Below are 136,279 nucleotides of genomic sequence, written 5' to 3' on the forward strand. Positions count from 1 at the left end.
TTATGCCTTGAAAGAGTTCCTGTTTTAGCCTGGATGTGTAACTTTATAACAAGGACTTCCTTGATTTGCATATGGCTATATAATAAAGCAAAGTGGGGCTATGGGGCACTCGAATATTGCCATCAGCATTTGAAGAGTCCTCCCAGTTCCATTTTTTTTTTGATGAATATGTTTCCTTAATTCCGCACCGTTATTAGGAGCTGTGCTAGTGCGTGGCAAGTGGCGCCCGAACAGAAGACTTGAGTATGAGTATGAGGGAACTAAAACTGAAGGAAGGTGACGGAACTCCCCAAAGTGAAGTGCGCACAGTGAGTAAAGAAAGTTTTTTTGGGAAATGTAATCAGGAGTAAAAGATTATGGGACAGATAGGGTAAAAAATAAAGGACCTTTTTGTAGAAATGTTTCCGTATGAGGACAAATTGTCTGAAGAGTATCAGGGTGAGCTGGAAACAGAGGGATGTGAATACGAGGATAACTTGGAGTCTGAGAATGACAGGAGGGATAAAAAATCCGTGGCTATGGCTGCCTTAGCCGCGGGGCCTCCACTGCCCTCAGCTCCTTCCTACATTCAACCCTCTGCTCCTCCACTCCCTTATCAAGCTGATTCCGGAGTCTATAGCTCAAAACTGGGAAATCCCCTCTCCAACAATCTATAGATCAGGCTCGAAATGTAGGGCAAACAATAAATGGATTTACCCATTTTCCTGTTGTAGAAAGACAGGATGACACAGGGAGACTAGTGCGAGAACATGAACCTGTACCTTTTAGAACTCTGAAAGAGCTTAAACTTACTTGTGTTCAGTATGGGCCTACTGCCCCTTTTTCACTTGGTTTATCAGATACTATTAGTGCAAAGGCTCTTCTCCCAAATGACTGGAAGGCGATTGTTTGTGCTTGTCTCTCCGAGGGTGATTATTTGCTGTGGAAGTTGGACTTTCATGAAGGGGCTGTTGAGGTAGGAGAAAAATCTCCTAGTCAACCTGAGCCGCCGGTTACAGCAACTATAGAATTTGAGAATGGATAGGAGACTCAGGTATTAGGAAAGTTACAGCTTTTCCTGTCATGGTCTGATTTTCTTTCAATGTTTCAACTACAATATTCTGAACTATTATTTTGTTTCTTTCTTATTCTTTGCTTGGAAATTGAGGCAGGGGACCTGTGTTGGATCTGACTATAGAAAATATCCCAGCAGCTGCCGAGAGAAAATTTTCTCGGAGAGATTTTGTTTAGTCACATCCTTCAGTTCCTGTACCTGAAAATGCCCTTATTAATATCAGGCAGGCATCTTTCTAATCTGGATGTGCTCTGAAATCCCAGGTTTTGTCTCTGGTTTGTCTGGTTCATCTAATTCTTGTTTCTGTTTAGTCTTTGTTTAATGTTGTCTAAAATGTGTGTTTTTAAGGCCTGAATTAAGTTTTTTTGCATGCAAAAATTGGAAATGCTGGCTCTAATATTTAGAAAAAATAAAATGATTTTAGAACTTGTAAGGAGCACTCATTTAAATTTAAATAGAATAGAATGTAGATCCTTAAGACTTACTAACTTTGTTAGTGCATTGTGAGGTGTGTTCAGAGTTAGGAGCCATATAGCAATTTAAGTATTAGGATTGATCAAAGTTATGTTACACTTGTGTTTTTTGTGCATAAATTGCCTTGTTTATGTGTAAGGTTATTCTCAGGCAAAACAAAGGGATTGAGCAAAATTAAGCAGAGCTCTAATAAGTCATTTCAAGAATTTGTCTGATGGCTAATTCAAGCAGTAGAAAGAATAGTAGAGGATAAAAATCTGGGAAAGATTTTAATAAAACAACTAGCCTATGAAAATGTTAATTCTGCTTGTCAGGCTGCACTTGGGCCTCACCACAAGAAGGGAGATATAGAGGACTATATCAGAATATGCACCAATGTTGGGCCTTCATACATGCAAGGTCTTGCTTTTGCCACAGACGTTAAGGCAAGATTTCCAGGATGATATTTGATAAAGGGAAGAACAAGCGAAAGAAGGAAGGTCAGAGAAGTACTTCTGCCAGTGGATACTGTTTCCATTTCAAAGGTTTGGGGCATTTTGCTAGAAACTGCCCTGCTCCCCCAGATCGGTATCGGCCTCTCCCTCAAGGACAGCCAGCCCTTAAGGCTCTGGACTTCTTCCCACTTTGTAGAAAAGGGAAACATTGGAAGAATAAGTATAGGACTAAAGATACTACCGGAGGGCAGGGAAACAGACAATGGGGCCCTCCCTAGCCCCATCAAACAACAGGGGCGATGTCAGTGTTTCCTCAGCAAATTCTGATTCCAGAAGGCCAAACATTGCCCAGCTATCCCGGGCAACAAAAGGCAGTGCAGGACTGGACCTCAGTCCCACCTCCCAACTCGTATTAACTCCAGAGATGGGACCTCAAGCCATACCCACTGGAATTTTTGGGCCACTTCCCAGTAACACAGTAGGACTCTTGTTAGGGAGAAGTAGTTTAACTATGAGAGAATATTTTGTTCTTCCTGGAATAATAGACTCAGATTATACAGGGGAAGTTAAAGTAATGGCTCACACTCTGAGGAATATAGTCACTATCTCCCCTGACATAAAAATTGCTCAATTAATTCTTTTACCTTTTTTAAGACAAGGCCAAATCCTACAAATGGAACCCTGAGAGAATCAAAGATTTGGCTCCACTGATGATGCCTACTGGATTCAAAAAATAGGTCAGGAACGCCCTGAAATGGAACTAATAATACAAAGGCATAAATTTAAAGGGCTTTTAGATACTAGAGCTGATGTATCTGTTATTGCTAAGCTACATTGGCCTCCTTCCTGGCCCACTTATGCAGCAGCCACAGAATTACAAAGTATAGGGCAGAGTAAATCCCCTCAACAAAATTCTAGTTTTTTACTAGATTCTAGTAGGAAGATAAAGAAGGTCATTCTGGATTTTTTCAGCCTATGATTGCCAGTTAATTTGTGGGGTAGAGATATTTTGAAAAATATGGGAGTGTTGCTTGTCAGTCCTAATAATTTAGTCTATACTCAAATGCTTGATCAGTAATTTTTGCCCACTAAGGGACTAGGGAAATAACAGTGGGGAATTCTCACCCCCATAGAAGTGGCACCCAATACCAGAAGCCGTGGATTAAGATATCAAAATTTAGTATAGGGGCCTTGGTAGCTCCTGCTACCCCAATAATGCATTGTGCAGACCCAATTACTTGGAAATCAGATAATCCTGAATGGGTATACCAATGGCCCCTTTCTCAGGAGAAACTTAGTGCAGCTGCTCAATTGGTACAAGAGCAGTTACAGCTTGGGCATATTGAACCATCTAATAGTCCATAGAATATGCCTGTATTTGTCATTAAAAAGAAATCAGAAAACTGGAGCTATTACAAGATTTGAGAGCAATAAATAAGACTATGGAGATTATGAGTCCTCTCCAGCTGGGACTCCCTTCTCCTACTGCCATTCCATTGGATTTTCACCTTATTATTATAGACTTGAAGGAATGCTTTTTTACTATTCATTTAAGCCCTCATGATTGCAAGCATTTTGCATTCAGTGTTCCTTCACTTAATTTCCAGGCTCCAATGAAGCGATACCAGTGGAGAGTTTTGCCTCAAGGTATGGCTAACAGTCCTACCTTGTGCCAAAAATGTTGCTCAAGCTATCTCTCCAATATGAAGGCAGCACCCTAAGCGTACATAATTCATTATATGGATGATATTCTTATTGCTCATCCAGATAAAGACACCGTGTTGTTCATTTTGCAACAACTAGACTATTCTTTGAAGGAATCAGGACTTTATATAGCTCCTGAAAAGGTACAGCAATCTTTATCTTTTTCTTATTTAGGACAAATTATCGAGGGGCAACAAATTTGTCTACAGAAATTAGAAATACAGATCATTTGCAAACTTTAAATGATTTCCAGAAATTATTAGGAGACATTAATTGGCTTAGACCTTCCTTGAAATTAACTACCGGGGAACTGAAACTTCTTTTTTAAAATTTATTTTTATTTTATTTATTCATTTTAGAGTAGAGAGGGAGTGAGAGAGAGAGAGAGAGAGAGAGAGAGAGAGAAAGGGGGGAGGAGCAGGAAGCATCAACTCCCATATGTGTCTTGACCAGACAAGTGCATGGTTTCAAACCGGCAACCTCAGCATTCCAGGTCGATGCTTCATCCACTATGCCACCACAGGTCAGACCTGAAGCCACTTTTTGATAGTCTTAGAGGATCGGCTAAACTATTGTGGCAAGCTTCAGGTCCTATTGAATAGATTCATTAGGCTGTTACTTCTAAAAAAGTTTTATCTCTGTATTTTGATCTTGTTGTCTCCTTGATTATTAAGGGATATAGGCGACTCTTACAGCTTATAGGTTTTGAGCCTCAAATTATTTGAGCCTCAAATCTTCAGCTACTTACAGCTGTGGGACAACAAGCTTTAACGCTTGTAGAAAAAGCCTTGCAACAAGCACAACTAAAATGCATAAATCCTGAAGAATCAATTGCCTTACTAATTTGTCCCTCCAGTTACACTCCAACGGGACTATTGTGGCAAGCTTCAGGTCCTATTGAATAGATTCATTAGGCTGTTACTTCTAAAAAAGTTTTATCTCTGTATTTTGATCTTGTTACCTCCTTGATTATTAAGGGATGTAGGCGACTCTTACAGCTTATAGGTTTTGAGCCTCAAATTATTATTGTTTCTTTTTTCAAAAGATCAACAATAATAGCTCTGGGAAACTTCCACTAAATGGCAAATTGCTTTTGCAAATTTTACAGGCCAAATTGATTCTCACTACCAAATTGATTCTTACTCATTTTATCTAGCTGATAAAATAGTAACATTTGTATTTCCTAAAACAATTGTTAATAAGCCTATTCCTGAAGCACCTGCAGTCTTTACTAATGGGTCCAGCTCAGGAATAGCAGGCTTAATAATCAATGGACAAGTTTATACTGAAACAGTTACCTTAAAATCAGCTCAAAGAGTAGAACTACATGCCATTATCATGGCTTTTCAGAATTTGCCATATTCCTCCTTTAATCTATATATATAAGCAAATATTTACTTATGGTTGTTTCCACTATAGAGACTACTGTCTTAGGGACAACTGCTGATGAACTATTTCAGCAGTTTCTCCTTCTTCAAAAGATTTGTATGTCAACATAGAGCTCCATGTTTCATAGGACATATTCGAGCTCATTCCATGCTCCCTGGAGCTTTAGCACAAGGGAATGCCCTTGTTGATCAAACTACTCAAAAGAAAATTATTGGAGCAACCATGACAGATCAAACAATCCAGTCTCATACTGTTCATCACCAGAATGCTGCAGCCCTGTGTAAACAGTTTTAACTTTCTTGGGAAGCAGCATGGCAGACTGTTAAATCCTGTCCGAAGTGTCTTATACTACAATCTGTCCCTTCATTTGGAGTTAACCCTCAAGGACTCCTACCAGGACAACTTTGGCAAATGGATGTTTACTCATATACCTTCATTTGGCAAACAGTTCATTGTCCATGTTACAGTGGATACATATTCTGGATTTATTGTAGCCTCTGCTAGAACAGGAGAAGCTGCTAAGCATGTTATAACTTATTGTCTGTATGCATTTTCTATTATTGGACTTCCTGATGTGATTAAAACTGACAATGCTCCTGCATATGTAGCAAAAGCATTTACTGTATTTTGTCAAACCTTTTGAATTATGGGTATTTCTTACAATCTTTAAAGTCAAGGTATTATTAAAGTGTACCCAGCAAATATTTTAAGGTCAATTAAAAAATATATAAAAGGGGGAGTCATATCCTACGGGTCTACATTATCATGCTTTTTGCTTTAAAAAAATTTCTTTTGAATGCTGATGAACAGGAGACGCCAAATCTTTTTCTCCTGCAAAATTCTACCCTCTTTTATTTGATCCAGCTAATAACACTGTTTTTTCTTTTTCAAAATAGCTCCAGATATACAGAAAATGTTTATATATAGGCAATGGGGATCCTCAAACCCCTCAGCGAGATCTTCTGAGCATGGCTTTTAAGGTCTATAATGACCAAGAGGCAGAAAAAGCCCAAAAGAGATCAGGTGAAATACTAGCTCTTGGCATACACTCTCAAAGGCTCCAATGCCCCAATGGGGCCTCATAGGACTCCATCTGGACCCTGCTTCAATAGTGGAAAGGAAGGTCATTGAGCCAAAGCCTGTCAGGCTTACATGCCTTTGCTGTGAGGAAAAAGGGACACTAGAAGGTAGGCTTCCCCCTCACTCCTCTAAGGGAGGGTTCAGTCTCTTCCAGCCCTGCTCTAACCACCTGTGACCTAACCTTGCCCAGAATGCTGGGACTTGCCACTGAAGGCTAAAAGGTGCCCAGGATCATTGGCCCCATCTACGTCACTGTGGACAAGCCTTTGTTATTTCTTCTAAGTAGCAGGTAAACTGATCTCATTTACACAAGGGCCACTTAACTATGTCTTGCCTGAATATTCAGGTTCTTTATTCTTCCCTGGAAGATCTCTGTTGTGGGTGTTGATAGTCCTATTTTCTGATGCTTTGTTTAATATATAGTTTTCCTTTATTCCTCCTGCCTCAATGCCCCATTCATATTTTAGGCTGGGACCTACTTCTAATTTAGAGCTTTCTTTCCCTTTTTGCCAACTTCTATTACAAATTTACCTTTGCCACCCAGCTTAGTGTATCCCAAGGTTCTCTTCACCATGCCATGGTTGCAGAGCTCCAGGGAAAAGCACCCTGGTCTCATCTCTCCAGGCTAAGGAGAACAGAAGCTTCATCTCCACACATGCTGCAGATGGCTTTTCCAGTCTACCTGAATCATTACCAGCTAGAAGCAGCGGTCATTGGGACTTGGATGCGAGCTGCAAAGTATAGAAATATGACAACAATTCCAGTGCCATGCGGACTTTTCCTGGATGTAGATTTTTCCTGGACTCCTGATCCTTGTGACAGCTCTTAATGGACTAAACTGGGATTGGGTTGCATTTGCAGGGATTTGGAATGGTGTTGGTGCCAACTTGGACTTGGTGAACATGTTAAGGACATTACTCTTTTATAGATTCTTGTTATATTGGCTAAGAATTTGCTTAAAGGCTTTAATCGTTGTAATGTATTAGAATGTTTGTTTGGGTATCTGTTTAGGATTGGCTATACTAATTTTGTGTTTGTTCTGTATTTTTTCAGTCTGCCTCCAAATTAGAATCTGGGACACTAGGAAATCAGATGAGTGCAAATCTCAGCACACAAATTAAAAATAAAAAGAAAAGGGGGATATGTTGTGGCAAAAAGCCTTTGTAGATTCAAGGCTTAGCAAAAGGCTGAGTTCTCCCCCCTTCACCTCCATATTGGTTATGAAGCTGAATATTTTCACCCACTTCACTTGGTTGCTTAAGTTGCTGGAAGCAATTTACATGCCCTTCTTCTTACTCTTTGTGCAGATGTTGATTGATTTCACTTATGCATGGTGGGGGGATTCCTGTTTTTGCTTTGGGAGAGTTCCTGCTTTAGCCTCAGATGTGTAACTTTTTAACAAGGACTTTCTTGATTTGCATATGGCTATATAATAAGCAAAGGGGGCTATGGGGCACTCGGATATTGCCATCAGCATTTGAAGAGTTCTCTCATTTTTTCTTGATGAGTATGTTTCCTTAATTCTGCACCGTTATTAGGAGCTGCGCTGGTCTGCGGCAAAGAAGTCCAACATGAAAGAGTGTATACCACTTGACATTCAGGACTCAGCCTAAAGAATCTATGGGTAGAGAAACCAGAAGCCTGGTTCTCTTGTAGAGTGGGGGGCAGTAGGACCGACGGGGAAACTGGCATAGGAGAACTCTCCAAGGGGATGGAGATGTCATATCTTCTTTGAGGTGGAGATCTTACAGGGGTCAAGACGTACTAAACCCATTGAAGTCATGCAGTGTGCCTTTCACAGGGAGGTTTTACCTCAAAATAAGAAGGATTGATTGCCCTCGCCAGCTAGTTTGGTTGGTAAAGCACCATCCCAATATGCCAAGGCTGTGGATTCAATACCTGGTTGGGGCTTTTGGGACTGTATAGGAATCAACCAATGAGTTCATGGATGGGTGGAGAAACGAATCAATGTTTCTCTCTCTCTCTCTCTCTCTCTCTCTTTCATTTTCCCTCCATTCCTCTTTCTCTTTCGCTCTCTCTGTCTCAAATCTATAGAGAATTTAAAAACTGTATTTATACTTATAAAAATAAAAACGATCAAAGGCCTCAATTTGGGGGGGGGGAACCTCTCCTGGTGCATCAAAAACACAAGTTTAAAAGAGAGAGGACCAGGCCCTGGCCGGTTGGCTCAGTAGTAGAGCGTCGGCCTGGCGTGCAGGGGTCCTGGGTTCAATTCCCAGCCAGGGCACACAGGAGAAGCGCCCATCTGCTTCTCCACCTCTCCCCCTCTCTTTCCTCTCTTGTGTCTCTCTTCCCCTCCTGCAGCCAAGGCTCCACTGGAGCAAAGTTGGCCCGGGCGCTGGGAATGGCTCTATGGTCTCTGCCTCAGGCGCTAGAATGGCTCTGGTTGCAACAGTGCGACACCCCAGATGGGCAGAGCATCACCCCCTGGTGGGCATGCCGGGTGGATCACGGTCAGGCGCATGCGGGAGTCTGTCTACTGCCTCCCTGTTTCCAACTTCAGAAAATTACAAAAAAGGAAAAAATAAAAAATAAAAATAAAAGAGGACCAGGGAAAGAATTTGCATCCTGTTTTCTAAAGGCTTGATTAGCTTCACAGGGAAGAGGGCTTTCAAAGCTGAGGGCGAAATTGTGCATTCCAAAAAAATGAGACAGGCAGAGACATGAACAGTAGACACAAAAGGAGAAATGCTCCATAAACATGACAAAGCATGCCACTCCCTAATAACAAGAGGAGCACAATGCTTTATCTATCTGACAAAAGCAAGTGAGAATAAGCACATTACACATGAGCCAGGTGAGTGTCAACTGGTTAGAAACTGTTGGACTCAAGGAGGCACACATAAATCCTGAAAATGTTGCATATTCTTTCATCAGTGATGTCACTTCTTGAACTTTATCCCAGTGAAATAAATATGGACGTGGATAAAGACTTTGCTAAAAGATTTGCAGCAGCCATGACTGGAACATGTGTAAATATAGGTATATGCATCTCCAAGTTCCCAAAAAATAGGGGATTTACTACCATAGGAAGCAACTCCCATTATAGGTGTTAGTGAAAGCTATTAAACATCATTACAACATGGTACAGTTTTCATAAATGGAAACACAGACACAGAAACACATGGGCAGACAGACGTCCATCAGGATGTTGCAGGGATTTCTTCAGAGTCTGTGGGAGATGGCAGATTCTTGTACACTCTGGTTCATTCTGGCCTTCTATATCTAAACCCTCCAGCACTGCTTTTGTATGGATATATATATATTTAAAATTCTTCAGAAGGAGATGAAGTTCACTAAAGACCCCGTAAGAACGAGAGAAGTTGAGATACTGTTGTCACTGGGGGTGGGGTGGGGGGGTGATAGGAAGCCATGCATCTCTAGCCAGGAGGAGGTGCCAACAGTGGTCCCCAGGGCAACGTGGAGGACCAGAGGGAAGCCCCAGACAGCCCTGGACTCAAGGAGGCACACAAATCCTGAAAATGTTGTAGGCACCTCACCTACAAAGGAGGCATTGCCGGTGGAGAGGGTGGGAGGGGCCAGGTAACGGCTGGGGAGTTCCTAGAGCAAACGAAGTCTACAAGTCCCGAGGGTGAAAAGCAAGAGTAATCCCACACCTGGACATTCCTTCCTAGTGGTCTTGTGCAATGCCAATGAAAAAAGACGCTCTCCCGAGGCATTCCTCCCAGAAGAAACGACAGATGATTGCCTCCTAAGGAATGACCACTGGGCTGGCAGGAGTCAAAAGTCACCTTTTACAAAGTGCTAAGAGGAAACACCGGTTAGCTCTGTACTGTGTGCTAGCTAAACCTTCATTCCCTGATGAAGGTAAAGTACGACATTTTCCCAGACCAACACTGAGAGAACTGACCACTCCAAGACCCTCCAAAAGAACCGAGCACGGATATACTGGGGAAGGAAGTACATAACTCTGGGTAGCAGACAACATGGGTGCCTGGCCCAAATCCCAGGTACCCACTGCTCTGGACCGCCAACACTTCGGGCTCCTGCCCCAAGGGCAGCCTGGAGATAACGCGTCTGGAGATAAGGCTGGGAGATGACGCGTCTGAAGCGCCCTGCAAAGGCACCAGGTCCCTCTCCCCACGGAGGGATACTCTAAAGGGTGCCTGAGCATTTTCCAGAGGTCCCATCGGGATAAGCCGTAGTTGCCCTAAGCAATGAGCCGCACGCGGAACAGCCCTGTGTTGGCTGCTTTTCTTCTCTCTCACGTCCTCACTCCGCTAACCTGTGTCCTGGGGTCGCCTCCCGTACAAACATACAAACAACTTGCACATGCACACCTTTGCATTCGCAGTCAGGAGCCCAACGTAAAGACGTCGTAAGCCACAGCACCACCAGAACTGGTCCTAGGAAGCTGGCCTTCTGGATGGGGTCCCGCTGCTGGAGGAACGTGGGGCGGTGGTCCCCCTGGCGTCCCAGTCACAGAGACTCCCATGGGAAGGAAAGGAACGGGCCGGGTGGGGAGGCAGAGGGGGCTCTGAGCCACAGGGCACTCCGCTCCGGCGCCAGCACGTGGCCGGGTCCGAGGAAACGGCAGTCGTGAGGACAGTGCAGTTGATTTCGTGGTCACTGGTGGAAGCAGAAGCCGGGGAAGAAAACAACTGGTGCAGCCGGCGGAGGCCTCCGGGCAGGGCGCTGAGGCAGCGGGGAAAGATGCACTGAGCTTCTGCAGCTGGAGGGCACGTCGTGCAGAGACTCCGCCCCAGCTGAGGGCCAGGGTGCCCCAGGTAACCAGAGGCGGACTTCATACCCCGGCTGAAGTCTAGAGCTGGTGGGGAAAGACTGTGACCCTGAGGGCAGGAAGGGGATGAGAACCGCGAGATCCGCTTTGTCCCGAGACCGCTGGGCCAGCAGAAGTGGCCTCCCCGAAGCCGAGGAGAGCCCGCGAAGCCTCGGCTGAGAGGATGCCTCACAAGGGGACCCGTGCCCAGCTCAGGACCCACTCCACCCTCCCTCCTTGCTTCTATGGCGTGGGCCTGGCGCAGGACGTACTGCTCCTGCTGCAAAGGCCTGCAGGAGTTGACTAACGTGCAGGGAGCCACAGGAAGGAGACCTGGAGCCTGCTTACCAGGGAGAGCAGGACAGAAGCTGGACAGGGGAGAGGGGTCCTCCTCAGTGACTCAGGACTCAGCATCTGGAAGGGACACCAGGAGCCAGAGCGGATGCCAGAAGTGTCCCCTGGAAACCTGCAGACAATGGCCAACAGTGGCACAGGGGCGCAGTTGCCTTGGCTCTGAGAGGCAGGCACGCGGGAAGGGATTTAAGTGGACCTGAATCTTGAGGCCATGTCCTAGTTCTTCCTACTGCAACAGATCTGTCTCACAGCGGGCCTAAGTGGTTTTCAGACCCACCTTTGGGTCATTCCCAGTCCCAAGTCCCCAGTTAATGGCACTGTGGCCCAGTGTGCGGCCATGTTTGTAAATGCTTTATCCGTATATACCTCTGAAAAGAAGGTGTTTGCTGACTTGGGAGCGCTCTGTGAACAGTGGTTTGAGCTCAGGAGGGACGTCCGTAGCAGGCGGCAGAGCCCTGACTTTGATCCCTTCACCTGTGGGGTCACAGTTATGGTGGGAAAGGCCGGGTGGCAGCTCCTCAGCCTGCCCTCTGACCCTTGTCCTCTGGCCTGGCTAAGAGAGTGAAGCATTTCCTGCAAGAAAACTTGAGCCGGGAAATTGTAAAATATGTGAGTAATCCAAGCAGGCATGGGATATAGCAAACAAAGATTTTTTAAAAATAGAGTGATTGGAGACATTGGTGTTTAAGCATTTTAAGATCTTTGTGTGGTCTGGGAAGTTAAGTGTTCCTTCGGGTTTTGTTAAGCAAAGTGCTTGTTACAAATTTGAAAGAAAACACTAAAAAAAACCCACCTTGAAATTGAATGTACAACTTCGAAAATGGGGTTGGGGGGCAAGAAAAGGAGAAAAGAGGGAATGAAACCCAGAGGCTCCGCGGAAGTGGGGGGAGGAGAACACAAGCTGGGAAGGAGCGGTTTCGCAGAAACCCCAGAATAACGCTGGGCACGCCTCCAAACGGATCGGTCATCACAATAAACGTAAACAGACTAGATGTTTCACTTCAAGACAGAGCATCAGAGCGTCAGATGGGTTTAAAAACACACTCCGTCTTCTGGCTGTCTATAAGTAACAGCCCTAAACATGAGAATGTTAAAAAGTTGACCGTCCACAGCACTAAGCAAACGGAGTCCCAGCTACTTTAGTATGGGCAGAAAAATGGCTCCAAAGAAAGAACACGTTCTACATCATAGCAAGAGGGATGATTCACTGGGGTGATCCGTCAGCCTCAACTGTTTAGTCTCTCGTTGTCCAGCCTCAAAATGATACAAAGCAACATTTTTAAAGTTCCCCAGGGCAGCCTGACCAGGCAGTGGTGCAGTGGATAGAGCGTCAGACTGGGACACAGGGGACCCAGGTTCAAAACCCCAAGGTCGCCAGCTTGAGCGCGGGCTCAACTGGTTTGATGCCTTAAGCAAAGGATCACTCACTCTGCTGTAGCCCCCTAGTCAAGGCACATATGAGAAAGCAATCAATAAACAACTAAGGTGCCGCAACGAAGAATTGATGCTTCTCATCTCCCTCCCTTCCCATCTGTCCCTCTCTCTCTGTCTCTGTCACCAAAAAAATAAATAAATAAAGTTCCCCGGGGCAATTTATAAATCTGTAATGGGGAGCATGTGTCTTGCTATAACTGATAGACAGGATTCAAGCAGTAAAATTAACACGTTTATACTTGTGGTTACATGATGAAAAAATTATGCACTTGTAAATTAGAAAACACCTTTTTATGAGGTATATACAGACCAGTGGTCATGGCTACGTTCTAGGCCACCAAGCCAATCTCAACACATTCGAAAAATTCAAGGCCATATAGACCACCCTCTTTAACTGAAAGGTGATTGGGTTAGCAGCTAATTACAAAAAGCTAACTCCAAAAACATCTCCATGGAAACTACTGGAACTAATAGGAGAGTTCAGAATTGTACAGAAGATACCACTTATGATGGAAAAACCACATGATACCTGGAGATAAGTCTAACAAACGTTATATAAGGTATTTATGGAGAAAATTATGAAACTTTATGAGAGATATTTTAAAAAGACCCAAATAATTGGAGACATACATCAAATTTCATCAATTCTGAAACATGTTTTTTTCACATCTCAGAAATCAGCTATGTCTTAAAATTAATGATGCCTTGTCTGGTCGCAACATGGCGATGCCCAGGATGGGCAGAGCATCGCCCCCTGGTGGGCAGAGCGTCGCCCCTGGTGGGCGTGCCGGGTGGATCCCGGTCGGGCGCATGCGGGAGTCTGTCTGACTGTCTCTCCCTGTTTCCAGCTTCAGAAAAATGAAAAAGAAAAAAAAAAAAATTAATGATGCCTTGGGTCAATTGGCAGGACTGGTTTTTTCTTCATAGCACAAAAATAATGGTGTGTCTTTTAACTCAGGGGTATCTCAGACTAAATGAATAATACCACGTCCATGGAAGGAAAGACTCAAAATTGTAAAAAAAACTCCGGCCCATTGTCACCAATGTATTTTTATCATTTCAATGCAATTTTCGGCAAGTTGCTTCTGTACACTGTTGAATGGCTAAAGAGCCCAGAATAAGCAAGGTAGGTAGTTTTTACATAAACACATGACGGGGAAAGTGTATTTACCAGATGTCAAGGTCTCTTCTAGGCTGAAACAACAAAAAAAAGTTTACTATTTAAAAATAAAGTTAATTACATTTAAAATTAAATATTTAAAATTAAAGTTAATTAAATTTAAAATTACTTTTCTTAGCGCTAATTAAATTTAAAATTAACTTTAATTTAAAATTTTAAATATTAAACTTTTTTTTTAGTTTTAATTGTTTTGTTTCCTCTCTTGAAGATGGCAAAGATTGGCAAAGATAGCAAAGACTTTTTTTTTGTTTCAGCCAATCTTTGCCATCTTCAAGAGAGAAATGAAACAAAACAATTAAAACTAAAAGTTTAATATTTAAAATATCCAAAACTAAGTTTAAGAGAGTTTTAAACTTTCAAATGTTTTATAAGTCTGTAGTATTTATACCTTTGCAGAGTGCTCTGGAGGGGCCAAGCACACTATGTTGAAGCTTAAAATTGCACTTGGGGAATACCTATTTCATTACCTGCTTGTTTTCACTGGACCATCATGTTGGTTGAAATTATAAAAACGCTGCCCTGGCCGGTTGGCTCAGCGGTAGAGCGTCGGCCTAGCGTGAGGAGGACCCGGGTTCGATTCCTGGCCAGGGCACACAGGAGAAGCGCCCATTTGCTTCTCCACCCCTCCGCTGCGCTTTCCTCTCTCTCTCTTCCCCTCCCGCAGCCAAGGCTCCATTGGAGCAAAGATGGCCCCGGGCGCTGGGGATGGCTCTGTGGCCTCTGCCTCAGGCGCTAGAGTGGCTCTGGTCGCAACATGGCGATGCCCAGGATGGGCAGAGCATCGCCCCTTGGTGGGCAGAGCGTTGCCCCATGGTGGGCGTGCCGGGTGGATCCCGGTCGGGCGCATGCGGGAGTCTGTCTGACTGTCTCTCCCTGTTTCAGTATTTGGGAAAACTTGTACTGCACCTTCCTTTGTGAGTTTGATGGCTTTTCAATACTTCAAGACTTCAACGGGAATTCATTTAACCAAGTACCTACTTCATATTGTTTCTTCAGAACAAATGATTGAAGACAGTTTAGCTGAAATCTATGTACAGTTATTGATCAGTGTCATCCTGTTAAATTTAATTTTCTAAATAAAATGATTGAAGACAGAGTATATATGAGCTGCATTTTCTTAAGTCAGACATTAAAGAGAATTGCAAAAATATAAACGATACACTTTCCACTCAACTTTTTTGTTGTGAAAAAGAATTATTTTTCATAAAAAAAATGATGTTGATACTATGGTTCTCAATCGGGGTGATTTTTTCTCACAGGGGACATTTGGCCATGGTTGGAGAGACTTTTGTTGTCAGAATGCAGAGTGGGGAGAGGGTGCTATTTGGCATCCAGTGAGCAGAGTAGAGGCCCGTGATGCTACTAAACATCCTATGATGCACAAGATATTCTGCCACAACAAAGAATTATCTAGCTAAAAATTTCTAGAGTGCTATAAAAATCCTGTTTTATTTTTAAATTCTGAATTTTAATTTTTAACACAAATATTCTTTGTGATCCACAATAAATTAAGAGTCCTAAGACAAAAATCAAATGATTCACTTCAATAATGTAATAAGAGCACTCTACAGCTTATGGCAATAATGTCTATAGTTTTTACCTACCACTAAACTTGGTATCTTGTAAACTTATTAGCTAAAATAACAGACAGGTTTTAAAACTCACTTATCCTTAATGAGGTCATATATTGTCTGGCTGACACTATGGAGGAAAAAAATTTATAACAATTGATTTTAATGCCTGAACATATTTTTTAAAAAGGGGTTGGGGTTCGGGGGAAGACCTTCCCAATTACTCAATGGCCATGAAAGCCTCATTCAGAACAGTATCATGTGGACACTTTTTGTCCTTGTTTTAGTTCGTATGCTTTTAGCAAAAATAGGAGAACCAAAATGCTAGGTAATATGCTGTAAGAAAACATGTTTTGACTGATTATTACAATATGTGTTATTACATATTTGCCCTGCCATTTGCCCGTCTTCCCATAGAACCTTTCATCCTGTACAAGATATGTTTACTTGTACACATGCTTAAATTTAAGTCATACAATTTTTCTGCTTTAAAAAAATGTTGTTAGGCCCTGCATTTCAGTTGAATCAGTTCACTATCCACCTACCCACATTTTCCTAAAGGTAAATAAAGTGCTCTATAACAAATATACATATACATTTACATAATTATCAGAAAATTTAATAGCAAATACAAGAACCCACAAAGTCAACAGGTCTAGCTATTCTGAAATGAGCAGTGCTAATGATACAGCATAATACTACAGTGTAATAGTTAATAAGTTATTTCCAAATTAGTTTAAATGAAATATTAATGAGCAGCTGTAAGTCTTCAGATACTGTGTAAGTCACTGTACTCCTAAGTTATTCAAAGATACCGGGTCCTAGGCAACAAAGGAGTTCTCTTGGTGAAGTTATATGCTTCTCTTTGCCTTCAGTGTCTAACATAAAGCTCAAAATAATCGAGGGAAGGCAAATCTGCATTTTATAATCTGGTCTATAGAATATTAGTACTTGTAAAAGGCCTGTACCATTGTTAGCATCAAAGATAGATACTTCTACAGTGCTTCAAACTCATTTTATTTTTTTAAACAAATTATTCTTTTAATACTTTTTATTTATTCATTTTAGAAAGGAGAGAGGAAGAGAGAGAAATGAGGGGAGGAGCAGGAAGCATCAACTCCCATATGTGCCTTGACCAGGCAAACCCAGGGTTTCAAACCGGTGACCTCAGCATTTCCAGGTCGACGCTTTTTCCACTATGCCACCACAGGTCAGGCTCAAACTGATTTTAAAATCACAGAATTCAACGCATAAAATTTTAAAGCTGAAAATAACCTCTGAACCTTAGAAGACATTTAATTCAACAACCCATTTTACAGATAAGGGAACCAAGACTTAAAACTGACTTGCTCAAGGCCCCACCAATAGTGAGAGGCAGTTTTCTTCTGCACTCTAACCAGGCAGTGGATCAGCTGTACACTGGGATCATCTGCGGAACCTCAAAAACTGCCTGGCTTCCACCTCTAGATGTTCTGATCTAAATGGCACTGGAAGACAGGATTGTTTTTAAAAACTCCGTAGACTGCAATGTGCAGCAGAGTTTGGGAACACAGGAATTAGGGTTAGGATCAGAATCACCCTGGATGCTTTTGCCCATCTAATCATGCCTCCTTATTCAGCCTATCAAAAGTCTGGTGAGAGTGAGTGTGCCGGAGGAGAGGGAATGGAATGCATGTATTTAGAGCTACTTTGATAGAAGTTGCATAAGTGAAATTAAGAGGGCTCACCCACACCACTGAAAACAATGCACTACTACCCCATGACAAATATTTTTCAAAATCAGTCCTAAAAGCCAATTAACTCTATTTTCTCCATAAATCTTTAATTTATCAATAGTGAATGTACTGAATGATCATTTTTTGTTTTACTTAGTTTTATTGATATCAGCGAGAAAGGGAGGGGGAGGGGAGAAGAGGTGGGGGAGAGAGAGACAGGGACATCATTGAGCTGTTCCTATGTGTGCCCTGGTCAGACACCCGACCGGCAACATCTGCATTTTGGGACGAGGTTCTAACCGAGCTATCTGTCCAGGGTGAGTGATCATTTTTATTTTTTATTTATTTATTTTTTACAGAGACAGAGAGAGAGTCAGAGAGAGGGATAGATAGGGACAAACAGGAAGGTAGAGAGATGAGAAGCATCAATTATCAGTTTTTCGTTGTGGCACCTTAGTTGTTCATTGATTGCTTTCTCATATGTGCCTTGACCGTGGGGCTACAGCAGACCAAGTAACCCCTTGCTCAAGCCAGTGACCTTGGGTTCAAGCTGGTGAGCTTTTGCTCAAACCAGATGAGCCCGCGCTCAAGCTGGCGACCTCAGGGTCTCGAACCTGGGTCCTCCACATCCCAGTCCGATGCTCTATCCACTGCACTACCACCTGGTCAGGCTCATTTTCAAAATTTAATGGGAGCAAATTCAAACTTACTGTACTTTCAAAAATTAGATTAATTTAGAGAACTATGCATGAAATCTACTTGTCTGAGCAAGGTTAATCTTTACAAATACTTTTGAATTTTATGCTATAACATCAGAATCTTTTGAATTCAAAAGAAATTACAGAATGCAGCCAAAGCTGAGTCAGTTTTTACTCAAGGATTTCGTGTCTTGGCAGAATAAAAATATTCAGTGATTACTCGATCGGTGCCAAAGGTTCAGAACTTTAGAGAAAGACAAGGCTCAGTTTTTGCTGAAACACAATTTGATCTCAACTATTGTTATAAGTGAGAGAAGAAAGTTACATTATTATGATTGTAATTTGGTTTTTAATTAAAGTAAAACTTACCGGTCATTTAATTAGCAAAAAAACGCTGGTACAAATAAGTTTATAAGCTAATTATGTTTTTAAGACTAAAAAAAATTTGGGATGAGAATATTAATATTTTCAGACAGCATTTCTCAAACCGTGTCCTGGAAAAGTAACACTCATATTCCAAGGAGACACTGATAACGTTCCTTGGACAACCTTAAGGGGAGTCAGGAAGCTCTACATCCTGTTTTGGTTTTTCTTTTATATACACTTGAAAGGTTAATATTAAGGTGTTTTAAAAGTACATCTCCAATTGTGTGTTACATGGTGCTCCCAGAAATTAATGAGTAGTTTTCATCACCATGACACACTGTTTATGTCTGCTTAAGTATAAATTTGACTATGTTTCTAAAACTTCACCTTTCTTATTCCTTTTCTGCTGTGATTTTCTTACATATGAATTGATGTAGTATCTTGGAGATAATTTACATATACATATATAAAATTAAATATATATATTTATTACATTTTAATGTCAGTTGAACAAATTATATCCATAAAGAAATTTTGAAATGTTGTTCCTTAAGACTGGGTTTGATGCATTTTCTCCTTCTTTGGGGGATAGAAGGAGAAGTGATTTTTTAAAATACAGAAATAGTGTAGAAAAAAAATGTATGATGGGGGAAATCTGACAAAATCCAATTAGATTTAAGTACACATATATTCTGGTGCCAGTAGGGGACAAGCCGTTCCTTCTGCCAAGAACAGCTTCCAAAGTAGTATGCATTGTTTTAGGCCTATATATTAATAAAGAAATGCTTTTTTCTAGAAACATCCAATAAAAAACACTTCTCCTTTTTATTATGTTCAACAATGTCTTAATAACAGAAATACATCGAATGAAGATAAGTACTTTTTCTGGGATTTCTTGTTTTCTAACTGGCTTTCCCTCTTCCATCCATTTTAAGATTAAAATTGAAATTAAAACCTCATATTTAGGTCCTTGAAATCAATATAAAACTGGCATCTGTTTCTTTACCTAATCACTGAAAAGGACAATCAAGTGACTGAAATTATATATGGTGAGGATGCTTTTAGCATAAGAGGGCCTGTCACTCAGCCCTTGGCGATCTAGTTGTACTCACGCATGTAAGGTTGTCCTAATGTGGGGTTTAGTAGGTGTATTGTCATCTATGAAGATGGTTGAACATGAATTGTACTGTTTACGACAATGCATTGCAGATATCTGAAGGGGAAGGGAAATAGAAGAAAATGTCAAAGTTAGACTCGTAAAAGTGTGGTTTTTCCTTGGCTAAAATGTCAAACAATCGTTAAGATGTTTCTTATATTCCATGAACTACGTGAAAGTACAGCTCTATAGGAAACCCATTAAGTACTCTTAAGTTCCACAGACAAGATTTGAGGAATGGGTTATAAAATGCTGCCCTTGATATAGTACCTATAATCCAACCTGGCAGACCCCTTATAAAGTCCATTTATAGTAATGTAAAAAGTTTAGAATAAGATTTCAGTGTTATTTTCTTAAGCAATGAAAAGCTAAGATTATCTATTTCTCCTATTCATTTTCTACAATAAAACATAATGCCTTATATAATATAGAAACTAGAAGATTTTATTGCAGTAAATGAAAGCCAATAATGAATATTAGTTCAGGAGACATTGTGATAAAACCTATTTGAGTCAAGAGTTATGTCCATGCCTGGGCTGCCCACTTGCTAACAAACTAGGGAGTCAACTCTGGGTCTCAGTTTCCTTATCTGGAGGATGTTGTTCTAAGATTCTCTCACATCTGAAAAAAACAACAACAACCAGGTAAAACAACTTTGAGAATTTAATTCTCATTTCCTGTTTAAAGAGGATTGTTATTACTCAAGTGAAAACCTCAGAGAATACTGACCATTCGTTTCTAAATGTTATGAATTCTACTTTCTAAATTATTGACAACCCGGCCTCACTCACACTGCTGTCTGGCTACAACGTGCAAGCTCACCTTCCTCCCACCCCCCTCTACCTCCAGGACACCTTTGCTGGCTACCTCACTAGGAAACCACCTTTTCTGTATACTCAGGCATCAAGTAACCACTTGTTACACTGTACCAATTGCTTACAGGAAATCCCCCTCATAAAACTTAAGTTGTTCTAGGGAAGGGAGAATTCTTACTCTTCTACCTCCAGCTGCTGAGCACAGAATCTGGAATAAATTAGTTCAACTAGTATCTGAAAAATTATTTAAAATTAATTACAGCTGGAAGGTAAATCTCAGTACAGATACAAATTAGAATTTCTTTGCAGTGGTAATAAATAGGTGACAATGAACTTTTTGAGATCCTCTACTATTTTCAAAACACTTTAGAAGTATCCATTGATTTGTAAAAAGCCCAATAATACAGCAACAACCAAATACTGAAATAGCCTAAACAATGTTAGGACAATTCTCTTCCTTAAAGTAAAGCCAATAACTAATCCCAGTCACTGTAAGTAGTTGAAAATAATAGTAGCACTCTTTACATTACAAAATACCAAAAATTTTAATATGCTTGGTTTTGTTATATTTTTTAAAGCTAATTCAGATAAGCCTTTCTTCCTCATATCAATATAAAATAGTTTTTATCATACTGTCATACTTTCCCATCAGTATCCCCCCAAAAGACACAAAAGATGGGCCAAGGAGAAAATCTAGTTGAAGCCTTTTAAAAGAACATTTAAAAACTGCAGGCCCTGGCCGGTTGGCTCAGTGGTGGAGCATCGGCCTGGCGTGCGGGAGTCCCAGGTTCGATTCCCGGCCAGGGCACACAGGAGAAGCGCCCATCTGCTTCTTCACCCCTCCCCCTCTCCTTCCTCTCTATCTCTCTCTTCCCCTCCCGCAGCCAAGGCTCCATTGGAGCACAGTTGGCCCGGATGCTGGGGATGGCTCTATGGCCTCCTTGGGTGCTAGAATGGCTCTGGATGCAACAGAGCAACACCCCAGATGGGCAGAGCATCGCCCCCTGGTGGGCATGCCAGGTGGATCCCGGTCGGGTGCATGCGGGAGTCTGTCTGACTGCCTCCCCGTTTCCAACTTCAGAAAAATACAAAAAAAACCCCACAAAACTGCAGTAGCCACCCTAGCCGGTTAACTCCGTTAAGAGTGTGGGACGTGCATAAAAGTTACCAGTTTGATTCCCAGTCAGGGCACATACAGGAATAGCTCATTGTTCCTGACTCTGACTCTCTCTCTCTCCCTCTCTCTCTCTCTCTCTCTCTCTCTCTCCTTCCTCTCTTGCTAAAATCAACAAATCTGGTGTAAATGAATCAACAATAAAAAAAACTCCAGTAGCCAATAACTGGATATATCTATATATTATATAAACCACCAATTCACTTGTTTCAGATGTTTTTACTATAAAGCCCCTCATTCCTTATTAACCAAAAATTCCAGACAGTACACTTTTGAAAAAGTACCACTATTTGAAGGAATAAGTTCTCCTTCAAGCTAAAAATGTTTTAACTATAGCTAAAACTCTGGTACATGCCTTAAGCTATGCAGTTAACACACAATTTACTTTTGTGATCTCAAAAAACAAATACAGCATAACAAATAAAAATTCATTCAAAAGCTTTTGTTCTAAATGGAAGGCTATATATATATTTTTTTCTTTATTTATTTTTTTTGTATTTTTCCAAAGTGAGAAGTGGGGGGAGGAAGACAGATGACAGATTCCCGCATGCGCCTGACCGAAATCCACCCGGAATGCCCACCAGGGGGCAATGCTTGGCCCATCTGGGGTGTTGCTCCGGTGCAACTGGAGCCATTTTAGCACCTAAGGCAGTGGCTATGGAGCCATCCTCAGTGCCCGGGCCAACTTTGCTCCCATGGAGCCTTGGCTTTGGGAGGGGAAGAAAGGGAGAGAGAGGAACGAGAGAGGGAAGGGTGGAGAAGCAGATGGGTGCTTTCTCCTGAGTTTCCTGGCTGGAATCAAAACCGGGACTTTCACATGCTGAGCCAATGCTCTACTGCTGAGCCAACTGGCCAGGGCTGGAAGGCTGTATTTTAGTATCACTACTAAAATGTAATATGGCATATAATACACCATAATAAAGTCAATTATGACCAAAAACCTATATACTGTGGGACTATAAAAATCAGGGGAAAATGTACCAAATACAGATTAGTCGGTAAAGCTTTGGCTGATACTTGCTCCCAATTTCCTTTGTTTAAATTTTTTCTATTATAAATGCATACTGGTTTGTTTGTATATATTAGTGTTAAAACATGTACAATTTTTAATTAGACACAGGCTTACACCCCATGGGGCTTCATTTAGTAAATTAGCTACTTACCATCTACTGTCTAGATCCAAAGGAACACTAAACATTTTCCCTTTAGTCCAGCCTACTCCCAACTATTCACTTTTCAGTATCAAGTACGGGATCCACTAGAGGCTGGCAGAGGCTAGCCTCTGAGGAACACCTGGGTATACTGGCTGCCTGCAGGTTACTTGCCTTTCATCTTACTTGACAATTTAAGACAAATGTCCTTTTATGGTAAATTAAAGCCTTACTAATGCTGCCTTACAACCTCAATCAACTACACTGACAAGCATAAAGATACAAAATGCAAATACAAAAATAAATTAAATGGCCAAAATACTACTAATAATTTAATGTTCATAAGTATTATTAAAGTTGGTCACTAGAATAGACAGGACAAAGAATCATACTTTATCTTCATTCATTCAGCACTAATGACAGAATAGATGGACTTTTACAATCTTCACAAGAAAGGGAAGGGGTTACTTAGTACATTTAGGGTTCAATGACTGTCTGATCAGTGGTGGCACAATGGATAGAGCATCGACCTGGGACACTAAGGCCCCAGGTTCGAGACCATGAGGCTGCCAACTTGAGTATGGATTTATCCAGCTTGATCGCAGGCTCACCAGCTTAAGTGTGGGGTCACCAGCCTGAGTGTGGGATCACCGACATGATCTCAGAGTTGCTGGCTTGAGCCCAAACGTTGCTGGCTTGAAGCCCAGGCCGCTGGCTTGAGCAAGGGGTCACTGGCTCGGCTGAATGTCCCCTGCCCCCAATCAAGGCACATATGAGAGGCAATCAATGGACAACTAAAGTGATGCAACTACAAGTTGATGCTTCTTATCTCTCTCCCTTCCCGCCCCATCCTCTGTCACTTATAAAAAAAGCATTCAATGGCAAAGAATAGAAAAATAATCATACCTAGAAGTCTAACAAATCAAAACCCAAACCTTACTATCAAAGGTCAAGTACCTGCTGAAGTGCTGCCCCCACCCATTGTGCCATTGCTCCTTCTGCCTCGTCTTAGCCCATTAAACATAAAGCTGAAGTTTACTGTTTTCTCTCCACTTCTTCACAAGTTTTTTTTTTAATTTTATTTATTAATTTTTAGAGAGGAGAGAGAGAGGGAGAGAGAGAAAGGGGGAGGAGCTGGAAGCATCAACTCCCATATGTGCCTTGACCAGGCAAGCCCAGGGTTTCGAACCGGCCACCTCAGCATTTCCAGGTCGATGCTTTATCCACTGCGCCACCACAGGTCAGGCTCTTCACAAGTTTTGAATGTTAAGGATGACTTTTTTTTTTTAAATTTTTATTTATTTATTTATTTTTTACAGAGACAGAGAGTGAGTCAGAAAGAGGGATAGACAGGGGCAGACAGTCAGGAACGGAGAGAGATGAGAAGCATCAATCATTAGTTTTTTTGGTTTTTTAATTTAATTTTATTATTATTATTTATTTTTTACAGAGACAGAGAGAATCAGAGAGAGGGATAGACAGGGACAAACATACAGGAACAGAGAGAGATGAGAAGCATCAATCATTAGTTTTTCATTGCGCGTTGCAACACCTTAGTTGTTCATTAATTGCTTTCTCATATGTGCCTTGACCGTGGGCTTTCAGCAGACTGAGTAACTCCTTGCTGGAGCCAGTGACTTTGGGTTCAAGCTGGTGGGCTTTTCCTCAAACCAGATGAGCCCGCACTCAAGCTGGCGACCTCGGGGTCTCGAACCCGGGTCCTCTGCATCTCAGTCCGACGCTCTATCCACTGCGCCACCGCCTGGTCAGGCAACGATGACTTTTAATTAGCGTAAAACTTTCTAACACTTTATGCACTAATGAAAACTGCTCATTATGTTGCACATTAATGGAACAACAAGGCAGGGTGTGTGGTTTGGATGGAATAAGTTATCACTAGAAAAGTGTAGTATGCTTATTATAGGTATAGCCAAAAATAGTCTCTAAATTAATATCATTAATTATATTGAATTAAAATTTTAAACTTAAGATACACACTTCAAATATAGGTTCTAAGTGTATGTTAAACATGGTGGACAAATCTATTTCCTCTCCCCGTCCTTTCAGAGGTATCTTATTAGAATTAAAGGCAGGGAAAAAAAGGTTATTCACAGTATAGGACTAACAGCGGTAATTTTCAATGTTTGAAAGCTGAAGACTAGATAAGAGTAAATGTCAAGGCAGAACAAAGGAAGAACAAACTTGGTGGTACAGAGAGTAGCTGGGTCAGGCATAAGAAACCCAATTCATCTGACAGAACCACGGGCAGGTTCAGAATTCAGAGGCTTGACCCCAGAATCCTACACTGAGGCCTGTCAGTTAACAAAAGTCGTGCTCACTCCTACTGCTTCCAATTAGATCTTAAGACACAGCCAGGAGCCACCACACAGCTGAGGAAAGCCAACAGCAAGCGAGATCAAAACAAGAAGGAAAGTAATGGAAGTGACAAAATCCAGGAGCAAATGAAAACTTTAAACAAAAAATAATTCTTGCCTGACCTGAGGTGGTGCAGTGGGTTAAGCATCAACCTGGAATGCTGAGGTCGCCGGTTCGAAACCCCGGGCTTGCCTGGTTAAGGCACATATGGGAGTTGATGCTTCCTGCTCCTCCCCCTTTCTCTCTCTCTCTCTTTCTGTTCCCTCCCTCTAAAAATGAATAAGTAAAATCTAAAATGATAATAATAATAATTCTTAATCTCAGAAAGGCAAAAAATTCCATTGGTGAAAAAACTGAGTGCTATATAAAAAAAAAAAAGAATGACCGAATATAAGAGAACTCTATAAATTAAAAACAAGATAGACAAAACAAAGCACTCAATAGTGATTTCTACAAGTGAAATTAAAGACATGCTGGCAATGTGGGAGAAGTTTTCAAGTTTCATTGAAAAGAAACACCCAGAAAAAGTTTCAACTGGTCCCACTTCAGCACTTTTTAATGACACTTGTTTGTCACATTTCTGTAACATTTTAAAAGGCAGGCAAAAGCAAACCTCTTTGAATAGATTTTTATTCAAAAGTCCTGCAAGTGAAAGTGCTGAAAGTGCAGCCAAAAAGGCAAAAACAGGTGATAATTAAATGAAAAATACGTAATGTTAAACTTAGGTTAAGTTTAAAGTTAAGAAAGTGCATTTTTTTTTTCATTTTTCTGAAGCTGGAAACAGGGAGAGACAGTCAGACAGACTCCTGCATGCACCCGACCGGGATCCACCCGGCACGCCCACCAGGGGCGACGCTCTGCCCACCAGGGGGCGATGCTCTGCCCATCCTGGGCGTCGCCATGTTGCAACCAGAGCCACTCTAGCGCCTGAGGCAGAGGCCACAGAGCCATCCCCAGCGCCCGGGCCATCTCTGCTCCAATGGAGCCTTGGCTGCGGGAGGGGAAGAGAGAGACAGAGAGGAAAGCGCGGCAGAGGGGTGGAGAAGCAAATGGGCGCTTCTCCTGTGGGCCCTGGCCGGGAATCGAACCCCGTCCTCCGCACGCTAGGCCGACGCTCTACCTCTGAGCCAACCGGCCAGGGAAGAAAGTGCATTTTTTTACAATTAAGATTTTGTGGTTTCATTTTAAGTAAAGAAAGTGCAGTTTTAGTTTTGTTTAAAGAAAATGCAGTTTTAGTTTACATTTAGTGTTAAGAAAGTGCAGTTTTAGCTTACGTGTCTACAGTGCCTGCATCCCTTCCTCTCTCCCTCCTCCTCCGCCATTCACCTCCATTAGCCGCACTCGTCTGTCTCCAACGTAAGAATACAGTACTAAATAACCCTTTTTTCTTTTATTTCATATATTTTGTTATGCATTGGTAAAGAATACATGTGTGTTTCTTAATTAAAAACATTTTTTTTCATAATTTAGGATGGTTTGGGGATGTTTCACAGGGCTGGAACGGATTAAACCTATTTCAGTTATTTTAAATAGGAGAAATTTGTTTGATATATGAGTTGACTGACGAGCTCGGTTACAGAATGAATTAAACTCGTATCTCAAGGTACCACTGTACGATTAACAAAGACAGTGGTAAACACAGAATCCAGGTCATAGGGGATCCCAGAAAAGAGTGCAGTTATGTGAGACAGCAGATGAATTCAAAGGGATATGCCAGGCAAATAGGCACAGAGAAGGCCTAGGGAAAACCAGTCTATACTAGAATCAGATGATACAAAGTTGAGGAAGGGTATTTCCAAGGAAAAAATGGAACAGATATACATAGTAGATGGAAAATATTTTTGATAGGCATGTGAAAAATCTTACAACATTTGGGGGGAAAAAAACAGCTGTTAGAAAACAAGCAAGACAATATAGTCTGGAAATTAATTCCACACACACAGAAATGAAGAATTACTAGGTATTAAGTTAACATAGCATAAATGTAGTATTTTTATCTGACAGTCATCTTTGTCAAATTACTCAATTGTTAGGTACAAAATAAAATTTTATTTTTCTGGTTTGAAACCCTGGCTTAAGTGCAGGCTCCTTGGCTTGAGCGGGGACTCACCAGCTTGAAACTTCCAAAATGCCAAACTGGAATTTGACCAATAAGATAAGTTTTCAAAGAAATATAACAACACAAAAAAGAAAAAACACATAGCTCATTCTAGTGTAAAGAAAGGCCTAAGAATGTGAAATTCTGAAAAGGTGTCACTTAGCTAGATTCCTTTCGGTTTAGACCAAGTAAAACTATGAAAAGAAAACCACACTGGATTCCATAAACAATTTTTATTGAGAATACTATCTTATTACAGAAAAGTCGCAGGCCTATCAGGACAGAATTGGGACTGAAATGTGAACAGATAGTCAGCATCTAACAACCTGAAAGCCACTACAGACTCCTCACAAACGTTTCTACAGACCCAGTACACAGGTGACTGGAGAAAGGATACAAGAAAAACAGCTACATTACAAAGCCTTCAACACTAGAAAAAAAGTAAAACACTTCAGTTTCTCTTCTCCCCTTACCCCCTAAAACACCACCATACAGGCTACATCTACCTGTGGCCCCACATCAGCTTTTAGAATAATTGTCGGGAGGGCAAAAATGACACTGGCCAGGACAGTCTTGGGGTAATTAGGAAGGGGAGGGGGGAGTCCTCAGAAGAAACTGATCATGGGCAGGATCTCGGGACTCTGTTCCTCCACACTTCTCCGATGTGCTTGTCCTTGTCTCGCAAGCGCTCCAGTGTGGCAGCCCTTTGTGCCCCTCGGTGCTCCCTGTTGGCTTCCATCTTGTGGGTCAGTTTCTCTTCCGCCATTTTACTGCAGTTGTCCTCTACTGCTTTCTGAAGCACCTTTCTTGTGCTTTCCTTTCTCAGCGAGCTGCTTCAAGACCTCTCAGCTTCATGGGACTTGCATCTTTCTTCTGAAGCTTCTAACTTCTCTGAATGTCCTCCAGGGAAACCTTTTTCTTCTTCGGAGGGCAAAGGGGGAATTCTGGAACAGATTCTTTTGAGCCAGGACTGAAAATCAGCTCAAAAGTCTGGCCTGAGGCACGCTTCTCCAAGTCTGTCACCTGGATATCAGAAGCCAGGCCGAACACCGGACAAGAACCTGGCAGTACATTCTACGCAGTTCACCCGAAGGAAAGCCTTGCTCCGCCCGAGCAGCTGGTCACACTTCACAGGCCTTTCATTGTGTTATACGAGGAAGAAGCAGGGCAGCACACGTGCTTACCAAGCGTCATCTGGTTCTTCATGAGAAAAGCCACTGAAAGTAAATTAAGGAAAGACAAACATTTAAAAATTTTGTTAAATTCTTTTCCAGTTTATTTGGGGACCTTTATAACGTTCTCATTCCTTCCCTGTGGGGTGTCTGCCCTCACTTAACAGTTTTTATCAGTAGCAACACCACAACTTAACAATGCAACAGATCTGTTTTGGAGTCAGTAATTTTGACTAATTCAATAATGTCTTACTCCAACTTCTGAAAGTTTCCCTTGGCCAACAAACCCAGCAATATAATAGTGTGCATAAAAACACAATGTATCGTTTATACCTTTCGTCCTTGTCACTAGATGGCAGTGTGTCCACTTCTGAATCTTCTTTGACAATGTATTGAGCTCTGGTACAGAGGGGAAAGGAATTATTTTCAAATCAGATATGTATTAATTTTATTAAGTACTTTGCTTTCTCTAAGAACCTTTGAAATATACATATCATTTGAGTTCAAGAGAAGAGGTGCTATTTAAACATGAAATTTAGCAAGCCTGTCAACTACCTAGCACGTGTTCTCAATACCCACAGTATTTCAGACTTCTATAATGTATTAGTGTCTTAGCACCAATGCACTCATTGCCACAATTTTCATTATATTTCATTCCTGTTCTGAAAATAATGAGACATCTCAACCTTTATAAACTTCAACAAATAAAAATCTGTTCAATTTTTTACCCAAGAAAATGTGAAAAAAAAATTGTCAAGGGTGTAATGTATTTCAAATTCGAGGCTCCACTTGAAGTCTGGATTTCCTCTGCGTTAACCTTTCTGTCTCCAGTGGAGAAGGCAGACTCGCGTCCCAAGGCGCTGTAACAAACCACAGAAGCCCCCGTGGCCCCAGACCGCCATCTACAGCGTCGGCACCTGATCTGTCTTCTGCTCTCGGCCCTCCTGGATGATTTTCATGTAGTTCTCCAAAGGACTTTCACCACAAACAGATTCGTCTTTTATTTCTTGAACACTCATTTCTAATTTCTTCTCCAGTTTAATCTTCAATGACTCTTCACTCATCTGCTGTGAAATACATGGTCACCAAACAGGAAATAGACAAATACAGTTTAAAAGCACACAGTAATATAACTTTAATCCTTTAAGTGAAATCTGCATGCCAGAAAATTATTTCCTTTTCTTTTTCACTGAAGTCATGCTACCATCAAAGGGGGACATATACGTGTCATCTGAATGTGTAAAGGGATTAATTTGTGTCCTGTGCATTACACCAAATCAACCAGGAGCCGAAGGAACATTCATATGGAAGACTAATTTATGTAAGATTCAGCAGGCATGTGCAGTGGCCAGCATCATCCATTTGTCTGGGACAGAATCAGGACATAGACGGCCAAAGAGAATCAGGCAGGTGGGGGCAAGGAAGCCTGAGGAAGCCACCATGCACTGGCAGTCACCTCCCGGGGTTCCTCTGGTCCCTGCTGGCTGACATGTAAACCCTATTTACTAAGGGGGGCCCTATAGCAAAGCAGAGTCCACCTCCTTAATGGGTGTGTTTTCAGGACCCGGTGAGAATGCGTGCACAGGCTTGCAGAAGCTCCCCTCTGCCGAGTCCTGGGGTGTGTGTGCGCAGCCCCTCGCAGCGTGCTTAAGCAAAGGAGTGGCTCAGGAAGCCTACGGCAGGCATTTAAGTTACCTGCCGCTCGGATACTGGGACACTCAGGGGACTCACCTCCCTGAGAGTAAGGTACTTACTGAGGGTGGACCATGCAGAGCCTAGCACGGGGAATTCAGCTACATCTACAATGATTACCCTCTCTCTCTCTCTCTTTTTTTTTTTTTTTTTGTATTTTTATGAAGCTGGAAACGGGGAGACAGTCAGACAGACTCCCGCCTGCGCCCGACCGGGATCCACCCAGCACGCCCACCATGGGACGACTCTCTGCCCACCAGGGGGCGATGCTCTGCCCCTCCGGGGCGTTGCTCTGTTGCTACCAGAGCCACTCTAGCGCCTGGGGCAGAGGCCAAGGAGCCATCCCCAGCGCCCGGGTCAACTTTGCTCCAATGGAGCCTTCGCTGCGGGAGGGGAAGAGAGAGACAGGGAGGAAGGAGAGGGGGAAGGGTGGCACACATGCTTCTCCTGTGTGCCCTGGCCAGGAATCGAACCCGGGACTTCTGCACACCAGGCCGATGCTCTCACACTGAGCCTACCGGCAAGGGCCCAATTACCCTCTCTTGATCCCGCTTTTCTGGTTCTCTCTGTTCCCTTTTTAGAGGTTCTTGTTCACTCTGCCTTCTCTCTTCTCTCTGTTTTTCTATTTCTGGCAGCCTCCACATTTTTTTTTCTTCACTCTTGTCATCGTCAGTCTCTTCTCCGATTCGCTTATGATCTACACCTGAAGAGGCAGAAAATAAAGAGCAGCTTCCAGCATCAGTTTTTCAAACACAGGCAGTGCTGGTTCCCAGGGGCCCTGAGGGATGCAGAGAGACGCTCGTGCTTAGCCGGCTGTGGCCTGCTGGTCCACGTTCACGGTCCCCCAGCCGCCAGCACCCCTCACAGCACGCAACCCCTTTACTCCACTGAGATGCACACAGGTCACCTCCCCATGGACACCTTCAATGGTCCTCCCCTCCACAGCACACTTTCTCCTCTTCTTCACCGCCTGCTCCCTCCTTCATCCTTCCCAAGCCCTGCATTTCTACCTCTACAGTTGGTTGGTTATAACCCCTCCACGACCTTAGGGTTCTGACCAAACCGTCAGTCCCTATTTACTGCCGCAGCCCTTTTAGAACTCTTCTGGTGACCCCACAAAGGCGCCTGAGCCTCTGCTGCCGAGAATGGTATAAAAGCAGCCCGTACGCCAACGGCCCCCAGCCAGCTCGCCATCATTCCCCACTTCCTCCAGGCTGGTCCCAGCTGGGCTCAGCTACAGCCTCTGTCCTGATGACGCCCACGTCTTTTCCTGTAGTCCTGATCTCTCTCCTAGCCTCACCGCATGTTTCTGATGAGTTTCCTGCCAGCGACACATGGAAGCCCTAGAACACCAGCTTCATACCTGAAGTTATCACTCCTGTGCCTCTACTTGTGCTCTTTCTACACTACGGTCACTAGGCCACCTGGGCGTACAGGTGCTAACGCCGCCCCTGCTGCAATCTGAGTCCGTATCACCGTTTACCTGGACGGCTGAAATAACCTAGTCCATGTTGTCCCTGACAGCACGGTCCCTGCATTCCAGCAACCGAGCCTCACCACAGCGCTCCCCTCCTCCTCTCCGAGACCTGCATCGGGGGCTGCTGCCTCTGCTCTGCAGAGTCCACACCTACGGCACTCTAGAAGCTGACATCTGCCTTCTTCTTTCTGGAGTATCTTACTTACCTGGAGTATCACTTCCTTTTGCATCTGGACTAGCGGCGGACGCCCTGCTGCCTGAGCACAGCTGGACTAGCGGCAGACGCCCTGCTGCCTGAGCACAGCTGGACTAGTGGCTAGCGGCAGGCTACCTGCTCCCTGAACACAGCTGGACCAGCGGCAGACACCCAGCTCCCTGAGCACAGCTGGACTAGCGGCAGACGCCCTGCTCCCTGATCACGGCTAGACTAGCGGCAGACGGCCTGCTCCCTGAACACGGCTGGACTAACGACAGACGACCTGTTCCCTGAGCACGGCTGGACTAGAAGCAGACACCCTGCTCCCTGATCACAGCTGAACTAGCGGCAGGCTACCTGCTCCCTGAGCACAGCTGGACTAGCGGCAGGCTACCTGTTCCCTGAGCACAGCTGGACTAGAGGCAGACACCCTGTTCCCTGAGCTACCCGAGCACACCTGGACTAGCAGCAGACGCCCTGCTCCCTGATCACAGCTGGACTAGAGGCAGACACCCTGCTCCCTGAGCACAGTTGGACTAGCGGCAGGCTCCCTGCTCCCTGATCACAGCTGGACTAGCGGCAGACGCCCTGCTCCCTGATCACAGCTGGACTAGAGGCAGACGCCCTGCTCCCTGAGCACACCTGGACTAGCGGCAGACGCCCTGCTCCCTGAGCACAGCTGGACTAGCGGAAGACGCCCTGCTCAATGATCACAGCTGGACTAGTGGTAGACGCCCTGTTCCCTGAGCACACCTGGACTAGAGGCAGACGCCCTGCTCCCTGAGCACAGCTGGACTAGCGGCAGGCTACCTGCTCCCTGAGCACAGCTGGACTAGCGGCAGACGCCCTGCTCCCTGAGCACAGCTGACTAGAGGCAGACGCCCTGCTCCCTGAGCACAGCTGACTAGAGGCAGACGCCCTGCTCCCTGAGCACAGCTGGACTAGCGGCAGGCTACCTGCTCCCGGAGCACAGCTGGACTAGCGGCAGACGCCCTGCTCCCTGAGCAGAGCTAGACTAGCGGCAGAAGCCCTGCTCCCTGAGCACAGCTGGACTAGCAGCGGGCTACCTGCTCCCTGAGCACAGCTGGACTAGCGGCAGACGCCCTGCTCCCTGAGCACAGCTGGACTAGCGGCGGACACCCTGCTCCCTGAGCACAGCTGGACTAGCGGCAGGCTACCTGCTCCCTGAGCACAGCTGGACTAGCGGCAGACGCCCTGCTCCCTGAGCACAGCTGACTAGAGGCAGACGCCCTGCTCCCTGAGCACAGCTGACTAGAGGCAGACGCCCTGCTCCCTGAGCACAGCTGGACTAGCGGCAGGCTACCTGCTCCCTGAGCACAGCTGGACTAGAGGCAGACGCCCTACTCCCTGAGCAGAGCTGGACTAGCAGTAGACGCCCTGCTCCCTGAGCACAGCTGGACTAGCGGCAGACGCCCTGCTCCCTGAGCACAGCTGGACTAGCGGCGGACGCCCTGCTCCCTGATCACAGCTGGACTAGCGGCGGACGCCCTGCTCCCTGAGCACAGCTGGACTAGCGGCGGACGCCCTGCTCCCTGAGCACAGCTGGACTAGCGGCAGGCTACCTGCTCCCTGAGCACAGCTGGACTAGCGGCAGGCTACCTGCTCCCTGAGCACAGCTGGACTAGCGGCAGATGCCCTGCTCCCTGAGCAGAGCTGGACTAGTGGCAGACACCCTGCTCCCTGAGCACAGCTGGACTAGCGGCAGGCTCCCTGCTCCCTGATCACAGCTGGACTAGTGGCAGACACCCTGCTCCCTGAGCACACCTGGACTAGAGGCAGACGCCCTGTTCCTTGAGCACAGCTGGACTAGCGGCAGGCTACCTGCTCCTTGAGCACAGCTGGACTAGTGGCAGACGCCCTGCTCCCTGAGCACAGCTGACTAGAGGCAGACGCCCTGCTCCCTGAGCACAGCTGACTAGAGGCAGACGCCCTGCTCCCTGAGCACAGCTGGACTAGCGGCAGGCTACCTGCTCCCTGAGCACAGCTGGACTAGCGGCAGACGCCCTGCTCCCTGAGCGAGCAGAGCTGGACTAGTGGCAGAAGCCCTGCTCCCTGAGCACAGCTGGACTAGCAGCGGGCTACCTGCTCCCTGAGCACAGCTGGACTAGCGGCAGACGCCCTGCTCCCTGATCACAGCTGGACTAGAGGCAGACGCCCTGCTCCCTGAGCACAGCTGGACTAGAGGCAGACGCCCTGCTCCCTGAGCACAGCTGGACTAGAGGCAGACGCCCTGCTCCCTGAGCACAGCTGGACTAGCGGCAGGCTACCTGCTCCCTGAGCAGAGCTGAACTAGCGGCAGAAGCCCTGCTCCCTGAGCACAGCTGGACTAGCGGCAGGCTAACTGCTCCCTGAGCACAGCTGGACTAGCGGCAGACGCCCTGTTCCCTGAGCACAGCTGGACTAGCGGCAGGCTCCCTGCTCCCTGAGCACAGCTGTACTAGCGGCAGACGCCCTGTTCCCTGAGCACAGCTGTACTAGCGGCAGGCTACCTGCTCCCTGAGCACAGCTGGACTAGCGGCAGACGCCCTGTTCCCTGAGCACAGCTGGACTAGAGGAAGGCTCCCTGCTCCCTGATCACAGCTGGACTAGAGGCAGGCGCTCTGCTACCCGAGCACACCTGGACTAGTGGCAGATGCCCTGCTCCCTGAGCACAGCTGGACTAACAGCAGGCTACCTACGGCAGACGCCCTGCTCCCTGATCACAGCTGGACTAGCCGCAGACGCCCTGCTCCCTGAGCACAGCTGGACTAGTGACAGAACCCTGCTCCCTGATCACAGCTGGATTAGTGGCAGATGCCCTGCTCCTTGATCACAGCTGGACTAGTGGCAGACGCCCTGTTACCTGAGCACACCTGGACTAGAGGCAGACGCCCTGCTACCTGAGCACAGCTGGACTAGCGGCAGGCTACCTGCTCCCTGAGCACGGCTGGACTAGCGGCAGGCTCCCTGCTCCCTGAGCACAGCTGGACTAGCGGCAGACGCCCTGTTCCCTGAGCACAGCTGGACTAGCGGCAGGCTCCCTGCTCCCTGATCACAGCTGGACTAGCGGCACACGCCCTGCTCACTGAACACGGCAGGACTAGCGGCAGGCTACCTGCTCCATGAGCAAGGCTGGACTAGCAACAGACTCGCTGCTCCCTGATCACGGCTGGACTAGCGGCAGACGGCCTGCTCCCTGATCACGGCTGGACTAACGACAGACGCCCTGTTCCCTGAGCACGGCTAGACTAGAAGCAGACACCCTGCTCCCTGATCACAGCTGAACTAGCGGCAGGCTACCTGCTCCCTGAGCACAGCTGGACTAGCGGCAGGCTACCTTCTCCCTGAGCACAGCTGGACTAGAGGCAGACACCCTGCTCCCTGAGCTACCCGAGCACACCTGGACTAGCAGCAGACGCCTTGCTCCCTGATCACAGCTGGACTAGAGGCAGACACCCTGGTCCCTGAGCACAGTTGGACTAGCGGCAGGCTCCCTGCTCCCTGATCACAGCTGGACTAGCGGCAGACGCCCTGCTCCCTGATCACAGCTGGACTAGAGGTAGACGCCCTGCTCCCTGATCACAGCTGGACTAGCGGCAGACGCCCTGCTCCCTGATCACAGCTGGACTAGCGGCAGACGCCCTGCTCCCTGAGCACAGCTGGACTATCGGAAGACTCCCTGCTCCCTAATTACAGCTGGACTAGCGGCAGACGTCCTGTTCCCTGAGCACACCTGGACTAGAGGCAGACGCCCTGCTCCCTGAGCACAGCTAGACTAGCGGCAGGCTACCTGCTCCCTGAGCACAGCTGGACTAGCGGCAGACGCCCTGCTCCCTGAGCACAGCTGACTAGCGGCAGACGCCCTGCTCCCTGATCACAGCTGGACTAGCGGCAGACGCCCTGCTCCCTGAGCACAGCTGACTAGCGGCAGACGCCCTGCTCCCTGAGCACAGCTGGACTAGCGGCGGACGCCCTGCTCCCTGAGCACAGCTGGACTAGCGGCGGACGCCCTGCTCCCTGAGCACAGCTGGACTAGCGGCGGACGCCCTGCTCCCTGAGCACAGCTGGACTAGCGGCGGATGCCCTGCTCCCTGATCACAGCTGGACTAGAGGAAGACGCCCTGCTCCCTGATCACAGCTGGACTAGAGGAAGACGCCCTGCTCCCTGAGCACAGCTGGACTAGCGGCGGACGCCCTGCTCCCTGAGCACAGCTGGACTAGCGGCGGATGCCCTGCTCCCTGAGCACAGCTGGACTAGCGGCGGATGCCCTGCTCCCTGATCACAGCTGGACTAGCGGCAGGCTACCTGCTCCCTGAGCACAGCTGGACTAGCGGCAGACGCCCTGCTCCCTGAGCAGAGCTGGACTAGCGGCAGACGCCCTGCTCCCTGAGCACAGCTGGACTAGCGGCGGACGCCCTGCTCCCTGAGCACAGCTGGACTAGCGGCAGACGCCCTGCTCCCTGATCACAGCTGGACTAGAGGAAGACGCCCTGCTCCCTGAGCACAGCTGGACTAGCGGCAGGCTACCTGCTCCCTGAGCACAGCTGGACTAGCGGCAGACGCCCTGCTCCCTGAGCAGAGCTGAACTAGCGGCAGAAGCCCTGCTCCCTGAGCACAGCTGGACTAGTGGCAGGCTACCTGCTCCCTGAGCACAGCTGGACTAGCGGCAGACGCCCTGTTCCCTGAGCACAGCTGGACTAGCGGCAGGCTACCTGCTCCCTGAGCACAGCTGGACTAGCGGCAGACGCCCTGTTCCCTGAGCACAGCTGTACTAGCGGCAGGCTACCTGCTCCCTGAGCACAGCTGGACTAGCGGCAGACGCCCTGCTCCCTGAGCAGAGCTGGACTAGCTGCAGACGCCCTGCTCCCTGAGCACAGCTGGACTAGCGGCAGGCTACCTGCTCCCTGAACACAGCTGGACTCGCGGCAGGCTACCTGCTGCCCAAGCACAGCTGAACTAGCGGCAGATGCCTTACTGCCCGAGCACAGCTGGACTAGCGGCAGACACCCTGATCCCTGAGCACAGCTGGACTAGAGGTAGATGCTCTGCTCACTGAGCACAGCTGGACTAGAGGCAGATGCCCTGCTGCTCGAACACAGCTGGACTTCCCCTGCTTGGGCCTCTACTTTCACTCTCTCAGTGGCCGGACACACTCCCTTCTCCCACCTCTCTCACAAAACCCTACCTCACACACCTCATCTTGACCATGCCTTTGATGGCATCCTTTTCTCTTGTTTGATTTAATGCAGCGGTTCTCAACCTGTGGGTCGTGTCCCTGGTGGCGGTCGAATGACCAAAACACAGGGGTCGCCTAAAGCAATGAGAATACATTCCGAATCATAAGTGTAGCAAAATTACAGTTATGAATTAGCCACCAAAATTATGTTTTGGTTTGGGGTCACCGCAACATGAGAAATTGTTTTGCGGGGTCACAGCATTAGAAAGGTTGAGAACCACTGATTCAATATCATGTTTTGTACAGTAACATGCTGTGCAGGCTCGTAGCCAAGGAGCAATGGGCTACCACACGGCCTGGGTGTGCAGCAGCCTGCACCGTAAGTTATGTTATGACGGTCACACTTTGACGAGTCGTCGAAACACACACTTCTCTGAATGCATCCCTGCTGTCAGGCGGCACATGCCTGCACTTTGTAGCTGCACAGCGACATACAGAAGCCTCTTGGATGTAAGAGCAAAGAAAAGCAGTGTTTCTCCTGGGCACCTCAAATTCCAAGTTTCGGCCTCTCCCATCTCCCTTTGTACCCAGACAAGGAGGGGAAATGACGACTATAAGAGAGTATTTCGGAGGATGACGTCAGAGTAATGGCGGGGTAGGAAGCGATACCGATAAATCTCCCCCAAAACTCAACAAGATCTTCAACCAGAAACAGAAAAACCTATACTTGGAGCCTCCAGATGCTTCGCAATACACCCAAAGGTATGGTCGATTGAAAAATTGGCTAAATATATAACCAAACCCCAAAGAAAATAGGGAGTAAGAAATGCTCCGCCTTCCTCACTAACCTAAACAGGGCGGCTTTCTCTGGTAACTGTGAATATAGAAACTGAGGCGGGCAAAGGGGGTGAATAGATCCAGGCTGCGGCACAAACGGCCGAACCAAGCTGTGGCACGGAGATCCAAGCCGAGGAAAAACTGATCCTGTGGCAACCCGGGCAATACAAGCTAACACTCGCGCCAAACCCAAACAAAGAAAGACAAGCGGGGCGGCCATTTTACCCAGTCTCCTGGTCAGCGTGCGCGCAGTTAGTGGGCGAGAGATTTCTTCCTAGGCCCCGAGAGTGGGTGCCCGTGTTTCCCCACGGAGAGGCAGGGTCAGAGGCCTTTCTGTGGGCCGAGGGCAGAGTTTCTGGGCAGCCCCAGCGCCCTGGGAAAGCCATGCACGGGAGGGAGTGAGAACTAATTCCAACGGTGGAGATTTTCCGTGCTGGAGGGGGTTTCACTCAGAGGGAAACGCGGCCGGCCTCATATCCTGGTCTGCGCGTGCAGATAGTGAATGAGAGATTCCTCCGAGTGCCTTGGCAGTGCGCGCCCATGTTATCGCACAGAGGGGCAGAATCAGGAGCCTTTGTGTGGGCCAAAGCGGAATTCGGGCCTCCCCAGCGCCTTGCAAAAGCCGCACACGGGGACGAAGTGAGACTCAATTCCAACGCTGCAACTTTTCCCTGCGGTTGGGGATTTCACTCAGAGCGTGAGACTGCTGGCCAGATATCCTGGTCTGCGCGCGCAGACAGTGAGTGAGAGTTTCCTCCAAGCACCCCGGAAGTGGGCGCCCGCCTGTGTTACCGGACAGAGTGGCAGAGCCAGAGGTCTTTGAGTGGGCGGAAAGCCCGCCTGATTATGCTAGCAGCTCTGACTGACTGAGCCTTACTCAGACCCCTGTGCTGAGTGGAAATAGAGTGGGGAGTTGCCAGCTCTTTGAGCCTCTTACTATCCAGGCAGAGGCAGCAGCAACCCCATAGCTGGATTATCAGGCTACTAATTGAGGAAGGAAAGACTAGGAGAAAGGCTCCAGGAACACGGACTCTCTCACTGTCGGAGCCTATAAATGCTAATGAGCCTCGACTGCCAACGGGACTAAAGCACAATACATGACATTGCCATAGAGACTTATCAACTGCAAACCTCTACCTGAGCGTGCCAAAGGGGCAGAACCTGGGGTACAGAGTCACCGACCAGGAAGAGGGAGAGAAAAGAAAAAGCAAGATTTTTTTTATTTTTTTTAAACTTTTTATTCTTTATTAAATCTCATTAATACTATCAACAAAACCACCCTCAGATGCCATTAAGGAAGAGAAAATCGAATATCATGGATACAAAAGAAAGAGAGGTAACACAGCTAGCACAACAGAGAGAAGAAGAAAGAAACTCAAAAATTAAAAAAAATGAGATAGCCCTACAAGAATTATCTGACTCCATCAAAAAGAATAACATAAGAATAATAGGTATATCAGAGGGAGAAGAGAGAGAAAATGGAATGGAGAACATACTCAAACAAATAATAGATGAGAACTTCCCAAGCCTGTGGAAAGAACTAAAGCCTTAAGTTCAAGAAGCAAACAGAACTCCGAGTTTTCTTAACCCCAACAAACCTACTCCAAGGCATATCATAATGAAATTGACACAAACCAACAGCAAAGAAAAAATTCTCAAGGCAGCCAGGGAAAAGAAGAATACAACATATAAAGGAAGGCCCATTAGATTATCATCAGATTTCTCAGCAGAAACTCTACAAGCTAGAAGAGAGTGGACCCCAATATTTAAAGTCCTGAAAGAGAGGAACTTTCAGCCACGAATACTATACCCATCAAAGCTATCCTTCAAATATGAAGGAGAAATAAAAACATTCACAGATACAGAAAAGATGAGGGAATTTATCATCAGAAAACCCCCACTCCAGGAATTCCTAAAGGGGGTTCTCCAATCAGATACAAAGAACAAAAAAAAACAGAGCCACAAGTAAAAGCTCCAAGAAGAACACAATAAAACCAAATTTAAACTGTGACAACAACAAAAAGAAAGAGGGGGAGAAGATGGAGATTAACAGTAGCAAAGGACGATGGAGTGCAAAAGTACTCACAAAATAGTTCGCTACAATGAACAGGGTAGGGACCCTTTTCATTACTCAAAGGTAACCACCATTGAAAAAACCACCACAGAAGCACATGAGATAAAAAAGATAGCAACAGAGGAAAGATGTATGGAATACAACCAAATAAAAACAAAAGATAGAAAAACGAAAGAGAAGGATCAAACAAGACACAAAACTAACAGAAAGCAAGATATAAAATGGCAATAGGGAACTCACAAGTATCAATAATTACACTAAATGTAAACGGATTAAACTCACCAATAAAAAGGCACAGAGTAGCAGAATGGATTAAAAAAGAAAATCCAACTGTATGCTGCCTACAGGAAACTCATCTAAGTAACAAGGATAAAAACAAATTCAAAGTGAAAGGCTGGAAAACAATACTCCAAGCAAATAACATAAAAAAAAAAAGCAGGTGTAGCAATACTCATATCGGATAATGCTGACTACAAAACAGGAAAAGTACTCAGAGACAAAAATGGCCATTTCATAATGGCTAAGGGGACACTGAATCAAGAAGACATCACAATTCTTAATATATATGCACCAAACCAAGGAGCACCAAAATATATAAGACAGCTACTTATTGATCTTAAAACAAAAACTGACAAAAACACAATCATACTTGGAGACCTATAAGAGAGTATTTCAATGATCAAAGTGTGACCACTTACTTAATAATAAATTTAAAAGCCATTATAATGCCCATTACATCTCAGTGGTAGAAGACCTATCTAAGTCTGTTTCCCTTATCCTGTTACATTATTTTTATTCCCTATTCACCCAGGTCTGTGCCACACAGCTGCCAGCACACCACTTCTGGGTGGCCAGCAGCCCTACTCGGTACCTATCCCATCAGAGGCCCTCGAGGACTGCTGCTGACTCTCGGAATTGCCCACAGAAGCCCCGTGAAGCCAGGACTTGGGCTGGCTCCCTGCTGTTTGCCCGGCTCCCAGCACAGCGCCAGCACAGCAAAGGTTCCTCAGCACGTCTCACGGAACGAGTGCTGTCCAGGAGGATTTACTCTAAATCAGCAACAACAACCCGTTCAAAGTCTCCTGCTTCTTTCAGTAATTCCTCATATTCCTGAGCATGCTGACTTAAACCAAGAAACTACTTACAAGAGGCTTTGCCTACGCGGGATTTGGGGGATGACAGGGCTGCCCAAACACTGGGAAACAACAGCTTGACTTGAGCAATTTCTAGTTCGAGGCTTAAACTCTGTTTCAAGGAGCGAAGGACCTGGTGGGAACGAGGCTCTCGTCTCCCCTACAGCTTTCCTCCCGGCCCAGCCCCGCTGGTGAGGGCAGTGCGTAATATGGAGCAGAGACGAGGAAAGAGGAAGTGGGCCAGACCAGTCTGATGGCCAGTTTCCCTCCAGTCTCACCAGCTTTGCAATAATGGAAATGCAAAGCTGTTTCTGTCCTCATTTCTAAGAAAGACGTAATGAAGCAAAGGGACAGAAACAGATACCGCCCTGCCCAGTGGCTCAGTGGGCGGGAGCATCGTCCAGCACACCAAGGGTGCAAGTTTCATCTTGTGGCAGGGCACATTCAAGAACCAACCAACGAGTGCATAAATATGTGGAATAACAAATCAATGTTTCTCTCTCTCTTCCGCTATAAAAAAAAGCAATAAAAATTTAAAAAAATATATAAACTACAATCACATTGTAGATGTACAGTGTATACGGGTACTTACCATTGTTTGAATTTTACACTATGACTTCCCAAGACAGGTCAGGCTTTGCAGAAGTTCTTAAGCAAAAAAGTAACTGCTCTGTTAGACTGTGGACAAGTAAAGAAAAAAATATTAAAAGCCACTGGCCCAAGGAGACTAAATGAGAAGACTTTCTTCACAGTTTTCTCCTCGGCATTGTCTTTACATATTCAAGTCGGGAGTTACTTCAGAAATGTCATTAGCATTGGCAATACCCCAACCCTGACGCTTGAATCATTTACGCTTACAGAAGGTCCTCCAACATACATGAAATAATGTAATACAGGGCGGAGCCACGATCAGTATGCACTCATGCCACCTGTTAGTTAAGGAAACTTACTTGGGGAGGGAGCAGCAGCACCCAGGCGAGGCGAGTTGCCAGCAGGATGGAGGCCATCCACTGCGAACTGCTTTGGCATGTCCCCTGAATCTACATGAGGTACAGAAAAGGGTCCCATAAGTCCTGAACAACAGCAGCAAGAGAATGCGGTGCAGCGTGGGGGTAACTCATCACAGAGCACAGAAGTGCCAGCCTAAGCAACCAGGCCAGGCCTTGCCTTATGAACTCATTCTAAGGCATTTTCAGCAGAACCAGTTGCCAATGTTCTCACTTCTCAAAGTGTTCGTCAACTTTGAAGAATTAGATTTGTTTCCAAATCAGATTCATGACGCAACAGGAAAGTGACAGAAGAGTTCACCTGGCTTGCTGATAATCACTTGAACTCCATTTAAATAGCAATGAATTAACAAAGTTGTTCAAGTCAGTTGCAAAGAATTTGAAAATTTTACTAAGCCCTGACATTTAACTGTTCCAAATATACTTTGCAACTTGGCAATGAAGCCGAAAGGCAGAACAACACGTTATACACAAGTATAAAGACTTCCCAAGCTGGAAGGAACCTGAGCGGACTGATTTACATCCCATTTCACACTTAAGCAGCCGGCGCCCAGGGAACAGTCTAGGGCAGACCGGTGGCCAGAGCCAGCCACCAGTCTGACAGTGAAGCTAACATATTCACCTCCAAGCTTTCACTGAGAATGGGTTTTCTAAACCCGAGGCTCCCGACAGAATCTGCACAATTTAAAGAAAATAACTTAGCATCTTAGCATCTTCATATTCCATAAAAATAGGGAAAAAAGTTTAAAAATCTTATTTTAAATAAAATACATTTTAAATCTTAGGCCATCCCAAACTTGGTAAATTAAGGGTTCACTTGTGGGTTTAACTCTAACTTAGAAATTATTGGTTATCCTAAAATTTTTTTTAAATGGAACTCAAATGTACCCCTGAAAATCTTTGTGATATAAAAACAAGGCAATATATCTATATTTATGGTTTTATCACAAAATATAAATGTCCTAATTTGTAACTGTTTGATTTTTATAACAATCGATATGTCTCATCAAAGCTAAGTTTTCTACATTTTCAACTTATAAAAACCAGTACAGGTACTTACATTTGAACTTACATCCAAAAGATGATCCAAACTCCTCATTATTCTTAAAAGATAGCTTATCTGGACTTGGAACTTCATTTCTGTCCTGAAGTTCAGTTTCTCTCTGATAAAGACTGGGTGGGAAGAATAAAGTTCATGAGTGTGAAGCTGTAATAACACAAAAACCAAGAGCACGCAACGATGAAAAGCATCTTGTGACTTGAGAAAAACCCTTTAGAAAATGAACTGTGCTCACTGAGAATAAGGGCCACACAGCACTGGGCACTCTCTGTGCACCGGGCAGCATTCTAAGCAATTAAGCCATTAGCTCAGGGCCTCCTCAGAACCACCGTACACTGTGAGGCAGGGTGCTACCACTGTTAACACAGAATAATATTACACTCTCAGTGCTGTTTATTTTACCAAGAACCACAAACATTTTTGAAAAACGCAAATTCTGGACACAGTGAGTACAAGTCAGAAATAATGCATGCAATACTACAAGCCCATGTGGATCAAGGTGCCCTAACTCACCGTGTGCTGTCCCATCTCTCCTCATGGCTTTATCACAAGAGTGAGCGACATAAAAATATACATGGACACTGCATGCACTAGGACCATGGTAGGCACATGTGGCAGCTTCCACTCTGTACAGTAAGACTGAATGCAAACAGAAGTCCAACGTGGAGCCCGGAGCTAAGAATTCATCGTCTCCCACCTTAACGATCAAGCACAGGAAGGAATACCACCTGTGACTTGAATCCCAGCCTGGGTGGACCACCGCCAAGCTTCTGAGTCCATCTACTCCACCCTGCTGCAGCAATCAGACCCTGCAACCAACCCACTACCGCTTCAGAATCTCTTTCAATAGACCAACTCGAGTTTTGTTTGCTGAAATATTTTTATTTTATTTATTTGTTTATTTTTGACAGAGAGAGTCAGAGAGAGAGAGAGGGACAGATAGGGACAGACAGGAAGGGAGAGAGATGAGAAGCATCAATTCTTCGTTGCGGCACCTTATGCACTGATTGCTTTCTTATATGTGCCTTGACCACAGGGCTCCAGCAGAGCGAGTGACCCCTACTCAAGCCAGCGACCTATGGGCTCAAGCCAGCGACCATGGGGTCATGTCTATGACCCTGCACACAAGCTGGTGAGCCTGCGCTCAAGGCGGATGAGCCCATGCTCAAGTCAGCGACCTCGGCATTTTGAAGCTGGTTCCTCTGCATCCTGGTCTGATGCTCTATCCACTGTGCCAATGCCTGGTCAGGCTGCCAAAACATTATTAAAATAACTTTCTAAAGATGTGTGAAACTATTTCAAGTTTAAAAATAAACTCAATTTCCTTTCACAGATTTTGAATACTGCTTTTTTATCTTTATTCATGTCTCTTCATGGCACTATGACGATGCTTACTGATACCATAGTGCGTATTCTATACATCAGGTTTAGTAAACAAGGAAAAATCACTTATGTGCTAAAGGGAATTTTTTCCCCAGGTAATTCTCAAAGATCACACAGCACCTTACAATCTGACTGAAAATTCTATACAGCCTTGTGGTCTTGATTATCACCTTAAAAAACTAAACACGTCAAGGCTAAGACCTTATGCAGTGAACCAGACTTGACTGAGGCCAACCAGAACACAGGACTTACCCAGCCTTCTGCTCCAGAGGGCTGCGGAGCGAAGGGTTGGAAAGGCGGTGTCTAGACACAGCAGGTGAAGGCTGGAGCATCCTCTCAGGGCCAGGACTGGGGGCAGCAACGTGGGATCGGCCCAGACCTAAGGGGAAGAAGAAATCAGGGCAAGAATAGTACACATTACATGGAGAAAAAAAGTAACAAGGTTTCTAAGGAATTCTATTATTAATAGTTTGAAAAGAAATTCTATTATCCTTGCAAACAGCTGAGTAGGATATATAAATGACACACAGCATTAACAATTCAAGCACCTAAATGAAACTGCAGTGATTACAATAAAATGTGTAAAACTAATCCGCAGGAAAGGAAAAGCCACCGACTGCCATCCTCTGAGCACCTCTGCATGTCAAGAAAGTGCTGGAACTTGCCACTCTGTCCCACTGCCTCCCCCCCCAACCCTGGGCCATACGGGAGACAGAGACGCTGCTGTAAGCAGGCCACCACAGGTGCAGGGAGGACACACTGCTCAGGCTAGAGACTCCCCGGGCTGAGCTGAGCACGCGCTCTCCGCCGCTTCCTTCCGTCCAGGGCTCGCTTTCATTCAGCTAAGGGTCCACCGAGACCACCCAAGTCCAGAGCATCCCACAATCCTTTGTGCTGAAGCTTACCTTCCAGATGCATCGCAGCATCAAGGCTCCGTGTAGCTTTCTCAAGGGGCGTGGAGATTAGGCGCCTGCCCGGGCCTCTGTGCAGCTGGCAGGCCGCGCTGCCCGCCCATGTGCTCCTCTCCAGAGGCTGCCAGGGCGCAGCTCTTGCCTCTGCAGATATACATCTTTCCGAGGAGCCTGAAGAGATGCTCTTGCGGGTCCCCTGCCCGTGCGGGGGTGGGGGGCTGCTGGATGGTAGTGGGCTTCTGGCAGAGGGGCACTGACTAACTCTTTGACAGTAGTCCTGAAAAACTTTCTCTAAGGTTTCGGCCTCCTGCTCGAGCACCTTCATTTTCGCCTTGGTGTTGGCTACAAACTCAAGTTCGGAGTCGGGGGAGCTACTATCTGTGCTGGCGTTTGGGTAACTAGTGATCTCTGGTGTAACTGCGTGTGCCATCAGCTGTTCCTGTTCGAGAGGATTTCTCAAGAAACCCCCTGTTATCTCACTGCTGGCAGACAAGAATTCACTGGCAGGAAGACGGAGAGGCTGCTTCAGATTGCAGGACACTTCCTTCTCAAGGGCTGTGGGTTACAGAGATAATGTCACACAGGAGCAGAGAGTAAAATTCAAATATGCTTGAGAGTTTTTTTGAAAAATGAAAGATTATAATACGAACAAACATGCACATTAAACAATTTCTGAAGTCGTGGTAATGCCAACAATTACTAGCATTTACTGAGAGTTTTTATATACCAGCTGCAGCTTCATAGGCCTTTTTTTTTAAGTGAGAGGAAGAAAGGCAGAGAGACAGACTCCCGCATGAGTCCCAACTGGGATCCACCTGGCAAGCACCTTACTGGGCGTTGCTCTACCCATCTGGGGCTGCTGCTCCGTTGCTCAGCAACTGAGCTATTTTAGTACCTGAGGTGAGGCCAAGGCGAGGCCATGGAGTCATCCACAGCACCCAAGGCCAACTTTGCTTAAACCATTTGAGCCATAGCTGGAGGAGGGGAAGTGAGAGAGAGAGACAGGAGGAGGGGAGGGGTGGAGAAGCAGATGGGCGCTTCTCCTGTGTACCCTGACTGGGAATCAAACCCAGGACTTCCACACGCTGGGCCAACCGGCCAGGGCTAGCCTTCTTTTTTAATATATGATATTATTTCACAATCCATAATACACATTCTTGAAATCCAAAAAGCTCTGAGAACTGAAAATTTATTCATAATTTATTTGCTTACATAGCCTAACTGTACCTAAACCCATTTGTTTGATAAATTTTACCCAAACTGATGCAAACTTGTTCATAATCTTTATTTATTCTACCCAGCATGGATATTCATACATTTGACTGCAAACATGTTTCATTTGAGGATGCTTCCCCTTCCCTAGAAATCCCAGAGCTGAGACAAAATCACTGTAGGGTCAAAGTTTCAGATAAGGGAATGAGGATCTGCAGTCACAACGCTGTGGGCTAAGAACTCACTCCTCCCTTCTTACAGACAGGAGGCTGAGGCCGGGTCCCACAGGTAGCAAGGTGTACAGACACTGGGACTTCCGAGCACAAAGCCAGTATGTGTGGCCACTACTTTCCCGCAGTGCCTCCAGGACAATGCGTGTGTTTGAAAGGACTTCATCCTCAAACTGTTTTTCATGATTCGAGATCACTGATTTCAGCTGTGGACAGTTTGGCAAACGGAATTGTTGAGAGAAAATAAGGAATAGGAAAGCACAGAAATGAGCAAAGAAATATGATGAAAGTAAGAGAGACTGACATCAAAGGAATCATAGCAGGAGAGATACCCCTGGTCTCTCCGCTTAAAGCTACAGCAACTTGGAAAGCTGTACTTCCACAAAGAGTCCCGGCTGAATGCACAAACACACCCGAGACCTGTGCATTGAGAGACCTGAAGGTGGGCAAGTGAGAGCAAACTGGGGAAGCAGGGACAGAAATGCTCAGCTGAGCCACAGTCACAGCCCTCCAACTGGGAACGCACGGCAGGACTTGGCCCGAAGAGGGAACATTCGGGCTGTGGCTGACACGACCTTCAGCCGCGAGGAGCAAAGAAGTTTGTGGGCACCCCTGCAGCAGTGGTCAGTACGATCTGCAGCTGAGTCCCAAGACCTCGCCAGGGACACAGCACAGAGGTGACCTCAGCTGTCTGGCTGTCAGCATTCAAGACAGAGAAAGCCATGGAGATTAGCTGCCCCCTAACCTCCCAAAGCTCACCTCCCTTTGCCCGGGAGGCAAGGCTGTGGAGCACTTTGTCTGCAAACCTGAGAACGGGTGCTATATATTCACTTTCTCCCTGAGCAAAGGGCCCATTCTGTAAATGGTCCCAGGATCACGGCACAGCGGGGAATCTGTGGAGGTCTGAGGTCTCCATTACTGGGAGGGCAAAGAAACTTAAGATGGCAGCCAGGTTGCCAGGTTGCCCTAGCCCACCCTCCCCCACGCATTGCAGATATACTGATGGCAGCATCTGGCTGCAGCGGAAAGCGCTGGGGTTTCACGGATTTGGAGCCCCAAGCCCAGCCCATTCTCTTGTGGGGTGGTCCCCTGGGACAGGGCAAGAGGATCACAGGGGAGGTAACCATTACCCTTGGAGATCTGAAAAGCTAGAAAAGGGAAAGAGCTAAAACATCTTGTGAGTCAGTGCCACCTACTAGAACAGAAAGATTTCTTTGTGTTCAAACATACTAAGAGAAGTGTCACTCATACAGATGCCTAGGCCCGAGATGGCGAACCTTTTTATAAAAACCGCCCAATTTTGCACTGCTGGTCAACCTGGTCCCTCCCGCCCACTAGTGGGCGTTCCATGCTTCATGAGTTAGTGGAGCAACCAAGCGGCGCCGTGATTGGCCCACCGTGAAAGCTGGAACCATTCTGAGCGTCTGATGTTGCAGGCACTCAACTCAGGCCCATCTCATTCCATCTTCTTCGCCAGGGCGTGGTAGGTCTCGTGCCCCATTATCAACGAGGACACTGAGGTCCGAGGAAGTTCAGTGTGCCCAAGGTCCATCAATAACATCCAATTCAGGGTGCACAAGCAAAAATATATATAATCTATCTGATTCATGATGATATGACACAAGCCCCCAGCTTGCCCCGTATGTTTACTCATCTCTCAAGGCATAGGTAAAACCACTGGAGAGTCAGACTGATCTTACTATTGGGGTGACAAATATAAAAAAGTTCTTAGGCCCACGATGAATTTAGGGATTGGTGTCACCACTACACCGCTCCTATTTCGGGTGAGGCTCTCCCAAGCCATGGGGCACCTGCAGAAGCAAGTTACATTAGCTGATGACCCAGCTGGCTGGTATTCCTGAAATGAATAGGAAGTTTTATTTCTAAGATGACATATTTCTATGGCTTTCCCCCTACGAGGAGAATTACTAAAAACTCAATGAGAAACGATCATGGCATTTCCACATACTTCAGAAGTTTTACACACACGTACACATTTATAGGTTAAAATGCCACTAACCTGTCTGAGTTTCTTTCAGTTGCAATTTTAAATCAGCCACCTGCGTAGTTAACCTCTTTACAGAGGCATCATAATCTAGGATCTGGGCCTTCAGCTTTGCAGACGGCTCAATCTGAAAAGAGTCAGAGAGGGAAAAGAGGTCAGTGTGAAAGAAATCCCCGTTCACTTCCAAAGGCCCAATTCTCTCTCATCAGCCTTCTTCTCTTTCTTCTGTTTTGCCATTTCTGAGCAGCTTCACGCTTGCAATCCACAGGTCCCTAGAAAACAACAGAACACACAAGTTTCCCACCTCCCTTTTCACTCATCTCAAAACACAGCGACTGAGGGCATGAGGCAGACACCAGAAAGAGGGCGCCACTATTTCTTTCTCAGTCACAGGGAGACTTAAGACAGAGACTATGAGCGGGCACTGCGACACCAAACACCATTCTGTGTTTACGCACACTTGCTTTCCTCTGCATTTCATTACTATAGTGACTGTAAAGCTGCATAACCCCTCAAGAAGTTTCTCAGATGACCACTGCCCCTTAGCACGTCCGGGGAGTAACTTCTGATGTTAAAAATCAGTCTGATTGATGCCGGTGTGACATATGCCAAGTTTCCACGTGGACAGAGTGGACTGGCCAAACAACCAGGCCAAGGGAAGAGAGTACTCACCTCACTTTGCGGCTGCTTGTTCAGAGTTTCCTTGTGGGTTTTGAACTCCTTGTGCCATAACACAAATGCAGTTACTGCTTTCTTTAATTCTTTCTGAAAATCTGCCATCTCAGGAGATGGCTCAGCTATACCTGAGAAGGTAAAAAGGCCTGGTGATTATCAACTGTAAGTTTTCTCATTTCACTTAGCAAAAGCAGCTCAAGAGATTTTAAATTCTTTTCTTTGTTCACACGTAATTAATATTATTTTAATTCTATTAAATGAACTTAAGAGCAATCCTGACTCACAAATTTCAGAATAAAAGAATTTAATGGGCCCTGGCGGGTTGGTTCAGTGGTAGAGCATCGGCCTGGCATGCAGAAGTCCTGGGTTCGTTTCCCGGCCAGGGCACACAGGAGAAGCGCCCATCTGCTTCTCCACCCCTCCCCCTCTCCTTCTTCTCTGTCTTTCTCTTCCCCTCCCTCAGCCGAGGCTGCACTGGAACAAAGATGGCCCAGGCGCTGGGGATGGCTCCTCGGCCTCTGCCCCAGGTGCTACAGTGGCTCTGGTCGCAACAGAGCGACGCCCTGGAGGGGCATAGCATCGCCCCCTGGTGGGCAGAGCATCGCCCCCTGGTGGGCAGAGCATCGACCCCTGGTGGGCGTGCCAGGTGGATCCCAGTCGGGCGCATGCGGGAGTCTGTCTGACTGTTTCTCCCCGTGTCCGGCTTCAGAAAAATACAGAAAAAAAAAAATTTAATGTACGCAAATACAAACTTCGCTACTCTTCCTAGTCCTCCTCCAAGTCAAACAATTCTTTCAGACCCTTGAATTAATTTGAAAGGCCAACTCTTTCCTCTCCATGCACAGAGGTATAGAAGGGGCCCTCCACCAAAATCTGATGACGACTGCCCTGAGGTCAAATCCAATTCATCATCTGTCAGCAGCACTCGGGGTCCAGGCAGACAGCAGATGGAGTCTGCCACTGCAGTCACTGGAGGACCCTCCAATAAAGGGTGACTCCGTAGGGCAGCCCCACAAGGGGCGGTGTAGTTCCCTGGGCCAGGGATGGGGCCATGCAGTTATCACTCCCTGGGCCTAGATCGACAGGGAGGTAAGAACTTCTGGAACTGCAGAGAATGAGCCAGCGCAGGTGCTGGGGAGCACAGCGCCTGGGAGAGACCGTCCTGCAATCACTGAAATGTCGCCTGGCTGAGAGGAGAGGCCAGCCCAGAGCCACCGTACACTGCGCGGGGAGGGTGGGCGACAGGGTAACAATGACCTCCCCCTCACTCTCCTCCTCCTGCCCTTCCACCAGTGCACGGCTGTCCCCACCGGCCAAACGCGAGCAGCAGAGGGCGAGGGAAGACCAGTACCATCCAGAGAGGCAGATTTGTAGTTTAAAAATATTTCTTTGTGACACTACTAATTATGCAATAGAAAGCAACAATGAAGTAACTTCAAAGTGAGACTCTTATTTTATAATTTTCCCAAATGAAGATTCCCTTGGAGGTACAGAGCACAGTGTCATATTACTAGGCTACAGAGTTACAAAAACATGCAAACCAGGAAAAAGCACATACGTTTTAAGAGACGCAAGTTTTCATTTCTACTCTCTTCCAGTTGTTGTTTAAGAAACTTATTTTGTGCCTGCAGCTCTACATTCTCTTCCTTTAGAAGTGAGTAGTCACTCGTCTCTTCCATCTTTTCCTTCAGCAGGTGGTTTTGCTTTGTTACTGCCGCAGACTGGGCTTTGACAGACTCGAGCTCAAGCTGGAATTAGAGAGAAACCTTGTGCTTGGACAGCAGCCTGACAGTACTGCTCACAGAAAGGCTGGCAGGCCGCTTTGAGCTGGGAGTCACAATTTACCTGAGGTCGCCGGACAGAAGTCTGGCTCTCTGTAAAAATAAGACCCTGACTACAACAAAGGAAGTCATCTTAGCCCTACGGTTGGGGCAGCTGCCATTCATCCAACTTCACACTTAGGTAGAACCCCGTCCTACAGAGCAATGTTCTGATTAAGATTACCACCCCCTTTTCCAGATGCAGCAAAGATCCCAATAGCAGTTACAGACTGTAGCAATATATGTTTTTAAATATATGTGAGAGCTTTCCTTTTCTTAGTATACTTCACGTTTGCATAGAAAAGCCTACAATTTTATCAAGTAAATGTCATTACAGCTGCAAAAATAAACTTTATATACAGAATATATTTAAGTACCTAAGATTATATGAATAAACAGAAATGAAGTTAACAGTGGCACGTGAATGAGATGCATTTCTCATCTCATTTTGTTTTTCTCAGCAGCATCCCGATGTAATGAAAGGAATTTGACCTATTGCTGATGGGAAAGAGAAGAGGCCGAGGCAGAAACTAAGATGCACTGGCCCCTGCTATGGACCAGGCACGTGAACCAGCTCACTGACGTCCCCTAACACCATGGAACGTGGGCAACGCCCAGTGTTGAAGGAACTCGACTGAGGCACACAGGCAGTGAGGAGAGAGACAGGAGTCAAGCAGGACCCCAAGCCCCAAAGGATGTCCGCTCCATGCTTCCCTGGGAGACTAAGATGGAAATGAACAACTACTGAGTCAACTTAAGTTGGACCATCACCTTCTTAGTCATATAATAGTCGAAACACACTGAAAAGATAACTTAAGGTAAATTATGTATGACTGAACCTAAAATTTCATATTGCTTAACATCAATTTAAAAAAAATAACAGGCTTCACAATTACCTCAAGTTCTTTCACACAATTTGCAGAGTGTTTGAGTTCCTCCATTTTTGAATTAAGAGATGTGAGCTCCTCTTGCAAAAGTCTAGTTTTTTCTGAAAGAGAGAGCCAATCAATTAAACATATTTTCCTACTGAATACAAAACTCACTTAAGAATCCATGGCCTGGCCCTGGCTGGTTGGCTCAGCAGTAGAGCGTCGGCCTGGGGTGCGGGGGACCCGGGTTCGATTCCCGGCCGGGGCACATAGGAGAAGCGCCCATTTGCTTCTCCACCCCCCCTCCTTCCTCTCTGTCTCTCTCTCTTCCCCTCCCGCAGCTGAGGCTCCATTGGAGCAGGGATGGCGCGGGCGCTGGGGATGGCTCCTTGGCCTCTGCCCCAGGCGCTGGAGTGGCTCTGGTCACAGCAGAGCGACGCCCCGGAGGGGCAGAGCATTGCCCCCTGGTGGGCGTGCCAGGTGGATCCTGGTCGGGCGCATGCGGGAGTCTGTCTGACTGTCTCTCCCCGTTTCCAGCTTCAGAGAAAATTAAAAAAAAAAAAAATCCATGGCCAATATTTAAGACCTAATGAGCATTGTTTCATAATCTAAACTAGGAGATGTCAGAGTTAAATATGATAGTTTAAAAACCAGTGGGGCAAAGAAGGAATAAGTCCCGTTACCCAGCAAGTGCTGGGAAGTTACTTCTAAGAGTCACCTCTGTGCTGAACTTCCCTGTGCTACACACACCAGCCACACTCACAGCATGTGTTCAGACCCCTCATGCCAACAGATCAGAACTTCCTCAGAGACAAAGACTTGTCTTAGGATATTATAGTCACTGTTTTGTCATTTTCACTTCAGCTAATACAAGTCTATGTAGCTATATCCTCAAAAAATAATTTGTACCTGACCTGTGCTGGCACAGTGGACAAAGTGACGACCTGGAATACTGAGGTCACCAGTCTGAAACCCTGGGATTGCCCAGTCAAGGCACCTATGAGAAGCAACTGCAAGTTGATGCTTCCTCTTCCTCCCCGCCCGTTCTCTAAAATCAATAAATCAAATTCTAAAATATAATAATTTGATGACAACATGATGGTACCAATTCCAAAAGAAGTCTTAGTCATCACAGGAAAGTCACAAAGGAGCAGCCACACACTGGGTGACCTTACAGGTCAACATCAAGTAACCAGCCCTAGTTTACTCCAAGAATTCCCTTGAAATTTCCACCTAAAGTTCAACTTCTTGTCACAATAAAGTTCCTAGAACTATACTGAAATGTAATCTATCTGGAGACTGAAAAATTATGCAGTCCTGGGTTAACATACACAACAGTTTAGGGCAGGGGTCCCCAAACTTTTTACACAGGGGGCCAGTTCACTGTCCCTCAGACCATTAGGGGGCCGCCACATACAGTGCTCCTCTCACTGACCACCAGTGAAAGAGGTGCCCCTTTCCGGAAGTGCAGCGGGAGCTGTATAAATGGTTTCAGGTGGCCACATGCGGCCCACGGGCCGTAGTTTGGGGATGCCTGCTTTAGGGGGTTATATGCCAAGTGAAAATATCTTGAAGCATAAAAATATATTAGCCCTGACCAGGTAGCTCACTTGGTTAGAGTGTTGTCCCAATACGTCACGATTACAGATTCAGTCCCCAGTCAGGCAACACACAAGAATCAAACACTGGATGCACAAGTAAGTGGGACAACAAACTGATATTTCTCTCTCCCACCCAACCCTCCCTCGGCCCCTTTCCCTTCCACTCATTCTAAAATCAATCTAGGCCCTGGCCGGTTGGCTCAGTGGTAGACTGTCGGCCCAGTGTGTGGAAGTCCTGGGTTTGTTTCCCAGTCAGGGCACAGAGGAGAAGCGCCCATCTGCTTCTTCACCCCTCCCCCTCTCTTTCCTGTCTCTATCACTCTCTTCCTCTCCTGCAGCCAAGGCTCCACTGGAGCAAAGTTGGCCCAGGCGCTGAGGACAGCTCCATGGCCTCCACCTCAGGTGCTAGAATGGCTCTGGGTGCAACGGAGCAACACCCCAGATGGGCAGAGCATCGCCCCCTGGTGGGCATGCTGGGTGGATCCCAGGTGGGCACATGCGGGAGTCTGTCTGGCTGCTTCCCCACTTCTAACTTTGGGAAAATACAAAAATAAATAAATAAATAAATAAATAAATAAATAAAAATCCATCTAAAGTTATTTTAATACATATACACATAAGAAGTAAAAGAGCCTGACCAGGCGGTGGCGCAGTGAATAGAGCGTCGAACTGGGATGCAGAGGACCCAGGTTCGAGACCCCGAGGTCACCAGCTTGAGCGCGGGCTCATCTGGTTTGAGCAAAGCTCACTAGCTTGGACCCAAGGTCTCTGGCTCGGCAAGGGATTACTCGGTCTGCTGTAACCCATCTACTGGTCAAGGCACGTATGAGAAAGCAATCAATGAACAACTAAGGTGTCGCAATGAAAAACTGATGATTGATGCTTCCCATCTCTCTCCGTCCCTGACTCTGTCCCTATCTATATCTATCCCTCTCTCTGACTCTGTCTCTGTTAAAAAAAAAAAAAAAAAAAAAAAGTAAAAGAAATAAGGAATTGTCACAGGAGAAAGGGAAGTTAAAATAAAGTTTTCCATAAGTAAAAAAAATGAACTCTCATGGTTAAAACCACACTGAGATATCACCTCACACCTGTCAGATGGGCTACCATCAATAAGTCAACAAACAGCAAGTGTTGGCGAGGCTGTGGGGAAAGGGAACCCTCACACACTGTTGGTGGGACTATAAATTAGGGCATCCACTACAGAAAACAGTATGGAGGTGCCTCAAAATATTAAAACTAGAGCTGCCATATGATCCAGCAAGTCTACTTCTCAGGGTATCTCTGAAAAACACTACTTCAAAAAGATATACGTGTGTACCCCTGTGTTCACTGCAGCATTACAGTAACAGCCAAGATATGGAAGCAACCAGTTTCTCGTCACAAGAAACTTCCTAGAACTATTAACAGATAAGTGGGTAAAGAAGACGTGGTGCATATATACACAACAGAATATTATTTATAACAATATAAAGGAATGACATCTTGCCATTGGCGACAACATGGATGGACCTAAAGAGTGTAAGTGAAATAAATCAGAGAAAGATAACTACTATATAATTAACTTATACAATGTAACTTATATGTGGAATCTAAATAAGAAAAACCAAATAAATTTTAAAAAAATCAAAAACAGACCCACAGATACAGATAAGCTGATGGTTGCCAAAGGGGAGGGAGGGGGGTAGATGGGGAAAAAATACTGAATATACTACTTACTCACAGTTTCATATATATTTCTTTTCTTATTAAAAAAAACCCCAAAACATGTAAAGTTGGATAAAATCCTGCCAGTAAGTCACTGACCTTTGTTAATATACAAAACGTTAAAATACACGAAGGTTTGCCAAAGCACAGTGAAAGGCAAGATTATTTTTTATATCTTGTAAAATTAAAAGGTGTAATTTTATAGTAGCAATGAAGTATAAGCTTTTATATGTACTGCTCACAAAAATTCGGGGATATTTCAAAATGAATATGAAGCGATAAACTATCCCCTAATTTTTGTGAGCAGTGTAGATATAACACACACACACACACACAAACACACAACATATAACATAACCAATGTAGCAAGCTAATAACCTATATCAGAAATGAAAAGTACAGCCCCCTCCCCAAGAATCACCTTTATTCTTCCTTTCGTCTTCAACCAGTCTGTTCGTTCTGGCGATATAGTCATCTTTTAGCTCAAGTTGATACCTGAATATCAGAATGGCTAAAAGTGAGATTTTTCTCCCTTTCCTGGAGAGATCATAGTCTATCAGTGTGTGAGCTTATCTATGGCTCTGAACATGGCCATGCGTAATGTCAAGGTCTCTCAGTATATGGCCAGAGATTCAAATTCTGAGTAGACAAAGTCCAGTAACAGCCTGATGCGATCCTGTAAACCAGGTCCCCAAAACTCATGTTATTGTGAGGTTACTGAGAACAATAATTGCACATTGGTCTGGACTGACGCAAAAAAGTAAGTTAAATTTACACAGTATACAACTGACTCTAAATACCAAAAGAGAGAAGTCAGTCGCTTCCAGCCCTGGCCAGTAAGCTCAGTTGGTTAGAGTGCTGTTCCAATACGCCAAGGTTTCAGGTTCAATCCGCGGTCAGGGCACATACAGGAATAAACCACTGAATGCATAAAGAAGTGGAACAACACATTGATGCACACCTCTCTCTCCCTCCCTTCCTATCCCTCTAAAATTAATTTTTAAAAATACATAATTTTAGAAGCATTTGAGGTCTTGCACCCTGGTTTATGTATGTTATCAGTTTGGCTCAAATAAACTCTTATACGTTTGTTTTGTAAAAAGCAGTCAGTCACTTCCAACCCACCTCCTTGTCTCCCCTCCATTCCTACCAGAAGAACTCTGCCTTGGGTGCTGAGCACAGTACTGAGAGCCAACTGCCAACACTTTTATACCTGCGCTAGCAATACCAAAAGGCACATTTTCAAGCAGTTTTACTTATCTCGACCAACCGTGACTAGCAGACTTTTTGGTTCAGAGAAAGTAGGAAGGAAGAGAAGCACTCCTGTGGTGTGGTGAGTACCTTCCGACACCAACACTTGCCAAAGTCTTAGAGGAGACCCAGCGCAGACAAATAACACCAAACAGTTCACGATCTCCATAGCGGTGTCAAGTTAACAAACACGTATTCCGTTTTTCCTAAGAGTTTAACAACTACAGATACTTTAGTGTTTGCTACTATATTTGAGAAGCTGACCTCAAATATGTAGAGAGATCACCCATCATTTCAAAATTGACACATGGAAAGGTACTTTATTTTTTATTAAAATTCTTTTAAAGAATAACCTTAAGAAACCTCTGCAAGTGCTATGCAATGGAATTATCAATAACAAATTATGGGCAAGGCAGCAGAAAGAGGTCAATGATTATGAAATACCAGAGCAGCTCACATGAGTCATCTCTTCACCAGGAATTCATTTACTCACGAATACTAACTGAACACTTATTATGTACCAGGCATTACACTGAGCATTAGAGGAAAAGGTTACCAAATGGGCTTAATGTCTCTGCGCTAAGATATTAGTCACAATAACTCAGACTATAGAAAAGCCACAGTAACCACAGTTATCCTTATTTTCTTTTCTCTGTATCACTTTTTTTGCTTCATATACTTAATTTCAGTTTGTTTCTTTCTATCCTGTCTTTGCAGAATCTTTTTTTTTTTTTTAAATACTTTATTGATTTTACAGAGACAGGAGAGAAAGGGGAGCATGGAATGGGAAGTAACAACTCATAGTTGTTTCAGGCTAGTTGTTCATTGCTTGCTTGTGGTATGTGCCTTGACCAGGGAAGCCCAGGGTTTCGAACCAGCTACCTTGGCATTCCAGGCAGAAGGTTTATCCACTGCGCCACCACAGGCCAGGCTCTTTGCAGAATCTTGAAGGACTACAAGGTATATGCTCACTGACAAATACTAAACCACTAGATAGAATAACTTATAAAGTGTCATATACCCCCATCCTAGTGGCAGTACAAGTGGGGTAGAGGAAAAGAGACATAAAAGTGATCATAATTCAAACTTCACAGCTCATCAGCAGTGCAAGTCACAAGGTGCCCTAAAAACTACAGCAAATCGCAGGCCCTTGATACCTGTTAGAGAAGCTATGAGTGAGAGCAAGCAGAGAATGTTATTGTCTCTATGTATTGTTTTCAAACTATCTGAACTCAAATACTCATGGGAAAGCCTTGATTTGACCGTCAATGAAAACAGGTATTTTCTTAAACATTAACTTTTTCACCATAAAATGTTCATCTTATCTACTTCATTACTGTTGCCATGTTTCCATCAACTTAATTCAAACATATTATTTTTTAAAAAATGCCAATTACTTTAGAATTTCACCCTTGAGCCTCTGGTCATAGGCCTCCTCCATATTCTTTATATTCAGCTCCCGTCTCCTAAGTGCATCCGTCATGCTTTTATTTTTTTCTTCTTGTAGCTTCTGGGCCCTGAAATTAGCAAAAATACAAAGAGCAAATAAAAAACTACAATACCTGAAATAAAGACAATAGGGGAAAAAACAACATGTGATTTTAGCTCCACAGACTAAAACTGTTCTGTGACTGTCACCACTGGGAAATAAACAGAAAGAGCCAGAAGTCTTCCATCTATTCTATGAACGGACCGAGTTACGATGGTTCTCACACAGCAGATGGAACTATATACAGTGGCACCAGACTGGAGGGAGTGTGAAAGCGGCAAGGCCAAAATGCTTTTTCACAGAAGACGGTTCACACTTAAAAATGGTCACAGGTGAGAAGTGGCCATAATCAAGGCAGAGGGGAAAGAATGATGTTAGGTCCAAACTTAAGTTACTTTAGTGCTCGTTTCTTCTATAAGACTGTTTCTATGAGAGTTAATTGATTAGCCCATAGGTATTAAAGGTAGAAGATTGGTTTTGGCATTTAATAATCTAGAGATTGAATACGGAAAAGAGTGCTGAAAGAGACAGCAAACGATACATGATCAATTACAACTTCCAAATACTGAAGAATGGAATGGTCTTCATAGTGAGACCTTAAATGAAGCACAAATCAATTCCAGAGCCAGGTAATCAGGTTCACGGGTACTTAGATCAAGCCGTGAGAAGTGCTAGGGAACACTGACTATGCCAAGCAAAGGATAAAAAAGCAGTGTGTCAGCTCCCTCTGCTGACTAATCCGTAAAGCAAAGGAGCAGTGAAACAGTGGTTTTCAACTGCCGGTCCGCCAGAAATTTCGTGCAGGTCCACAAGAGTTAACCACCCTGATGCTGTATGAAGACTACAGAGGCTATAATCACTGGGTCTATAAGCTTCTTACAATATTAGGGTGGTTAACTGTTTTTCAGACTGGCGGTTGAAAAACACTGCACCCTATATGCTTAGCAGGGAGGAACAGTTAGGGAAAGTGGAGGTAAAGTGATAGTATAATCATAAGCTATCTCCACCCAAACTTTGTTAGTTAACCATTTCAGTACTACCAAAAAGAGAGTAAGGTTGGCAGAGAGGGAAAATCAAATGATTCAAGCCTATACAAATGAGAGAATGACATTAGTGAAGATGAAGACAAATCCTTTAATGAAATACAAGTATCTATGAGTGTCGGTAACAGAATCTAATAGGAAAGAAAGCTTATTCCATAAATTCAAGAGTGATGAGCTTGCTATTTATCCCAGTTATGATTTGAGAATGAAACATCTGTGACCACACAGAAAAAGTACACACATCTATCACAGGACAGTTTCACCCAACACAAGTCAAGTGAGAGCCGTTGAATTTCCTCGGATAACAGACAGATAAACATCTCTGAAATTCAGTACCATGGGCACATGCAACCATTAGATCTGAATGACTGAACATAAATGTGCAATAGGATTCTTTAAAGAATTATTAGATTCTTCAAATTATTTGTCGGGTTTCATTGTAGTCTGATGATGGTATCACATTCTGCTTTTCATCCTAACGTCTAATATTTCAAAAGCGAGATCCTAGTCTTTGTTTCTCTTAAGTTGTGCCTTTTAAAGCCAGGTGATAGCACCTTTATAACCAAGAACTCTACTTGCCAATTAGCATTAGAACACTTAGACATGTTTAGTTCTTTTTAATCTCATAGATTCTGAATATCCAAAATGAGAACATATTACTTACAATTCAAAAGCTTCAGTTCTTTGCTTCAGCTCCGCTTCTCTGCCTCTTAGCAAATCTATATCTTTTAACAGAAGTTGCCTTTGAGCGTAAATTTCCTTTGTTTCCATCTGTACAGGAAAGCATTCATTTTAAGCAAGCAAGCTAAAAAAAACAGATGTGAACTAATAGAGTCTTCCTAAATTCCAAAAAAATCGATGTACGGACATTTAGAGTAACCATTTTACTTTCAAGAGTTTCCACTTCAGGCCCTGGCCGGTTGGCTCAGTGGTAGAGCGTCGGCCTGGCGTGCAGAAGTCCCGGGTTCAATTCCCGGCCAGGGCACACAGGAAAAGCGCCCATCTGCTTCTCCACTCCTCCCCCTCTCCTTCCTCTCTGTCTCTCTCTTCCCCTCCCGCAGCTGAGGCTCCATTGGAGCAAAGATGGCCCGGGCGCTGGGGATGGCTCCTTGGCCTCTGCCCCAGGCACTAGAGTGGCTCTGGTCGCAACAGAGCGACGCCCCAGAGGGGCAGAGCATCGCCCCCTGGTGGGCAGAGCGTCGCCCCTTGGTGGGCGTGCCGGGTGGATCCCAGTCAGGCGCATGCAGGAGTCTGTCTGACTGTCTATCCCCGTTTCTAGCTTCAGAAAAAAAAAAAAAAAAAAAAAAAGAGGTTCCACTTCAAGGTATGCTTTCTGCCTGGATGGGCTGCACAAAAATTGCCTCTTTCCCCAATGACTGTTAAGCTATGTTACCCTGTAGTCCTAACATCCCTTGTGTAATTATACTACTTACCATCTCTCAAACACTTATTTAAAATTCTGATAAGTTCTACAGTGAAAACACAAAACAACAACAAAATGCACATTCAGCAATAAAACTTAACAAAACCAAATCCCCAAGGTTCAGTTGTCTGAAAGTTTCAATCCAAGGGTCATTACGACTCAGCATTAGCAAGCTCCTATGAACCCCTGAATAAACAGGCCATGCTTCCATTTGTGTGTGCACTGTGAGAATTTACCGATTATGTCAAAAAACACACTGGGAGCTGGATACAAAGATGGAGAGATGCTGTCCCATCTTTTAAAAACTTCACTTCACTAGAGGAGAGAAACAATCCTGCCACAACGTGATGATTTCAAAACCAGAATTCACGGTCCACGGCAAGAATGACGCCTAAATGAGGCCACAGTGGGAGGCAGGGAAGGCATCAGTAGGAGGTGACACTCAAGCTGGAGTTCGAAGGACAAGGCAGTTTTCTTCGGGAGAGAAGGGGAAGGACATTCCAGGTGATGGAGAAAAGGCATGGTACTTTATGAGGACAACAGCCTTCTCCAGAACCTTCTGAGAATCCATTAACTAAATGGGGACTCGGGGCTGTTTACTAAGTGGTTGATCTGATCCAGTCAGTCACCCATCGTGAAGATGAAAGTGATGGTCTGAATACAATCCAATCATCTCAAAGACCTGCGCTTCCATCCTCCTCCTCCTCCTCCTCTTCATCATCATCATCATCGCTAAAATCATCATCATCATCATCATCATCATCATAGCTAAAATGATCATCACCATCATAGTTAAAATGATCATCATCATCATCATAGCTAAGATCATCATCATCATTATCATAGCTAAAATCAGGGGTCCCCAAACTTTTTACACAGAGGGCCAGTTCACTGTCCCTCAGACTGTTGGAGGGCCGGACTATAAAAAAAACAATGAACAAATCCCTATGCACACTGCACATATCTTATTTTAAAGTAAAAAAACAAAACAGGAACAAATACAATATTTAAAATAAAGAACAGGTAAATTTAAATCAACAAACTGACCAGTATTTCAATGGGAACTATGGGCCTGCTTTTGGCTAATGAGATGGTCAATGTCCAGTTCCATATTTGTCACTGCTAACCGTAACAAGTGATATGACGCACTTCCGGAGCCGTGACGCGTGCATCCCACATCACTGGAAGTAGTACTGTACGTGAGCAACGCCACATACAGTACTCCAGGAGCACAGGATGCATCCTGTGCTCCTCTCACTGACCACCAATGAAAGAGATGCCCCTTCCGGAAGTGCAGCCAGGGCCAGATAAATGGCCTCAGGGAGCCACATGTGGCCCACGGGCCGTAGTTTGGGGACCCTTGGCTAAAATGATGATGATCATCATCATAGCTAAGATCATCATCATCATCATCATAGCTAAAATGATCATCATCATCATCATAGCTAAAATCATCATCATCATCATAGCTAAAATGATGACATCATCATCATAGCTAAAATCATCATCATAGCTAAGATAATCATCATCATCATAGCTAAAATCATCATCATCACAGCTAAGATCATCATCATCATAGCTAAAATGATTATCATCACAGCTAAGATCATCATTATCATCACAGCTAAGATCATCATCATCATAGCTAAAATCATCATCATAGCTAAGATCATTATCATCATCATAGCTAAAATCATCATCATAGCTAAAATCACCATCATCATAGCTAAAATCATCATCATCATCACAGCTAAGATCATTATCATCATCATAGCTAAAATCATCATCATAGCTAAAATCACCATCATCATAGCTAAAATCATCATCATCATCACAGCTAAGATCATTATCATCATCATAGCTAAAATCATCATCATAGTTAAAATGATCATCATCATCAGACCTAAGATCATCATCATCATCATCATAGCTAAGATGAGCCCAATTCCCAGAAATGCTCTATAAAATCACAGAGGGGGTGCAATTACCATTAATAACTGGGTCTCACTGAGAAGCCCCAAGCAAGGGTTGATGCCAGGAGGAAGGCTCTGACTTCCGCCGTCTCCTGGTACCGTTGTTCTGGCTATATACAGGAAATCGTGCCCCAAACCCAGTCTGGTCTGACACACCCTTGGGACAGGAACCTGTTTTTCCGAAAGGAGTGGATCCAATCCCTCCTGCCGACACGCACTTCCCGCCACTCCTCACCCCCTCCAGCTCCTGTCCAGTCACTTTCCCAGGTGACAAGCTCCAGTGGACACCTGGATGATACTTGCAGTGCTGGACTCCTCTACTCCAGGGACCTTCACCTTTGCTCTAATGGACACACACTGTTTTTGGTGTCCAAATTCATCTGACACCTCAGCCTGCAACTCTGTCCTCTCGGTCTCCCCTTATTCTTCCACCCGCCAGTCTCCCCAGACCTACTCCGTGTCTGCGAGACTGCCCCGGAGCGCACCCTCCTCCCTAGATGAGTAGCCACCCACCCTGTCCTCCGGGTCCCCTCACCATCGTGCCGAACCCGAGTCTTCAACTAAACAGGCTGCCTTTCTCAACTCACATCAATTCAGCTAGCTCTGTAAGGCTACATTCTCCAAATACCCCTACCTTCGGACCTCGCTGGCCTTCCAAGCCCTCCGGAGAGCTACAACAGAACAGTCACCCACAGAACTTGGTTTGGTCTACTTCACCTCCAAGCTGCTCGCCGCAGCAGGGCCCCCAAAACAGTTCAGCTGCCCTGTCTGCTTCTGAGCTGCTCTTCCCTGCCCCCGGGCAGCAACTTCCTAGCCCTGGTCCTCTCCTCAAGCTTGCTGCCTAACCTCACATCCGCCACTCACTCAGAGCGACTTCCACTCCTGACGTGGCCATTCCTACCCATTTTCCCTTCCGGCAAACCTGAGGAAGGAAATCTGCTAGGTTTTTTGAGGCTGAGTCTTGCTCGTGTGCTCTTGCCCACAGTTCCTCTTACTCCTCTAGGACCTGGCACCATCGACTGTTCCAGCAAAGAGGTGGCCCTGCCTCACTTCGGCACTGTGAGCCAATCTCCTAACAGCAGCAGGAAAGAGCCACCCAGTCAGTGACTTTAAAATATTACCTCCTGGTGCCTTTGAATTCTCTCAAGGGACATCTTTTCTCGAGAAAGGAGGGCTTCAGATTTTGCTTGACAAGTTCTTTCCACGTCATCCCGAAACTGTGCTAATTCCTTCTCAGACTTTCTCTTCTCTTCCATTTTAATTTTTTCTATTTCACTCTCTTTAAAATGCTTCAACTGCCAAGTGATCACAAATAATTGTAAATGCCAATAACGATACTAAAAAAATAGTAACAAGTTCTCCATTGTTTAGGTTTAACATTCATGTTTAACATTTAGGTTTAACTATTCTAAATAGTTAAATTCATCTTTAGTTTTGTCTCATTCACTGTACCTGCAGGATTCACTCAAAAGGCAAAAAGAAATGTCATCAAGTGGAAAGGAAAACAACACGCACATAAAGGCAGTATCACGTTCATTAATAGATTCTAGATATTTTCCTATATACCTAAGATTAAGAATGAAAAGACATGCAAAATGTCATTTTTGTTAACAGTATCATTTAAATGTATTTTTAATTCATTTTAGAGAGTAGAGAGAGAGAGAGAAGGGAGAGGAGCAGGAAGCATCAACTCCCATATGTGCCTTGACCAGGCAAGCCCAGGGTTTCAAAGCAGCAACCTCAGTGTTCCAGGTCGACGCTTTATCCACTGGCGGACCAGAGGCCAGGCCTAAACTTACCTTTTCATGCATTTCTGCCTGAAGCTGCTGTTTTATTTCTCTCTTATATTCATTTAGCTTCATTTCTAAAGATGCTAACTTCGGATGAGGAGGATAAGTACCTGCAAACTGATCATCAATAACCTGCAGCTTCTTGGCTATTAAAAAGGAAAAAAAATAAAGAGGGAATCAGGATAGAGGAATGTTGTCAATAAACAAGAGGCCAGAGGCCTGTTCAAAAGCAAAGAGCATATTTAGAAGAGTGTGCATGGATGTCTGCAGTTTACTGTAAAGTAATTTTTAAAAATTAAGATAAATGGACAGATAAGTGATAGAGGATATCTAGGTGTATAAGTGTTCACTGTAAAACTTTCTATTGTTTTGAATGTTTGAGAATTTTCATCATAAAATGTCAGGGAAAGAGAAATCAAAGTTTAAATCAGAAAACACCGGCATCTCTTTCCAGTCTTGAACCGCCAAAGCAGCGAGTTCTTTTATTGGTCTTTAGTGAAAGTTGAGTCATGTGTTCAAAACACTGACCTTCAAATATAAATTAAAGACCTTGAGTTTCAAGTCTTCCATTTGACAAAGGACACGGATGCCCAGAGTGTAAGCGACTCCCAGAGGGCTAAGCAACTACATAAAGGCATAACTGGGACTAAAGGCAGGGCTGCTGACTGTCTCATTCCAGTGCCCTCTGCAGCGACCCGCGGCCCTCGAGCCGAACGTGCGCAGGAAGCAACCACATAGCTGAGTGCACACCCAGACCGGGAGCAGCAGCCCAGTCGTGTGAACACCAATGCCACTGAAGAGTATGTACAGGAGAAAACGGCTGACAGAAGTCGAGTAAGGTAACTGAACTTTTACTGTCTTACAAGTTAAAGGCACTGTGCTCCTTAAGAGTAAGGAAAGGCCCAGAAATGGATTCATCACAGCACGTGAGCTGGCTGTTTCCCTTCTCTCCGGAGCACACAACTACAGGGCAGAGTGGCACTGCAGAAAGGCCGCACAGCGGCACAGGCTCTGGGTCAGCCCACAGAACCTGGATGCAGAACCAGGGCCTCCCGGACTGGGGGTTTGCAAGGGGCTTCCTTCCTCGGGCTACCTCTACCTTCTCTACTATAAAATGAAGCCACGGGCCACTGATGTCTCTAGAATATTCTCTAGCATGCAAATAGTATAGGATCTGCCCACGCTAGTAGCTATGAAATAAAGTAAAATCAGATACAGGAAGAGCCTCCCGGTGGAAGGTTCAACCCAACCAACAAGAATGTGGGCCTTTGCATCCCCATGGATTTTAGACAGTGTCGCCCTGGTGGTCGTGGAGGGAGGGGCAGCACTGGAGAGCAGGGCTGGTTCTTTCCAGCAGTGACAGCAGAGGAAACGGGCATGCTGTCTGCGGCTGACATCCCTCCCGGACTAGGGACACACGTGTAACATGGTAAAGCAGGTCATCTCCTCCATTCAGAAGGGAAGCAGCAAGACTTAAATTTATGAAAGACACCTACAATTATCAAGAGTGTCTTTGCTAGGAAACCCAGACTTGTCTGGGTGTCCACGTCACAAGTTTCTTTATCACGATGATATTCTGCTACTTCTCTTAGAAACTTCAGGAGAAAACCTAAAAAACATAATGTATGCAGTTTTGTCTCACAACTTTCTTTCATTCAAACATTGCTCAGACACTGTTTATAAAGTTTGGTTTTATAACATTATCCTTTCTTATACTACGTATCTTTTAAGAATAATTTCTGAGGGAAATCCTTTCTAAGCATGACACAAAAATCTAGAAGTGGTAAACAGAAATATTTAACAACATAAAATTAAGAACTTGTATATGGTATAAAATAAAGTCAAAAGACAAATGATACACAGGAAAAGAAATCTACAAAATGGACACAGTATTAATTTTCATATCAAAGAACTCTTACAAATCAGTAAGAAAATAAAAAAGTGCATAAAAAGAGTTTATAGGAAAAATTTAATGTTCAATAACAAACAATAATAAATAGACGCAAATACATACTACGACAGAGAAATCCGATTTTCCTAATACGATTGCAAAGATGAAAACTCTGATCATCCTTTAAGTGTGGACAAGGGAGTGGGAAAATCAGCAGGCTCCGTCAGCAGGAGAAAAACTGATCAGTTACGTGCATTCAAAATACCCCGGTGGGGCACAGACATGGAAGATAAGACTGAAGTCCCTGTCCCGGAACAGACAGCAGTTCGGTGCAAAATACCTCCCTACATGCTTTCTGACCATCTCAGTCTCTTCATTGGAAGCCACCAATTTTTAAAATCTCTGCATTTTCACAGTGGCTATTTTACTGCTAGCAAAAAGTTCTATCCAAACTTTGCCATTAGGATGTCTGACATGTCTGCTCCTCCTAGTTTTTCTGAGTTTCAGAAGTTTTACTAGGATGCTGGGTGAAGCCGGGAGAAGCTGTTAGCCAGCTAGCTGTCTTTCTGAACCAGAAATATTTAAAAAGAGAGTATGTAAAAGCGAAAAGCTATTTTTAAAGATAACTATAAATACCGATAATAAGTGGACTGTTTCTTATTATCCCTTTAAAGCCTTAATTTCTTTCTGAAACAATAGTTAAGCTACAGACACCTGCTATATACCTTAGACTTGTGCTGTTCAATATGATAACCACTATTCACATGTAGGTGTTTGAATTTAAATTATAATTTCAGTTCTTCAGTCACACCAGCCATCTTTGAAATGCTCAACAGCCACGTGTGGCTAGTGGCTACCATATCAGACAGCAGAGACACAGTCATTCCCACCATCACAGAGAAGTACACCGGATGGCACTGGCTTAGAATAAGTCTCTATCTAGCATCACTTACCGTACTGAAGTCCCACAGGCATGCCCTGCTTGGCAGGCAGTCTAGATGTCCTGTGATCCTCTTTCCTTATCTCTGCTAACATTACTCCCAAGAGACCAGGCAACTAAGTCACACACTAATGGTTGCCAGGGAGTAGATACTCCAGCGTTTGTTGAATGGTAAGTTCTGAAAAAATGTCCTGGCGGGGGCAGTAGCAATGACAACGGACAAGATCCAGGCATGCACAACGTTCAAGTAGTACTACATAATGTTGCAGACTGTTGTAAAAGACCTCAAGAATAATTATGCCTCACAGGCAACTTCGCAGCTTATGCTCACACAACAAAGTCCATTGTCAGCCTAGCCCATGCTTTCCCTGTCACAGCAGTTGTGGAGGAACAAAACTCAGTTTCACCCTTTCTATAGAGGGAAAAACCCAGCTCTTCCCTGCTAGGTCTCTCTTCCCTGCGAGTCTCCTTTCCTTTTACAGAGAACACGACATATAGCACAGCACTTGGTCACGCCCGGTCACCAAATGTGTGTGGGGCTTTTCCACACGCCAAGCAACTCTGTGTGACCCCTCTGGGTATCTACAATTATCTCAATTCCGATATGGTCTGTCCGGAGGTAGAATCAGATGCCACCGGTGATGGGCTCAGACCCACGCAGGCAAACGTGAACTTAGCTCTACCACTTTGTTTAAGAATATGCTGAAGGAGCCAGGTGAACATCCAGATAGAAACTACACGTACGGTGAAATGGTGTATGGAAGGGCACGGAGCCCCTACGCCCCTGTGAGATGGTGTACGGAAGGGCACGGAGCCCCTACGCCCCTGTGAGATGCTGTACGGAAGGGCACGGAGCCCCTACGCCCCGGTGAGATGGTGTACGGAAGGGCACGGAGCCCCTACGCCCCGGTGAGATACTGTACGGAAGGGCACGGAGCCCCTACGCCCCGGTGAGATGGTGTACGGAAGGGCACGGAGCCCCTACGCCCCGGTGAGATGGTGTACGGAAGGGCACGGAGCCCCTACGCCCCGGTGAGATGGTGTACGGAAGGGCACGGAGCCCCTACGCCCCGGTGAGATGGTGTACGGAAGGGCACGGAGCCCCTACGCCCCGGTGAGATGGTGTATGGAAGAGCACAGAGCCCCTACGCCCAGGTGAGATGCTGTATGGAAGGGCACGGAGCCTCTACACCCCAGCTGGACACACCGCTTGCCCAGCTCTGCAAACCTCAGCTTTGGGGATTTTACGGAGACTTCATCACTTAGGTCTAATCAATCATGGACTCCACTGTTAGTCCTTCTCCCTTCTCAAGGGAATGCGGATGTGGAGTGAAAAGTCCAAGTTTCTAATCCTGGCTTGGTCTTTCCAGTGACCAGCCCTCACCCAGGAGACACCCAGGACCATCTGGGAGCCCACCCAGATTGCTCCATTAGAACAGAAGACACTCCTATCACCGAGGAAGTCACAAGGGTTTTAGGAGCTCAGTGCCAGAAACTGGAGGCAAAGACTGATACTGTCTCATCCAGCTATGGAGTCTACAAAGGCGATTATCAAGGCCAAAATTAATTTGTCAGGCCAATATAAATACTTCAGACTAAAGACCTAAAACATATCACTGAACAGATAATTAATTCTTTAAGCAAGTATCAATACAATACTCTGTAAACCAGTATCTAGGATCTAAAGATACTTAGCCTAAGTTAGTTGTTTTTTGTGTGTGATTTCAACCTTGTAGAAACTTTCAATCCATTTATGGGGCTACTAATACTGTCTGCAATTTTCTTGAGTATATAAAGCCATTAAAAATTGACGTTTGAAGGAAATGATCTACAGTTGTCAAAACAACAGATGAATTGTTCTGTTTATTTAAAAGGCCTGGTATTGTCAGTAAAAAAAATAAAAAATCGTAATTCAAACTAAATTCCCTGTTCTTCTCCCTAAAAATTAGTTTCATACTTTTATAGAAAAAATACATGACAAAAATGTTAACATATCTCTACAAAGATGAAGACTTCTACCTGTTTGGTTTTCTTTATCAAATCCTGAAATCTGTTAAAAGAAAATATTTTATTTTTATTTGACTATTCAGGTATAATTAACAAACCAAAGCAGGTTATAAAAACTCAGTAATCCTACCAGTGACTTGTAGAGACTGGAGTCAGGTTTGACTTTAATGTGTTGTAATAGATCCTGCATCATAAATACCTTAAGGAAAAAAAGAAAGATTAATTAAGCAGACATTACATCAGTGTTTAAATGAGGAATTAGGATGTTTCTAAATATGAGACTAAGAATTATCTTCACATTAAATAAAAATAAAATTATAACTGTGCTAATAAAAAATTGAAGCTCTTCCTTATACTATTAAATAAATTAAAATAAATATATTGAGGTCAAATACATAAAATAATTTTCTTGATCATGTAATTAACCTCCAAATACTTCACAATGAAGATGATATGCCTAACAGAAATGACAGAAATGGTTTAATGCCTTATGGATGACCAGCACTCCAATATCAAATGAACCAATGAATACATGAGTCAATTCCAGGGTCTTTCTATTGCAATTAATTATTTTAAAGGACTATTGCTTCAAAATGTGAATAAAGTAAATTCTTACTGTCTTTACAAATAGGAATGATTAAAGTATTAATATATGGAAAATAGCTTTAAACAGATATTTTGAGTAGCTATTCTTTTTTTTTTCTTTTTTTTTAATTTATTTATTAATTTTACTAGGGTGACATCAATAAATCAGGGTACATATGTTCAAAGAAAACATGTCCAGGTTATCTTGTCAATCAATTATGTTGCATACCCATCACCCAAAGTCAGATTGTCCTGTCCTCCGTCACCTTCTATCTAGTTTTCTTTGTGCCCCTCCCCCTCTCCCTTTTCCTCCCCCCCCCCTTCCCCTGTAACCACCACACTCTTATCAATGTCTCTTAGTCTCGTTTTTATGTCCCACCTACGTATGGAATCATGCAGTTCTTGGTTTTTTCTGATTTAGTTATTTCACTTCATATAATGTTATCAAGATTCCACCATTTTCTTGTAAATGATCCGATGTCATCATTTCTTACGGCTGAGTAGTATTCCATAGTGTATATGTGCCACATCTTCTTTATCCAGTCTTCTATTGAAGGGCTTTTTGGTTGTTTCCATGTCTTGGACACTGTGAACAATGCTGCAATGAACATGGGGCTGCATATGTCTATATGTATCAATGTTTCTGAGTTTTGGGGGTATATACCCAGTAGAGGTATTGCTGGGTCATAAGGTAGTTCTATTTTCAGTTTCTTGAGGAACCACCATACTTTCTTCCATAATGGTTGTACTACTTTACATTCCCACCAACAGTGAATGAAGTTTCCTTTTTCTCCACAGCCTCTCCAACATTTGCTATTACCTGTCTTGTTAATAATAGCTAATTTAACAGGTGTGAGGTGGTATCTCATTGCAGTTTTGATTTGCATTTCTCTAATAATTAATGAAGATGAGCATCTTTTCATATATCTGTTGGCCATTTGAATTTCTTCCTGAGAGAAGTGTCTGTTCATGTCCTCTTCCCATTTTTTTTATTGCATTGTTTGCTTGTTTGTTGTTGAGTTTTATAAGTTCTTTGTATATTTTGGATATTAGGCCCTTATCTGAGCTGTTGTTTGAAAATATCATTTCCCATTTAGTTGGCTGTCTGTTTATTTTGTTGTCAGTTTCTCTTGCTGAGCAAAAACTTCTTAGTCTGATGTAGTCCCATTCATTTATTTTTGCCTTCACTTCCCTTGCCTTTGGAGTCAAATTCATAAAATGCTCTTTAAAACCAAGGTCCATGAGTTTAGAACCTATGTCTTCTTCTATGTACTTTATTGTTTCAGGTCTTATATTTAGGTCTTTGATCCATTTTGAATTAATTTTAGTACAAGCGGACAAACTGTAGTCGAGTTTCATTCTTTTGTATGTGGCTTTCCAGTTTTCCCAGCACCATTTGTTGAAGAGGCTTTCTTTTCTCCATTGTGGGTTGTTGGCCCTTTTATCAAAAATTACTTGACCATATATATGTGGTGTTTTTTTTAAATACTGTATCAATAGAAATACCAAGTTAAGCATGCACAAAGCCAAGAAAACCAACGATGCCAGATACTGAATTTCTATTGCACTGTACTTTGAACACCTAGCAGGAATATATATGTGGTTTTATTTCTGCATTTTCTACTCTGTTCCATTGGTCTGAATGTCTATTTTTCTGCCAATACCATGCTGTTTTGATTGCCGTGGCTCTATAATATAGTTTGAAGTCAGGTATTGTAATGCCCCCAGCTTCATTCTTTTTCTTTAGGATTGCTTTGGCTATTTGGGGTTTTTTATAGTTCCATATAAACCTGATAATTTTTTGTTCCATTTCTTTAAAAAATGTCATTGGAATTTTGATCAGAATTGCATTAAATTTGTATATTGCTTTGGGTAATATGGCCATCTTGATTATATTTATTCTTCCTACCCAAGAACAAGGAATATTGTTCCATCTCATTGTATCTTTTTTGATTTCCCTTAACAATGCTTTGTAGTTTTCATTATATAGGTCCTTTACATTCTTTGTTATGTTTATTCCTAGGTTTATTTTTTTTGTTGTTGCAATCGTGAAGGGGATTGGTTTTTTTAGTTCGTTCTCAAATGTTTCATTGTTGGCATATAGGAAGGCTATGGACTTTTGTATGTTAATTTTGTATCCTGTGACCTTACTGTTTTGGCTTATTGTTTCTAGTAGGGGTTTTCGATGTATAGGATCATATCATCTGCAAAAAGTGATACCTTTACTTCTTTTCCGATATGGATGCCTTTTATTTTTTTGCCTTGCCTGATTGCTCTGGCTAGAACCTCTAGCACCACATTAAATAAGAGTGGAGAGAGTGGACAACCCTGTCTTGTTCCTGTTTTAAGGGGGAAGGCCTTCAGTTTTGTGCCATTTAATATGATGTTAGCTGATGGTTTATCATATATGGCCTTTATCATATTGAGATATTTTCCTTCTATACCCATTTTGTTGAGAGTCTTAAACATAAAATTGTGTTGTATTTTATCAAATGCCTTTTCTGCATCTATTATTAAAATCATGTGTTTTTTGTTTTTTGTTTTGTTGATATGGTGTATTATGTTAACCATTTTACGTATGTTGAACCATCCTTGAGATACTGGGATGAATCCCACTTGATCATGCTGTATTATTTTTTTTAATATGTTGTTGTATTCGATTTGCTAGTATTTTGTTTAGTATTTTAGCATCTGTATTCATTAGAGATATTGGTCTGTAGTTTTCTTTTTTTGTGCCATCCTTGCCTGGATTCGGTATGAGGGTTATGTTGGCCTCATAAAATGTGTTTGGAAGTATTGCTTCTTCTTCAATTTTTTGGAAGACTTTGAGTAGAATAGGAACCAAATCTTCTTTGAATGTTTGATAGAATTCGCTAGTATAACCGTCTGGGCCTGGACTTTTATTTTTGGGGAGGTTTTTAAAAAGTTTTTTCTATTTCTTGCCTACTAATTGGTCTCTTTAGGCTTTCTGCTTCTTCTTGACTCAGTCTAGGAAGGTAGTATTGTTCTAGGAATTTATCCATTTCTTCTAGGTTGTTGAATTTAGTGGCATAAAGTTTTTCATAGTATTCTACAATAATTCTTTGTATATCTATGATGTCCATGGTGATTTCTCCTCTTTCATTTTGGATTTTGTTTATATGAGTTCTTTCTCTTTTTTCCTTGGTAAGTCTTGCCAGGGGTTTGTCAATTTTGTTGATCTTTTCAAAGAACCACCTCCTTGTTCTATTAATTTTTTCTACAGTTTTTCTGTTCTCTATTTCATTGATTTCTGCTCTAATTTTTATTATCTCCTTTCTTCAGCTGGTTTTGGGTTGTCTTTGTTCTTCTTTATCCAGTTCCTTAAGGTGTGAAGTTAAGTGGTTCACTTGGGCTCTCTCTTGTTTGTTCATATAGGCCTGAAGTGATATGAACTTCCTTCTTATCACTGCTTTTGCTGCACCCCATGGATTCTGATATGTCGTATTGTCATTTTCATTTGTCTGTATATATCTTTTGATCTCTGCAGCTTATTTCTTCTTTGACCCATTCATTTTTTAAAAGTATGTTGTTTAGTTTCCACATTTTTGTGGGGGTTTTTTCCTCTTTTTTGCAGTTGAATTCTAGTTTCAAGGCTTTATGATCAGAAAATATGCTTGGTACAACTTCGATTTTTCTGAATTTGCTGATGTTATTTTTGTGGCCCAACATATGGTCAATTCTTGAGAATGATCCATGTACACTGGAGAAAAATGTATACTCTGTCACTTTGGGATGAAATGTCCTGTAGATGTCTATCATATCCAGGTGTTTTGTTTAAGGCCAATATATCTTTATTTATTCTCTGTTTGGATGACCGATCTAGGGCCGTCAGAGGTGTATTGAGGTCTCCAAATTGTATTTTTGTCAGTTTTTTTTTTAAGGTCAGTAAGTAGCTGTCTTATATATTTTGGTTCTCCTTGGTTTGGTGCATATATATTAAGAATTGTTATGTTCTTGATTCAGCATCCCCTTAATCACTATGAAATGACCATTTTTGTCTTCGAGTACTTTTGCTGTCTTGTAGTCAGCATTATCAGATATGAGTTGCTATGCCTGCTTTTTTCTGGATGTTATTTGCTTTGAGTATTGTTTTCCAGCCTTTCACTTTGAATTTGTTTTTATCCTTGTTGCTTAGATGAGTTTCTTGTAGGCAACGTACAGTTGGATTTTCTTTTTTAATCCATTCTGCTACTCTGTGCCTTTTTATTGGTGAGTTTAATCCATTTACATTTAGTGTAATTATTGACACTTGTGAGTTCCCTATTGCCATTTTATACATTGCTTTCTGTCAGTTTTGTGTCTTGTTTGATTCTTCTCTTTTGTTTTTCTATCTTTTGTTTTTGTTTGGTTGTATTCCATACATCTTTCCTCTGTTGCTACCTTATTTAAATCATGTACTTCTGTGGTGGTTTTTTCAATGGTAGTTACCATTAAGTAAAGAAAAGGGTTCCTACCCTGTTCGTTGTAATGCACTATTTTGTGAGTACTTTTGCACTCCATCTTCCTTTGCTACTGTTAATCTCTGTCCTCCCCCCCCCCTTTTTTTTGTTGTCACAGTTTAAATTTGGTTTTACTGTGTTCTTGGTGGAGCTTTTACTTGTGGTTTTGTTTTGTTCTTTGTATCTGGTTGGAAAACCCCCTTTAGTAATTCCTGGAATGGGGATTTTCTGAATGATAAATTCCCTCATCTTTTCTGTATCTGTGAATGTTTTTATTTCTCCTTCATATTTGAAGGATAGCTTTGATGGGTATAGTACTCATGGCTGAAAATTCCTCTCTTTCAGGACTTTAAATATTGTGGTCCACTCTCTTCTAGCTTGTAGAGTTTCTGTTGAGAAATCTGATGATAATCTAATGGGCCTTTCTTTATATGTTGTATTCTTCTTCTCCCTGGCTGCCTTGAGAATTTTTTCTTTGTCGTTGGTTTGTGCCAATTTCATTATGATGTGCCTTGGAGTAGGTTTGTTGGGGTTAAGGAAACTCGAAGTTCTGTTTGCTTCTTGAATTTGAGGCTTTAGTTCTTTCCACAGGCTTGGGAAGTTCTCATCTATTAATTGTTTGAATATGTTCTCCATTCCATTTTCACTCTCTTCTCCCTCTGATATACCTATTATTCTTATGTTATTCTTTTTGATGGAGTCAGACAATTCCTGTAGGGCTATCTCATTTTTTTAAATTTTTGAGTCTCTTTCTTCTTCTCTCTGTTGTGCCTCAAGTTGCTTGTCTTCTATTTCACTAATCCTACCTTCTATCTGGCCTGTTCTATTAGCTAAGCTTGTTACCTCATTTTTCAGCCTGTGAATTGAGTTTTTCATTTGTTTGATTTGTTTTTATAGTTTCAATTTCCTTGGTAATATATTCTTTGTGTTCAATGAGTTGTTTTCTGAGCTCCCTAAATTGCCTTTCTGTGTTTTCTTGTATATCTCTGAGTATTTTTAGGATTTCTATTTTTTTTTTTTTGTATTTTTCTGAAGCTGGAAACAGGGAGAGACAGTCAGACAGACTCCCGCATGCGCCTGACCAGGATCCACCCGGCACGCCCACCAGGGGCCACGCTCTGCCCACCAGGGGGCGATGCTCTGCCCCTCCGGGGCATCACTCTGCTGCGACCAGAGCCACTCTAGCGCCTGGGGCAGAGGCCAAGGAGCCATCCCCAGCGCCCGGGCCATCTTTGCTCCAATGGAGCCTTGGCTGCGGGAGGGGAAGAGAGAAACAGAAAGGATGGGGGGGGGGGTGAAGAAGCAAATGGGCGCTTCTCCTATGTGCCCTGGCCGGGAATTGAACCCGGGTCCCCCGCACACCAGGCCGACGCTCTACCGCTGAGCCAACTGGCCAGGGCTAGGATTTCTATTTTAAATTCTCTGTCATTTAGCTCCAAGGTTTTCAATATATTAAATTTTTTCTCCATAGATTTTTCCTCATCTATCTGTGCTACCTCTCTGTCTTTTGTATCCATGATATTCGATTTCCTTTTCCTTAATGGCATCTGAGGGTGGTTTTGTTGATAGTATTAATGATAATTAATGAAGAATAAAAAGTTAAATAAATAAAAATAAAAAAAATTATTATTCCCCCCCTTTTTTCCCTCTCCTCTCCTTTCCCCTCCTTCTTGAGAAAATCTTGTAGTGAACTGTGAATTATATTGTGCTAAATAGAACAAAAACTACCTATAATGGAGGGCCTGAGTTGGGGAGAAGTGATAAAGGGGCAAAAAAGGGGGTATGGACCCACAAAATGCAAAAAAGGAAAAAGTTTGGGTCAAGAATAAAATAATTTGCTTTTAGGTGATGGTTGGCTAAGAGATATGATGAGAGGAATAAGAGGGAAACAGGAAAAAGGGGAAAAAATTAAAAAATTACTATTGTATTTAGTGGAGCAAGAACTAGATAAAATAGAGAGCCAGGGTTGGGAGCACTGCTAGTTAGTTAAAAAGCGAAAGAAAGCGCCACAAAGAAAAATTTGAGTCCCAGATAAAATAATTTTTTCGTGATTGAGGATTGAATGAGAGGAAAAGTAAAGGAGAAAATAAGAAACTAATATAGAGGGAGAAAAAAAAAGAAAGAGGAAAACACAAAAAGAAGAAAAAAGAATTAAAAGGAGAGAGAGAGACAGAGAGAGTTAAGGGTTTTGGAGTACAACCCTAATAGAGAGAAAGGAAGAAGAAAGAAAATATAATGGGAGATGTAACACTTATGGGTAGTTTAATTCAAGGAAAGGAGAGAGTAAGACCAGCAGAGAATTAAATGACCAAATTGGAAGAGGAAGAAAATAATCAAGACAAGAAGATAAGAGAAACAAATGAACAAATATAATAAAATGGGATAGGTTATAAAGTCTGTGGATTATTCTTGATTTTGAGAGGTTATCTTCTTGCTTTTTCTTTTCTCTCCCTCTTCCTGGTCGGTGACTGTACCCTGGGTACTGCCCCTGTGGTACGCTTAGGTAGAGGTTTGCAGTTGATAAGTCTCTATGGCGATGTCATATATTGGGCTTCAGTCTCGTTGGCAGTTGAGGCTCATTAGCATTTGCAGGCTCCAACAATGAGAGAGTCCGTTTTCCCGGAGCCTCTCTCCTAGTCTTTCCTTCCTCAATTAGTAGCCTAATGATCCAGCTACGGGGTTGCTGCTGCCTCTGCCTTCGCGTTTAGTGTGGAACTGCTGGAGGCTCCAAGGATAGATTTTTCTGTCTCTGGTTGAAGATATTGCTGAATTTTTGGGGAGATTTATCGGCATCATTCCTTACAGCGCCATTTCTCTGATGTCACTCCCTGAGTAGCTATTCTTAACATACATTTCCAGTACAGTACGTATCATTTACTATATCTATCATGAGAACAATGAGACGATTTATTTTCTATTGGTTTTCCTTTAAAGAAAATATTCTGCATGGTTATTTTTTTTTTCAGTGAGAAAAAGGAAGGCAGAGAGACAGACTCCCACGTGTTCCCCCACCGAAATCCACCCGGCAAACCCTCTAGGGGTGATGCTCTGCCCATCGGGGGCAGCTACTCCATTTCTCAACAACAGAGGCTTTTTTTTTTTTTTTTTAGTGCCTTAGGCGGAGGCCATGGAGCCATCCTCAGTGTCCCGGGACCCTCCCGAGGCCCTCCCAGCGGAGCCAGGCTCCTCTGCAGTGCTACAGCGCATGCACTGGCAAGCCGCCCTCCCACCGGAAGCCCCGCCCACATCACCGAGTCTCGCGAGGCCTGCTCACGGAGTCTATGGTGAAGGTGCAGAATACCGGCTGCTGCTGCGGGAACTCGCTGGATGTTTACGTTGTCTGCGTCTAGGCGCAGGTACGGGACAGAGCAAGGGTTGGGGGAGAGGAGGGCGCTCCGGGGGACGTCTGGGCCCGCGTGATCCGGGTGGTGACCCTGTCTTTTCACCCTGTTGTGGCCCGGAGCTCCGGGCCCAACCCTGCTAGCCGTTGGCTGGTTGATGCCGTCACAGCCCATGCATGTCCGCCAGCTCAGGGTTTCGGGGGCTTTGCCTCTTTTCCCTTTCACTGGCTCATTCGGCTCACCAGGGGCCCAAAAAGTCTTTGTTGTGGGTGCCGGTCTATGCACTGTGGGGTGTTGAGCAGCATCCCTGGCCCCTACCCACTACCCACTGGATACCAGTACCACCTCCCCATCAGTTCTGACAATCGTGAAGGTCTCCAGACGTTGCCAGATGTTTCTAGGAGGCAGAAATCACTGGTGCAAAAATCAGTGAGCTACATTTTGAATACCCACCGTTTTGCATACGGTGAGGAAAATAAAGAGAAGGCGGGTACCCAAGATGCTTAAATCCAGTTAGAAAAGGAAGCAGTCTGTCCAAAAGCAGTCATGAAAACATGGCCCGAGAATTGGATAAGAACTAAGATGCACTGTAGACTGGGTAGACAGTTTAGAAAAAGAAAAGATGGTTAAAGATGGAAGCCAGTAGGGACATCTCTGGAAAAAGTGTGACTTCAACCTGGGCCTTAATGGGTATGATTTGGATGGTGGCAAAAAGGAAATACGTGGCACTCACGTAGGCAGCTGCCCTTCTCCACATCCATAAGAGTGGAAATTTATCACAGTGACTCCCCACTGACCACACTGGGTCTCAGAAACTTTCTCAGCACCACTTCCTGGCAGCCACTACCAGTTGCTTAGAACTGGCTCAGGAAAGGAACCCATTTGCCATCTCTAGTCAAATCCTTTTTCCAGACAGCATATCTTTAAAGATAACATTGTGCTGTACATCCCCCCCGCCCCCAAAAAAAGCCAGTCTTTTCCCCTCCTCTATTTAAACGGCCTCAATTCCTTCAGTAGTTTTTGTCCAGAGCATACCTTAGTCCAGGATCCTTTCCTCCTCCCAACACAATTCAGTTATTCTTTTAAAATGCGATTCCCAGAACTGAGGACATTTCTTAGAGATATTAGTGAAGAGGACACTGTTTTCTCTTAATGCAGCCTAGAATTGCATTAGCTTTTTTTTGACCAGTGTATCAGACTGCTGCCTCTTAATTGAGCTTGCAATAAATGAAAACTTTTGGGTTCTTGTAGATGAACTACTCTTAAATTAGGTTTTCTCATCCTATTGTTGTGCCGTTCAGTTCTTTTAAGTACAGGACTTTGTTTTATTTTGCATCCCATTAAATTCTACTCTGTAAATTTCACACCTAATTCTCTTTGCTGTGGAGGTATTTTTGAATCTTGATTTTTTGCCTTCTAATAAATTTGCTGCCCATGGCGTGTTACCTTTGAATGTGACAGGTTGGCTTCATCTCCGCTATTGAATTCAAATTTTGAGCTGGACCAGGTTAAGGTCCACTTCAAAGGCTCCCCCAGAGACCCTATGCTGTCTGATTTGGAGTATTAACATTCAAATCAAGTCAGCTATGAGTTGTGTCCCTTGGTCAGCATATAATGAGTGCTTCGTGGACCCCAGCACTGTCGTAGCTCTGGCTAAAAGGCAAGCTCTAGTCTCTAGTCATTTTTAGATAGATACCAAATTACTTCCTAAAAGGACTTACTGTCTCCTGTATTTCTGCCCAAAAACCAAAAATTTAAGTTTGGCATGACTTGTTCTCAGTTTAACCAAGAGTATGTGAATGAATAATACCCTACTCTATTTTTGTCTGGGGATTCACATTAATTGACTTAATGTAAGGTCCTAGTGTGGTGTCTGGCTAAGGACAGCTGTTTAATACATATTTCTGTTGGTGTTTTAATTTCTCTGAAAGTACCCAATTATAGACCAGGAAACAAGCCTTTTTGTTTCTGAAAACAGGAATAACACCTATTTCTGATGATATGGCTCTTTTCTGTTCCTGCAACTTCTCAAATGTCACTGATCACCAGGTATATAATCACATTTGTTAATCCAAGATAATGTTTGCTGAGACCTGAAGACATTTTTATTGAAATGCATAGATTTTTAAAAATACCATCTCGAAGTTCCCAAGCTGCCTACTGATGATTCTTCTACATTTGCTGCTGGAAAATCAGTCTTTGAACTAATTGAAGTTCAGGAGATGTGCGCCTTCTGTTATTTGTATACCAGGCGCTAGAAGCAATGGACCTTTCTCCCTTGCTTTTTCTTGATTGTACCCTAAAAAAGTTGTTTAACATAATTCACACATTTCAACTCATCTGGGGCTTGAGCCCTTCTGATGGTTTGTGGTCCCCGGTCCCGCTCCCGTGTTTATTACTAGTTAGTGCCCTACTTCAGACACTGTGTACACGTCCTCTTTGGAGTTCACGGTAGTCTAGAACTCCTTGTAGCATCCCCTTGATTTCTTCCGTTGTCTCTCTCCTGAAAGCAGCTCAGGTCACCCTCACCACCAGAGAGAGCTGTTTTCACCCCAGGTGCGAGTTTTGTTTCCCTCCCTTCAGCCAACAAGCCTCGTCCCCTGTATTGGAGAATTTCTTTATGTATATGTAAGAACCTTAACAATTTCAGCAGCTTCTCACAAAGGTGCTGATCATCACCTGAACAGACTTCAGCTATCGGGCCTCAAAGCCCCCCCCCCCCCCCACATCCCACACCAGCACCGCACAGGGCCTCAACTAGTCTAAGTAATCCCACCATGCTTCTCATTCCTGCGTTTCCCGTACTCCAGGGTCATTCCGCACTGTCTAAACTACAGCTGTGTCCTCGCAGTTCCATTCTGCAAACATTGAGCACTTCCTTTGTGCTGGGCTCAGTGTTAAGGATTCAGTTTGGAAAAAAACATGGCCTATTCTCTTCCATACTGTCATCCCCAAATTGTTCTAAGTAGCCTCATCTTGACACACCATTGCACCCCCCACCAGCCTTTTCCACCAGTGCTTTGAAACCCATGTCCATGGGAGATGAACTCCCTTTGTCCCCACTCTTTAGAGAATGCACTTTCTACCTTTGTGCTGACACTTCCTAGAATATTTCCCTTTTTCTCATACCTGCAAGGTGTTGCTTTTCAGCTTTGACGTGTTAGTTTCCTACTGCTGCCATATAAAGTCCCACAAAGCCACAGATTTTGTGGCTTAAAACAACAGCCATACTACATTCCAGTTCCTAGTGTAGCAGGCCGACATGGGTCCCACTGGGCTGAAATTCAGGTAGCAGGAGGGCTGTGTTCCCTTCTTGAGGCTCTCAGGAAGAATCTGTCCTTGCCAGCTTCTAGAGGCCACCCGTATTCCGTGACCGGCTGCCTCTCCCTCCATCTTTACAGCCAGCAACGTTGCATCTCAAGACCCTCCTTCCGTAGTCACGTTTGCTCCGACTTCCTCTTGTGCTGCCCTTTTCTACTTTTAAACCCCCTGTGAGTGCACTGTGCCCACCTGGGTAGTCCAGGCTCATCTCCCAATCTTAAGGTCAGCTGATGAACAGTCTTAGTGCCATCTGTAGCCTTAATTCCCCTTTGCCTTGTAAATTAACCTTCACGGGTTCTCGAAATTAGAATGTGGACATCTTGGTGGGGGCGGGGACGCTATTCCTGCCTACCACACCAACTTCACAATTGACATGCTCATTTTCATCCCTCTTTCTGCCCTTGTTACTTTGCTCAGTAAGTACCTCACATCTTGATATTCTGCTTGGTCATCTCAGCCAGACATTTGGAAACATCGTCAGTTCCCCAGTTTCATCCAGCTACCTCCTCCACACCTTGAGAGCTAGCCTTCCTTGGACATGCTTGAAGGACCCTGTTTTGGGTGATGGGAAAGTTCAGCAGACACACAACTCACAAACAGCAGTTGCTTTATTCGCATTGTTCGTGTTGCATATTGGAGTTTAAGTAATACTCTGTGATATTAAAACTAAGCAATATCATAAAGCATTAAGTTATGTGAGGGTTCTGGTCCAAGATGGTGACGATAGGAGACTCCCACACTCCCCTCTCCCATGGACACACCGAATGTTCCACTACACACAGAGTAAGTTTTTGTGACAGAAACCCCGAAACTAGCTGAGCTGCTCTTTTTTTTTTTTTTTTTTTTTTTTTTCTTTCTGAAGCTGGAAATGGGGAGAGACAGTCAGACAGACTCCCGCATGCGCCCGACCGGGATCCACCCGGCACGCCCACCAGGGGCGACGCTCTGCCCACCAGGGGGCGATGCTCTGCCCCTCCGGGGCGTCGCTCTGCCGCGACCAGAGCCACTCTAGCGCCTGGGGCAGAGGCCAAGGAGCCATCCCCAGCGCCCGGGCCATCTTTGCTCCAATGGAGCCTTGGCTGTGGGAGGGGAAGAGAGAGACAGAGAGGAAGGGGGGGGCGGGGGTGGAGAAGCAAATGGGCGCTTCTCCTATGTGCCCTGGCCGGGAATCGAACCCGGGTCCCCCGCACGCCAGGCCGACGCTCTACCGCTGAGCCAACCGGCCAGGGCCGCTGAGCTGCTCTTGCACATGCAGCGAACAAGGTAATACTCACGTGGAAACAAGGACAGTCTGCGACATGCTCTTACTTTAAACCCCATCCCCAGCACGACACCATACAATCAGGAGAGAATTCCCAACCCCACAGTTCTACATGAAGAGTAAAGGGTTTGGACCTCAGATCTAACGCCCCAGTTTTTAAGAATCCCACCTGAGGGACAGGCCCCAAATACCTAGCTTAAGAACAACAGGGCTGGCCCTGGCCAGTTGGCTCAGTGGTAGAGCGTCGGCCTGGCGTGCAGGAGTCCCGGGTTCGATTCCCGGCCAGGGCACACAGGAGAGGCGCCCATTTGCTTCTCCACCCCTCCCCCTCTCCTTCCTCTCTGTCTCTCTCTTCCCCTCCCACAGCTGAGGCTCCATTGGAGCAAAAGATGGCCCGGGCGCTGGGGATGGCTCTGTGGCTTCTGCCTCAGGTGCTAGAATGGCTCTGGTTGCAACAGAGCGATGCCCCAGAGGGGCAAAGCATCGCCCCCTGGTGGGCATGCCAGGTGGATCCCAGTCGGGCACATGCAGGAGTCTGTCTGACTGCCTCCCCGTTTCCAGCTTCGGAAAAATGAAAAAAAAAAAAAAAAAAAAAGAACAACAGGGCTTATGTCCACAGGACTAACAAAGAACCAGTTCTTATCTGGCTCTAGAGGACTCACCAAGTCCTGGTCTTTCCCTGAAAAGGGTCTATTTGCATATATTAGAAGCTGCTTCCTGAGAGTCCCAGGCTTCTAATTTAGCACACATCTGGGAGTGACTACCACCCTCCCTAGAGGAGAAGCTAATGGATCACCAGTCTTTCCCAGGAAGGAGCCTATAAACACGCCTGTGTTCCAGCTTTAGCTGTCACCCCAGGGACAGACGTCTGGACTGCCTGCCTGTGACAGCCAACAGCGCTTACATTCACAAGTCCCGCAGGACTGTAGCAAACAAAGCAGCACTTCTTACCAGGCGTTAACAGTAACCTAGATGGCTTCACATCTAGGCCAAGCGCACAGGGAGTAGACAAAATGTCCACCTCCTCCCAGTTTATCTCGGGACAACAGTAGTGCAATGATGTGTGGGTGATACACTCCAAGGCCCCCAGTGCACGCCTGAAACTGTAGATCGTACCAAGTCCTATATATGCTATGTTCTATGCATACATACCCATGATCAAGTTTTACTTATAAATTAGGCACAGTACGAGATTGACAACAATGACAAACCAGAACAATTATAACAATAATACTGTAATAATAGTTATGCAACTGGCTCCAGGGCCGTTATCAAGTAAAACACAGGTGACCTGAACACAAGCGCTTCAATACATGATAGTAGAGCTGGCTGCTGAGACGGCTACGAAGTGACAAACGGGCAGGTAGTGTACACAGCATGGGGACGCTGGACAAAGGACGCTACACCCCAGGCAGGATGGAGTGAGACTTCATCACGTTACTCAGAATGATGTGGAATTTAAAAGTTACGAACTGTTTATTTCTGGAATTTCCATTTACTACTTTCAGACCATGATTGACATGGGTAACAACCTGCAGGAAGTGAAACATCAGATATAGAAAACTGCTGTAAGCCCTTTCCTAGCTGCTGTCCGAGAGTCTGGCTTCCAATCAAAACGTGTCTAGGTGCTGACTGAACTTCCCCATTGGGACGTTGACACAGTCAGGAATGTACAGTAGCGAAGGACCATCTCTTCAAAATTTTGTGTTGGGAAAGTTGGGTAGGCACATGCAAGAGAATAAAACTGGACCCCTGTCTTATTCCATACAAGAATCAACCCCAAATGCATTAAAGACTTGAATATAAGATGTGAAACAGTAAAATTCCTAGAAAAAAAAACAACAGGGGTAAGCACCTTGACGTCAGACTTAGCAATGATATTTTTTGGATTTAAGACCAAATGTGAAGGCAACCAAGAAAAAATAAACTAGTTGGACTACAAAGTAAAAAGCTTCTGCACAGCAGGGAAACCACCAATGCAATAAACAACCTAGATGGAAGAAAAATTTGCAAATTATATACCTCATAAGGGGTTAACATCCAAAATACACAGGGTAGGGCAAAATAGGTGTACAGTTGTTCATATGGAAAATAATACAATCATTAATAAATAATGAACTGTTTTTGTGTACTCACAACTATAAACCTACTTTTGCCCCACCCTGTGTAAAGAACTCAGACAACTTGCAAAAAACCCCCAATCCAATAAAGAATGTGCAGAACTGAATAGATAACATACAGATGGCTAACACAGGCTCACTGGACTGATCATGGGGAAATGCAAATCCAAACCACAACGAGGCGTCCCCTCACACCTGTCAGAATGGCGCTTACCAAAAAGACAAGAACCACAAGTGCTGGTGAGGGTGTGAGAAAAGGGAACGCGTGTGCACTATTGATAGGAATGTAAATTGGTGCAGCCCCGATGCAAAACAATATGAAGGTTTCTCAAAAAGCTTAAAATTACCATTTGATGCAGCACTCCCACTTCTGGGTATTTATTCAAAGGAAATGAAAACAGGATCTTGAAGAGTTATCTGCACCCCCGTTAGCAGATAAAATGCAGTTATGTTCACAGTAGCCAAGATATAGAAACAAGCCAAGTGTCTATCAAGGGATAAATGGATTAAGACATTGCATATGTATAATGGAATATTATTCACCATGAGAAAAATGAAAAGCCTGCCATTTGCAACAGCATGGATGGATCTTGAGGGCATTATGCTAAGTGAAATAAGGCGAGAAAGACAAATACTGTATGATCTCTATAGCTGGAGTCTTACAAAGTCGAAGAAACAGAAACTAACTAAAACGGGGGTTTGCCAGTGGCTAGGGAGCGGGGGAAAGAGGTTGGTCAAAGAGCTCATATATATATATATATTTTTTCAAGTCTTTAATGCATTTGGGGTTGATTCTTGTATGGAATAAGCTAGGGGTCCAGTTTTATTCTTTTGCATGTGCCTACACACTTCCAGTTAGGAGGTGAATTAGTCTGGGAAATCCAATATTCAGCATGGTGATTATAGGTATTATACACTTGAAAGTTGCTAAGTCAGAGAATCTTAAATGTTCTCACCACAAAACAAATGTGAAGTGATGGAAGTGTTAGCTAATGCTATGGTGGTAATCATTTTGTGACATACAGTGTGTCAGTAAAGTCATGGTGCACTTTTGACCAGTCACAGGAAAGCGACAAAAGACAATAGAAATGTGAAGTAGCTATTCTGTATAGCCTCAACAGACTCGTCACCGACTGATGGCCTACCAGAACAGGGTTTCTCCACCAAACTGCCAGTTTCCTTCAACTGCTTATCCCACCCAGTAATGTTATTCCTATGTGGTGGCGCTTCGTTATATACGTGCCGATATTCACGTTGCACTTTGGTCACGGATTCGAATTTAGCAAGCCATAGAACACACTGAACTTTCCTCTGTACTGTCCACATCTCAACTGGCATGGTCGTGTGCTGCTCCGCTGTATACACAGTGTTACGTCATCATCTGCGCATGCACACATGCTGCCACATCATCCTACAGAAACTGGGAGGGTTTTCCTTTTATTTGGTGCAGATTTCACATTTCTATCATCTTTTGTTGCTTTCCTGTGACCAGTCAAAAGTGCACCATGACTTTATGGACACACTGTATAAACCTATCAAATCAACACAGTGTATACCTTAAACTCATGCAATGTTATATGCCAATTATATCTCAATAAAGCAGAAAAAAGTTATCTGAGATGCTGTTGAAAGATGCCAAATTCTTGGTGGAAATATGGCTCATTGTTTGATATGCTAAGTGTGACAATGGATAGTGCCTGAACAACTTATTTCTTTCACTGACTTCCAAACGTATTCTTCAATGAAAAATTCCTTAGAAGCCTAAGGAATGATGAACATTAAAAAGCCTTCCCAGTTAGTTACGGAACTCTATGGCCAGACAAGCATCACTGGCAAAAACAATTCAGCCATTTGATTTCTAAGGGAAAATGACCTGCTCTAGGATTACTGGAAAGACAGAGTGGACACACCCTTCCTGTCCTAGGAGCTGGGCGGCCACTGGTCAGCACTACAAGTGTCAGTCCTGGGAGACCCCCAGGCCGGGCAAGCTGGGCTGCTGTTCCCCTCTGAGCAGTTCTGCTTTTGGTGACTATAGTGGCAGTGGCAGTAAAATGACTCCCAAGATGCTCCCACAGCATGATGCTGGGCTGAGAGCTCACGTTGACAGAGATGGGGGCGGCAAGAGCAAACTGGTCTCCTCTTACCTGTGTGGAAGTTATGCTGGTGCTGCATTCGACTGCGCTCGCCATGATTGGGCTGGGCAGTTTCTAAGGTCATTCTGGAGAGGAACTCCTCGTGGGTGAGCCACTCTGGGTCCGGGGACGTCTTCCAGCGCGACTCCAGGTCAGCCCAGGTGAGAGGCAGTTCTGGTCTTGACACCTGCGAGTCCTGGCTGCACAACCTGCTGAGTCACAGGACCTTGGTTGAGTCGCTAACCTCTCTGTGCCCCGCACTTCTTAATCTTTAGATTAAGTACCTACATTTCATGAGCATTGCATGAGTTAATGTCCGTGCAGGTCTAACACTGTATCTGGCACATGTTAAGAGCCCAGTAAATGTTACCTTCGTCAATTATCAGCTAAGGGTGTGTGTTGATTCTCAAGAACAAAATGTGGAAAGGAAAGACCTGCAGTGATACTGTACTATTTCTGGAAAGTAGAATAGAAAAACCTATGTCTTTGTGTTGAGGGACATTGACATGATCTCAAGGTCACTGGTTTGAAGTCAAGGGTTGCTGACATGAGCCCAAAGGTCACTGGCTTGAGCAAGGGGTTGCTGGCTCTGCTTAAGCCCCCCCTCACCGGTCAAGGCACATATGAGAAGCAATCAATGAACAACTAAAGTGAAACAACTAAGAGTTGATGTTTCTACTCTCTCCACTCCCCCCAAAAAAGAAGATACATATTTGCAGAACTATAATAATGTAACCACTGATTCTGATTTAATAAGCACCATATAACAGAGGGAGGGAAATAAGGCCCCTGTGGAGTGAGAAAGCTAAGGTTTCAACTGCTCTGACAGGAAGTCAATAAATAACGTTAAAACGTCATTTAGCTATTATACTTTTGTTTAAAAAATGAAGTTTGAAAATTAAGGCAATAAATTAGGACAGATATTTATACCACGACCATGTAATTGAAATTGAACTTAAATGTTAGAACCCTTAAAAATATGGGCATTACTAAGCCAAAGATTTTTTTGAATACATATGTTTGATAACTAGGAAAACAAGAGATTTAGAAAATCTACATAAAGATGTCCATGTTATTGGTATTGAGTCCATTATATTTTTAGGAATCATGGCAAACAACTTTTAGTTCAAACTGTTAATTTCTTATTTAACTCTTCAACTGTTTACTTACACGATTTAAAAACTTGTCATCTTCGTCTTCTTCCTCTAAGAATAAAAAAATTAACTGATCAATTGATACAAATGCCATAGAAAAATAAAAGTTGCTGATTATCTGACAGACTACCAATATAAATGAGACAGAATTCCATTTTGTTTTTTAAATAATTTACAACAAAATTTATCATTTAAATCACCTGCCAAGATGTCTCGTAAAGTAAATCTAAAAACTTATTTTTTGACCTAACAGATATCCTATATTAGGTACAAATGAAAGACTCTCCAAGTACATAAGAAAAGGACAAAGCAAATTAGGCTAATGAGAAACTTAGCTACTACTGGGCATATCTGAACGACTGCCCAGTAGTAGTTTCTAATTCTACGTTTATACCCACCTTACTTGAACCACCAGGATCCAACAGTGGACAGCTCTAAGAATCAGTTTTGGCCAGGCACTAATCCCTAGATGCACCAGCATCCCTGGAAGTGTCCCAAACCACTTACTAATAATAAAATACCTTATTAAAAAATAAATGGGTCTTTACTCAATTGGAAAGTAACCAATTTAAATTTAAATTTTAAAATGAGTGTGCTAACCTAATTGAACATACATATCTATAGCACACAAAAGTGATTTGCTCTAACAAAGGCCAGAAGAAGAATAAAAGCTCCAGAGAGGGTCTTGGGCTATACTTAGTTTCCTAACCCCACCTATAATGTGGGACAGACATGAGAGGCACACATTCCTCAGGATTGAAGAGAGGGACATGAGGCAGCTTTTCCTTTACTGCCGGACTCTCTCTCTACATGTGAGCAGCCCCTAGTTCTGGAAGAAACTGAGAAATACAAAAATCTAACCACAAATGATCAGCTCAAGGCAGGCAAAATACATACACACCATGAAAACATTAGAAACCGCCTTATTTTATTGTGCTGCATTACTTCAAATATTATGGAATCTTCACTTCTTGTACTTTTGCTGTTATAATAAAAAAACTTCATGTGTGGCTTCTTAAGCAAATAAACTAGATTTAACATAACATTAAAGAAAATAAGTGGACAAGTAGGAGTGTTAAAATTCTACAGTTCTAACTCTTATCCTAAAACAAAGAGGATGTAGGAAATTTATACACACTGAGGCTAAGCTCCAGGAAACCCCACAGGGATTGTTTGGTCTAGGCACCTGGGCACTGCAGCACCTTAGAAGGAGAAAGTCTGAATAGCTTAAAAGTTCTGAGTAGGCTAAATCTGGATGTGAGACAGGATCGTTTGGTGGAGGACTATGTAAAATGGGGCCAAAATCACAAATTCAATCCTCATATATATACTGATTCTCTTTGCCTGACTTGTGGTGGCGCAGTGGATAAAGCACTGACCTGGAATGCTGAGATCTCCGGTTCAAAGCCCCAGGCTTGCAAGACACATAGGAGAAGCAACTACTATGAGCTGATGCTTACAGCTCCTATTCCCACCCCACACTCTCCCTCCTTGCTCTGAAATCAATAATAATAAAGTTTTTAAATCTTAAGAAAACAAATAAACTGATTTTTTTATTCAAATGAAAACCTATGGACCTAAATTCTATCATTCATCTTTAAAACATGTGCTCTTTGGAGCAAGGGGAAAAGGACAGAGGATTTTGGAGGAACAGACCACAACTAAATCACATGTCCAGTTGACCATGCCGATAAAGAAATGGCAGGCCTGTATACAGAGAGTCTAGCCTACCTGTTCTCCTCAGTGAAACAGTGACGACTAAAGGAAAGTGTTCATCATATATTAAATAAATAAGTAGATACATAAAAGAGGGAAGCATTTAAACCGATGTATGAGTTCTTCTAATTCCTGTAATACACAAAAACAGTAAAGGCATCAACATAAAAAGCCTGGAAAATTGTAAAACTGTAGAATCTTCCTATATATGTGTGATAAAACCAGGCTACATTTCACTTTTTTTTTTAACTTGCAGCAAAATAATCTATGCAACTTTTAGATGAATCATATATGTGCTTTCTCCCTTCTATTTATCAATTTAAAATACATGGTCACTCTCTTTTATGCTGGTATTATTAGCACATTCCAGAACTGTTTCAAGAAGCAAGTTATGTTGTGGCCAGTTACTGTCAGATACCAACCAATACATTAAAGATGCCAAAATCAAGTGAGTTGTTTTTGGCAATATTCTTTAGACATTTAGGCTAATTCTAACTCCACTGAACAAATAAATTTATTTAGTTAGCTGTGGTTTTACTTGGAGGCTATTCATTGTGGCAGACGTAAAAGAAATGGTATAAAAGCTCAATGTTCTAATTTATAGGAATACTTTCATGATAGCGATTTTTAATACTTTCATAATTTTAACTTTTGCCCTCAACTTCCAAAGCTAAAGTTTCACTTCTTCCATGCCACATGATTATTTTGGAGCTCCAATATGAATACTTTCTGGAGCTGATCATAGGGCAGCTTGTAAAAAATGTTTGCTGTGCCTACGTAAAAGCAGTCCACCTTGCACCAAGGTGGGATAAACTACTTGAGCAAGAATCCAAAACAGCTACTTGAATTTTCATAAAACAAAGTTTGCCACCATACAGATTAATACAGTTGTCACTAAAACAAAACAAAAAAAGAACCCTATGACACACTTCAGTCATGTCTGTCTCAAACCACTTAACCAATCTTGTAAGAAAGAGGACCAAAATTCTGATAGAGGAATGGTAAGGCAATACTTCCCAAATCACATAATAATGGTTCTGTTTTTTAAAACGGCATTTGGTAGTCAAACTAAATACACTATATCCCTGGTTCTTAGAGAATCAAATGCACATGGATGTGTTATGAACTAATCAGTCTAGTAATGAATAACATCTAACTCAGCATTTCACAAAAATATCTACCTAGAATCCTTTTTTTCCTCCAAATAATAGTTAGACTCTTGCACCAACATAATTTGGGACTCCTGGTTTAACAGGAATCTGAACTATCCATTTTAATGGTACTGCTAGAAATTTATATAGCCAAACAAACCACTTTGTTGTTTTGTTTTTGTTTGTTTGTTTGTTTGTTTGGTTTTTTTTTTTGTTTGTTTTTTTTTTCATTTTTCTGAAGCTGGAAACGGGGAGAGACAGTCAGACAGACTCCCGCATGCGCCCGACCGGGATCCACCCGGCACGCCCACCAGGGGGCGACGCTCTGCCCACCAGGGGGCGATGCTCTGCCCATCCTGGGCGTCGCCATGTTGCGACCAGAGCCATTCTAGCGCCTGAGGCAGAGGCCACAGAGCCATCCCCAGCGCCCGGGCCATCTTTGCTCCAATGGAGCCTTGGCTGCGGGAGGGGAAGAGAGAGACAGGGAGGAAAGCGCGGTGGAGGGGTGGAGAAGCAAATGGGCGCTTCTCCTGTGTGCCCTGGCCGGGAATCGAACCCGGGTCCTCCGCATGCTAGGCCGACGCTCTACCACTGAGCCAACCGGCCAGGGCCTGTGTTTTTTTTTAAGGAAATTCCTTCACTGAATTACAAGTTTATTAAACTGCTTTTGGAGCAACTTTCCTACCCAACATTTTTATGTAAAAGGCTCACAAAATTATTTTTAGTTTTTTCCCCACATACTTTAAAAATGTGACAACATTAGCAATTTGGAAAAATAAATTCAGTTGTGCACAAAATGACAGGCAGACTTTCAAAGCTGCCTCTAACCTCGGGCTTCTGAAAGGATTAAAGATTACTTCCGACCAAAAATAAAGCAAATATATTAATTTGAACCTAAAAAAAAGGTAGAAATGTTTGCAAATGTAGCCATAGTCTGTATCAGTATCTACAGCATGATTAAGTTTTTTAAAGGAAAGTCCAGGGAAAGTACCAGAATCAAAGCAGCAGCAGGAACACACACACACACCCCCCCCAAACCAAGATGTATTGCTATGGATCTAAATTCAAAGTCATAGAGACTCAGGTGAGAAAAAATAAAAAGACAAAATGCGGGGGGGGGGGGGGGAGTAAAACTAGCCCAAGGGACAAGAAAAAAGATGGGAACCCCTTACTCTACTCCTGTGGCTCTAGGGTGGGCTGCCCTGGGACCTCCAAAGAACCAGAGGAGAAGCAGATCTGTACTCTAGGATCCTTATATCTGGAGCAGTAGATGCTCTCTTTGTCATCACGAGGAAAAAGCCTTTTCAGATGAACAGGAGAACTGAGACAAGTTCTGAAAAGATTTAGCTACCCACAAAAGGGAAAGAAATAATAGTTACACACATTAGCAAGAATTTCTCCCAGTGAGGTTTATAAATACATATTTTCCCTGCTTCTGTCATATATTACTGTATGTCCTTCCATTTTTTCATGTAACTTATTCTAGAGATGACCACATTGCAGTAAAGAGATCTTATTTTTTATAGCTCTATAATTTTCTAATGTGTGGGTGAACTAGTTTATTTTATCAAACCCTTATTGGACACGAGTTACTTCTATTATTTTTCTTTTGAAAATAATGCAACAAGAATTTTGTGACTACATGGTTTCAAGTTTGTGGGATATGTCTTCAGGATAAATTCCCCTACGTAGGATTTCTTGATTAATGCATATGCGCTGTTGTGAGATTGTGCCAATGGCCCCCCTTCACCGGTTGAATCACTTTGCATTTCCATCAGCAATATATAAAGATAACTGTTTCTTCACAGCCTGATCAAAGAATGCACCGCCAATTGTATGGGCCTTTTCCCAATAGGAGAGAAACTACAGTACAATCTTATCTGTATTTCTTTTTCATAAAGACATATTTAAATGTAATCTTCATTAATCCATTTATATCTTTGTTACTTATCCATTCATATCTTTGTTACTACTTTTAGATTCACTTAATTTCTTTAAGTCAGCCTATTTTAAACCATTCTTGTTTGTTTGTTTGTTTGTTTGTTTAAGCCACTGCTGGCTATCACTTGGTCTCCCTGCTTCTACCCTATTGTAACACAGTAGCTTTTTCCTCTCTCCCTCTCTTTTTTCTAGAATTAACATTATTTCCCTGCATGTAATCCTCCAGTGGTTTCCCATTACTAGACTAAAATTCATATTTTGTCCAGGCCCACTAGGCATACAAGGTTTTAATCCACTACATTCCTCCTGGTGTCCCTTTCACTCTGCCGAAGCCCTCCTGTGTCCTGTCCTTTGCCTGCACTCAGAGCACTCCCATCTGAGAAACTGCACGGAAGCCCCTCCTACCTCTTCCTCACAAGGCTTCCTCTCAGAGTCACTTAGGGAGAGCAGCCTTTTTAACTGTTCTGGATTGTTCACGTGTTGTCTGTCCCCAGGGTCCTCTAGAATGTTAGGACCTGAGTTAGGGTAGGGCTTTGTCTTATATATCAATGTTTGTCCTGCATCTGGAATCTGCACCAATCTCATATCATTTAAGTTTTCATCTAATGCTATCTTTTAATCTGGTCATCTAAGATCAGCATTACTTTCAAATCTTAGAGCAGGGGTCCCCAAACTTTTTACACAGGGGGCCAGTTCACTGTTCCTCAGACCATTGGAGGGCCAGACTATAAAAAAACTGTGAACAAATCCCTATGCACACTGCACATATCTTATTTTAAAGTAAAAAAACAAAACGGGAACAAATACAATATTTAAAATAAAGAACAAGTAAATTTAGATCAACAAACTGACTAGTATTTCAATGGGAACTATGGGCCTGCTTTTGGCTAATGAGATGGTCAATGTCGGTTCCATATTTGTCACTGCTAGCCGTAACAAGTGATATGACACGCTTCCGGAGCTGTGACGCGTACGTCCCGCGTTACCAGAAGTAGTACTGTACATGAGCGACGCCGTGCTTTGCGGTGCCGCCATATACAGTACTCCAGATGCACAGGATGCATCTCTCACTGACCACCAGTGAAAGAGGTGCCCCTTCCGGAAGTGCGGTGGGGGCCGGATAAATGGACTCAGGGGGCCGCATGTGGCCCGCGGGCCGTAGTTTGGGGACCCCTGTACTAGAGAAGTATTCAGAATTAAAGGCACAAGAACCACAGAAACCTAAAAGGAATTCTGATAGCCAGTGAAAAAACAATGGTGACTTTAATTTGGGATAAGAACATTTAATGTTAAAATTCCTTAATTAGAAATTGACATCCTGATTAAGTTATAAGAAAGTATACCATCTGAATTCCATAGGGAAGTACAACACATCCATTTTTTAAAAATCTGTGTTCCAAGAATAAAGCATAATGGGATTATGTGTGGTTTCACTTTAAAAGACGGCCAACCACAAGGGTGGGTGAACGAATGATGCTCCAACCATTTAATAGTGCACTGAACAGTTTCTAAAGGGCGTGTAAAGTTCCATGCAGCCGTAGGAAGACACTTCCTGGAGCGCTCTCTAGGTGCTAAGCACAGTTCCAGGTGCTTTTACGTCCTTACTTTTCTCCGTAACAAAAAGCTAAAAGAACCTGACCAGGCAGTGGCACAGTGGATAGAGCATCGAACTAGGATGCAGAGGACCCAGGTTCAAGACCCTGAGGTTGCCAGCTTGAGCATGGGCTCATCTGGTCTGAGCAAAAGCTCACCAGCTTGGACCCAAGGTCGCTGGCTCGAGCAAGGGGTTACTCGGTCTGCTGAAGGCCCGCAGTCAATGCACATATGAGAAAGCAATCAATGAGCAACTACGGTGTCGCAACGAAAAACTAAGAATTGATGCTTCTCACCTCTTCATTCCTGTCTGTCCCTATCTATCCCTCTTTCTGACCCTCTCTCTGTCTCTGTAAAAAAAAAAAAAATTAAAAAAAAAAAGCTAAAAGAAGCATATAAAGAATAACCTCATTTCTGCAGAATAACCAAATGTTATGATTAGATACGTACAAAAGTTTCAGGAAGAATCAACACCAAAAGATCGATAAAAGTTCCAAATGTTCTTAGCATAAGACTTTTCTGGATTTCTAAACCTTTTACATCAAATGCTTATTAATATTGTCACCAAAAAAAAAAAAAAAGGAAAAGGAAAAGAAAGAAAAAGAGGATTTAAAATAGCTACTGGAAAGAGGAAAGATCTGTTGCTCAGAGGTTTTTCCACATATTATTGCCAATTCCTTCCCTACTCACTTCTCAGGGAGGGAAAGAAGTGTCACGTGAGAGAGCACCTTGAGCCAGCAAATGAGCTAAGCTTGTAAGGTCAGAACATAAGAAGCTGTACGAAAAGTTGATGAGTAATAATAAAACTGGATAACAGACACTTAGTGTCTTGTCTTCTCTTTGTGTTACTGATACCAGAATCTATTATATTAGATATACTATTAGACAAAGAAAGGTAGTAGAAAAATTCTTTTAAGTCTATCTGAAATCTGTACTAGGTTCTTAGGAATATCCCTTTAAAATGGCACGAGAAAAATCATGTTCTTCTGTTTCAGAGCATCAGTCCTATGATTTTGTGTAAGTAACCAAATAATTCAATTCTCTATTGTAGAAAAGCTGAAATGTTTTACATCTAAACAGATATTTCTTAGTTTCCAAAGAAACTAATGTAAAAATTTTCAAAATAAAGACATTAAAATCAAACCTTCAATGTGCTTGTACTTTGTATTTGGTGTTGTAACCTTGTTTCCATGGAAACTTAATACCAAATGCTGAAACTAAGGTGTCTTGTATCACTTTATTGAATCCCCCCAAAAAATTTAAAACAAATTGAAATGAAATTTCAACTCTCATGTTAACATAAAAAGGTAAATTCTGTACTCATGAACTCTATTTTTCAACTCTTCTGACTTGACACTCCTTTTCATAGTCCTGTGTTTTGATCCTCATTACCTTACCTGCCCTCTTTCCACCTTCTCCAAAAGTCCCCTCTGTCCAGGGCATTCTCGGCTTCAATTTCAAGTCACCAGACCAGATTGTTAAAATATATCAACTCATTTACCTGGTAAATTCATTCTATTTCATGACTTCTACTTTTATTCTTATTCATCAAAACACATTTAGAAATATAGGGTGGGGAGGTAAATGTTGCTTCTGAGTATGTACAATAATTTTGAATGGAAATAATCAAGACTGGAATAAGTTAAGATAGGCCTACTTCATGGAGAAACTATAAAATATAAGCTACATTCTCAAGAGGTTATTTTTAAAGCACCACAAGAATTTGGCATATCTATCATCTCCTTGTCAGCCTCTTCTGCCCAGCAGCTGTGTCACACAATCCTTCCAGATCTTTAATTCTCCGTTTCTCCACCAGCAATGTAGGGCAAGTATACATGGGCCTTCTTCATAATTAGAAGGTTGAAATGAGACATACATGAAAATTTGTTGTAATCTTAAAAGAATATATAAAGGTCCTATTCTGGTCTCTCATTCAGCACTACCCATCCACCAACTGGTTTGTAAAATCACCGAGGATCACTTACAGCACCAAGCAGATCAGTTTCCACAAGTACTTATTTACTTTGTGTTTAAAAGTACAATTAATTCACATAATTTGTTCCCTTATTTCCACAATATTGAATATTCTGAAAAGGGAGTACTTCCCACTTACAAAGCCAAGTCCACCATCTGGGTGAATCTACAGGCTTAAATATTCAAACTTTTTTTTTTTAATATTTATTGATTTTTAGAGAGAGTGGAGAGAGAGAGAGAAGGGGGAGGAGCAGGAAGCATCAACTCCCATATGTGCCTTGACCAGGCAAGCCCAAGGTTTAGAACAGGCGACCTCAGCGTTCCAGGTCGACGCTTTATCCCACTGCGCCACCACAGGTCAGGCTAAATATTCAAACTTTTAAGGAAATTAAGAGCTCAACTCAAATTTAATAAGACATTTCATAGGAGTAAGGAAATAAACTCTGGCATTTAAATGAAACAAATGGGTCAATGGGCCTTGACCATCTTTATGATACATTGTTTCTACTTCAAAGAACAGTCTTCATTAGCCAAGCTGCTGCCCAGAAGTATTTTAAATCAAATATTTCCTCTTCTCTGACCCTCTCCTGCTCTCCCCCCCCCCCCCCCAGCTCTTTGGTCTTGAGAACATTTACTTAGCATTCTGAAAGTTGAACAGGATTCTACCCGCAGGAGGGGAGAACCAGAAGCAGCAGCCATGGAGACAAACATTCTTGTGCAGGATCTGACATCTTAACTTCCAAACTTTTATATGACAAAGTAAAGTCTAAATTTAAGTTTTCCCCTCTCTACTGAAACTTGTGAGCAAGTCTCATGAGTCTCCACGTCTCCTGTAGAAGAGGCAGGCGATGTGACAGTGAAGTCCATTAAGTCACTGAAGACAAGACGTATTTGGGTCCCAAGGGGGATTTTAAAACCATCAGGACTCCGTAGTAGGTTCTCCTTTGGACAAAACTGAACTATTCTCTGCAGCGTTGGCAGTAACATTTCACATCGTTCAGTTATTTTAAGTTCCCTCTCCCACCATTTTCTTTCCTTCTGTGCTCAAATTATAGTTGGAAGGAATAAAGCAGCCTCCATCCCACTGAAAACTGCCTACTTCAGAACGTTATATAGGCTCTCCTATACCGGTCGCTAGTTTGACCTTAAATAACAAACACTAAAACGTTTGTGTCTGAATTGTCCCGAATATCAGTAGCATTACGGGTGGGAGGCAAGGGTACCACCAGGTCCTTGCCTGGTTCTTTCTCTTCAGCACCATCTGGATAGGAAAAGATGGGGAGATCAGATGAATACTCTGAAGTGGGGTATTAAAGTTTTCATTGAGAAAAGAAAGGAAAGAGTCTTGGTAAAGTTCCACTGGACCTTAAAGAGAACCCCAGACAGGCAGGGCGGAGGGGCTGGAGGGTTTCAGGGTCTCAGGCCGGGCTGAGAAAAGGGTACAGGGGAGAGAATGGGATGTTTGGTAGAGAAGAGAGAAACTGGCCTGTTAGGACAGGGAAAAAATAAGGGGTGGGGACTCCAGGCAGAGCCAGCCTTCCTGCCCGCTGCCCAGCCCTGGGAAAGCCTACTCCCGGCAGGAAGGAGCCCAGGGGGTGCGCCCTCCATGGAGACCGCGGGGCAGGCAAGGCCAGAGGTACACCTGAGAGTGCCCGTCGCTGACGTCTTCTTACCGTCAGGGTAGCGGGTTCCAGCGCAGCGGGCTCCAGGGCAGAGGGCTTAGGTGTTACTGCCACTGCCTCATAGATGTCCCACTCAGCCTCTGAAGCTGCATGCTGGCCCCCGTTGTGGCTGCCTTGAGCCTTCCAGCAGCAGGACAGGGCTTTTCTGAGTGCCCTGTCCGAGGCAGCAGGCTTAGGTGTTACTGCCACTGCCTCATACACTTCATCTGCCTCTGAAGCTGCATGCCCGCCCGCCAGCCTTGGAGCTGCCTTGAGGCTTCTGCCATGGGGTTTAAGTCTTAAACTCACTGCCCTGTCCCTGCCATTGCACGCGCTGGGGACACCGTCCGCTGTTCACCCTGCAGCAGGGCCCCCCTGGCCTGGCCGGGAGCCCCCCCCCCCCTCCGCAGCTGCCCCCTCCGCCGCTCTGCTAGAGGGAGATGGCTAGACTACTGGTATTTTAAAGGGGTGGGGACTGGACAAACCCTACACTGGCCAAGCACAGCCGAGGCTCCTCCTCCTTCGCAGCTGCGTCTAAAGTGAAGGCAGTCGTCCTAGATGGCACCAGCCAACCGAAACGCGTTCTACGGTCACTTGGTTGAGGAATCAATCACGCCCAGAGTTCTCTCCACCTGGCCCGCCTCACAGTGAAGGTACGTGGTCACAATGGCCCGGCCCGCCCCTCAGCGGCTCTGCCCCTACCGCTGGTGCTCCGGCCTCAGGTTTCCAATTTCCCGGGGTTGGGAGCTTTCGGGTCCAGCGGAAGGCGACCTGGACCTTTGTTAATAAGTCCTCTGTTCGTGGGTTCTATAGAAGGTCCCCGTTAGTGAAAAGAACAAGTTGGTTAGTAACTTGGTTTCACCGAGTCTGACAGCTAATTTGATGTGTTATTGCTCAGGGAGTGAACTCAGTTACACCCATTTTTTTGTAATTAACTGCTTCTACTCTGTCTTCCAAAAGTGTTATTTTTCGCCTGTAATCTGCCATAACAATTCCTAGGGCCCTGGTCCAACTCTCAAATGATCTGTGACTGTGCGTCTTGAATGTGACTCAGTACATGTCATCCTTTCACTTCCTCATCAGTAAAATAGGAACCCAACTAGTCCCTCCCAGCTACGTGACACAGGTAGTCACCAATTTACTTTGCTTTCCTGTTTCTCCACTTCCATGGCAGGGGTTCCTAGATTTTGCTCTTTTGGTCAAAGTAATGCTTAAAGTACGATTTTCCCATAAAAAGAAAAACTTGAGAGCCACAAAGTGGGGCACCACATTCCTGTTTGATGAAATGATAATGACAGTTAACATTTGGCAAGCACTTACAATGCACCTAACCCCTTCCCAAGCGGAGTATTCATTTAATGACCCAAAACAATCCTCATTTCACAGAAGAAATTGAGACAGAAGTAAAGTAATGCTTCAAAGGTCATGTGATTGTTCAGGGGTGGGTTTGGGACAGTGTATATCCCCAAGGCACTACATTGTGTTTATCAGAAAATAAAGGTAGACATACACTGTGGGAGAAACTGAAGTTGTATCAGGATTTTTTTTTAAGAAAAAATTTTTTTTGGTAGATTTTTCATGTTTTCCTTTCATTCACATTAATCTCCTAAGCGCCAATATGTGGGGACACTCTTGCCCTTAATGAGCTCCAACAGATGAGAAAACAAAGGTTTAGAGCAGTGGTTCTCAAACTTTTTGAACTCGGGGCGCATTTAAAATCCTACAAATAATTGTAGGCACACTATATACAAATTTCTGAGAAATGTTATAATAATTAAGTCAAATATTAAAGAAAAACTATATAAAGTTCAAGCGTGCTTTTATATTAAACAAAATACAACAAAATTAAATTGTTACATTTTTTGAGTTATGCTTTTTAGAATTTGTAAAAAAGGGGTTAAAAATAAAAATCGACAAAAAAGTTATCTTTTTATATATATAGATACATTCTTAGTAAGAGTTAGTAAATTCAGCAAGTCCCGGCGCAAATGTGTTAAGTTTTTTCATTCTTGTGTTTATGAGAAACATGAGCCTGATGTGTCCTAACGATTTCTTCAATGTTTGGGCATATATTTGAAAGGCAAACTCTCATTTCCTCGTCAATACATTGAAGAATTCCTCTCTTTTACTCTTAATTGCGTTGAGTGCAGAGAACTCCCACCATACATATCATCTTAACTTTACATCAAACAAAGAATAAAAGAAACTTGCCTCCAGTCTTTGGGGGGACATGGGGGGTAGTGTAAACAATCCAGCACCACAGCCTAACAGCCTTTTGCAACCTAATCAGGCAAGTGAGGTGGGGGGTTGGGCAGACTGTCAGCTTATAGCCAATTCCCCACACCTCTGTCCCCCAAAAATCTAAACTCCAAAAACCCTGTTGGTTTTTAGTCCCCAACAGGCACATATTTCTCTGGAATACCATAGGGCGCATCTGGAAATCTTCTAGGGTGCACCAGTGTGGCCTGGCGCACACTTTGAGAACCACTGGTTTAGAGAGTTCATTTGTTTGAGATCACACTGTTGGAAAGTGCTTATATCTGGGACTCAAACATAGATCTATCTGACTCCCAAGTAGATGCTAGGATAAAGAGTTTGAATTTTATCCTGGAAACAAGGACCAATAGAATGACATGAAGTTAATGAGTCACTATCAGATGGCTTGTAGTGAGGTCACTCTGGACAATGAGGCAGATGGAAGGAAACAGCAAGATCAATTGAAACACTCTGTGTTCATCTAGGGGAGTAATGAGGGTTCAAACTAAAAGCTGTGGTAGTGACTGAAATGAAGGGAAAGGATTTGAGCTCATTGGGGAGTAGAGAAGAAGTACCTGGTGACTAGCTAGGCATGGAGAAGTGAAGAGGGGAGGCAAGATGGCTGCCAGGGTTCTGGTCTGGGGCACTGGGTTGATAGCAGTGACTTTCTCCTGGACAGAGAATGCAGGGAGAGGAACATGTATGTGGAGGAAGACCATTTTTGGCTCTAAGTGGAACATGGAAACAGAGCTCTTGGGTTGAAAGTTAGATATCCATCTCTTTTGGCTAAGTTTTTTTTTTTTTAATGATATCCTAACTTGCATTTTTTAAAATAGAAGACATTAAATCAACTTTTAAAAAGTAATTAGGGATTTTGGTTCTTGCAAGGAAGGAAACAAGGTTGTGCAAAAAAGGAGTTGGTGTGTGTAAGGTTGGTGGATAATGGGGGCTGGTCACGTGGGGAACCCAGACCCGCGAACTTTGGCTAGGACTGCCCACAACCAAGTGCGCCAAAAGAGGCTTCACAGGAACCCTTGGGAAAAAAAGCAACCGTCTACCAGCCAGTGGGATTTCACCATGTCATGTTAGCTCCACTTCCCTAGAGGGACCCCTTATATATCTCCCACGCGGTTTAATCCGTGCAACTTCTCTGGCCTCCATCTTATCTCGGGGCCAGGGAACCTTGCTGGGCGGGATGCGTGCTCTGTACTGAATAAAGCCTTTTTGCTATTCCTTCCTTCTTGGCGGGGAAAAATACCTTACACTGTGATATCGCCATTTTTTGCAAGGCTTCCAACAGCACAATGTTGGAACAGAGTATTCAGAGGTTCACAACCTCTTGGTCCATAGAAGCCACTATGAGGAGGGCTCAGGGAAGAATTTGCCATTTTCAGTGGAAAATAAGTGGCGGTTACTAGCCACGATGACACTGTTCTTTGGGTCTGGATTTGCTGCACCTTTCTTCATAGTAAGACAACAACTGCTTAAAAAATGATGTTTTCATTAATTCATGAAACAGATAAGAAGAGGATCGTTTTAAGAGGTGCAGTCTCTTTGAAAAATGAATTAGCCCTGGCCGGTTGGCTCAGCGGTAGAGCGTCGGCCTAGCGTGCGGAGGACCCGGGTTCGATTCCCGGCCAGGGCACACAGGAGAAGCGCCCATTTGCTTCTCCACCCCTCCGCCGCGCTTTCCTCTCTGTCTCTCTCTTCCCCTCCCGCAGCCAAGGCTCCATTGGAGCAAAGATGGCCCGGGCGCTGGGGTTGGCTCTGTGGCCTCTGCCTCAGGCGCTAGAGTGGCTCTGGTTGCAACATGGCGACGCCCAGGATGGGCAGAGCATCGCCCCCTGGTGGGCAGAGCGTCGCCCCTGGTGGGCGTGCCGGGTGGATCCCGGTCGGGCGCATGCGGGAGTCTGTCTGACTGTCTCTCCCTGTTTCCAGCTTCAGAAAAATGAAAAAAAAATAAAAAAAAAAAAAAAAAAAAAAAAAAAAAAAAAAAAAAAAAGAAAAATGAATTAAACCGTTGAACTAAAAAAAAGTAATTAGGGAAATTTTTTAAATTGACATGCTAAGGAATATCACTTTTTTGTGTGTGTGATTATTTTCATGGAGCAACTTGGAACCTATGGTTTTAGTAAATTTACTATTTTACATAGTAAATCCTATGTAAAATAAAGCTGTTAAATGAAATCTTTTTTTGTGTGTGTGTGTGTATTTTTCTGAAGCTGGAAACGGGGAGGCAGTCAGACAGACTCCCGCATGCGCCCGACCAGGATCCACCCGGCACACCCACCAGGGGGCGATGCTCTGCCATCCAGGGCTTTGCTCTGTCGTGACCAGAGCCACTCTAGTGCCTGAGGCAGAGGCCAAGAAGCCATCCCCAGCGCCCGGGCCATCTTTTGCTCCAGTGGAGCCTTGGCTGCAGGAAGGGAAGAGAGAGACAGAGAGGAAGGAGAGGGGGAGGGGTGGAAAAGCAGATGGGTGCCTGTCCTGTGTGCCCTGGCCGGGAATCGAACCCGGGACCTCCGCACGCCAGGCCGACGCTCTACCACTGAGCCAACCGGCCAGGGCCAAATGAAATCTTTTAAAATTATATTGTCATTAGACTGCATAGAAAGTGTACAGAAGTAATTTCTTTGGGAAGATATGTATGATAAGAAAGAAAAAAGGAGACTTGGGGAATAGGGAGATTTAAGTGGCATTTAAGTGAAGCCTGCAAGTGGAAGTTAAGGAACCTGAGTGTTATAAAAAATGGCTGATCAGTTTCTCTCCGTAAGGGTGGGAATCTCTTCTGCCTACTCTAGTTTTTGGCCTGTAGGCACTCTATACATAATCCCCTAAACAGCATCAAATGTCAGGAGGACAGGGAAGCTACAAGTGCCACTGGCTCTGTGAACTGGGTGACTGGTGATATGTGCCTGCAGGACAGCAGGCAGTAAGTGAAGGAGTGACTAGGAAGTGAGAAAGTAAAGACAGGAACTGAGGGCTTCTCTTTCCAAACATTTGGCTGAGAAGACAGATAGGAAAGTATTCAATGTGATAACAATGAGATACACTGTTAGGATTTTTTATTTTGAGAAGGAAAAAAATGTAGGTATGCTTAAGAGTAAGAGCCAGGGGAGAAAAAAAAAACAGTTGGAAGTTAGAGGAAAAGGGAGAATAAACTAAGCAAAGCCCCCAAGTAGGTAGAAGTGGGCACACTCCAGAGCAGGGAGAGATCAGCTCTGGGCTGACAGAAAACCAAGAAGGGAGAAAGGACCCGTGTGGCTATGGTGTTGTTGTGAGTCGGGGGCGCAGAGAGAGATCAGCAGACGAAATCATCAAGGACTAGCAAAGGACCACCGCTCACTCAGGCAAATGGCCCTGAGTTTGCACTGTGTCCTACTTTTATTCACAAGACTTCAAAAAACTTGTTTACTGAGAAATTGGCATAACATCAAGCGTAACTTTTACTTAAAGATACATGGAGTGCACCTGCATGATAGCTTAATAACAATATAATAACAAAAGGCATTAATTGCTATTGCTTCTATGGTTTCCACAACATTCCTCTCTTTATCTCAAGGGATAACCTTGGAAGGTACAGAAATCTTATGAGAATGTTTTACTGAGAAAACCCAGCAACTGCTTTCAGTCACATAGACCTGTTTCAGGGACCCACCTTCAAGTCGCAAAACAATTTTCTTGGCAAAACATTCTTTTCTTGTTGGCTGTGTTCCCATCTAAGGCCATGCAATGGGTTATTCCACTACACTATGGAGACATTCCAGGCTGAAGTGAGATTCAGGAAGAGCTCTCTGATGACCTCTATTTTTCTCTATTTCAGCAGGCTTCTATTTGGAAAGCTACTCTGGGAAAGAGAAAGTAATGTGTAGAGAAGTCTATACCTAACAAAAACCAACTTATATCTCCCCTCAAAAGTGGGTAAATTTTGTGCAAAAACCAAAGTATGTCACAAAAGTAGAAGATGAGAATAAATATTTCCCCCAAATAGGTAAAAGAAATAGCAACAACTTTTGGAGAAGAGTAAAGAAAAAAGTTATGAAGAAAATGACATGGTCTAACCACTATATATGCTGTACACTTGAAACTTATAAAAATAATATTGAATGTAAACTGTGATTGAAAAGTAAAATTTTAAAAATTAAATGACATGTGATTGGAAAAAGTGTGAACATTTACATACCCTTTAAATATATAAGGTTGGCAAAAAAGAAAAAAAAGACCATAGAGAGTTCCCCTTTATTAAAAAGATAGCAGGAGGAAGAAGTCACCTTAAAAATCAGGAAAGAGAGATGATAATATTTAATTTAATATTTAAAAATATATAAGTAAAATCTGATGCCAAGAATAGGCAATATTTTGAAATGTGGGAAACCACAGGGAAATGGAAAAGGATTTGATGAAGTTCAGTTTCAGTAAACAGTCTAATTAAGTCCTTAGGACCTAGTGTCTATATTTAATAATAATAATAGTAATAGCTGAAGTCCCAGGAATGTCATTAGATACCATTTTAGGTAATTCTTGTAGACTTCTGACAACACCTAAGATTAAGTTAGAAAATAATGTCTGCATTTAACAGAAAGACACGCAGATAAATATGCATGACCTTAAAAAATTTAAAAATGTAAACTTGCTAAGTAGAAAAATATTGGGAAGAATTATCAGGAAAATAGAATTGAAAATATTTTGTTTGAAGAGAACATTTGAGAGCCCTCTCCTTCTCTAACAGTGGCAAGTCTAGGAAAGCAAAGGGAAGCTAATAGGAGTAATGTGATGTGAATTAAGCAAGGGTTTGATTTTGTGATAGAAACTGAAACCTGGCCCTGGCCTGTTGGCTCAGTGGTAGAGCATCAGCCTGGTGGTGTGGATGTCCAGGTTTGATTCCTGGTCAGGGCACACAGGAGAAGTGACCTGTATCACTTCTCTACCTCGCCGCTTCCCCCTTCTCTCTTTCTCTCTCTCCCTTCCTCCTGCAGCCATAGCTTGATTGGTTTGAGCACATCACCCGGGTACTAAGGATGGCTGTGTGGAGCCTCTTCCTCACGTGTTAATAAGAGCTCAGTTGCAAACATGGCCTCAGATGGGCAGAGCATTGCCCCAGACGGGGTTGCCGTATGGATCCTGGTTGGGACGCATGCGGGAGGATCTCTATCTCCCTTTCTCTCACTTGGAAAAGAAGAAAAAAAGAAAGAAGGAAAGAAAAGAAACGAAAACCTTGCATTTTCCTGCCTACTATAGCTGAATATTCACTGGGAAAACTCTATGATCAGGGTTTCACATGGTCTAGAGTGAATTAATTAATTACTTAATTAATTCATTTTATTCATTCAAGTCTCTGCCCTTACCCCACCATCTAAGCCCTTACCCCACATTTTTTAGGTGCTGGGGATGTTGCTTTGACCAAGATAAACAAGGTGCCTGTTCTCATGGACTTTACTTCTAAAAGGGTCAATAGACAGTGTTGCCCATCACTTCTCAAACTCGTGGCCCAGGATAGCTATTAGTCTCCAGCTATTGTATCTTTTTCCAGACAGCAGGGCAGAAGAAAAGGGAGATTTTTCAGAAGATCTACATAACCCAGTGCTTACATATTACTGGCTTACAGCTTATTCACATGGCCACAACCCACTGCAAGAGAAGCTCAAAAAATGTAATCATAGCCCTGGCCAGTTGGCTCAGTGGTAGAGCCTTGGCCCGCGTGTGGAAGTCCTGGATTTGATTCCTGGCCAGGGCACACAGGAGATGCATTCAAATGCTTCTCCACCCTTCCCCCTCCCCTTTCTATCTCTCTCTTCCCCTCCCACAGCCACGGCTCCATTGGAGCAAAGATGGCCAGGCGCTGAGGATGGCTCCATGTCCTCCACCTCAGGTGCTAGAATGGCTCTAGTTGCAACAAAGCAATGCCCCAGATGGGAAGAGTATCACCCCCTGGTGGGCTTTCTGGGTGGATCCCAGTCAGGCACATGTGGAATCTATCTCTCTGCCTCCCCACTTCTCACTTCAGAAAAATAAAAAAATTTAAAAAAAGTAATCAAAGTAACTAATGCAGAAGGGAGAACTGGGTATTGGAAGGTAAACAACACCCTATGCCACAATGTGTAAGAAAAGATTAGGAAAGTTTCAACTTTAAGAATAATCATGATAAAATTTCATAGCCCTTTGCCAGCATATATAAAAAACTTATATGAGCAGGTGTGTAATAATCTTTTATTAAGCTAACAGGACATAAAAACTGGAGAGAGGCTTAAGTTATAGAAAAATGAGGTTAGCTGCAAGAAACCTTTTATGGAAGTCAAGTAATCAGGATTACACATTCTATGTGTGTTATGACTAATAGGATTCCATCTTGAGTATTAAAACTGTTGGTTCTTATAGAACAGGATTTTGTATGTAAGTAATATGCACAGTTTTTCAGGACAGAGTCTATCATAATCATCATATTCTCAAAGGCGTATGTGGACAAAAATGCTAAGAATTGTTTTACCTGATTTGACGTGGAACAACTCTCATTCTCAACTTCAGAAAATTATAATCCAGATTCTTTAGTAACTAGGGCATTCGATGATGCTGATATTTATTTTAGTAAACTCTCTGGTACCTTTTCCACCTGTCTCTTCTCACAGTTTCTGAACTCTTCTTCCACCTTCTCTCTTCTCATAGTATGTTGGTTTCTTTCAGACAAGTGAGTCAGTTGAGATGAGAATGTCAGTTTATTTGACACAATGTTCTAAAAAAGATAATAATAAGTATGTCATTTTGCCATACCATCAGGGAAGTTAATGCTCATTGGACTGATCAGTCCCAGCCCCAAATGTCAACTGTGATCACAGTCCTAAACCCCAGGTCATTTTAAGAGATAAGGTCTAAAAAAGACCTGCAATATTGATACTAGGTGTTTTGTTTTGCCTTCCTGGGCTCTTCACTCTTCTCTACTGGTAAATGCTTTAGCTGCATCTAGTTCCATTTGTCTAAGTGCTATAGGAAATCTAAAATCTTTCTCAGCCCATTGCCAGTACTTCCTCAGGTCACCTCCACATTAGGGTGGAAGAGCTTTCCTCTTCTGGAAGTGCTCTGTACAGACTCCCAGTTTTCTAAAGAAGATACCAGCTCTACTCTCAGCTCCAAAGATGTGACAGCAGATGGTCTGCACTTAACTAGTTTCATAAGAAAGCTACCCTCTGTACTTGCCCAGAAAATCAACTCACTGTCAAATTCACTTTGGAATGAGGCAGAGTATAAATAAACACATTAAATGGTTTTTTTTTTTTAACATTTTCATGTTTCCATTGATCTGAGAGAGAGAGAGGAAGGGAGACAGAGAAAGGACGTGTGAGAGAGAGAGAAGCATCAAATCATTGTTCCAGCCTGACCAGGCGGTGGCGCAGTGGATAGAGCATCGGACTGGGATGCCGAGGACCCAGGTTCGAGTCCCCGAGGTCACCAGTTTGAGCGTGGGCTCATCTGGTTTGAGCAAAGCTCACCAGCTTGGACCCAAGGTCACTGGCTCGAGCAAGGGGTTACTCGGTCTGCTGAAGGCCCGTGGTCAAGGCACATATGAGAAAGCAATCAATGAACAACTAAGATGTCGCAATGTGCAACGAAAAACTAGTGATTGATGCTTCTCATCTCTCCATTCCTGTCTGTCTGTCCCTGTCTATCCTTCTCTCTGACTCTGTCTCTGTAAAATATTAAAAAAATTAAAAAGTAATTGTTCCATTAGTTGTCCACTCATTGCTTCTCATACACTCCCTGATCAGAGACTGAACCCGCAGCCCCGATCCACCAGGACTACACTCTACCCACTGAACCACCCAGCCGGGGCCAGATGCTTTGAAGTGTTTTATTTTTCCCCAGCCATGTCCATGCTCCTTTCCCCACCCCAGCATTTTTATTTCATTGTTTCCATTGGTGTGATATCCTGGTACTTTTAAGATGTTTCAAATTTTACTCTCTTAAAATATAAATAAGTAAATAAAATTTTTAAAAAAAGATGAAAAAAAAGTAGAACCATTTTTCTTGCAAGTGTTTAACATGTTCCCCTCAGTTTTTCTAGGAGCCTTTTCACGGGAGCCTCCTCGCATTAACCTGATGTTAGAAATGCTGTAGGAGTTTCACTGAACTTGACAGCAGGGAAAAGTTTGAAGGAGTCTTTTTAAGCAAGTCTGTCCCCTAGAAACAAAGCTCATAGATCTCAGGACACAATCTCTTCCTCATGATGACTCTATTACCCTGTTGTGGAGACAAATGTGTTTTTACCCTCACAGCATAGCATCCACCCTGAAGTACCTCTACCATTTTTCTATCAGAAGGGATTAGGACAGCAAACTGGATGGATGTAGGGGCCAGAAAACCTGTCTTAAGAGTCACATTTGCCTGACCAGGCAGTGGCACAGTGGATAGAGCGTTGGACTGGGATGCGGAGGACCCAGGTTCGAGACCCTGACATCACCAGCTTGAGCGCAGGGCTCATCTGGTTTGAGCAAGGCTCACCAGCTTGGACCCAGGGTCACTGGCTCGAGCAAGGGGTCACTCAGTCTGCTGAGGGCCGACGGTCAAGGCACATATGAGAAAGCAATCAATGAACAACTAAGTGCCACAACGAAAAACTGGTGATTGATGCTTCTCATCTCTCTCTGTTTCTGTCTGTCTGTCCCTCTCTCTGACTCTCTGTCTGAAAAAAAAAAAAAAAGTCACATTTGACACCTGAAACTAATACAGAATAGTGAATGTAAACGGTAATTGAAAAATTATAAAAAGTCACATTTGAATAGAAATCATGTTTTTAAAAACAAACAATGTAGTTTGCATTGGGGGGTGGGGGGGGAGGGGTGTTGCTGGGCCTTGGCTCCTTGGTGGAGGCGGCCATCCTTCTGTTGGGTGCTCATTTAATGAACTGAGGTTGAATCATTGTCCACATTCACGAGCTGTTTCTTCTCAGTCGTACCTACTACACAGATAAAATAGAGTACTTCTCTAAAATACTAGTTATGCAATCAGTGCTTTGCCTAGAAAAAACAAAGAAAAATTAAGACCTCAGGAACAGCTGAAGCCAATGTCCAAATCTAGATTACCTTCTTTTTTGCAGCCCAAGTGTTAGCGCCACCCCACCTTGGCCATCTGGTAAACCGCTACTTCTTCACTGAGGCTTATCTCAAGCAGAGCTTCCTCTGCAATGCTTCTCTGACTCCCTCAAGGCTGGGAGATTCTGCATCTTCAGTGCAATTACTTTATCTGCAATCCTTTACTATAGAGCAACCTTATATCAAATTGTATGGTAACTGTTTACTTGTTTGACACCCCCATGACCTAGACACTCCTCGAGGTCACAGCTATTTTATGTATGTATGTATGTATGTATGTATATATGTATGTACTTGCATCCCAGCACTAACTATATGATGTCTGGTTTGCCGCTGTCTCAATATACTTTTCTTGAATGAATGAACAAATAAATTAAAAAGTCTAATTGAGAGTACCAACAATCAGAATTTAAGAACTGTTATAACTATTCCTTATTTTTATTTTTCAGCATTCTTTTTTTTTTTTTTTTTTTTGTATTTTTCTGAAGCTGGAAACGGGGAGAGACAGTCAGACAAACTCCCGCATGCGCCCAACCGGGATCCACCCGGCATGCCCACCAGGGGCGACGCTCTGCCCACCAGGGGGCGATGCTCTGCCCCTCCGGGGCGTCGCTCTGCCGCGACCAGAGCCACTACAGCGCCTGGGGCAGAGGCCAAGGAGCCATCCCCAGCGCCCGGGCCATCTTTGCTCCAATGGAGCCTTGGCTGTGGGAGGGGAAGAGAGAGACAGAGAGGAAGGAGGGGGTGTGGGGGGTGGAGAAGTAAATGGGCACTTCTCCTATGTGCCCTGGCCGGGAATCGAACCCGGGTCCCCCGCACGCCAGGCCGACGCTCTACCGCTGAGCCAACTGGCCAGGGCCTCAGCATTCTTTATAACATGTTTGTGCCTCCACTTTCGGTATCGGTGCCCCATCGCATTTATTTTAAACAACAGCCCCTTTATAATGTTCGCAATTTTGTGGGTCAGGAAATCGGGCAGGGTGCATTGGGGACCATCCATCCCTGCTCCAGGATGACTGGCGCCCCAGGTAGAGTGGATCTAGCAACTGGACATGGCCCAGATGGCTCACCTGGGGCCAGACATCTGGAGTGTCAATTCCAGATGTCAGCTGGGTTTCTCAGCTCTTCTCCATGCCCCGTCTCCTGAGTCCATGCTGGCTTCTTCACGCACATGTCCGGTGCCTGGCTGAGGGAGCTGGGCCATGTGGGACTTCCCTCACAGGCTGGTGGTCTCAGAGCAGTCAGACTGCTTACTGGACACAGGTACGTAATCCTAGGGTGTTTCACTTCTCTGGTATACACATGAATCTGAAAAGGGAAAAGTGTGGTAAGCAACATTCCTTCTATTAAAAATAAGTAAATAAATAAATGAATAATGCTCAAAGCCAGTTTCTTCACTGTTCAGTCAGTATGTCACCTTACGAGGTTATGCTAAGCTTAATGTAATCAAATCTAAGTCATATGCACTACCTGGATCCAAAGGACCCCCTTTCCCCTTGTTCTCCCTGAGTTTTTTAGTAGCTAGAAAACACACATATTTCTTCAGGTGCTTTCAGAAATAAATTTGAAATAGCTTACATTTATTTTATGATGTTTCAACTTACATGTTTGAAAATAACATTTATGTTACATCAAACTAGAAAAGAGCCAAAATTTCTAAAATCTACACACTAAGAACAGTACATTTTTCTAGTGATTACTTTAATAGAGCAACTTAGAATCAATGGTATCAGCAAATGAGTTGTCCCATGGAAAATAAAACCACTGTGTTAAAACCACACTTTAGCCTGACCAGGTGGTGGCGCAGTGGATAGAGCGTTGGACTGGGATGCAGAGGACCCAGGTTCGAGGCCCCGAGGTCACCAGCTTGAGCACGGGCTCATCTGGTTTGAGCAAGAAGCCCACTAGCTTGAACCCAAGGTCGCTGGCTCCAGCAAGGGGTTACTCGGTCTGCTGAAGGCCCATGGTCAAGGCACATATGAGAAAGCAATCAATGAACAACTAAGGTGTTGTGACGCGCAATGAAAAACTAATGATTGATGCTTCTCATCTCTCTCCGTTCCTGTCTGTCTGTCTCTGCCTATCCCTCTCTCTGACTCACTCTCTGTCTCTGTAAAAAATAAATTAAAAAAAAAACACTTTAAAAGTATTGTCTTTGCTACTGTAAACCAGCAGTTTGCATGTGAATGTGCACTGTGAAGCATTTTACATGCATAAACTATAATAATACCCACAAAAAGCCCATATACAGGAATATAAAGCCCCTCTGTGAAAATTCTCCACAGGGAACCCAGCTGACCTCATCACATAAGGATTTTCCTTCCTTCTGGAAAGACAGAATGAACACACTGATGGCTGCTGCCCGTTTCTGAAGCAGGGTATGTCAAGGTCAGTGTGCCTTTCCCCAGAAGTATCAGGGGAGGAGCCTGTAACATCTGCAGTCTGCTCAGTGCTCTTTTAGGTAGAAATCACGCTTTGCTGGCATTTCATGTTTCTATAAAAGACCAGGGAGAAACTTGCCTCTCAGAGTCCTCAAAGAGGTAGGAAGGCTGTGATTAGGTAGCGGTTGTAATTAGGTGTCCGCAGGGGAGAAAGATGAGCAGGGCCAGGAAAATACACCTTCCCACTGGTACCCTTTCAGGACCTTGACTGAAGGACAAACGCTCACAGAGTGAGCCACCCAGTTCTGAGGCTCAGGGTGATTTGGATAATTATAATTAAGTAGCAATTAATAATAACTTGGATAACTGAAGGTTTCCTACCATCAGGCTGTGGGCTCCATTCGGTGCTGGTGCAGTGCTGAGCCCTCATGGAGCCTGAGGCAAAGGAGAAATCAGTAACACACAGCTTATCTTTATTTAAATTGTTGCTATTTTGTTAATTATAAATTTTTACATAATTTTTATCTTAAAAAATCATCCATTAAATAGTATTGATCTTGATGATTGAGTTTTCTGGTGCCCCCTTGAATCTGACACCTTTCACAAGTGCCTTACTTACCACCTCCCCTCAGTCCAGGCCTTGTGCCTAGAAGCTGTGCGCTGTGCAAGGGGTATTTGGATGTTGCTTGGCCTGCTCCTAAAAAAAAGAAAATCAAGGGAGAGCCATGTCTTTAGGCTGGTCTCTCACTCTTTATGTCCTGAAACTTCCAAATCATTGAGATCAAAAGAATCAAATTCCAGTCTGCTCCAGAGATGACAGAGAGAATCAAATCATGGGCGTGCCGTTACCGGCCCATTCTACAGATGGGAAGCTGAGATTCAGGGGTGTGACAGAAATGCCACAGATGACACGTGGAGAGAGGGGCGAGTGAGGACTTGAATCCAGCCTGGCTGTGCTCTCGACCACTGGGCTCTGAGAAGCTGCCCACTTGCTCTGTCCCCCACTGTTCCCCACCATCCCCACTGAAAAAGATATGTCATGTATTTTTTTCTCATCTACCTGCTAATTAAAAGTTATGACAAAATATCTTCTAATAACTTTTGATAAGTTGTTTTGTCTTTTTCCTCTTTAGGAAAGTAGAAATATAAACAAGAGAAATGGAAATAAATAAAAATCCCACTCCAAGAGCCACCCACTATTAGTATTCTGTGGCCTATCTCTCCAAGCTTTATTTTAATAAAGATAAATGATATGTATATGATTTCAAAATGAAACAATGCTACACATGCAGTTTTCTTTTAAACTGCTTTTTAAAAACAATATACCTGGCCCTGGCCAGTTGGCTCAGTAGTAGAGCATTGGCCTGGCGTGCGGTAGTCCCAGGTTTGATTCCCGGCCAGGGCACACAGGAGAAGCGCCCATCTGCTTCTCCACCCCTCCCCCTCTCCTTCTTCTCTGTCTCTCTCTTCCCCTCCCGCAGCTGAGGCTCCATTGGAGCAAAGTTGGCCCGGGCGCTGAGGATGGCTCTGTGGCCTTTGCCTCAGGCTCTAGAATGGCTCTGATTGTGGCAGGGCGACGCCCCAGATGAGCAGAGCATCGCCCCCTGGTGGGCATGCCGGGTGGATCCTGGTCGGGCGCGTGTGGGAGTCTGTCTGACTGCCTCCCTGTTTCCAAATTCAGAAAAATAAAAACAATATACCTGAAACATTATTCTTTGTCATTGTTTTTTCACAGAGTATTTTGTAATGGCTTCATAATATGTATTCATCTATTCATGAATATTTATTGAGGGCCCGCTCCTCTCTGGGCGGTGAGTGAGGTGCTGGTAATACATCAGTCAACAAAGCAAAAGCTTTGGCCCTCTAGGGTTGACATTTAAGTAAAGAGAGGTTACAAAAAGTAAATGAATAAATGTGTGTCAGTTAATAGGAACACTATTTTGAATGTATCAGGAAGTCTTCTCTGATAGGAGGCTGTTATGGACTGAACTGTGCCCCCCCCCCCCCCCCCGATTATGTTGAAGTCCAAACTCCCAGTACCTCGGAATGTGCCCCTATTTGGAGATAGGGTCTTTACAGTGGTAATGAACTAAAATGAGGTCATTGGGGTGATCCCTAATCCATTATGATTGGTGTCCTTTTAGGAAGAGGAAGTTTAGACCCAGACATATAGAGGGACACGGAGCAGATGGCTATCTATAAGCCAAGGAGAGTACCCTGGGACAGATCCTTCCCTCATGGCCCTCAGGAGCAACTAATCCTGCCGGCACCTTGATCTTGGACTTCCATTCTCCAGAACTGTGAGAAAATTAATTTGGTTGTTGAAGCCACTGAGTTTGTGGTGCTCTGTATGGCAGCCTTACACATGAATACAGGGGCAGAGAAAAAGGTCCATATGAAGCAAGGGTGTGAGCCCTTCAGTAGCTGAAAACAGTGAGTGCAAAGGCCAGAAAGAGGAGCTTGGTTCTTTGCAATAGCAGAAAGCAAAAAGCCAAGTTTCTGGAACAGTGTTTGAGGGGGAGAGGAGGAGATGAGGCCAGAAGAGAAAGCAGGATACCCCTGGATCTGAAACACCCTGCAGGCCTTGCAAAGGACTTTAGATTATATTCTGGGAGAAATAGGAAACCACTGGAGAACCATCAAACCTACACTAACTGAGGTCCTTGGCTCCTGTGTAAAGCCTAAACTAGATGTAAATAAGGTTTGTAACCCTCTCATCAACTAAATTATTTATCAGTGCCTCTTAAAAGTTTGGAGAAGCAAGAGATGGCATCTGGGCCCCAAGTCTTAATCCCTCTTGGTACCCCTGCCATCTCACTTGGCCGTCAACTGCGCAATCTGATAAACTGTTCTTTTAAATGAGCCTCAGACCTTTCCATGAGTCCTTCTCCATGGGGTCATTCAGCAGACCTCTCTTTCCCTATTGTAGGCCAGCTGGTTGGTACCCAGAGGCAGATTAAGGTCGGTTGAGGTTGTGGGCACAGAAGAAAATATTGGGCCTCTTTAAAAAAAGAGAGATAGGAAAAATAAGAATACACATTAGCCATATTTTTAAATAAATAAAAAATATTATGTACTTGGTGTCATTAGAAAAAAGTGTAAAGTTGGGGTTTTGCAGGGCCCTTCAGAAGTCGGGGCCCAGGGCGCCCGCCATTAAGTCCGCCTCTGTTGGCTCCCCTTTCCCTCTCCCTGTAGCTTAAACCCAAGTCCCCAAGCTTCTGGATCCCTCCACCCCAACTCAAGCCTTCCTAGCTCCCTGGTTCCAGCTGCCAACTGCCAAGATTGCACCTTATTCTCCCTTCTTTCTCTCTCTTTTTTTTCTCTCTCTCTCCCCCTTCCTCCCATTTCCCCATTCCTGACTTTCCCTGGAGAATTGAGAAATTAAAGCCTATCTGATATCTGCAAGTAACATTTCAAGGAAGTGTACAGTCTCCACTAGTCAAGTATGGCAACAAAGGGAATGGCGACCCCCCCAGTTTGGAAACCTCCTGCCTTCCTACCAAGCTGAGTGCTGCTTGAGCAATAGCGCCGCCCAGTGTCGGGCCAGACTCAGACCGCATGCTCCTCTCAGGAGGCTTTTGTCAGTCTCCGAACCCTCGTGTTACTGCGGGGTCCTCTCTCATGGAAAGAGCCTCCATCAGTGATCTCCTTTAGAAATGTATGTACTTGTTTTTGCCTCCTACTTAGTCTTTCCATGTTTTCCACAGCCTCCTACCCAAGGCCTATTGACTACATCGAAATTTACTTGTCATTCTTCTCTAGGCTGCATTTTGACTATTATTCATTGAGAACAAAGTAGACCACACTGGTTCATTTTCTCAAAGAGCAACAAAGCCATAAACCTGGTAAAAACAAATGAAGAGACAAACCAACAAAAACAGGTGCCAAAGTAAGAGTGCCAGTTCAGCGCAGACTCTTGGGCCGATTCCTACACTTGACCACAGATGCAAGTTGACATTAAAAAGTCAGGCAGTAGCACTTCTATAAGCTGGATCCTCCCTAGTGCAAATGCCCAGAGCCTACAAAGAGGAACAACGGGAAGGCCATTGGCCTGGGTCCCACTGTCACAAAAAGCTTCAATGTACCAGATTATACCTATAGATAGAAGTGTTGGCAGGTTTGAAGAAAGACAATATCACTGTCCATCTTAACGCATTATCTCATTACTGCCATAAACTATGGACCAATACTTTTAAATAAATCCCCTAGTAACTATCTTAGTCATCTTGGGAATGGTGTAATTACAGTAAACTAACTGTGTATGTGTGGTTGAATTGTTTGCTTGTTAGATATTGACATTAAATATACGATTTGAGGAACATTTGAGATCTTGCTCCCTGGCAGTATCGTCAGTTTTTCTCAAACTCTTAAAAAGTATTTTTTAAAATACAAATTTTGTAACCGTTTTGAAATTTTTTTCATGTCTCCTTTTTTAAAAATTCTTTTTTAAAAATTTTACTTTTTTCTTTGGTTTGGTTTCTTATGGAAGGGGCCTGTGCCTCCCTTGACTTCTGAAAGGCCCTATGAAAACCTGAAACCAGGGCAAGGTGACAAAGTCTGGTCGTTCAGCTCTGAGGGCCTCCTCACGTCACTTCTGTACTCAGAAAAATAAAGCGTTGTTGTAGAAGACCCAGAGCCCCAAATGTTCCTCCCAGGCCACTCAGTTTCTGAATTCTTAAGAGTTTTAGTTTAATTTCATCATCAGGGCATTTTCTACACTGGAAATATCTAGGCAAGACTGGAAGAAAGTCTGTGTGAGTCCACACGTTCCAGAATGAGTGAGAATCAGATGCCTCGGGGCTGCTGCAAGGGAGGAAACTGATTTTCACCTGTCTGCAAAACTACAGTTTAATCTTTGTTACTGCCATTGCTAACTAGACACTAACACGACCCAATGTTCATTATAGAAATGACAGCATAAAACCTTTTAGCAACATTTGTACTCCGTAACAATACTGTCATCTTGAGTTTCAGGTATCATGACACTGTCTGTCTGTAGTTTTAAATTCCGCAGTGATGCCAAATATATTTTTGTCAACAGACATTGTTTCAAAATGCCAGGATTCAATTTAGCTGAATACCAGGGGACTGACTCAAATCACTTTGAAGGAAACAAATACATCTTTAACTCACTCAAATAGCAAGACATTGAAAACTCAGAAAATCTGAGTCAGGAAGCAGAAAAGTAAGGCATTTCAAGAAGGGCTAATAAATATTGTGTTTTCTTTCATTATATTATTATAACCCTTTTCAGTTTACACTTGTTCTCAGACAGAGGAAAATACTGTTTATGCCAACTCACAATAGCATCTAACCAATTACTCATAGCACATCATTGTTGGTAGAAATGTAAAAATCTGTCTTATATTATAGAACTATACAATATAGCACAATGCCAATAATCATAGTGATAATAATCACTAAAGTAATATCTAACTCTGACTGGGTACATAATATGAACCGGAAACTCTGCTAGGTATTTTTAAGGATTGTTTTATATAAACCTCCTAACACCTCATGAGATATGAAACAATTTGCTAATTTCTAGCAAATGGCTAAGATTTTGAGTGTGTGCCAGGCACCATTCCTAATACTGTATATGTATTTATGTGTTCCTTCTTCACAACTCCCCACAAAGCAGGTGCTCTCATTCTTCTCATTTTAGGGATGAGGAAATTACAGTTGCAGTGACCCACCCAAGGCCACATAACTGTGACATAGACAACACTCCAACTCCAGCAGTCTGGCTCCAAGCTCAGTATCTTGATTACTAAGCAGCTTCTCAGTTTCTGGGTGCCAGGCAGTGTCAAATGGTCTCCATGTGTTAATTATCTCTCCTTGAGGAGTTCAGCATTTTCCTATTTTTCAGATGAGGAAAGTAAGGCAGGGGCCACTTGCTCAGGACTTAAAATCTGGTCTTGCCTGTCTCCCAACCTATTCTTTCCATTTTATTGCATAGGTATGCGTTCAAAAAGTGCATAGTGGCTCCAAGGAAAAAGTATGCGTGCTACGAGAATCCAGTTAATGAGGTCCTGATACAGAAACACCCCATGAGCACATGAGACATGGAGGCGACAGGAACGAGACGGCACACTCCCAACTGGTCTCCCTGCACTCCCAGAATGCTGGCCCCGAAACACACAGTGTAGAGGCCACCGTCTTCAGAAATCAGCCTAGAAGGCATCCATCAGTCTTGGAGAAAGCTCAAATTTTTATGAGCTTGTCCAGGCTTGAAGACAGAGGGTCAGAATCTAGCCTCATGAGTCCTGGTTCCAGCCATTTCTTAGATTTTTGTGTCATATGCTTAGGCCAGTGGTTTGTAAAGGCGCAAGTCACCGTCTAGCCGTGGAAACACAAGAAAAACTTCCTGCAGAGTGAAAACCTTGTGGGGAATTCATTTATTCTTATTTATTTTTCAATTATTAATATAATTGACTTACAATATTATATTTGCTTCAGGTATACAACATATTAATTAGATATTTACATGCCATTGACAGAGAGAGAGTCAGAGAGAGGGATAGATAGGGACAGACAGACAGGAATGGAGAGAGATGAGAAGCATCAATCACCAGTTTTTCGTTGCGACACCTTAGTTGTTCATTGATTGCTTTCTTATATGTGCCTTGACCGTGGGTCTTCAGCAGACTGAGTAACCCCTTGCTCAAGCCAGCGACCTTGGGTCCAAGCTGGTGAGCTCTGCTCAAACCAGATGAACCTGCACTCAAGCTGGTGACCTCAGGGTCTCGAACCTGGGTCCTCTGCATCCCAGTCCGACGCTCTATCCACTGCACCACCACCTGGTCAGGCTAAATTACTTTTTGACATACATTCATAGCCTCAGCTTTTGACAGAATTTGGCAATAGTACTTGCCAAGCCTGATGCAAAAGACATTTCCCCTGTAAAAAGATATTTTATTTTCCTGAACTGTGTACACGGTTGTCACTTTTCTTTGTTTCTTCAGACTTTTTTTTTCGGACCACTGACCATGGACCTCCAACCACCATAGAGGATCAGCTGTGCTGGGGCCCACCCCATAGAGCAGGACTCACTTCAGCATGCTTCGGTACCCAATGAGTCCACCCTTGAGTGTGTCGCTTGTGGAGGTGGTTGGGTGCTGGTGTTGCGATGTTGTCCAAAGTTGTCCATTGAGTGCAGTGGCTTTGGGGTGTCCCAGAAGGTACAGGCCCAAATCAGCCAACAAGGGTGTTTTGCCTGGGGCCACTGGCATGAGCTACAGTGATCTGCAGATGACTGCTACCTGTGCTGGGCTTGGAGGTGCCCTGGTGAGTCCACGCTGTGAACCAAGGCTGGCTGCTGCTAGTGCCAGGCCTGGGACCACTTAGTGAGAGGGCTGGTGCACACTGAGTCCAGATGCTACTGTTGGAGATTTTAGAAAAATCTGAAGCATTAGCCAACATAGGCCATTGGTATGGAAAAGCCATTGCAAACAGCTTGGGTGGGTCTGAAAGTTGGGTGATGTGGGGCCTTAGGGAATAACTTGGGTGGGCAAACAGTATGAGCCTGGTTGATGGGAGTCCCAGATATGGCACCCGCCTGCCAGCTCTGGGGGGCAGGGCTATTAAAGGAACAATGGCCTCTGCCAGCACTTCTGTCTGGGAGACAGCTGCCTTCCAGTTCTCATCCTAACGCAAGAAAATTCACTTCTTCCCCATATGTCTCTGGTGCCTTTCAAGCTGCTGCCCCAGCCCTGGAGCTCACAGGGAGCCCAAATCAGTCGGTGAGCATGCCCTTTAGGAGGAACGCCTGGGACTCCAGCAGCTTGTCTCCCTCACCTCAGCTGGATTTTACAGCCAGAAGTTATGGTGACTTCTCTTCCTGGCACTGGAACCCTGGACTGGGGAGTTTTGTGAGGCTGAGGTCCCTCTCTGTCGGGAGCCGATCCACTAATGCTGGCTAACTAGGTCACAGCAGAAGAAGATCCACAACTGCTGGTTGACAAAGTCACAGCAAAAGAAGATAGAGTCACCGCAGTAAGACCAACAGCTGCGGGTTGACAAAGTCACCGCAAGGAAAGGCACGATACTTCCCCCTTTAATCTTTTGAATTAATCTGGCCTTATATCCCCCCTTTTTCTGGGTGTGTGCTATTATTTGTGGCACAGGGATAATAGTACCGTGCTTTCCCTGTAGATTTGTAGTAATTTCTTTGGAAATGAGACAGAAGGTGTAAGTTCCACAGAAAAGCCTGTAAGCCCCTTGAACTGGGCTCATAAACATAAGAGGCTGGCTATGATATCCCTCATAAAGGGTTAAGTTTGTAGGAGAATTTCTTCTTAATCATGTTAGAAAGAATAGATTGTGACTTGTGAATGGGTAGGAGGCAGTGGCTGTGCAGAGCACCTTTCGGCCTTCACTTAATTCATCATTTTTCCTCCCTAGCCTTTTCAGGTGATAGAGTAGAGAAACTTTCCTTTCTTCTTGCTTATTTGATCTGCAGATAGTGGTACACTCTGAGAAGAATATAGTTAGAACTTAACTAGTGTGTGAATACAGTAAATAAATAAAGTTTGACTAGACAATAGAATCTTAGGTAAGGTGTTATGGAATGGCCCGTTGCATGGCCTGGGATGGGAACGCAGTCAGCAAGAAAAGAATGTTTTGCTAAGAGAATTGTTTTATGACTGAAGGCAGTTGCTGGACTTTCTCAGTGAGACACTCATGAGATTTATAAACTTTCCCAAAAATTCTTTCTTCAGATAATGAGAGGTATAGAAGGGCATACATAGAAGCAATAGCAATTAATGTCTTCTGAAATTATGTTGCTACTAAGCTATCTTGCGAGTGCACTCTATATATCTTTAAGTAAAAGTTACTCTTAATGTTATGTCAATTTCTCAATGGGCAAGCCTTTTGTTATCTTGTGAGGAAAGTTAGGACACTGCATAAACTCAAGGCCATTTGCCTGAGCAAGCGGTGGTCATTTGCTAGTCCTTAATGATTTTGTCTGTTAATCTCTCTCTGCCCCTTGACTCACAACAACAATAAAGTTGAGTTATTAGTTAGTACTAATCCTTTAAAAGCTTTTACCGATGTTATCGCTATTCAAGTTATTTTTTAATTGTACTTTGAATGATTTGCCACCTGATTTGTAGTTTATAGATATAAATTAACTGTTATCTGGAAACATGTAAACATAGTGAAACAGAAGCAATGATTAATACCATGTAATTGTAACTTGGTGTGTGTGTATAAAAAAGGAGCTATACTAGCATTTGAGAGAGATGCCTGGCAGTAAATGCTAACAAGAGAATAAAGAGAAAGAAAAGAATTCGGCTCTCTCACTCCATTTTCGCCGACGCCGTCTCCTCCTGTGGGACCCCTGGATCCCCCCCGGGGCTGGACCCCGGCACCTCTCTCCTCAGGGGGGACCTATGCAGCCAAGATGTCCCTCCATATTTTTATCCACCATATGTGAGTGTTGGACCAGCCCATTCTGCATCTCCTCACCTCCTACTAGTCAATATGGCTTCTTCTTTAACACCCTAGCTGTGGGACTTCCATTAAAAACCAGATTTCAGGTGGTTCTAAATGATGGTTGTTCTATACTTAATTATAATTTTGATGTGGTATGGGAAGAGGCAAGTACTGTGTTTGATTATGCTGCCATTTTGCCCAGAAAGCAATAAATGTGGCTTTATTTCTAGGCTTTCAATTCTGTTCCATTGGTCTGTGTGTCTGTTTTTCTGCCAACACCATGCTATTTTCTCTTGGATATTTTTCTTTCTTTCTTTCTTTCTTTCTTTCTTTCTTTCTTTCTTTCTTTCTTTCTTTCTTTCTTTCTTTCTTTCTTTCTTTCTTTTCTTTTCTTCTTTTTTTAGAGAGAGAGATGAGAAGCTTCAACTGATAGTTGCATCACTTTAGTTGTTCATTGGTGAGTTCTCATACGTGTCTTGACCAGAGGGCACAAGCTGAGCCAGTGACCTCTTGCTCAAACTAACAACCTTGGGCTTAAACCAGCAACCTTGGGCTTCAAGCCAGCGACCATGGGGTCGTGTTGATGATCCAGTGCTCGAGTCAATGATGCTGTGCTCAACCTGGCAAGCGTGTGCTCAAGCCAGATGAGCTCATGCTCAAGCCGGCGACTTCAGGGTTTCAAACCTAGGACTCAGAATCCAAGGTTGAGGCTCTATTAACTGCACTATTACTGGTCAGGCCATGATGTTTGTAGTATAATTTGGACTATAAAGGTCAACCACATCAACTATCTGTCCGCTGTGCTGGGAAGCAATGAACAGCAATGAGCTGTGGGGAGGTATTTACAAACAAAAAAACACAAAGTTGCAGTTGTTTCAGCACGTCTGTACAATATCTTGTAAAAGTACACATTGTTCTAAAGATAATAAACCTCCTTCCTGGAATATCTGCAAGGCTGACACACAAAGAACACATCCTGCCTCTGTTAACAAGATTAGATCTGAGACTAACTGCTGAGGTTTGTACTAGTTACTCTTAAGCGTTCAGCTAAACTGAGTCAGGGGTTTTTAGAATGGGCTGGCAATCCAGCACAACTGTTAGTAGCGAATGATTTGTTGTAAATACAAAATTTATTTTTCAGAATGACTGACAAAGGAAGTGGGCTCTTAATGTGTATATTTTTCTTAAAAAGTCTAATGTATTTAAATGATTTATAAAATAATCCTGTTTCCTGTGAAACCTACTGTCTGATTTGTTAAACTCACCCACTGCTGGATTTGCCTGACGGACATGTATCCATGCCATCTCGTAGTCCACCAACTCACACCATTTACAAAAATAAACACAAAATGGATAAAAGACTTAAATGTAAGTCAGGAAACCATAAGCATCTTAGAAGAAAACGTAGGCAGTAAGCTCACTGACATCTCTCGCAGCAATATATCGTATTTGCCAATTTATCTCCACGGGCAAGTGAAATAAAGGACAGGATAAACAAATGGGACTATATCAAACAAAAAAGCTTTTGTACAGCTAAAGACACTATGAACAGAATAAAAAGACAAACCACACAATGGGAGAACATATTTGACAACACGCCTGATAAGGGGTTTTGTTTGTTTGTTTTTTTTTACAGGGACCGAGAGAGAGTCAGAGAGAGGGATAGACAGGGACAGACAGACAGGAACAGAGAGAGATGAGAAGCATCAATCATTAATTTTTCATTGCAACACCTTAGTTGTTCATTGATGGCTTTTTCATATGCGCCTTGACCGCAAGCCTTCAGCAGACCGAGTAACCCCTTGCTCGAGCCAGCGACCTTGGGTCCAAGCTGGTGAGCTTTTTGCTCAAGCCAGATGAGCCTGCACTCAAGCTGGCGACCTCGGGGTCTCAAACCTGGGTCTTCCGCATCCCAGTCCGACACTCTATCCACTGCACCACTGCCTGGTCAGGCTGATAAGGGGTCAATAACCAAAATTTATAAAGAACTTGTAAAACTCAACACCAGGAAGACAAACAATCCAATCAAAAAATGGGCAAAAGAAATGAATAGACTCTTCTCCAAAGAGGACATACAGATGTCCAATAGATTAAAAAATGTTCAACATCACTAATCATTAGAGAAATGCAAATTAAAACCACAATGAGATATCACCTCACACCAGTCAGAATGGCGCTCATCAACAAAACAACACATGATAGGTGTTGGCGAGGATGTGGATTAAGGGGAACCCTCCTGCACTGCTGGTGGGAATGCAGACTGGTGCAGCCACTGTGGAAAACACTATGGAGATTCCTCAAAAAATTAAAAATAGAACTGCCTTTTGACCCAGCAATCCCACTTTTAGGAATATATTCCAAGAACATCATATCACTGATTTAAAAAAAGAAATGCACCCTCATGTGTATGGCAGCATTGCTCACAATAGCAAAGACCTGGAAACAGCCCAAGTGTCTGTCAGTGGACAAGTGGATTAAAAAGCAATGGTACATATATACAATGAAATAATATGGGGCCATGAAAAAGAAGGAAATATTACCTTTTGCAACAACATGGATGAACCTGGAAACTATTATGTTAACTGAAATAAGCCAGGAAGAGAAAGAAAAATATCATATGACCTCACTCATTTGAGAAATCCAAGAAACAATGTGAACTGAGGAACGGAATTGAGACAGAGGAGGATCAAAGGGGCCAGAGGAAAAGAGGACAGAGGGAAAGGGGATGATAGGATGGGATAATCCTGAAGGGAAGGAGGGAGGGCGCTGGTGGGAGGGGGGCAAAGGAGATATTGAGGGGAATATGGGGGAGGGGTGATGCATTTGGGGCAACATTAGAATCTATGTAAACACTACAAATTAAATAAAAAATTTAAAAAAAGAATAACATATAATTGGGTATTGTTTGGGGGATCTTTATTGCTAACCTGATTCCTCATGATGTATTTAGAGGCGGGATCTAAAGTAGAGATGCAGTAAGGAAGTGAAAATAAAATTTGTACTTCTGCTTTAGAAAATAGCACTTGGAATTTAATCTTTGTAATAGGACTAAATGACTCAACCCACAGTGTCAAAGCATGGAAGTAACTGAAGAATATGACTCTTTTAAAATTAAGTTTCTAAAGATTTCTAAGCTTAAAAAAATGGAAATGATCATTTTATCTGCATCTATTACCAATCAGGGTATAAAATTAGAAATATAATGAACTGAGCAAAATTAAAGAAAAAAATCACCCAATTAATACATGCCTTCATAAACCTCCTTTTGAACTTGAATGACTTCTCTTTTGCTGTAAGTCTTCTCCCACTCTTCCTCCCCTTCTTCCCTTTCACAGATATCCCTGACCTTGTTCAATATCTTCTTCTCATTCCTTGGAACTTCCCTTTTAGCTTCTACCTTGATCTCTTCATAATCTTTATCTGGTTCTTCATAATAAAGTTCTTCAGCTGCCTCCACATATGGTTCTACTTCTAGCTCATCATAAGGTTCTTCCATAGATTCTATGTAAACTTTCTTTTCCTCGTAGACTGCTTGCTTTTTTTCATACATAGCTCCTTTTTCTTTCTGAACATCTTTCTTTCTGGTTATGGTTATTTTCACGTCTTCAGCCTTGAAGGATACATCAATAATTTCAGAAGCTAAAAGAAATAAATACATGATAATATCTGCATATCAATTATAGCTATACAATTACTTCACTAAATGAAAGTCAAATATTACATTAGCATCATATTGAAAATGTTTTCTTTGTGTTGGTTTTATTTAAATTTTTGTTGACTATGGAATACTATCAAGAGTGTTAAGATACACTCGGCTCAGTGGTAGAGCCTCAGCCTTTCGTGTGGAAGTCCCAGGTTAGATTGCCAGTCAAGGCACACGGGAGAAATGACCATCTGCTTCTCCACTTCTCTCAACATCTCCTCCTACAGCCATGGCTCGAGTGGTTCCAGCAATTTGGGTGGCTCCATGACTTCACCTCACCTCCCTGCTTTCTGCCTCTCACTTAATAAAAAAATGAAATAAAATAAAAGATACACTCTACTCTTAATTTGAGGAATGTTTCAGTGCAAAAAAATGGCATTCAGCAAATATTTTCAAATGAACACATCTTCCACCATTTTATGGGCATTCCAGTCTGTAAAACCTGTAGTTTCTTTCCATGGAGTATTTTAATGTTTAATCATTTTATTGCATATATATTTAATGTTTCTGCTGTTAGTCTCTATTTAAATTTCTAACTTTCAAAAACATCCTAATTTCAGAGCTGCATTTTTTTTTTTACAGAGACAGAGAGTCAGAGAGAGGGAGAGATAGGGACAGACAGACAGGAATGGAGAGAGATGAGAAGCATCAATCATCAGTTTTTCATTGTGACACCTTAGTTGTACATTGATTGCTTTCTCATATGTGCCTTGACCGTGAGGCTACAGCAGACCGAGTAATCCCTTGCTCAAGCCAGTGACCTTGGAGTCTCGAACCTGGGTCCTCCACATCCCAGTCCGACGCTCTATCCACTGCGCCACCACTTGGTCCGGTCAGAGCTACATTTTTGACAATCAAATATGACTCTAGCCAGTTTGATAAAGATAATATTTAAAGTTGTATAGCCAAATCAGTCAGTTGCTTTTATAATACAACTTTTAGAAACTTTTTTTAAAATTTTTTTTGTATTTTTCTGAAGTGAGAAGGGGGGGTGGGGATGGGAGGCAGATAGACAGACTCCTGCATGCACCCCATTGGGATCCATCTGGCATGTTCACCAGGGGGCGATGCTCTGCAACCAGAGACATAGAGCCTGAGGCAGAGGCCATGGGGCCATCCTCAGCACCTGAGCCAACTTTGTTCCCATGGAATCTTGGCTGTGGTAGGGGAGAGGAGAAGAGAGAGAGGGGGAAGGGTGGAGAAGCAGATAGGTGCTTTTCCTATGTGCCCTGGCTGGGAATTGAACCTGGAACTTTCACACACTGGGCTCATGCTCTACTGCTGAGCTAACCGGCCAGGGCTACAACCGAGCTATTTTTAACGTCTGAGGAGTAGGCTCTACAGAGCTATCCTTAGTGCCCAGGCTGATGTGCTCGAACCAACTGAGCCATGATTGCAGGAGGGGTAGAGAGAGAGAGAGAGAGAGAGAGAAATCAGAGGAGGAGGGGTGGAGAAGCAGATGGTCTCTTCTCCTGTGTGTCTTGACTGGGGATCGAACCTGGAACATCCACACGCTGGGCCAACGCTTTATCACTGAGCCAACTGGCCAGGGCCTGATCATACTTCTTCTTCTTTTTTTTTATTCATTTTAGAGAGGAGAGGGAGAGACAGACAGAGAGAAGCGGGGGAGGAGCTGGAAGCATCAACTCCCATATGTGCCTTGACCAGGCAAGCCCAGGGTTTCGAACCGGCAACCTCAGCATTTCCAGGTCGACGCTTTATCCACTGCGCCACCACAGGTCAGGCAGATCATACTTCTTAATAAATTAAATAAAATTTACTTTAAAATAGTCAATCTTATCTTCTTTCTATTAAAATTTCTATATTTTGTGTATGTTTTATAATACATGTAATTTTTTTACTAGAATAGTATATATATGTATAAAATAATATGATTTAGACATAAATAAACATACTGGAGGGCATATGCTCAAAACCTCACTGATGTAGGTACAATATTTTGAAGACCAGTAGATGCTGAATCTTCATTCCTTGGGCATTCAATATGATCAAAATAATATTATTTAACCTGAAATAAAGAAATGACTGAACACTGAATAAAAAAAGGAATAATCTTCAGATATATGTAACAATGTAGATGAATTTCTAAAACCTACACAAGAGTATTACTCTACGATGCATTTTCAAAAACCAGACTAAATTAATCTGTGGAGATACAAGTCAGATCAGTGGTAGCCTGTGGGTGAGGAAGTCACTGGAAAGGGATAGGAGGAACTTTCTGAAACAATGAAATGCTTCATATCTTGATTGTGATGGTGGTTACCCCCGTCAGCATTCAGAGAACTATATACTTATAAAACGGGTGTATTTTATTATATGCAAATGATTCCTTAAACAAAAGATTATTGTGAAAAACCTCATTGTATTGATCAAGCAAAGCACCGTATTAGTCACATTTGACCAAGGGCTACCAGTTTCTGGTCTCGCATCAGTCACTGTAGACTTTCCTCATACAATTTTTAAAATGAGAGTCTATTCATATAACCTAAAATTCACCGTGTTAAAGTATACTATTCTGTGGATTTTAGTATGTCATGAAGTTGTGAAACCATCACCACATCTATTTCTTAGAATATTTAATCATCCCCAAAGAAAGTTCCCAGCTGTTTCCCCTGCATTGCTCAGGTCTGTGTTCTTGTTCCCCTGTTAGTGTCTGTGAAAATCTTGTTAGCAGAAAAAAGCCGAAGGTGCAATACATTTTTAGAAAAGTACATGGCCCAATAATACAAAGTTGAGGACATTAAGCCTGTTAATTTATTTATTTCTTCCATGAATTGGGAAAAGAGTGCTGTGGAGGCAGAGCGAGTTCCCTGGGAATAAATGGCACATGGCTCTGAGTTTGTGGCACTCTAGAAATGGGGTAGGGCTGGAGGTAGCTGTGCCCTTCCCAAGGTAGGTGACTGGGGAAAAACAAGCTAAGTGCCTCAGGTAGGTTGAGAAGACAGAGGAAAGATCTTGGGAGGTCTTCTGGAGTAGGTGGCTTTGGGACTAGGCCAATTATTTCTCATAACTCTGTTGTGCTCTACAGTTTGCAAAGAGTGTTTATAAACATTATGTACTTGGATTTTCAGGACCTTGCAAGATAGATGGCTTCACCACCATTTCACAGAGATGAGGAAACTGAGGCTCAGAGAGGAAATGGTCCTACAAAGGTGTCATAAAGGAGCAATGACTGCCTGACCAGGTGGTGGCACACTAGAAAGAGCATCGACCTGGGATGACCCAGGTTTAAAACCCTGAGGCCACCAGCTTGAGTGCAGTCTCATCCAGCTTGAGTGGGGGGTCACCGACTTAAGTGTAGGATCATAAACATGACCCCATGCTCACTGGCTTAAAGCCCAAGGTCGCTGGCTTGAGCCCACAGTCACTGGCCACTGGCTTGAGCAAGGGATCACTGGCTCGACTGGTGCTGCCCCCATCGAGGCACATATGAGAAGCAATCAATGAACAACTAAGGCGCTGCAACTATAAGTTAATGCTTCTCAGCTCTCTCCCTTCCTGTCTGTCTCTATCTCTGTTCTCTTTCCAAAAAAAATGAACAATGATTAAATCTAGAGTTGACCCTGAGCTGTCTGCCTCTATGCCTACTGTCCTTTTTCTTTACAACATGGCATAAAAGAGACAGGATGCCCGGTGGGGAGAATTGCAGGAGCCAAGACATGGAGGTGGAGCAGGGCAGGTGTTTGGGAGACCTGTGATAGTGGCCTGTGCCACCAGGGCAGCATAATGGACCAGGCCTCACTGGAAAGTAGCATTGGGTGAGCAGCAACTCTTTGGTGGTGATTGTAGCATCCACCGGGTACGAGAACAAACATCAGAGACTTTCAGGAGTTAAGATGTTACTTTATTGGCCAGTTTAACCTGCGCAGGGGCGAACTCCCAAGATGTCCGGAGACACCTTGCCCACAAAGAGCTGCAAATGGGAGCCGCGCCTGGAGCTTACAGCCAGGCCCTTATATATCTTAAGTGAGCAAGCATAGTACAGAAGCAGATGTGGCAGTTTAGCTATTGGCTAGGGAGATCACACACAGCATAGCAACAGGGGCCGGCATAGCAACAGGGGCCGGTTTTAGCTTAGTGGCGAATTTCAAACCTAAACTTCTGATAAGGGTCTCTGACCTTCTTTGTTCCCAGCCTCACAGGAGCCATATCAGCACTTACTGTTCCTTCAATAGTTACACTCTTTGGCAGCCCCAGTACTCCCTGAATCTAACATTACCCCATCTCTTTTGGGCATAAATCAAACCCTTGATTCTTCATCAGTGGGGAGAATGGTATAAGGCTGGGGCTCATGAGAATTTTCTACTTTAGCTGTAGCTATAAGCTAATTGAGTCTTATACACTGGCTAGTGATTAGCCTACTACGCCTCTCACAATGGTCAGCGATGAGCTCAGGGGGAGAGGGGTATTTATAGGTGAAACCTACAAGGTTACAATGTTTTCAGCACATTTGTACAATATCTTTGCAAAAGTACACAAGCACACACTGTTTTAAGATAATAAACTACTTTGCTGCAATATCTGCAGGGCTGATACACAAGGAACTTGTCCTGCCTTGTATTTTTCTTCTCTGCACTAACTTCTTACAACTTGCACAAACCTTCTGCAACTTACACAAACCTTCTGCAACTTACATAAACCTTCAACTTTTATCACTTTCTTATCCAGAAATAACTGGCCTTCATAACAACTTGCTTTTCCCTTTTCTTTTCAAAAGTACCTCTACACTTCATACTTTCTATTATTAAAACTATACAATTCCTTTCTAGTCAAAACTCTTGATTTAAAAATCTTTAACCTTTAGTGACAATTAAGTTGACTTTCTTTTTATCCTAGTTTCCCTTTTCCTAAAGCCTGATTAAAAGAGTCCTTAGTTAGTTCCTCTAGGCATTAGCCATGCGTGGACTAGTTAACTTCTGGTTTGTGGCTGAAGCAGGGCATGCTGTCCTTCTCAGGGTCAGCTTACAAGGGTTGGCGGGGTCAGTCTTCGCTGTCTACAAAGGTGTCTCTGCTGGGACTGCAAGCTTCAGCCAGCTGCGGTGGACCCAGGCGGGTATGCCTTCTACCTTGGCAGTAGTGGGGGTGCTCAGGATCATGGTGTGTGGACCTGTCTACGTGGGAGTCAGTCCTTGGGTGGTGTACTGCTAGAAGTGCCTCTTAGACAGTCTTTGAACAGTTTGCTGAGTAACCTGTAAAACGTTCTCATGTCCCTCTTTTCCACAGCACAGATGTGTCCCTTGATGGGGCTGGGAAGCCTGGCAGGCTTCAGTTCAATGACCTTTCTTTCTACTCTGGAGCAGGGCCTGCAAGGACTTGAGGAAATCATGATTAGAAATCTCTAGCCCTGGCCGGTTGGCTCAGTGGTAGAGCGTTGGCCTAGCGTGCGGAGGACCTGGGTTCGATTCCCGGCCAGGGCACACAGGAGAAGCGCCCATTTGCTTCTCCACCCCTCCCCTTCTCCTTCCTCTCTGTCTCTCTCTTCCCCTCCCGCAGCCAAGGCTCCATTGGAGCAAAGATGGCCCGGGCGCTGGGGATGGCTCTGTGGCCTCTGCCTCAGGCGCTAGAGTGGCTCTGGTCGCAACATGGAGACGCCCAGGATGGGCAGAGCATCGCCCCCTGGTGGGCAGAGCGTCGCCCCTGGTGGGCGTGCCGGGTGGATCCCGGTCGGGCGCATGCGGGAGTCTGTCTGACTGTCTCTCCCTGTTTCCAGCTTCAGAAAAATGAAAAAAAAAAAAAAAAAAAAAAAAGAAATCTCTAGTTCCCCTCTGGTCAATCGAGGTAAAAGGGGCACAGGTTGCCCAAATAAGATTTCATAAGGGATCTATTTATTGAGATAGGGGGTACATCTGGTTCTAAAAAGGGCGATAGGGAGGAGCTCAACCTAGTTTTCACCGGTCTCCCCTCTCAGCTTAATTATAGTTTCCTTCAGAGTCCTGTTCATTCTTTCTACCTGTCCTGAACTTTGGGGCCTATAAATGCAATGCAATTTCTAATTAATACCTAACTTAGTGGCTAATTCTTGAGGTATCCTGGATATGAATGCAGGTCTATTGTCTGATCCTAGGGCTAGGGGAATGCCATATCTAGGTGTGATTTCCCTTAATAAGACTTTGTAGACTGTGGAAGCAGCCTCTCCTCACGTGGGGAATGCTTCCACCTATCCTGAGAAGGTGTCTAATAATACTAATAGATACTTATAACCTGACTTCCCAGGGGTCATCTCTGTGAAATCTATTTCCTACAGTTCTCCCGGAGCTTTCCCCCGATACCTCACAAAGGGGGGTAGCTTCTTATTCTGTGCATTTTACTCTGGCATAGATGCTGCACCTCGAGACAATGGAGTGGACAATATCCCTGATGTTGGGCCCTACATAATACTTCCTGATCATTTGTTCTAGCTTGTTTTGTCCTAGATGGGTACTAGTATGAATATCTCCTACTATTTATATTACTATTCCCTGGGATAAATAGAGCCGGGAGTCTGGAAGCTCTATCTATCCCTGCTAATTTTTCTTCCCTTTCAACTGCATCCCTTCCTGCTCTTCTTCTGGGGAATATCTAGGATCCGGAGGTAGCGTTGGCTTAGGCAGCAATGGCAGAAGGCTTTCTTGTGGCCTAGTGGCTGCCTCTCTTGCAGCTGAGTCTGCTAGGTTGTTACCCTTTACAATAGGCGAGTCCCCTCTCTGGTGTCCTTTGCAGTGGATGATGGCAACTTTGGTAGGTAGCCAAATGGCATTTAGGAGGGCAAGAATTTCACTGAGGTTCTTAATGTCTTTCCCCTTGCTGTCTGTAAGCCTCTCTCCTTGTATATGGCTCCGTGGACATGGGCAGTGGCGAATGCATACCGGCTGTCAGTGTAGATGTTGGCAACTTTTCCCTCTGCTATCTGTAAGGCTCGGGTTAGTCCTATTAGCTCTGCCCTTTGTGCAGATGTTCCTGAGGGCAGTGCTTTCTGCCACAGGACCTTATTTTCCATGGCCACTGTTGCCGCTGCATGTCGCTGTCCATCCTTTAATAAAACTGCTCCCGTCTGTAAAGAGGGTCAGGTCTGCCTTCCCCTATGCTTGATCCCTTAAGTCTGGGTGGGAGCCAGTCACTGTGTCAAGGATTTGTTTGCAACTGTGGACCAAAGTGGAGTCGCTGGGTTCAGGGCAGCAGTTTTGAGGAACTGAACAGATGGAGGGTTCAGCAGCTGAGCCTGATACTGCATTAGCCGCACATTAGATAGCCACCTGTCAGGAGGTGCTCGCAGCACTTGCTCTACGTAGTGTTCCTCAATGACTTTGATGTCCTGCCCTAAAGTCAATTTACTAGCCTCCTTGACTAGTATGGAGGTGGCAGCAAGTGCCCTCAGACATGTTGGCCATCCCGAGGCTACAGGATCAAGTCTCTTGGACAGATAGGCGACAGGCCTCTTCTACGGCCCAAGTTCCTGGCTAAGTACCCCTAAGGCTACCCCTCCCTTTTCTGCTATAAATAGCTGAAAGGGTTTTGGCCAGATCTGGCAGGGCCAAAGCTGGGGCAGCCGCCAGCGCCTCTTTCAGCGCTTGGAACGCTTGCTTCTTCTTATCTGTCCATGTGAACTGCTCTTCCTTACCCCTGGTCAGTTCGTGCAGGGGTTCAGCTAGTTCTGCAAAGCCTAATATCTACAGTCGGCAGTATCCTACTGCACCCAGGAATTCTCATACCTGTTTCTTGTTAGTAGGCTCGGGGATCTGCAAGACCGTCTGAATTCGCTGGCTGGATAATGTCCTTTGCCTTCCCTGTAAGTTATAACCCAAATAACTTACAGTTTGCGTCACAATCTGGGCCTTCTTGGCGGAGACTCGATACCCCATTTGCCCGAGATCTTGTAGCAGGTCCGAGGTAGCTTCCTCAGACTCTCCTTTGTCCTTGGCAGCTATGAGGATGTCATCTACATACTGGAGCAGTATGATTGATGGATGGGAGGAGCGGAAAGCCTGCAGGTCTTTGCTGAGGGCTTCATTAAAAATGGTGGGGGAATTCTTAAACCCTTGTGGTAGTCTGGTCCAAGTGAACTGCCCCACCAGTCTATTATCTGGGTCATTCCATTCAAAGGCAAAGATCCCTTGGCTCTGAGGTGCCAGGGGAATACAAAAGAAGGCATCCTTCAAATCCAGGACAGAATAATAGGTATGGGTTGGGGGCAATGAGCTCAGTAAGGTATACGGATTGGACACCGTGGGATGAATAGTCTCTGTCTGTGCATTCACCTCCTGCAAGTCCTGGACCGGACGATAGACTTGGCTCCCCGGTTTCTGGACGGGAAGCAGCAGGGTGTTCCAGGCTGATTGGCACCTTCGAAGGATGCCTGCCTCCAGCAGGCATTGCAAGTGCTGGGCGATTCCCTGTCTAGCTCAAGCTGGGACTGGGTACTGCCTGATCCTAACCGGTCTAGCAGTGCTAAGCAGTTGCACCAGGACAGGCGGTTGGTGAGCAGCCAAACCTGGGGGGTTGGTTTCCGCCCAAACCTCAGGTACCTGGGCAGGCAGGGCATCCAGAACCCCTTCCTCGGCCTCCTTACGTTCTAGGATGGTGGCAAGTAAGTGTTCTTCAGACAGTGGGACAGTTACTTCCATGCTGACCTCTGCCTCTTTGTTCCCCATAGGGCTTTCCTCCCTTCGGAAGGTTATGGTGGCCTGAAGTTTCTGCAATAAGTCCCTTCCAAGCAGTGGGTAAGGGCAGTCTGGAATGACTAGGAAAGAGTGGGTGATGGTGCCTCGACCTAAGTCAATAATTCTTGCGGTGGCCCATGGGTAGGCTTCTGCTTTGCCCGTTGCCCCTATTATCTTAGTAGTTGTCTTCTGCATCTGGCCCTGTGGTTTCTTTAGGACTGAGTAGGTGGCTCCCGTGTTGACTAAGAAGTCTATTGGTTTTCCTTCGACTGTTAAGGTGACCATGGGCTCCTGGGAGCCGACGGGAATGGAGCCCTGGCCCCGTCAGTCTAAGGTTTGGAGCAAGACCTCTGGGCCCTGTCTTGGCCCTTGGCTGTCGGCCTTTAACCTTGGACACTCTCTTTTCTAGTGCCTTTTCTCCTTACAATAGGCACATTGATCTTTTGCTATTCGCCGTCCCTGGCCCTTTTGCTGTCCCCCTTTCCCTTTCGGAGGAGGTTTCTGGGCAGCAATCAGAATTTTGGCAACTTCCTTCACCCTGCCAACCTCCGGATCATCCCTATTGACATACACCTTCAGGGCTATCTCTAATAGCTTGCTTCTATTCTCTCCTTTAAATCCCTCTATCTTCTGAAGCTTTTTCCTAATGTCTGAAGCAGCCTGAGTCACAAAGGCTATATTTACTAGTCTCCGGTTCTCTTCTGCCTCAGGATCTAAAGGGGTATATACTCTGTAAGCCTCTATGATTCTTTCTAGAAAGGCTGCTGGGGATTCCTCTCTTCCCTGGATGACTTCACTAACCTTACTGAAGTTGGTTGGCTTTCTAGCTGCTGCTGCCTTGAGCCCCCTCAACAGAGCCCGGCGATACTGGAGGAGTGTGTCCCTTCCCCCAGTGGTATTAGGGTCCCAGGTAGGAGGTTGAGATGGGAGAGTATCTTCTATTTCCCTTCTTCCCTCCTGAGTTTCCTTTTCTTCTCCTAATACCGCCTTAGCAGCTTCTCTCATTATTCTGTCTCTTTCTTCAGAAGTGAAGAGGGTTTGTAAAATCTGCTGACAATCGTCCCATGTGGGCTGATGGGTCCTAAAAATGGTCTCAAGGAGAGATATTGGTCCCTGAGGTTTCTCGGGAAATGGGGGATTCTGATGTTTCCAATTGTATAAATCACTAGTGGAAAAAGGCACATAGATGAGGCGAGGAGGTGCCCGTGGGCCAGCATCTGGTGCTGGTGGCGCCTCCCAGAGAGGCAAAATGGCTGCCCTCCTGGAGGAGGAGGAGACAAAATGGCTGCCCTCCCGGAGAAGGAGGCAAAATGGCTGTATCTACCCACACATCCATATACAGGTATTGGTCTGGGTGGGGAGCCCTATAGACCGTGGCTCTGACAGCAAACAAAATTGGAAGGTCAGAAGTGCCCTCTGTGGGCTGTCCTACATTAAATGCAGGCCATTCCAGCTGGCTCAAGGTCAGGAGGAAACCTGGACTCGGCTGCGGGTCTCCATATCCCTGAGCCCTCTTCTGGAAATCAGAAAAATTCTTCAACAGGCACTCGAGCAGGGATCCCAGCACAGACTCCTGTTGTCCTATCCTAGATGACTCAGGAATAATGAGAAAGGGTAGGATACAGGCAACACACACTATTAACACAAGGAACACACTTGTCTCTCTCACACTCAACTCAGTCATTTGAGCTCAGACAAAACGCAGCGCAGCACAGTGCAAAATGGATTCTAATGTGACCGGTCACTCCCAAAGTTAACAAATCCAAATATCCAAATTTCAGAGAGCGGCGTCCTGCTTCTGAAAGCCCTGGGTAGGTTACCGGCAGCGTCCCACCTACTACCTCAGGATTGTGTGCTTTGGAGCCCAAAAGCCAAACCAAATGAGGATCCTCCATGAATACTTACTCAGCTCGAGCTGTCCTTCCGGTCTCTGACCCAAAACTCCACCAAGGGAGAATCCCGGACGAGCCCCCAAAATGTAGCATCCACCGGGTAAGAGAACAAACTTCAGAGACTTTCAGGAGTTAAGATGTTACTTTATTGGCCAGTTTAACCTGCGCAGGGGCAAACTCCCAAGATGTCCGGAGACACCATGCCCACAAGGAGCTGCAAATGGAAGCCGCACCTGGAGCTTACAGCCAGGCCCTTATATATCCTAAGTGAGTAAGCATAGTACAGAAGCAGATGTGGCAGTTTAGCTATTGGCTAGGGAGGTCACACACAGCATAGCAACAGGGGCCGGCATAGCAACAGGGGCCAGTTTTAGCTTAGTGGCGAATTTCAAACCTAAACTTCTGATAAGGGTCTCTGACCTTCTTTGTTCCCAGCCTCACAGGAGCCATATCAGCACTTACTGTTCCTTCAATAGTTACACTCTTTGGCAGCCCAAGTACTCCCTGAATCTAACAGTGATCACGTGGATAATTAGCTATGGGGAGTTACTATATGAATTGCCTCACTTGGGGTGATTGAAGGGAGCTGGAACACTCAACTCATTGGCAAGGAGGGGCACTGATTGATGACAGCAGGGCTCAAAAGTCTGCAAAACTTAAGATCTTCTTGGTTTGAGAATAGCCCCTTGCCCTGGCTGAGGGCTCTACCAGTCCCCAGGGTCCAGGCCTGGCCCCATAGTCTCATTCAGAACAAGGCCCTGAGTCAACTCCCACCTGCAGAGAGCAGGCCTGCTTGGAAATAGCAGGCAAGGCTTCAGGGGATTCATATGGGATGGTCAAACACTGACCGCTCGGTTGGTGAGGACCCCACCTCACAGAAACAGTAGGAAGTGGAGAGTGAGATGAGAAATAGCCATCTGCAACTCGTGCAAACCCTGATCTGGGATGCTGCCAGCTGACCAAATAGCCACCCTCTGGTCTACCCACTGCCTGTCAGGGAAAGGGCCAGCCTCATAGTGAATAAGACAGGCACATCTCTGCCCTCAGGGGGACTGATGTCTTTCTGTAGGGTTAAACAGGGTGGCAGAGCACAAACAAATGCAGATATAATTTATAAATACACTTGTGAAGGAAACAACTAGGGGAGGGAGGTGGGGTGGGCAGGGAAGTTTCTCTGCAGGACTACCTTGTTAAACAGATGCTGGGACAGTAAGAACCAGTGGTGGGATTCAGCCAGTTCACACCAGTGCAGCAGAACCAATACCTAATTTTTTTGTTGAGTTCAGCAAACTAGTTGTTAAAATGGCACTTGTAATCAGGGTTCTCTCTAAAGTGGGCACCTGGACAGCCACCCAATGTACAAATCACAAATTTACATTCCTTACTCTTTTTTAACATTCATTTACACAACAGTGTATTCTAAGCACCCATAGTA

General features: G+C 44.0%; 1 protein-coding gene, 1 non-coding gene and 2 pseudogenes across 2 annotated transcripts; 1 reads left to right on the forward strand and 3 right to left on the reverse strand.

Moving 5' to 3' along the window:
• Positions 1-27,213: 27,213 nt before the first annotated feature.
• Positions 27,214-86,363, reverse strand: LOC136404235 (centriole and centriolar satellite protein OFD1-like). The gene is made up of 21 exons (XM_066383625.1): positions 86,260-86,363; positions 69,158-69,226; positions 69,040-69,070; positions 65,682-65,798; positions 64,199-64,335; positions 63,521-63,694; positions 59,668-59,774; positions 57,869-57,988; positions 55,642-55,715; positions 51,943-52,034; positions 50,785-50,974; positions 49,224-49,354; positions 48,567-48,678; positions 45,099-45,659; positions 44,446-44,572; positions 42,823-42,923; positions 41,694-41,783; positions 30,386-30,552; positions 29,064-29,221; positions 28,491-28,556; positions 27,214-28,202 (listed from the first exon to the last, which is right to left on the reverse strand). Exons 1-21 carry the CDS (start codon positions 86,302-86,304, stop codon positions 28,166-28,168), a joined length of 2,706 nt encoding a protein of 901 aa, XP_066239722.1. The 5' UTR covers positions 86,305-86,363; the 3' UTR covers positions 27,214-28,165.
• Positions 71,099-71,228, reverse strand: LOC136404695 (small nucleolar RNA SNORA8; annotated as a pseudogene).
• A 4,440-nt stretch (positions 86,364-90,803) lies between the features above and the next one.
• On the reverse strand, positions 90,804-90,879 carry TRNAA-AGC (transfer RNA alanine (anticodon AGC)). The gene has a single exon. It is a non-coding gene; the product is annotated as a tRNA-Ala (tRNA).
• Positions 90,880-100,972: 10,093 nt separating this feature from the next.
• On the forward strand, positions 100,973-101,188 carry LOC136404443 (cytochrome c oxidase subunit 7C, mitochondrial pseudogene; annotated as a pseudogene).
• The last annotated feature ends 35,091 nt before the right edge of the window (positions 101,189-136,279 follow it).

The sequence above is a fragment of the Saccopteryx leptura genome, chromosome 4, assembly GCF_036850995.1.
Source record: "Saccopteryx leptura isolate mSacLep1 chromosome 4, mSacLep1_pri_phased_curated, whole genome shotgun sequence".
In the NCBI taxonomy this organism is placed as follows: Eukaryota; Metazoa; Chordata; class Mammalia; order Chiroptera; family Emballonuridae; genus Saccopteryx; species Saccopteryx leptura.

Excerpts from the sequence above, each read along its gene's own strand:
- LOC136404235 (XM_066383625.1), bottom strand. The coding sequence starts at position 86,304 with ATGGCGAGCGCAGTCGAATGCAGCACCAGCATAACTTCCACACAG. Across the intron at positions 69,071-69,157 it reads CCAGTCTCTACAAGTCACTG|ATTTCAGGATTTGATAAAGA; the intron begins GTAGGATTACTG and ends TTCTTTTAACAG. Across the intron at positions 42,924-44,445 it reads CCTCTGGAGCAGAAGGCTGG|TCTTTATCAGAGAGAAACTG; the intron begins GTAAGTCCTGTG and ends CTTCCCACCCAG.